Here is a 144179-nt window from a genome sequence, read left to right as displayed (position 1 = left end):
GAATTTCATGTCAATCCTACATTCACGCATTCATTCATTACACAAGAGCATGCGACTAATGGCTATCAGCCTTGTTCGATAAGACAGGGACGCGTTCAAAATAAATGTTTCTGTTCAGAGCCCAATTGATCCAAAACATTTTACTTTTGCTTTTAAACTAATTCAAGCCATTATATAAAAATAATTAATGAAATTAACACTAGGTTCTCTATTTCGATAGACGTGTTTGATTCCAATTTGCCGTCTTACATTAATTTAACAAAAGAAATTAAACACATGAAGCTTACAATTATGTATTTATTCATGAAAGTACACATACTAAATGCAAAAATGGGGTGGCGTCAGACTTCATTGGATCTAACATAATCACCAAAACAAAACTTCCAGTGCGCTACTTAAAACCCAAAACGATAAGATATGCATGATGTGCGGAGGTGAGGAAATAAAAATGTTTACAATAAATGTTAAATATTTACAATGACAAAAATGTTCTTAGTAATAAAAATAATCCACTCGATAATGTGGCAGATAAGTAGTTATGTCAGTTAAAAAACGGTAGCTACTCAAAAGAAAAAAAAACAAAAAAACAATTTATTTCAAAATACATCTTTCGAAACCAGGTGGTAAACTATTACTCATTTATGGATAACCAAACAAAAAATATTGAATAAATTGTTTGCACACAAAAAAAGCAAAACAAAATATTATCCTTAAATATGGACGATTAATAGTATTCTATTCATAATCCTTATTCATTAGACAAGCTAGAATTTGGCGGTAATTGTTTTTAACCAATGAGAATCTCAGATTTCAATGAGACCGAACTACTTGCCTATTAATGCAGTTTGAAAGCCATTTTTCATGTTTGTTCGGATTTTACACAAACGCGTTAAAATGGACACATCAAAATCATTACGTAAGTTTTTGTTATTTTATCTAATTTTATTTTCCTGGTTACTTATAAAGTGCCTCTAATACACTTGCGCTTTGAAGCGACAACAAACTTTCTAAACATAGATGGAATCGCGTCATAATTAAATGAGTTGGGTGAATATATAGAATCACTTCAGTGCCGAAATCGGGTTTCTTTATGTATTTTGGCCCATTAAAAAAAGAATGTATTTTTGGTAATTATGGAAGAATACGAACAGTGCTGAAATATCCATATTATTTAGAAACTCATTCTCTTTACGGGGAGAATGACTTTTTAAAACTATTCTGTAATTTCAACTTACAAGTGAATAAACAGAGGATTCGGTAAAAATTGAATTTCAACTGAAAATCCTACTTAAAATACAATAACATTCGTAAAGTGCAGAAGTGTCGGTTTTTCTTATCCATAGCAAATTATTAGTTTGCAAGTTATTTGCGACCATTATAGGTAAAGGAGGGTTTCTTATTGAAGATGGAAATGATAGAATTACCGATTATGGCGGCAAATTGTTACGCAAACATGTCGACTGGGAATAAGACAAAAAAAAGGACACGTATTGACATTTTTTTTCTTGTTTGCAACTTACCCTTTGTGTTTATCGATAAAAATTAAACAATACTTGTGCACTTTTGCAACCGTGCTGAAATATTTTGAAAACTATTATTAACATTGGGAGGGAGTATTTTGTAACTATTCGGTGCTTCCACCTAACAATTTAATATAAAAAAAGGATATCGCGAAGCTTTAATTCAATCTGAAAAAAACTATTTAAAAATAGCACGGTGGCAAAAGTGCACAAGCACGAATTAAACTAAATCAAACCAACTGGTTCTCATGCGTCAGTTACCACAATATATTTTAATAGTATTTTCAAATTAAATTCATTTTTTAGGAGATTTTTGTTTGTGTCAAAAATTTTCCGACACCAAAGTAGTGGCTAAATCAGTGTTTGGTCCGGTGTTAATGTTACGAAATATTCCTAAATTACGACCCCGAGCTCTATCAGGAGTCAAGTAACACAAGAGTAAAAATCATAAACTTGTGCGTCCAAAATCTAGTGCAGGTAATAAATTACGGCTCTCTAGAAGTAACCGTCGTAAAAATAACAAATGAGAAGGTTCTCTTGAAGTAATCGTCATCCAAACTTCTCAAAGAGTCCCAGGAGTAAGCCACAGAAGGAGCATCTTACCCTCCTTCCAAATAGCTCGATGTGTAGGTAACAGAAGTACACCAAGGTATTTTCAGGCTGTCAAGACGCATCAAAAAGAATATAACCGTTTCTGTCGAAAATTTACTGTTTGTATGGTATTAATTCCTGAACTCTGGGACTATTTTCTGCCATCTAACAGCCTTCGTTTACGCTACGCGCGCGGTAGCATAAATGAAGGCTGTTAAATGTACATTCATACCAAACCACTTTTTCACATAGCGTAATAACTTTTGGGCAATTTAAGATTAGGTATAAAGAAAAGCACTTAGGGGATGGAATTTTTTTTTTTTTTTCAGAACATAGAATTTTCAAATTTCTTTTTCATTGGTGGAGAAAACCAAAAATAAAAAAAATACATCATAGAACTTTTTGGTGGGGGGGGGAGGTAATGTCGGAATAGTTTAACATTTCACAAGAATCCTGTGTGAGGACACGGATTTTATGTGAAATGTTAAACGGTGCTTCTGCAGTTTAGTTACCATTTTTCTGTGAGTATGACGTTAACCCAAATATAAATACAGGCTTTTTGTGAAATGTTAAACTATTCAGACATTATCCCTCCCCACACAATAAAGTGCTATAATATATTTTTTATCCGATATTAGAAAAAAAAATTGGAAATTTCGATGTTCTGAAGAAAAGTCGGTACTCATGCAGAGAGTGATCCGTGCTGAAATAACATTATTTAAAAAGCCATTTTTAACATAAGGAGGGGAGGGTGTTTTGTATTTATTCTGTAATTTAACCTTGCAATTGAATAAAAAACAAAACTTTAATTAAACGTGGAAATACAATTTAAAAAATAGTGCGGATCAGTAAGTACATTAGCACCGAAAAGATTTTCCGTCATTATCCCCGAAGTGCTTTTCTTTTTTTTATCTAGTTTTAAATTGTTCGCCAAAGATTACTACGCTGTGTGCGAAGACAGTTTGCACATTTAACAGCCTTTGTTTATGCTACCGTGTGCATAGCGTAAACAAAGGCTGATAAAGACGCAAAGTAGTCACAGCGTTCAAGGGTTAATACCATGCAAACGGTAAATTTGCGACGGAAACGGTTATATTCTATTAAAGTAGAATGAAATCTACAAAAAAAATTTTTCTTTACAAACGTGAGTAAAGGAAAATACCAAATTATGTAGAAGTCTTTTTGTCCGATGCAAAATAACGAACACGTCATTCAAATATTAAATAAATTTAGAAAATGTTATTTTTTTTTCTAGTAATAACACATGAAATCGGTGGTTTTATGAATAGAATATTACAAATATATGGTATTCTGGCAGGATTTCTATAATTTGTCCTAATATGAGTTGACATCATTGAAAGGACCTAATCAATATCTCCAATTACAATAACATTTTATGCAAGATCACCAATGAAATATTTTTCTGTCTTGGAAAGATATTAGCCATTGGCATTTATCGCAAATACGATTGGCGATTAAGCCATGTCGTTCAAACTATTTAATGTTTGCAATGTTATCAAAAGTTTGGACGGTTGAATCTCTTATAGTAAGATTTCGGAAAAAAGGTTCTAATTCTCGTACGGCAACTTATTTAGAAATTGTTGGGGGGATAAGGGAAGCACCCATGCCAATAGGGAGATCTGAGAGGGTCAGTTCTACCCTAAGGCGTCTTCGACTGCCATTTTACATCTATGAGGGGGGCTTAGCCTATATGCACCGGGATGAGTGGTGGGAGGCGCTGGTCCTTATATATATATATATTGAACGTGCCTTGGGCCAGTTGAGAGGTTAGGTCGTTTGTGCACACCACATAATTCCATAGAGTTCTGAGGGGTGCCGACGTTGACCGTAAGTTTCTTACATTGTGCCTAGTCATGTTACGTGACGTAGTAAGGTGCTAGCAGTGCCTCGGTGAGCATTTCGTTTGTTACCATTTGGTTGTCGGCGTACATGCACCGAGTCTGGGCGTAAAATGGAGAAAAGTACTTGCCTTCCAAGGCAGCTGGGATGATCAGAGGGAGCAGTATCTTCCTTTAGTTCGCCTTCTATTAAGTTTGTTGACATGCATGAATAACGTGTTCACATGATTTTATTACATGTTCCCACTCCTTTTTTTTTCTTTAAAAGCGGCTGTATGCCGCATAGGTGTGGCCAACTCCTTTTACAGGTTTAGCGCATTTCAGCTTACCAGACCTTGGGATTGATCTAGGTCGCAACAAGGCAACTTATTACAACGTCACTTCTAAAACTTTATCTCCTGGGAATTCTCCATATTTCGATCAGATAATGAGGTTCGTTGCGGACGGGTGTTTCTGCGGATAAGGGTGTCGCTGGTTCCTTTCTTAGCTTGTCCAGCAACTCACTACTGTCGAAAAATTTAATTCCAACCATAGTTGGGCTGGATGGTCCAAGATGGGGCCGGTATAAAGGTTGCGAAATGATTATTTCGCGATCCCAACTCGGGAGTCGGTTAATAGCTTGAAGAAATACGACGCATTGACTCTCTGGGGGAGATGTTGGACTAGTTCTGAAAGGGACCAACGAACCCCGCATTTCACAGAGGATCCCGTCCGTAGCATACTCACATCATGCCCAGACTTTAAAGGTGAATTTACGTCGGCAACTAACTGGTAACAGATAGTGCTCACCGAGGTACTGTTAGCGACCTACCGCGTCATGTAACATGAATAGATGCAATATAAGCTCCACTAGTAGACCGGAACACCACAGAACAGGGACGACGTCAGCACCCCTCAGAACTCTCTCGAGTGAAGTGGCGCGCACTATTGAACAACCTCACTGCTCGAAGGCATGTTCAATATATATATATATATATATATATATATATATATATATATATATATTTCCAAGGGCCATCTCTTCCCACCACTTCTCCCAGTAACAACGTAAAATGGCAGTCAAAGCGCCTTGGGGTAAAACTGCCCTTCTAGGATCTCCACTCCCTACTTGGCATTGGTACTACCCTTATTTTTCCATACTACAGAGTCAGCGCATCACCCGTCATTATCTAGCTGACTCTCGATTTGGGGTCACGACAAAACGATCATTTCACAATCTTTTATACCGGCCTCATCTCGAAGCATCCAGCCCAAATTGAGTCGGAATTAAATTTTCGACAAAATGTAATGTACGATTAATGAATGCACGTGTTTGTAACCCCAATTATTAAAAAAAGAAATGCTCTTTACAAACTTATTGGAGGAAATACACACCTCAATCCTACATGTGACGGGAGTTAAAGATCAAAAGCTTATACCAAATGCTAGAACATTTATTTTGGTACTGGCGCAGTTTAATCAAGACATTTACAAAAAATGAAAATATTGGAAAGTTATATTGTACGGACCCGATAGTTCACTGAAAAAAACATTTAACTTAAGTTAATCAAGTTTTAGTGTTTTTTACAGCGGAAACACATTTTTTTATGACAGCAAGAATTAAAACCTGGCTACCTTCAGGTAGCCAGGTTTTAATTTTTTGACCGCGAGGAGGCGCTACGGGGAGATAATTCAGTCTAAAGCGCCGACACCCCCTCCCCATATTCAATAATAGCTTTTCTTCCTTTATCGAGGTAGAAAATTCCAACATGTTCATGTTTGTCCGGTGTCATAAAAATGTTTTTTTCCGCTGTTAAAAAAGTAACTTTTTTCCGGGGAACTTAATTCCATAACGATTATGTGCAATATAACTTTTTTCAATATTTTTTTTAATGTCTTGATTAAACTGTACAAGTAACTTTTTATTTTTTATCTAGTTATATGCTGCATATGAGGTAACTGACAATATTTAGCCGTGGATTTTTATAGCCAGTGTTGATCTTTAATCTGAGTTATATTCCAAGATAGTGTCGATTTGTTTGGAAGCTGTTTGCTTATTTCAGGATTAAAAGGTATTTAAAAAAAATGGTATATTTTTACTTGATATGCAATTGAACATTGACCGTTGACTTGATGCCTGGAATATTTTCTGTTATGCAGAAAAAAAAATATATATTAAGGGATTTCTACGGAATTTTAACCGAAGCAAATAGACTTTAGTGCTAATGAACTCATTGATCCTCGCTATTTTTTAAATAGTATTTTCAAGTTTAATTAAAGTTTTATGTATTTTTTAATTATAATTTGAAGTTAAAGTACAGAATAGCTACAAAACACCCTCTCCTCCCATGTTAAGAATCGCGTTCTAAATAATAACGCTATTATTTCAGCATGGATCAATAAGTGTACTAGTACTTAGACTTTTACTGAAATAAACCTAAAACCGACATTGTTTAGTGTTAAAAACAGTTCGGCTAAAATTCTGGAAAAGCACCTTTTTGCGTATGATTTAAAATGGATAGTAGGAAACGATGCATCAATTTTTAGACGATTCTATGTAAAGTTAAAAAATAAATATCAGTAAAGTAAATTTGTACTAATCAACTTTTCACAACTTCTTTAACTGGCTTGATTCGGTACTTGTGAATTCATCATGGATTTTTCAGGCTAGGAAACGAGTGATCATTTAACGTTAAATTGATTTAGCAAAGTGAACTTCGACTCGAAGTTTACAATATTTTAGTTTTGAGTACTTATGCAAAATGTGAACCGTGCTGCAATAAGGTTATTATTTTGAAAGGGAAGGGTGTTCTGTGACCATTCTGTACTTTCACCTAACAATTTAACAAAAGATATAGTAAAACTAGAATTTAACTTGAAAATGCTATTTTTTTTTCAAAATAGTACGGTAACATAAGTGCATAATTACTAATGACGATTAATCGGAAAAATCGAAATTTTGTTGGTCATCAGAATTGGTAGCGGAATTGGAAAATAAAAATTGTCTATTTTCCGCAGCCAAAACGATGCCTATAATTATCATTTTTAATTTGATCTTGGTTCAAGAAGAATCTTCAACTTTAGGTAGAATTGAATCGACAATACTGTATTACATATATTCTGACAAAAGCCAGTCAGCATCTTAAAAAGGAAACAAACACAAATACGTTCAGATGAATAACTCCACAATAATAATTAAATAATAAATATTTATTGATTTTAACTTCCAGTAAAACAAAAAATTAATGAGTGTTTTTATGTTTGAGATAGTGTATGCACCATCAAGTAGTGTTTTTTGATAATCGAGAAAAAATAATTGTATAAATATTTAGAGATTTATAAAAAAATCGAAATCGGTAAAAATATTGGAATCTTCCCATCACTAATAATCACCGATATCCTCCTCAGTGGTGTAACGACTCATGATGACTTTCGTAGGATTAGATGCTGTGAAGAAATAAACGACAATATAAAAAATTAAGGAAGTTATGCTTTTTTATTCGTCACGTCTTTTGGGACACCATGTGCATAGCATTGTATAATATCATAATTTTGTCATGTCAAACTATTTTCTTATTGTGTTCTATATTAAGATTATCAACTCAAGTTTAACCCTGCACTCTATTTCTGACATCCCAAATGTACAGGGACTTGCCCATTTAGCTCTGACCGAAATCTATCAGTTGTGTCGCGATCGGAAGCCATCGATCTGGCGAAGAGGCGTGACAAGGTTGATACCTTATCGATATATCAACTCCTCCTCCTTAGCTCGAAATCTTGTTCCATAACATTTTCACACCCTCTCGCCATGCCAGACTCAAACCTCTGACTTTCACCCCCCCCTTAAACCTTCCACCGATATAATTGATCTACCTTGGTTATAAGCACATTCCTTTGATAAGACACAGCTTCCACCAATGCACCCTGCGCTGCCCCTGGTTAAATTACCAGCAGCATGGTGTGCTTTTCTGACTGCAGACTCCTTAGGCTCTCTGTAGAGATATTGTTCATGTCTTACCGCACGCAAACACGCTAGTCAAATATAAACATTGAATGCCCTGTTAAGATTTGCTAGAGATTCTGTCCACTTAGTGACCACAAGTTTTTCTAGGGAAATCAGCCACATATTTATCCAGAGAAAGACAACACATTAAGTATAGAAATTTTGAAAGCTTGTAGAACATTCCAATGCACGCACACATTGTTTTGCTTGTTTTATTCATTTAACGGCATATCAACCCATTTTTTTTAGCTATTTCAAATTGAGACTAGATACATTTGGTAAACGATTCATAGATTTCTTTAATCTATTTCACGGCATATCAGTATTTTTCGAATCAACCGAAACGCCTATTTGAAGATGCTTACTCCTAAATTCGGTGGCTTTTATGTTCAGGATTAAATTTTTCATGGTGGCAACACAAGTGTTGTTCTGTAAAAATCAACCATTTTCGCTAACTTGTTCGTCTTTTTTACTTTCTCACTTAATTAAAATTGTTGATTCTCTGGTTTATCCAATGATAAATAAGAATCGGTAATGTCCAAGATCTAGTGACCGAAAAAAAAAAAAAAAAAAAAACAACAACAAGCTACCTGAAGTGGATACGGTAATTATAGAACGGAGTCACGCAATTAAGATACTAAAAATGAAACCATATAGTAATTTAACAAAAATTATTTTAATTTTTACACTTGTGTTTTAAACAAAAATAATTATCAAATAATGAAACAACTATTTTATTCAAAATCTTTAATGAAACCCAAAACAATTTTTAAATTAAAATTATATATTATAAAGTTTTATTTAATTATATAAATCATTTATATTATAAAGTTTAATATTTTTTCTTTCGTCGTAAAACAAATGTTAAAACTACATCATTTTTTTTTTAAATAAAATGTTTTATTTGTTAATACAAGAAGTGTGTTTTTTTTATTTAAAAGTAATTTTTTTAAAAATAAATATATGGTTTTGTTTTTTGTCTCTTCACTTTTTTCCTTATCCACTTCCGATAGCTTGATTTTTCCCAGCACTGATCTTGGACATTACCGGAGAACTTCTATTTATTTTCTTTTGCAGCAAATAAATAAAACACTTTTAACTCCTTAGTCCAGGTGATAACGGACCTCAAATAGGTAGTAGCTTGTACCGCAGTCTCTCCACAGCTCTAGTTGCTTTGAGACTCTACATGGCTCAATACCAGTAGAGGATATGTGCTCAACAATCAGTACCACGAGAACTTTGTCATTTTGTTTGCCTTTAACTGTCTGGCTGTAGTAATTGCTCTGAGTAATCCTACGAGGTGGGTCCTTCAGGACTTGCCTCTCCTCTTTGGTGTGGATTAATTTTATTGCTTAATGCTTAAGACACCCTAATGGGGAATGCCGACATGGCTGTAGACTTTTAAATAGAACAGAGTGCTCTTTTTTTCTTAGTCTTTCTTACCTTGCCCTGTGGTGGTGGGGGGAGTAAATATTAAGTATTTTCTTTCTCCGTTTGTGCAAAGTTTTTCTTCTCGTGGGTGCCACCGAAACATAGGAATAGTTGGTGGTAGTGTTAAGATTAAGTTACTGGGGATGGGTTCTGTTTAGTTCATGGCAACCGGCATATACTCAACAAGAGGAAGTGCTCTTTCCCGTGCCGAGTGATCGACACATTTAATGCGTTACCTGAATCAGTTATATAAAGTGAAACAATACTTGAGTTTAAAAAATGGTTGAATATATTCTGGAAAAATAATGATCAGAAATATAGCTATAAGGCACGCATCCACCCACACATCAACATCGTCAACCGTTAAAGTAGAGATGACGGTTACGAAGGTGGTGAACCGGGGTCATAAGTTGAGCCTCTTCCGTAACGTCATCTGTAAGCATCTGTAAAGCAAACAGAATAAAAAAATAAATTTGAAACATCAATGTAGCACACAAAAGTAAGTTGTGCGGTTTAGATTCAAGAAAGGGTACTTATGCAGTTTACGGGCCTTGTAAAATAGCATTTAGAAGCCATTTTTCATATCAGAAACAAGGTTTTAACCATTGTGTACTTAATTTGATAAGACACATCGTAGTGATTAAATTCAATATGAAAATCCTCTTTAGAAATATGGCACAGTTCATCAGCTGCATATGCACCTTAAAGAGCATTATTTTGATTTGTTACCGCTACGAATAACATACAAAATGGCCGTTAAAAAATGCCCGCCTCATGTCAGTTAACATCTTCAATATACACACATTTTAAAAAAGTCGTTTTTTTGTTGTTTTTTATGAGACATATAATTATTACATTATATGTTATAAACTTTTGTATACTATTAGTTAAACATACTTTGTTTTACTCAAAGTAAGGAGTGGTGATAATAATTTTCCGATGTTATTTATTATGAGTGAAACGCGTTTACATGTCAACTCTGCTTCGGAGATTCCATAGTCCATCTCGGTAGACATCAGTCTATTTTATATGACTTATTTCCAGGAGGTTAGACATAAGGCCAAGAGTGGAACGAAGTAGGTTCGAACTTGGCATACCCAAGTGTTCAGACCGTGCCGTTAATCACGTTGACAAGGCTTTACACTCATCTTGACGAAAGCAGAATGTAACACGACTTATCTATTTAGAAATTACAAATAACAACTGAGACCTTCGTCTCTGGATTAAGAAAATTTAGAAAACCAAGAAAATCCGGTAATCATTAAAGATCGCGCCCGTCAAACTGGATGTCCTCTTGATATCAAACCGACATTAGGCAGCCATCTTGTTTGGCGAACTCGATCTTTGACCAAGCAATTTCCAGTTATGTCTTCAGAGTAACTTTGTAATTAATTTACAATTCATAATTCGATCGCAGTTTAATGAAAATAAGGTCTTCCAAGAAGTAAATAGACTGTAAAAGACTGGTACGTTTGTTTTTAGCTAAAAATACTAAGTCTTTAATCACCGATATAAAAATAGATACTTATACAGAAAATGGACGGTTCTAATTGTCAATAAATTTTTTAAGTTAATCAATTGTTATAGTAAACTGTCTATTTAATTGTTAGGTGAAAGTATAGATTAGCTAAAACGCAACCACCCACTTCATGTTAAAATGTATTTCTAAATGATAAATTTATTATTTCTCCACAAATACCTGAACATTTTCGTAAATAAAACTGGAGTATAATAAAAGAAATCAACTTTTAAATTAGAAATCAATACGAACAAATAATTAACGAGTTGTTACATGCAAACTTCAATCTGTCTCACCTCCATAATGCTGCATCTTTGTGATTGTTTAACAAAAACTTTAATCGGTAAACTTTTACGTTATCTGCAGCTCATCTCCCTTTTAATTGACGACTTTTATAGGTTTTCGCGTCTGCCGAAAAAGACTATCGCAGGTGGTGCGCTTTAGTACTTTTCAGTTGGGAAAACATGGCCGTCAGGGAAAACATAATAGATTACATTGAATAATATTTTAATGTCTAGAAAATTACGTGCGTTCCCCCAAATTAAATGATATTCGTTTTTAGCATACACGTAAACCCACAAGCCTCGTCAATTTAACGGTGAATGTTGAGTTACGGTTAAAATAAAGAAAATATCCCTTAATAGAATATGCTCTGATGAACTCGTGATAATGGTGTCCCCTTGATGTAAATACATCGACTAACCCGACCAGCAGCAAAATCATCCTAGGTGACCCAGTGTGTGTGTGTGTGTGTGTGTGTGTGTGTTTAAATCACTAAGTGATTTAACTACACACTGCAAAATACGTTTAGTTGTTGAAAAAAAGTCATATAACTGAGAGTAGCTAACCTGAAGTGAGGTTGCAAAAAACATACAATCTTCTTCGCGACCTTCTTCTCAGGTCTTGTAACCACAGTAACATAAAAATAAAGCAATGAATTAACTCTTCACAAAGGAGGAATGTTTTTATAACAATTACCTTACTCTATTAGTGTAAATAACCACAAGGCTATTGTTCTTCTTGATTGTTGGAAGAGCATCCTCACCTCCGTCAGCTACACTCATGTAAGCTATGTATTATTCACCACATAGTGCTTTATAGGATCACACTCTGCTGTATCCTATAATCCTAGGTTAACCTGGGACGAAGTGTTGAATTACGATACAAAAAAAAGTTCATTTTTTTAATTTACTTTGGTGATCGGCCTTTCACCCAACCACCTATAAGTGATTTAACCGTACTACAACCGTTTAAAAATTCTATTTTATTTAAATTTATCATATGACCTGTTCATCTCACTACTTTTTTTCTCACAGAGGCGTTGTGAGTTTATATCTGATTTATCATTACTTTTATTGTAAGTGCTCAACTTAGATCCAATCTCTCGTTCCCCACTATAAAACCTTCGCAATAAATACTCGCCTAGGTACATTTCACTGCCCAGATTCTGCCATTTGACTCCATTTGGATTCGTAGAATCGATTCCTAATAACTCTTTTTAAACTTTTATGAACATTGTTTTGCGTATACTTTGTAAGTTTTTATATTTATGCAAACTAATAATTTTTCACTTTTATTTTGCTAATTCTTGTGAAAAAATCGTATGTTTTTAACTCTGTGGAATACGGAGAAAAGTATTATATTCCTTATAGCATTTGAAAAAAATAAGTGATTTCATCTGCATCACTTAATTTGTCTTATATTAATGCTCTGTGATATCGAGTATTCCTTCATCTGAATAGCATGTACATAAAATGTTTACATAATTCAATATGCGCAGAATTATGATTTGATGCAGAGTAGGGTTAAAAAATTGTTTTAATTTTATTAGTTTTCGGTTAAAGTTTGTGTTTGAAATATATAAAAGATTAAAGATAATTCTAGAAATGTGAAATCTTAAAAGGAAAAATGTTATCACGTTATAAAATCCCCAAGTTGAATGAAAATTGTATGAAAAATCATTACATTTTTCTGTAAAGATACTGTCGGGATTATTTCACCAACAAGAAGAGGGGGTGTAAGAAAAGGAAGTAAGGGCTTGCAACGAAATGGTGGCGTTGCTTACAAGCAGTCTTTTCTTTCCTTGTAAAGGTAACAATTAACTGGTAACGTTTGCCGAATAACAGTAACGCGGTAATCAGCCTAAGAGACGCCAACCGACTAGCAAGCTAGGTAACTAACTTCTTAACTAATCACTAACCCGTAGTGAGACAACTCCTTTTATACATCCTAACTCTCAGTTGCGAGAATTCCAACGTGATTAGAATGTCTATTTAACTTAGTAGGAAATAGACACCCATTTTCTCCGTAATGGCAAAACAGCAGTTCAGTGTCTTTTCTTCCCCCCCCCGGTAAGTCAAATTATTTTCAATTCTTACAATACATATCATTTTCTTGAACCTCAATAAACAATTATGTTAAAGTTTTAGAGAGAATGCATAAAATATTTACGCTTTTTACTAAAACATATATGATTAGCCCCAAAACTTAGTGATACCGAAAAAGTTCTGCATTCATGTCTGAATAAACCCGGAGATCATATTTCAAAGAATTATGGGAATTCCTAGTAAGATTTTCATATATTTTATATCACTAATATGTATTAGTATTAGAGTTTAGAAATTGAAAAATGTTATACCTTAATTTTATTTTTGAAGGTTATTATTGATAAATATATTGATAAATATGGAAGACCCCAAAATAATTCCCCATTATTCTTTTCCTTATATTGGATATTCTTTTACACATTTTCAAACTAAACAAGACATTGCCACCTGTAACGTAAGGGACTACAATTTTGCATTGTATCTAGCAGGAGACTATGGGGGATAGGTCTGTTTACATTATATTTAAACTTCTACAGGTTAGTACAATCGATGACGCTAGAAACAAAAAAATTCCAAAGTCTACAAGACCAAGAAAGGAAACTCTTCGAGTAGGTTTTCATCATCTACAAATCTCCAGTAAAAGAGTCGAATCTTGCTGCTTGTTAAGTTAGTGAGAAGTATGTAGGTGGAGTCATCAGAGTAGAGTCATCGAAATAACAGATTTCTCCGAATATAACAATGAGTGCAAACCCTATCTTTTACAACGATGTTCATCCGTACATTTCAAATTGATCGATTGTAGAAATTATCCCATTTTTTTAATTGTTCTTTTAGTGGCCCAGGTCTTACATATTTTTAATTTTATTTTCAAGATTATAGAAAAAAAATTATTAGGCTGATATTTACACTTTCATTTCAAAATTACACTAAAAATGTTATCATAAATAAAATATGATGTTTTTGGCATTAATTTTTGGGTGAGAATATGGAAAAAAACTATGCTTAATTCAATCATTCTAGTGTTAGCTCAAGAGATCATTTATCTTTAAGTTAAATAAACTTCATTAATGCAGTCTTAAGGAAATTTTTCCTCATCTTCCTGATATGCTTTTAAATTCTTTAATGGTTAACATTAACGGTACTTTATTTTCATTAAGAAAAACAACTATTTGTTATTAAAGGTGTTTTTGCTTATTGTACTGAAACTTAGTTTTAGTTAAGTGTTTTATGTTTACACAAAATAATACTTCATTAAGATAACAAAGATAGGTTATAATCTGTGAGCATTAATAAATAGTCAAAATTTCAGTAAAATTGGTTGATTTCCTGATTTTTTTTTTTTGAAGTTTTAAGTAAAGTAGCGGTGTCAATGTTTATATATTTGAAATTGGCCGTTCATGTTGCACATACCTCTCTCTCTCTCTGTCTCTGTCTCTCTCTCTATATATATATATATATATACATAATTTCAGTCAATGTCTATATTTTAGCATAAACATCTTCATATATGTCAATCTCAGTATTTCATAAGAGATCAAAATCTGTTTACATAGCTGAATCAATATCATCCCTACCCCTGTTCCCCTCCATCTGCCTTTCTTATCTCGACAGTGTTTTCTTCTTTCGATCTCTGCTTTGCATCCCCATACCCTTTATCACCTCCCCGTCCACAATGGTCCTTCAATCAGCCACCCATCCACCTACCGACACCACCCTCGCCCAGCCTTTTTCCCGTAGACGTTTGAAACTGACCACCCATCACAGTAGACACCACAATAATCTCTCGTGACGCTTAGACCGGACGGATGTTTCGACGCAAAGGAAGGCCTTCTTCAGAATGACCTACTGATTAATTAAGCTTGGCCGGCAACTCGTCGACAACTCACGCCACGGACGGCGGTGGGTGGTCGGAGGCCGCGGCGAGTTGTGAGCTTCGAATTCGCTGGGCAACGGAATCGAATTTGTCATTCACCACAACAGTGCAATCATCGGAATCGACACCGCGACACCAAGCCGGACGAAGCTAGCCAACAAAAACGCCATTGTCTTTGTTGACGTTCTGATTAGCAATAACAGTCAGGAGAAGAAGCTGGGAAATAATCATATTTGATCCTTGGGGACCATCGAGTTGTCGATGGCAAACACGACAACCTTATGCTTAACCTTAACAACTCGCTAGCACATAGAGAGCAAACAACTCCACCAATGAAGACTCAACAATTAGGCTATATCTTTATAACAACTAGTGTGTGTATATATATATTATATATATATATATATATATATATATATATATATATATATATATATATATATATATATAATGAAGTCGTACTCCTGTCTGTCTGTTCTCAATTTGATTAATATATACAAAATATACTCTTTCGGCAATAGATTTTGGTGCTAATACAGAGAATGATCCGCGCTATTATTTTTAAATCGTATTTCCTCGTTTAATTAAAGTTTTATATGTTTTTTTTTATTTAATTGTAAGGTACAGAATAGGTACCCCCATGTTAAGAATTGCTTTTTAAATAATAACGTTATTTCAGTACGGATCACTCTCTGCATGAGTACCGAATCATTGTTCAAGAGGTTCTGGTTTGCATATTACATTAAAGAAAATCTGTTTTAATAATTAGCTCTAAATTTTTAATGGACATGAGCAACATAATTTTTTTCAATGTATTCTATTTAGAAATATTATATGAAGTTGATTTTATTTTTAATTAATGTAACAAACAAACGCTGCTTTGAAAAACGGAAGTAAACTTTCATTTCACTTATGATTGATTTCCCTTTAATCCGAGTTGTAATTTCCTGTTTTAATTTTATAGTTGAAGATGACCTTTATGCTTCCAAAAATCCAAAATCTGGTCAACTTCGAGGAAAATCGCAACAATTTAGGATATTTAGTGTATCTTAAATAGTATGGGACCAAACCCTCTGCCTTGCAATGTTTTTTTTTATCTTGTAACGCTTGATATGTACAGCTTATATATATATATACACACAGCAATTAAGCTACACAGAAATTTACGCGTTTCATCTTTCTATGAATTTGTCAGGCTGGTGCATGGAATTGACGTTACCACGTATTTTTTATATATATATACACGTTAATAGGTTTGCCCGCTACTCAGTTTTTGTAATACCCGCCGGTTTTCAACAGCTGCTAGTCGGGCGTTTATCAAAAGACGGCTAACTTTAAATTCGCTTTTTCCTTATTCATTTATCATTGAATTAACCTCGTGTAAATGGGTTCATAATAGAAACTTAAAAACAGTATTTTTCAAAAGTGCTCAAAACAGCATACATAATATATATATATATATATATATATATATATATATATATATATATATATTGGTGCTAGTGCAGAGAGTGATCCGCGCTATTTTTTTAAATCGTATTTCCAATTTTAATTAAAGTTTTATGCTTTTTATTCAATTGTGAGATTGAAGTATAGATTAGGTACAAAACACCCTCCCCATGTTAAGAATGACTTTTTAAATAATAACGTCATTATTTAAGTCCGGATCACTCTCTGCACTAGTACCTATATATATATATATATATATATATAGATATGCGATTTTAGGCACTGTTTCGCTGTATTAGTTTTTTCAGTGCACCTAGCCATGCACCTATTCCAAGCCAGAAATTGAACTTACAACTGTCTAGCTGATAGGCCTCAATTATACACCATGAGCTACGGGATAGGCGCTCCTAAATATATATACACAATGTCTTTATATAAACATTGACTGTCACTTTCAGTAAAACATTTGTTTTTTTTTACGAACAGCTTTGGATTACGCTAAGTAAGCACCAGACGATATCTCTTCTCTATATAAATAACATGAACTCATTTTTTCTCGTCTGATTTTGACATTAATAGGATTAAAAATCAAGATATTTCATGCAAATATAATATGCACAAACGGCAGAACAATATCTGAGGTGTGTTATAGGCTTATTATTTCTCAAATTCCTCGATAATCTTAGATTTCTATACTTTTTCTGCTGAGAAGTCACGGCCAAATTCGGTTAAGATCAATGGAAGTGGTAAAATATTTTCTCTCTAATAAATTCCTTTTCCCCCTGCCACCACTTAACACCGTTTGGGGATCGTTCACAAGGAACAGTTGAGAAGAGAACACCGGTTTGGCTTCGTAGTTCTTTCATGTGAAGTTATTTAAAATCACTAAACTAAGCTGCAGTGCTCTGTGGCGTAGTGGTTAGCGTGCTGGACAATTCACATTATATTTTCACGTTCGCGCCGACCTACCGTAGTCGTATTTTTTTTTTCCTAAACAACTGGAATGGACTTTTCTTGGTGGCCGAACTGTTAACGTTGCAGATGTTTTTGTTTTTTTTCACACTTTATTTTCCTACTTTTACTCATGACTCCGTGTTTGATCCTTCCTACTTACCTACCATAACATTTTTTAAAACTCCCCCCCCGTCCCGGAAACAAACACTCGGGCAACGCCGGGTACCCCCGCTAGTCATTTAATAAATGTGCTCTTTCTTATATTTATGTGTGTGTGTTTGTGAGAGAGAGCATGTATCATTATCTAATTGAAATAAAGTAGTATTCCTCCGGAGATTTTAAAATAGCTAATATAATGTATTTTTCTAAATGTTCATTGCAGTGCTTTTTGGGTGTATCGGGATTTTATCGGACTACGGTAGAATTCAGCTTATATTTGGAAATGGACCCTACAAAGAGTTCGTATGCAGTGACTTTAAGATAAAAGAAAAAACACTATAATTCGGTTTCTACACAATACCCGGCCTAACCAGTCCGATTAATTTTGACACACTGTAAAGTATATTGTTACAATAAAATATCTCATAAATACACGCACACATATAAAGTGCGTAATTATTCGATAACATACGTTATTCTTACTATAGCAGAATTTTTTACTTTAGGTTTTATATAGTTCAAAATTATGAAAGGCTTGTCCTATAATTATGTAACAAATTAATAGGTACATGGTTACATTGATTATAGGGACTGATATATATATATATATATATATATATATATATATATATATATATATATCAAACGACATTTTATATAACCAGCCTGACGATGGCGGAAACGCCGAAAGCGCTCGCAGACTACGGAACACTTTTACACCATTTTACATATAACACAAGAAGGATTATTCGAAAACTGGAAAAAATAAAACGGAAAATTGTCAAACAAGAAAATGCTGTGCTGTTTAACAACACATGCTTAAAGGAGAATATGCTGCCTAAATATACACAATATAGATATATATATATAAAATCGGAAATGAAACATTTTTGATATATTCTGGATATACAGATAAAGGGAAAATACATATGTAGTAGTGACAGTACATCGTTCGTGGTAATTTCATATCTATAAAGTCCATTACAGTAGAGCAGTTTGTAAATCTTATGCAGGAAGCAAAGTTAATTTTACACTCGGAAATGTAAATGAACTATCACAAAGTGCTCACGTTACGTGGACACTGAGGGCTGCAAACTAATCATATGACCCTTAACAATTCGCCTCACAACTTCTCGTTATTTCAATATTTAAGACAAGTATGCATAGAATAATATTCAATATGAACATTACCAGCTGATCGTAGCATATAGACAATTCGGTGCTTATGCAAATGCCACCGTGCTATTGTTTTTAAATAGTATTTTCAAGTTAAATTCAAGTTTCACGATATCTTTTTTATTATTAAATTGTGAGGTGGAAGTACAGAATAGTAACAAAACACCCTTCCCTCCCCATATTAAGAATCACTTTCAGAATAATAAAGTTACTATTTCAACACGGTAACATTAGTGCATAGATACCGACAATTCATATCTTACATAACAGCGATTATCAAAGCTGAACTATAATTATTAAAAGCTATAACTTTCCAAAACATTTTTAAATAAAGACACCTGTTTCTGATCGTCCATTTTGAATATGTATCAATATATACTCAAATGCTTCGATATACGATGCATTCCCTTATATATGTTAAGCGCGAATGGAAACCTCCTACACAAATTGTACCTCTTTTTCATAATAAATAAACTTATTCAAGTATCTTTGGTAATATACATTCCGAATATATACAATTATGAAAGTACTTGAAAAAACAAACGTAGACTTCTAAAACAAGTAAACAAACAGTAAGTTTAACTCTACGTACACGTTTTTGGGGATAGTTATTCTTGTTAAGTTCTCGTAATATATTCAAATATTCTATTATGAAATAAAAGTGAGGATTTATTTAAAATACAATATGTGCGCCAGCATTTGTCACGAGCTTCCGAAGACGCCTGCTAAACGCACCAATTGATTAAAAAAAAAAAAAAAGCTTCAATTACCAATTAACAACACTAAAACTACTCTTGCATCAAAATTAGATTGACAGTTGAATGATGAAATTAATTATTGGATTTAAATTCCCAACATTCCACACTCGCTAAATTATAACAGATCCAGAAAACAGCAGTTATTTTTCCTTTTCAGAAATATTGTTCATAAAAGCTAAAACTAAAAACTGAGTGGGATGCAACCTCGAAATTTTCGCTACCCATCGAATAGTATCAGTCCTTTATAGTCGAAGGTTGAGCGGTGTTTTCTCATTGTGATAAATAATTATATATGATATACGAGATGAATTCAATAAGTTTACAGACATTTTTTTTCGTATGGGCACTTTCATTGGTAGTACACACATGAAACTCTAGTTCTCTTCGAAGTAATCTCCTCCGGTTGCAATGCACCCTTCCAACAACTTCTGGAAGGCCACATGAAAGTCATCTTGTATGAACGTGTCAATGATCTCGTCACAAACTCGGAACGATTATCTTATAACGACAGTCTTTTAGGTTTTCTTTGTCTTATACTTTATTTCAATTGTAAATATATATATACTAGCAGGCCGCCCGGTCGTGAAATACGGTTATATATTATCTCTTGATTAATGCAGATTTCATATTTAGGCACTCATGCAGAGAGTGATCCGTGCTGAAATAACGTTATTATTTAAAACGCCATTCTTAACATGGGGAGGTGAGGTTGTTTTGTACCTATTCTGTACTTTAACCTTACAATTGAATAAAAAAAACATCATAAAACTTTAATTAAACGTGGAAATACGGTTTAAAAAAATAGCGCGGATCACTCTCTGCATTAGCACCTATATCTATTATAATATTATATTGGACCCAATATATAGTAATGATTTTAATGATTTCAAAAGTAAAAAAAAAGTCGTGCGCCACCACCAAGAATCGAAACCAAAACTTTTAGCTTACGATTTAATTTTTCCTTTTTCGTTACTGCCTGCGCTATGAAGACGTGTTTGCTGCAAGCCTAAAAATTAAAGCATGAACTAATAGCTATTACGTAACGCATGAATATTTGTAATGTCGCAAATTCCATGTCTTTAATGTTCACATTTTGGCACCGATTTTTCCCGGCTAAAACTCAAAGAAAAAATTTCGTTTGGGTTCGAATACCCTATATATTAAGTTTTATGTCTGTAGACTAAAAACTGATAGACGAGTTTGGTAGGCAAAATGTTTTAAACAAATATATATACGCATACATACATATATATAGAAAGAGATTAGTGTGTACTCTAAACTTTTACGCAAATATTACGAAAGTCTAAATCGAAGAATATCTGCATAAATATAATTGAACGTAATAGTTAACTAAATCTGATCATTCTATGAGAAAACCGAAAAAAACTAATTGGGAATTAATTAAAATTAATGTTTAAACGAATATGCAAATTAGCTCGATCTTTTGCAAATGAATGCAATTTCACGACCCACATACAACAAAGTTCTATTTTCTATTTAAATAAATAAAACAAAAAGGGTTTTTACATGAATATACGTACACAAAAAAACACAAATCTTTAGGAGTACTTATGTATGTATGTATGAGAATTGGAAAAAAAAAAACGAAAACGGGGGTGTGCGAGGAATGATTTACTCATCTCCCTGCGAGTTTGTCACAAGCTCATAATTTACGTGGATGCGTAACATCGTGTGACGATCATCGACGATTGTTATGACACCTGTGTTATATATTGATCCAACTTTTCCTTTTTTTCATTTCTGTGTAACTACAGATATGTCTGGCATCATATGTTTGCTTGGGGTATATTGAACGCAGAGATTCACAACGGAGATGATGAAACATGTTATTTTATATATATTTCTGTGTAACTACAGATATGTCTGGCATCATATGTTTGCTTGGGGTATATTGATCGCAGAGATTCACAACGGAGATGATGAAACATGTTATTTTATATATATATATATATATATATATATATATATATATATATATATATTGTTTTGCATTCCTTAACCCAATCTCCCTAATTTTCTAAGAATGGAAGCTCTTGCCGAAACATGGCAGACCGATTTCTGGTCGCTTTCAAATGTTCAACCGTATTAATTATGGCAACTTAGCAAGCGGACAAATTAATGATAAAACTCCGCATCATTTAGTATTGTACATTGGACAACATGATTCAAAATAGATCAACCAACTGGTGGGAGAAATGCGCAAAGAAAACACTCGACTGATAAGAGACGTATTATTAATGGACGATTAACATAGCTTGGAACTTTTAATGCAACAGTACGTCACCTATTGCACAAGATAGGAAAGATTTTTTTCGCGAAAGGTTTTGGACACGGTCTATCACGTTTAACAATAACATTGTCATCGATAATTGAAAATATACCCTCTATTTGTACTGTTTTGTACATTATCAGGTATGTCATTTTTTATTGTAACTAACTTTTATTGTTTTGTAGCAAGCACGGCGAAAACTATTTGAAATCTTCCAGAAAGCATATTCTAATGTTTTGTGGAAAACTCATGTTACATCGAATAGGATAATATATTCTAGTAAAACGTTCGGCTCTTCTGTCCACTTCTATATATATTGTACTTAGAATTAAATAGAATAACTGCCTCTATTGGATTGCTTTTCAGTTATATTGATCTCAGAAAAAAAAACTTTAGTTTAAATTTAAATTAGAAAGCAATCATATTAAAGAATTTTTAAAATGAAAAAGTAATTTCAGACAAAATGCAATTAGTAAAAATTAATGGTACTCACGCAGAGAGTGATCCGTGCTGAAATAATAACATTATTAAAAAAGCCATTCTTAACATGGGGAGGAAGGTGTGTTTTGTACCTATTCTGTACTTTAACCTTACAATTGAATAAAAATACCCATAAAACTTAAAACTTATTCGCTATTCACGCTAAACAGTATTCATTTGTAGGAAAGACCGAAATATAAGACTGTGTAGTTATTTTAACGAAGTTGTGTTTTTTATCGACTAAGACCATATGTTAAGAAACTTCGAAAATAATATATAGTCTTGGAATTTTCTTACAAACCTTTAAAACTAAGATTAAAGAAATGTATTTTGTTAGAACATTATTTCATTATTTAGTCTCTCAAATAGTGGAATAGTTTTACTTACAGGAACCAACAATAGTACTAATATTCTTAAATGGATCATCAGCTGTTTACCATGAAACACTGTTTCGGGGGTTTAATAATAATAATAATAATAATAATAATATATATATATATATATATATATATATATATATATATATATATATATATATATATATACTAGTAGGCCGCCCGGTATTGCTCGATCGTAAAATACGCCTAAATATGATATTTTTATTAATGCAGGTTTCGTATTTATTATTATATTATATTGGACCTGATACATAGTAATGATTTTAAAAAGTTGAAAAGAAAAATGCCACTGAGAATCGAAACCAAAACGTTTAGCTTACAATTTACTTTTTCTTTTGTGATAATGCAGGAGCTATGAAGACATGGTTGAAACTATGTAGAATATCTACATGAATATAATTACACTTAACTAAAGATGCTCATCCCATAATAAAACTGAAAAACTAATAGGAAATTATAATGAATGTTTAAAGGAATATTCAAATTAGCTAGATCTTTTGCGGATGAATGCATTCCACGATCCATATATAACAAAGTTTTTTATTTTATTTTTGGTACTCATGCAGAAAGTGATCCGTGCTGAAATAATGACGTTATTTAAAAAGCCATTCTTAACCTTACAATTGAATAAAAAAACATCATAAAACTTTAAACTTGGAAATACGATTTAAAAAAATAGCGCGGATCACTCTCTGCATTAGCATCTTTTTTAATAAATAGAACATAGGGGTTTTAATATGAATAACAATACACAAAGAAAAACATTCATAGGAGTTTGTGTGTGTGTGTATATATATATATATGTATATATATATATATATATATATATATATTCCACAACCAAACAACGTCGCAGCCCACAAGAGCCATGCCAATCAACGAACCGGAAATCTAAAACTGGAGTTTCGCCCTCAATTGGGCCATCAGTTAGACACATGCGAACTCAGGATTCGAAACCCGAGCCTCTTGCATGCGAGGCAAGCATTCTACTAACTGAGCAAACGCCTCGCACACAAGAATTTCTATTAACCAATTTTAAGAATTTCTATTTCGGCTTGAGGTTATTAGCTGGTTGGACGACCGCGTCCCTTGTCGAGACGAAGTAGATTCATTTCATAGTCGAATTTCGGCGCGGTTGCTCAGTTGGTATAGTGCTTGCCTCGCATGCAAGAAGCTCGGGTTTCGAATCCTGAGTTCGGATGTGTCTAACTGATGAGGGCGAAACTCGAGTCTTGGACATCCGGTTCGTTGTCTGTCATAGCTCTTGTGGACTGCGACTTGTTTGTCTGTGGAATTAATTATATACAATCTCTCACACTCTGAAAATCACACACACACACACACACACACACATATATATATATATATATGACTTGGAGTAATGTGATGCTTAATTTCTATTTTGAAATGATTGAATCGAAAATTAAGAAAAGGATTGGATGTGGTTACAAATAAAATACACTTTTAATGATGATTATGATGTAGGGATATGTTGAGGTTCAGTTTCTGTTCTGCCTCAATGTTAATGCCCGTTGACTCGCTTATACGCCCTTTACCAACGTTTATTTTATAGTATTGCTCGGTGTTTGCAACCTCACCTCAGAGAAATCAGCACATGCTGGAGATGGTTTCAGTTTAGTAGTTAATATTACTAGTTTGATTGCCGCATACAGCAAAAAAAAAAAAAAAAAAAAAAAAAAAACACATGCCTTTTAATAAACCTATTAGCGCTGCCCAGCGTTGCCCGGGAGTATAAACAAAATAGAAGAGATTAAACAGTGTGTGTGGCATCTTCCAACAAACCGGAAGTGGAATGCTGTTTTTTACGCCTCCTCATCTTTGTCAACACTTATTCCAATCAGCTATTTTCGGTAGTGTTCCCCATGTTCTAAGGATTTATCAATATGGCGGTGCGAATTAACAATAATACGCCGAAAGCACTAATGACCGCAAGGCCAAGCCGGGTCAATGGTGTGGAATCTCCGCGACAGAGGCTGATCACTGGGAAAGCGAGGTGTTCAGAAATTACTGTTCGCTAGGATAAACAAAAGCTTGGTCAGTGTCACTAATGAGGGGGTGGCTATAATCGCGGGGGTGGAAAACATGAAAGAGACAGGAGGAAATTATCTGAGGAAGTAAAGGGGAAATAATATTAGAATTTGGTGGCTCTGTTGTAGAGATTGTGATTTTACAAGGACGTTAATATACTGAGTAAGATTAGGACATAACTGTTTTTGTAAAAGTAAACATCTCTTTAGATGAGGCCGTCTTTAATTTGCACAGGATACTAACAGTGATATGGAATAAGTATATAAATGTCTGTACTGAACGTGTACAAGTGTAAGGGAAACACACATGTTTAACACTGTTCTGGAAAAAAAGCTGATCGATTTTTTAGATGAGTAAATACAACACCAGTTACGGATGATTTGTCGTTGGAGTAGATGATAGATAAGTTCAGATTACTTTTTAGCGCGTCGCAATGACCAGATGTTCATTGGGTACCCGGATAATAGAAGAAACATAAGGGTGTGTTATTCACGCGTAGTAAAGAAATATATAGTAAGACCACATGCATTACAACAAAATGAATAATAACCCTCTCGCCCCCCCCGAATCTTTGATACTGCAAGTGGCGAAGACTGGATTGAGAAAAAAAAAGTACACAAACAGCACTGGTACAAATTTACAGTCACTGTCCAGTGTGTGCAACTATCAATTTTTGTGTCGTCGGTCAATGTTTATAGAGAAAAAAAAACTGCTAAAAACAAAACAAAACAAAAAAAAAACACGTACAGACGGTGAGTGGACTTACCAATCTTATTATTTATTAATTTGCGACTAATGTACATTAAAGGGTGTCTTTGGAGGTCCCGTTCTTAGTTGTGAGGGAGTACCCAATGAACCATCGGTCATAGATAAGTACAGATTATTTTTAGCGCATCGCAATGACCAAGGGTTCATTGGTTACCTGGATAATAGAATTATGAGAACGTGTTATTCAGGCGTAGTGAAGATATACATAATAATACCGTATGCATTAAAACAAAATGAATAATAAACCTCTAGATGATATAATAGTAAAGTAATATAGAATTCATCCAAAGAATCCGAAATATAAGGGGAACATGTGGAACGGGCAGGTGTTTCGGCCGTTTCAAAATATAGGGAATACATACGTTTATTCATCTCTTCTCATTTCTATATAGTGTATCTGCAAATAAAATGAAATATACACTATACATTGTGCTCAACAATCAACGCCGCACTCTCGCATCCTTATGCTTGCTTTTTTTGTTTTATTTTTACAAATACTTTAATTGAATGTGCTGTGATAAATGCATAGCACATATACATAACGTATATACTCGCGTCTAAGCAAAATCCATATACTTCAGAAATCTGTAATCTGTTAATGACGGTTAACAACCTGGAAAAGTAGGAAAAGTATAAAAGAACTCTGGGGAATAGTGACGTAAGAGTAGTCGGTAAAGTGAGGGTAAAATTTTAGCTACTTCCTCTTTAGGTTAGGACGATCATGGTCATGTCTCTCCTCGGGCTAAATATATTTTTTTATATTACGAAATAATGTGTATTTAATTGCGGTTTATAGCTAGATAACGTAATGGCTAATGACGTAAGCATAATAATTTTTTACGTGCGATCTGTTGTTGTCAACCTGAGGTAGTTTCATTCAGAGGGGAAACACTTGCGTCTCCTTGATTATATACAAGAAGAAGAAGCAGAAGACAAGAAGACAACGGTCCAATCTTGTACACGCATATAAGTCTTACTACTTCTAACCACCCTCAGCAAGTTTAACAATTCTAAGTTCTCACAAAATATTCTTTGTTGAGAATTTAAAACGAAGAAATGTACGCAAATTGTTATTTTGCTTATAGACATTGCATAAGTAGTATATAATACCTACATACCTAAATACCTGAACGTCCCTTATCGTGTACAATTCCGGACAACTCTTAGAAAATGTGTAGCACTTGTTCACCTTTCTCTGGTACACCAGAAGGTTACCATACAGTGGGTAGATAGTTTTTCACGATGTGGTGAAAGTGGTCCATCTAAGAAGGAAAATCAAATGCAAAAGCAAAATCGCATAAATAGTATTTGTTAGCCATATACATCAATCTTCAAGTGATGGTTTCACAAACAAAACACTCAAATCTAGTTTATCTAAAACGAGCACGGAAATGGTAAGGCTTTGAAAATTGTCATGTGAGTTCTCCTGTCAGATGCAATCTGATTTAACTTAATATAGTGAAACATACCTTATATATTAATAATAAACTTGCAATGGCATTACATACCAATTAATATACGATAACAAGTTTTGGTGGTTGCATTCTAGAGATTAAGCATCCGGCCACGACAGTATTTCAATCATAGTGCTCAAAATGCTTCAACGGGAACTCCAATACGTATAAAGCTGTTTAAACGTTGCTTTAAAGAGAAATATTTTCAAGAACCATAGAACGCTTCATCAGTTTACTCCCGTATTTAAAAATTCCTGACATAGGTCATCTGTTTTTCACTATAGATCAATCAGTCTCCTGTGTATTATAATGAAGTTGTTGGAATTTGTGATAGAAGTGGCCAACCACCTCAGCAAAAATAACCTACTCAGTGACATGCAATATGGATTCCGTACTGCGAGATATACATCTGATGTGCTAACTGTGATGTCACATAGTATTAGTGAATCTCTCGATAAGAACTTCGTTTCTAAAGTAGAAGCCCTTGACATATCAAAGGCTTTTGATAGGGTATGTCAGGAAGGTGTACTTTCGAGATTATCAGCTACGGAATAGCTGAAAATATCTTTATTATTAAGACCTTTCTCTCTGATAAGCATAGAAAAGTAGTCGATGGGCAGAAATCAGAAGTTCATAGTATCCACGCTGGCGTCCCCTCACAGTTCCATCATGGGACAACTCTCTTCCTGATCTTTATCAATTATTTCCCAAATCACATTTTTAGATCATTTGTACACGTTTATCAAAGATGACACCACAATCTATGGTAACACTTCAAATGCCAGCAATGACAAACATCTCTCTGATACTCTCTTCATATCTTGAGTATGTAATCCAATGGGTTAAAAGGGTGGCTGGTTTATTTTAATGCAGCTAAAACCAAAATCCTCTCTATTTATCATAACCATAAAATACATCAAAATCCGGTATGGAGACATAGGTTGAAAAAAATATTTCGGAGTGAGAGAAAGAAAATCAAAACGATAAATTGATGCTTGTTCCATTCCAATGCTTACTATTGAATTTCTTGAGTTTATGGGTGTATTGATTTTCCTTTGCCTATCCTTAATTTTGTCTCTTAGCATCTATCACACATTTTCATGGTAAAACATTCTATCAGGTTCCTAACATACTCTGTGAAATCCGAATATTATAGTGCTCATGATATATGCATGGAATTTGATTCTAATCGTTGTCAATTCTCGAAATATAGTTAATTCGGTATTTTAATTTCGCTTATCTCCCCTGAATTGTCGATATTTTTTTCGTTCAAACATGATAGACGAGGTTGGTTTTAATATGCTCTTATTGGTCTCATAAGTGGCCAAAATTATCAATTTACTAGAGAATACCCTAATAGTTAAATAGGTATCAGAAAATCTTCACAACTTCGTTCTAAGAGGGATTATACAGAATTTTAAGGATGGAAAAATGCTAAAATATCTATTAACCTTCATTAAAAGCTTTTTAAATTGTATAAAATATATTAAAATAAGAAAATTCATTAAAATATTTAAAAATAATTTGAATTATTTTAAAACAAGTATTCTAAACTTATTCTAAAACGTTGAATTCCAAACTGTGAAAAATCAGATAACTGGAGTTTTGGCCATCTTGAAAATTCCTTAAATTCTTAAAAAGCTCTGTATCCCCTAAATGATTTCCAAAGTTTTTAAAACCAAATCCAAATTCTTCAAAACAACCACAAAAAACCCTTAAAATCACTAAATCCCTAAGAAACTTGTAGGATATCTCTAAAATTCCCTAAATGCAATCATCGAATATTTTTGTCAAAATATCTTTTTAATTTTCAAAGTACATCACCATGCCTTCTCCCTGCCCAAATGCAAGGTGTAATGTTAGTAAACATACGGAAAGGCGAGAAAAAATAAAAGGGCGTTTGAGGGATCAAGAAAGAAACGGAAACGTCCCCACCCTAACAACGAATATTCAAATGCCGTAGATTTAGATAGATTACAGCTTTAGATATATGGCGATTTATTCGAAAGTAATTTCCCATATTCACACAGATAACTATTACGTATCCACTCCATTCATCAATAAAAACGCTAGTTGAAATGATTTGAAAGAGATTAAATTATATATGTAATCTAACTAATATCCTACCCTATCAACAACGGGTACTTCTTCCTGTACAATTGAGTATTAAAAGAAGTCGGCGTTGTTCCGTTTATAAATGTGTATGCACGGTCTCCTTTAGAGTTTTAAATCCTTGATCTACTTCCATTGCAAGCATAATTCTCTCCTGTACGAAATGTACTTCAACGCGACAAATCCTCAGCAAAACTTCAGCCCTTCCCTCCACTAAGCTCTGTAATCAAGCACTTTGTCTTCATGCACGGAAACCTCACTGTAATTAAGCAATTAACGCCCGGCTGCTCATTCGCTAAACATCGGCGAACCGTTCCTCGCCTAGTAAACACTTAAAACTCGCACATCTTCCTCATACCAGACTGATCCAGACCCTTGCCAGTTCATTAGCGTCCGGCGTCTCGCTTGCTCACCCCTCTTACGTGTCCAGTTAACAAGCCGGGACGAGACTAATAACACAAACCGTTTGTTATTTTCAAAACATCTAATCAATAAATAGCTCTAGACTGACAACCGTTGATTCGCGTCCTGAACCGGTGGTTTACTTTGTAGGATTGATTGCCTTAAGGCTCTTAACCTATAACTGGGCACTCACTGATAGACTTGGAATGTCAAAGTTTCAACACTTGTGTGTTAATATTGAGCGATTTTATTTTTAATTCGCTGTTAAGTCCTAGTGCTGTATTCTCTAGAGGTAAATAATTTCTTTGGGTAACTTCTATTTTAGCGTTGCGGGTTCTTTTGTTGGTCAGGGTTTTCGCTTTCACCTGGTGGCGAATAATTAATGAAATAATTGTCATTTTTCATGACCTGATTGCTTATTATCAATAAACATGAAATATGTCACATTGAAATATGTTTCTTTTATGAGGGACCTCTATAGGAAGAGCTTTATATTACTCCAAATGTTTGATTGCGACTTACGGAAGCAATTGGAAATGGCCGAAGCGTTTTACGATTTGAAAGCCACGAAAAAAATGTACAATTGTAAACGACCTCCCTTTAATTAGGTTGAGGTCTAAAAAAACTTTAGTCTCTTAAAAATATAAAATAAAAAAGAAACGAACATGTTGATTTCCATGGCACTGGCCATTATCCTCAAGCCGCTATTAAATATTTCAAGTGTTACAAATATCACTAATATTTTTAATTGATTCGTGTCAAACATTAGATGTTGAGTTACGCTTGCAGTCGCTTACCAGTCGGAGTTCTGACCTCGACAATAAGTCCGGAAGAAACTGGGTTATTTTGGTGTTTTTATCTAGTGGGTTAAGGCATTCATTCTGGATAGTTTTAGATGCTTTATCCTCCCAAATCTTGCCTCTACTCTTTCGAGTTGAGTAATATTCTTGCTTACTGCATAGGACGCCCCAACCTGTGCATGCCTACAGGGTTGCCCACGCAATTTTTAATAAGCTAGAGTTCTCCTTTAGGAGTGCTATCTTTCACCACTTTCCGGTTCGGTCATATCTTATTTTGGTGGAAAACAATAGTATACTGGTAATCTAATTAAAACATTACATTAATCTTAATTTTAAAAAGTTTTGTGTTTTTTTAATAGTATTTTAAAATTAAGTTCAAGTTTTATATATTGTTTACTAAATTGTCAAAAAGTAAAACTGAGTAGTTACAAAATACCCTCCTCATGTAAAGAATCTATTTCCAAATGATCTTAGCACGATACAATGAATGCATAAGTACTAATTTTGTAATCATTAATATAAAAATACGCGTCGTTTTTATATAGATATTATATGATATTATATGTATAAATAAATCGCTATCTCCCAGTCAGTAACACTAAACGGGGTGGGTCTGTATACTCAAGTGAAAGCAATAATCAGCAGCAGCTAACTTTACGTATTTTCTGTTGTAATGCAAATACAAATACTTTTTCAGATGGATTTACTGGGTGAATCCATGTAGGGATCATAGGTTTAAAAGGCTCTCAGCAATCTACGGGAATGTAATTTTTATGTTACTGGTGTGATTATTGATCATGCTGAAATAATGACGTTATTATTTAGAAGGCCATTTTTAACACGAGGAGCGAAGAGTGTTTATTAACGATTATGTACTTTCACCAAACAATTTAATTTAAAAAGATATCGTAATTTAACTTGAAAATATTATTTAAAAATAGCGCTGTTTTAATAAGTGCACTATCACATTTTTTTTATTTCAGGCTCGCTTAAAATATATATAAAAAACTAAGATTAAGGAGCGATGTCTATATACTCAAACACAGTCATACTTTTCGTTAAGTTACGAATACATTGAAAAAAAATGCAAAATTATCTCTCTGTATACAGGAACAATAATTTTGACCTTTGTAGTCTCTGGTATTCCGGGTACGGCGTTTTACGATGATTTTACGTGTTTTAGAATTTTAACACTTTTTCTTTTCTTTTTTTTTAAAACAATTTCGTTTTTTTTCTAATACACGGTATTCTGTGATGTGATGTTCCGATTCATTTGTTTCCGCTTATTATCCTCAGCCTGGTTATGGTCGCGACGTTTCGGATGCTGTAGATTGCGGATTTTGAAATAACGTGATCTTATTTACTTACGTATTTCGGTTTTCGTCAAATTTCCATTTGTTTCTTTAAGATTTTATATTAGTCTTTAGTGGATTTTACCTTTCATCAGATCGTCCTCTTTCCAATTTTCTCTACGTGTACTTTCTGATATCACCGTGCCTTTTTTTTTATCTCGCTTACTTTCGCCCTCCTCCCACCTCTCTGGGCGCGTGAGTTCGTCTCTCTCGATGCCTCCTTCACTAATCGTGTCTCCCTGCACCCTTGTGTGCGCGTATGTGTCTCTTTCCGCCCGCGCATGTACCAATCCCTTTATCTTCGTATGTGTTTCTCTCTCTCTCTCTCTCTCTCTCTCTGTATGTCCTTCTGTCCGGGTCTCTTCCTGTAATCACATCCCGTCTCATGGGAGGGTCAAGGTGGCGCATATTCCTTGCAGTCTTGTCTTTGCAGACTGTTCTCACAGCTCGTGTCTCAAAGCCGTTCATTGAAGCAAAATAAAAACGAACGCAATCTTAAAAAGTAACAAAAAAAGCAAAGTAATGAGGAAACGATTGTCCGTGTAACCGTAAGGTAACAAAAAATGAAAGTCAGTTGCAAGTTAGATCTGAAAACTGATATAATTAGTTCGACCTATCATATGACATATGCATGTGTGCGTTTTTAAGCAGCAAAAAGTAAGTAACCAATTCAGATTTGCCATCAGACACGGATTCCTCCATAGGAAAACAGATTCCGGAGCGAATTTTCAACTACGTTTTATCTGTCGGAAAAATCACGGTAATGCAATCTTCGTTCAATCTTCGACTCGTTTAACCTTAAGTTGAATGATAGTAAACGGATTACATGTCTCTCTCTTCATATCTACACTTGCTGTTATATGTGATATGTGTCTATGTCAACAATTTTATCGCATATCCATCTGCTTATGTTTATCACACACATACATATATGCTAGCTCTATTTGCTAGGCGAAGAGATAGTTTACATAAGATTCACCGAATATCTTGTTACAGAAAAAAAGTCATAAACGTGGAGTAACGCTTATAGATTAAATGGGAAATAACTCTCAATATATTTGAACCGCAACTGTTGTCAGCTATTACTAATTGAAAATATATTTAATCTTCTCTTCTCTATCTATCTGCTATCTTCGATCTATCTTCTTCTTTATCTTTTCTTTTCTCTATATGAATAAAATAAACTCATTTTTCCCCTCCGACTTTGACCTTAATAGGATTAAACATCACGACATTACATGCAAATGTAATGCGTACAAACTGTAGTCGATAATCTGAGATGTGCTATAGGCCTATTACGTCTACAGTTCCTCGACAATGGTACATTCGTATATTTTCTCCGGTGAGAGTCCACTGCCAAAATCGGTCAGATTCAATGTAAGTTGCAACATCTTTTCTCTCTATCAGCTTACTCCTTTCCCCTCTCCCCATTTACACTGCAGCGGTTGCGTTCGCAAGAAACAGTACGAGGAAACACCGGTTTAGAATCGTACAAGGTTATTTATGCCGTTTTTAGTTTAAAAAAAAATCTTTTTTCCTTGATATATGCTTTCTGTTTTTCCCATAGTAAAATAAAATAAATACAAAGAAAACGCGATTATTATTATTTTCTTTTTGCCTTTTTTTAGTTAGTGTAAGACGCAACCTGCAGGACTAACCTCTTACTTCTGGTTTTAGCGACTCTAACCGTAAAATCTAACTATGACGTTTATTTATTAGTGCTTCCAACTCAACATTTACTTATACACAAAGAATTTATTCTTTAATATTTATTATTACAACTCAACGATAAATTAAAACAAATTCATTTAGAATTCGAGAAAACAAAACAAATCTTTTAGAATTCAAGTGTGATGCGTGACTACTGAAACTAAACCCAAACAAACTTCACTGTTGAATTGATATTTGACCTAAATCACTTTTTGGTTAATTCATCAGGTTTTTTTAAATTTTTATTTTTTTATTTTTTTGCGCTTCCGCCTCAATGATTAGAGTTCGAGCCCCCTCCCCTCGAACTTTTTGGGATTTTTTAAACACCCGAGAACCGCAGAACCGTCCGTATTGCATCACGTTCATTTTTATAATTGTTTTTGTTTTTTCACGATTTTGTGTTATAAGTTTTAACATTGTTTTTTTTATAATATTTAAACAGGGTTATTACTTCGCTACACGCCTCTAAAAACGCGTGCAACGCCGGGTACCATCCGCTAGTCTATCTTCTATCTATTCTTTTTCTTCTATATAAATAAAATCAACTCATTCTTCCCCTCCGACTTTGACCTTAATAGGATTAAAAATCACGACATTACATGCAAATGTAATGCGTAAAAACTGTAGCAGATTATCTGCGATGTGCTATAGGCCTCTTACGTCTACAGTTCCTCGACAATGGTACATTCCTATATTTTTGTCCGGTGAGACTCCACTGCCAAAATCGCTTAGATTCAATGGAAGTTGCAACATCTTTTCTCTCTATTAGATTCCTCCTTTCCCTGCTATCCATTTACATCGCAGCGGTAGGTGTATCAGAATTCTTTTAGGAATTTTCGACACCCTAACACGAAACTGCTAATAAAATATAAAAATCTCGTTATTTCTCTTTTAAAAGTGGGTTGTTTATTTTCTTTATGGATTATACTTCCAAAATAAACTATTAAAGTTGTATAAAATGTAATAGAAATATGATTGTTTTTTTATTTAAAAAAAAAACTAATGAAATTAATTGAATTTTTCAAATTCAGTAGTTTTTAATTTTTAAACTGTAAAAATCCATCCAAATTTTTCTATTGATTCTATTTTTACGATGTTTACAGGGTCAATGAGAAATTTTATGCTCTTTCCAATAAATCGAATATAATATTTTAGACAAACTTTTTTTTTTAATTCACGCCCCTCCATTTTTAAATGCCTATTAAAAAGTAAATAATTTACTCACCAAAGTTTTCTGTATCACAAATTGAACATAAAAGATCAATAAATAATATATTAAAATTTAAAACAAAAAAATGTGTTTTTTAGAAATTTTCCTGTAACATCTGAAGTTTAAAAACTTTATTTTTTTTAAATCACTTTTTTTTTGTTTTTGATTTTTAATAAAACCTTGGTCCTTGCTCCTTTTAATTGAAAAAAATTAGGGTTTGAATTACATTTTCCGAGTAGTTATAAGCTTGAAAAGACAGGGGGGTCGAATTATTCGATATTTTTCACAAAGTTTCTGACACACCTACCGCAGCGGATGCGTTCACAAGAAACAGTACGAGGAAACACACCGGTTTGGAATCGTGCAAGGTTATTTATATGCCGTTTTTGTTTTGTTTTTTAATCTTGTTTCCCTGATTTATGATTTCTGTTTTCACATAATAAAATAAAAATAAAATAAATACAAAGAAAACGCGATTATTAACATTATTTTCTTTTTGCTTTTTTTTAGTTAGTGTAAGACGCAACCTGTAGGACTAACCGCTTACTTCTGGTTTTAGCGACTCTAACCGTGAAATCTAACTATGACGTTTATTTATTAGTGCTTCCAACTCAACATTTTCTTATACACAAAGAATTCATTCTTTAATATTTATTATTACAACTCAACGATATGGTGCTTTCACTTGCATTACACTTAAATTAAAATTAAAACAAATTCATTTAGAATTCGAGAAAATAAAAAAATTCTTTTAAAATTCGAGTGTGATGCGTGACTACTGAAACTAAACCAAAACAAACTTCACTGCGGAATTGATATTTAACCTAATTAACTTTTTGGTTAATTCGTCAAGTTTTTTTTTGCTTTTTTTTTCTGCGCTTCCACCTCAATGATTAGAGTTCGAGCCCCCCTCCCCCGCCTCGAACTGTTTTTTTTTTTTTTAAACACACGGGAACCGCCGGACACGTTCATTTTAATTGTTTTTGTTTGTTTTACAATTTTTTTGTTATTAGTTTTAACATTGTTTTTTTTTTTTTTTAATAATATTTAAACAGGGTTATTACTTAGCTTACACGCCTCTAAAACGCGTGCAATGCCGGGTACCCCCCACCCCGCTAGTTGAATATAAATTGAAATTATAAGAAAAATTAAGTCAACTTTAATTATTAGCGTGGAAGCGCCCGGCTTGACCTGGACGGAAAACACGCTTAAATGATATTTTCATTTGTCCAGATTTCGTATATATTATTTTAGTTCTCATTTCAAGAGTAAAAAAGTATCTGAGTGCCATAACCTAGAATTGAAACCGGAACTGTAGCATTCAATGGTAACTATTGACGTCACCATTGTACGAACGTGACGCATGATTAAAAATTAAAGATAAAAAACAAACCAAGATGATTGTACAAAATACTAAAGATTTTTTTTCAGTTTTGACCCCTTAAAACTATTTGAACCAGCTAAATACCCATTAAAGAATGGCCCGTAAAATATCCGATCATTTAAGGCCCCTAGCGCCGTTATGCGGCTTAGTTTCGGGGGAGATGGTTTGAAAATACAGACATATAGCTTTTTATATATTAGATTTCTAAATAAAACTACTAAAACGATTCTATTACAACAAACAATAATCTCGAGTTAATTATTAAATAGTTTTTTCTGTAATATGCAAATTAGGTTATCCATTGAATGTAGAATTTTTTCAATCAATAATATATATAGAATATGGAATAAAAGTGTATATTTGTTCTAAGTATGAGAATTATTTTGCGAAACAGGGTACCTTTTGTACATACTAATGAAAGGAATATATATATATATATATATATATATATATATATATATATATATATGTATATATATATATGCACACACACACACACACAAAATTTGATTAGACCGTTCAGGCTGTAATAAATGGATGGACAAAGGTTATAGATCTTTGATTTACATGTGTATTTTATGAAACTTACAGAATAACTATGACATTGTGGCTAACACCTAATTAATCCTTAGCGATGCATTGAACGGATATTATGATGTATATAGGTAGTTACACAGCATAACAAAGGCCACACATACTTTTACCAGAAAGATCCAATAGTACCCCAGAATAAAGTGAACCGCACAGATGGGCGAAAAGAAATGTTATATATATATATATATATATATATATATATATATATCATCCACATGCAGTACTGTTTCGCTGTATCACAGCTTACCAGTGCGGCTATACAGGCAACTACATAAAGCCAGGATCGACACCCGATCGACCATATGACCGTCAAGGCTTTAAACCATTACGCAATTCAGCAGCTACTGTGCGGGCAGTGAATTAACGGTGTTTTGACATCGTTCGAATACCTTAGCTCGATTTGTTTACACAAACGCTTAATACGCCAATGGTATATCGTGTATCACTTCCCAATATGCTAAACTTAAGACAAGGAGAATTAGTCATCCACATAAAGTACTGTTTCGCTGTATCACAGTTCATCAGTGCGGCTAGACAGATACACCAGTTTTGTACCAGCTTATAAGAAAATTAAAATAATTGCTCCAACTCAATGCGAATCTGTTGTATCATGGAGTTCAAATAAAAGGTTGCATTATTAAAACACCTTTTAATGCATTCGAAAAACACGGATTTTTATTAATATTCATGAATTGATATCACATAGTTTGAAAATTTCTCAAAAATCGAAAGTTTCTGGATTTTCGAGAAGGTTTTTCTTTCATTTTACTTCATTTGTACAAAAGTAAAACTAAATACAGCCTACATTTTCAACCCTTATGTTTACAATTTCATAATAAATTAAATGAATTTTTAAACATAGATAATATTTTTTATGCCAATTTCATCCCAAGCAAGGCACAGTGCCATTTTGAAGTAGGAAGCTAATATCGGGGACATAAGTTGCAGGGATATTATGAAGGGATATGAGCAGCAAGATGTTTGTTCACATTGCACTTGAACTTCTGCATGTCAGTACAGTTGGGAAAGCAGAATCCCGGAAGGAGTGTTCCAAAATCTAACAGTTCCTGGGAAGAAACTATTGGAGTAGAAGGCTTTCTTACACTTAGGGATTTCTACTGTGTAGGGTGGGATTATACTGCTTGTCGGGGTATTTATGTCGATGGGGTGCAAGTACTTGTAGTTTGTCAGAGCATTTACCATTAAAAGACTTGTAGAACAGGCAAAGGGATGCAGTATTTCGTCGATGGGGCAGAGGCTGAAGCTTATATATCGGTTCAGGACCTATCAGGTTCGCGATCCTTTTGAATCCTGCCCTGGAGTGAGAGATTAGTAGCAGATGTACCAGCACAGAAAATAGCAAACACACGAACATAGTATATATATATATATATATACCTACACCGAAATAATAAATTATCTATATAAAAGGTATCAAAAAAGCATCTTTAACAACAAGAAAAAATGGACGACACAAAATCACTTGGTTACATAGTACACGATTTACCACCTGAAACCAAAAATATTTTTCTTCAAATCGAGAAAATTAACAGAAAAATCAAGAAAATTCTACGATAATGACTTGCTGCATGAATAGACGGATATATATATATATATATATATATATATATATATATATATATATATATATATATATATATATATATACATATATATATATATATATATATACATATACACATATATAAAGTGTGTGTGTCTGTTTACCTAACTTCCGCTACTTTCTGTGTTTCTTTACTATTTCTTACGACGTGCATCGCTCAAAAACCTCGTACATACACTAACACACACACACACACACACACACACACACACATATATATATATATATATATATATATATATATATATATATATATATATATCGAAAATGTACAACTATGCAACTTATGATTCGAATTCTTCCATTCTCCCCACTTTCCCACATATCACGCTAATCTTTAGCTGAAGAGATTACCAAGAGAATCCCCAGCGGTCCAGCGAAACATGTCTGTTTGATGGTTTTTACTTTACCAATTTGATAAAAGCTCTCCGTGACGTTTTCATGTACGTCTTCCGAGGAGCCAGGAGGAGCCGGTCATAACAACTGACTCTCGAACTGAAGATATGCGACTCTCTCGACTCACGAACCGCTGTGAGGGTCAAGAGATGATTTTACTCGGAGCACCGGTCTGACCAGCGAGAAGAGAGCCGAGCTTCTGATCTCCAAAAGGTATGGAAAGATTGGAAAAAAACCCGATGGCAGAAAAGGGCAAAGAGTTGTCCGTAGTGTCCTATAACAAAAAAGAGGAAAATCAGAAGAAAAAAAAACATGAAAGATGATCGTAAAAGGCTCCATTCAAAACGTATATATAAGAAAAGACTTATTTTTTTTTCAGACATTCAAACTCTATTCACATAAATAATGGATTTATATGTTAGTCCGTTTATCTTACCGTCTTTCGATTTGCCTGTATATCAGAACTAGCCTGGGTGCCCGGCGTTGCCCGGGTATTTGGGGGTGGTCGTTGAGCAAAAAAAAAAAAAGTGGTAGTAGGCAGGCAGGCAGGCTCGAACACGTGACGCGAAAGTGGAAAAGAAAGTGAAAGAGAATCCGACGTCTTAGCCGATGTCTCCATGACGCGACCGGAAGTCTAAATCCTTGAAATTAACCGAATTCAATCCAACGGTGACAATGACTTGCTAAAATGTCAGCGAAAAATATCGACCCCCCCCCTTGTACAAAACAGCCGAGTTTAGGGTGAAGGTTTTTAGCCATTCTTTTTAATATTTGTCGTCGGAAGGATTGAGCTTCAAAACGATATCGGTCTTGTGAAAATCAGTTGCATCTTTCGAAATTATGGCAGATCTACATACATACATAGATACATTTTAAACAGACAGGTTAGATTTATATTATAGATGGAAGATTCTATGCATATGAAAAACATTAAGTATAATCAAAAAGACATTTTTAACCAAATAATAGTAAAAACTTGTAAAATAAAGTTCATTCATTATCATTTTTGCAGTATTCTCATGAAGCAAGATTATAAAAAAAATCATTTTTTTTTACTGTCCGTAAAACTGGTGAAGTTTCAAAAGAATTTCCCAAAAGCTGAAAACTGATAAAATGGAACCGCATGTTATTTCTACATAATTAGATGTAAACAATAAAAATGACATTATAAAAAATTCTCTCAAGTGTTAAATAATTGATCAATTTCGTTTTTGAGACTTATTTTAAGCTAAACTATATATAAACTATATATCAACTGAAATAAAATAATATACAAAAAAAAAAATGCTCATATATTACTACCCCTAACGCAATCTTATCAGAATTCTGTTTTCTGAGGGATTCATATTTTAGTTTGTTTTGTATATTAAAATATACTGGAATCATAAAATAAAATATATTTAATTTTAGGTGACAAACGTTGCCGATTTATACGATTTTTCTCGGTTTTTCGGAAAAAAGTTGGAAAATATATTAAAATTATTTAAGTTTTAAGAAATTAAAAAAATGATTTCATTAGAGAGTTTTTACTTGTGTAAGTTTTTAAAATTTACGAAAGCAGTTCGTATTTTTGTTAATGATTGAAATTTTTAAGGCACGTGAGAAAAATGTGGAATATTTGCTCTTAAAAGTTATGAATAAACAAACAATCTTACTATTAATAATTAAACAAAAATCGATGACGTTTTTAGGTCAATGAACAAATAAGGTATATTTAAAATCGAACGTGAATAATTCTTTGTATGGCAGAAAAATATGATCAAAATCAGGGCGTTTCCTTTAAAAGTCATCTAAGTGCGTTGCCGCGGTCTTTTGATTCTAAAATGTTTAAATTTCACATCTCGTTGTAAGTTGTTTTGAATTCAGTGAAGATGTCAGTGTGTCTACTTAGCAAAAAAGTTATGAAATAATCTGAGGATTTTCGCTTCGGTCAGCAGACTTAAAAATAAGTTAGTGCTTATGAAAATGTTTTCGAAAGGAATGTTCTGGCAGTGGAAAAGAAGAAACGTATAGAAAAAATATATTTCTCTTTTTCTAGTACACGACATACTTTTTCTTCATATATAATAATTTTTTTTAATTAAGTTAAAATTTATTAACTAAATATTTAGTAAATTTAGTACTAAGAAAGATTAACTCTTTTCATTTCAACTCTATTCATAAATGTGCATCAAATGGATATTATAATACCACTAGCAGGACCGATAACCGGCGTTGCCCGGTGGTAGAACGCCCCTGCTTAAAAATTGTTAGAACAAAAATATAATTTCTAAATTAACTGAAATAATTAATTTCAGAGTCAATTAAATATGTTTATGCACGGCTGGTTGTACAATCTGTTAATATTAAAACGTTACTTCTAGTTTATAATTCCATACAAATATTTTGAATTGAACATTGGTTTCTGATAAAGACTTGGCAGTTACATTAACCGTTCCATCTTTAGTAATGACAGCAATTTTAGGGGTCATTTAACAAAACAAATGTGGTAACAAAACACAAAAAAAAAAAACAAATATAACAAATATTACCGAAAGCAAGATCTTGGTTAAGTTATTTTGGTGTTTTAACTAATTTTAAAGCGTCTATTTAATTCAAAATACAAGTAGAATCGAGTAACCGTGACATTTGAGTGGGGAATTTAGATAAAAAATGGCATCGGCAAAAATAGAAAAGTGAATAAATAGGTAAAAATGGCATGTGGGCACTGAAAAAGTAGGACCGTTCATTCCTCTAGTTTAAAATAGGACTAATTCCCCTCCCCACCAAAAAATCAAATAAATATTTTTAGTAGAGATTTACACAGGGAGGGTGGGGCTATGCTTTTCTTTTTTTTCTGGGCGCAGTCAACGTAAAAATTAAAATGCTTTCTGATTGACCGATTCTTCCAGTAAGCAAGCGTGAGGTCTTTAGGCGCGTATAGATAAGGAATATAAAATCTTATTGTTTTTATATCCACTCTTTCTTTCTCTATTTATTTTACAGTGAGCGAGAGGTTCAATGCTAAATTGACACGTAGGAAAAGATGGGTCAACTGCAAATTACGGTTTATGAGCACAATGACAATAGTTTTCAAACGTATTTACGTGCTACTGATTTATTTTCTGGTGCATGAAATAAAATTTTATTGCTATGGGCGTATAATTATGGTTTCGAAACCAAGCTCAATTTAGTTAACTTCTATATAGTTTGTGCATAAAATTACGTGTCTATCGTTAATAGTTTTTTGTGATAAATGATAAATATTATGTTACAAAAATATAAAACAAAATATTGCCATTATAACAACTCATGTTCGTACGTACGTTATCAACTTTGTTAAAACTAGGATTATCCGATCGGCGAAGATATAATGCAAAGATTTTTGGTCTCCAGACAAAAGGAGGGTGGACCTGTAAATTCACCCTTGTTCGTTCGTCTGTCCACACTTTTCTCAATAACTACGCTTTGATTTTTTTTTGAAATGTTGCACAAACATTAAACATATGAGTAAAAAAATAACAGAACGGATTTTCTGGGAAAACTCCGGTTGTTCCCCTAAAGGTGCCTTTCGGGTTAAAATGGCTGAAATTGACACTCTTGTGTCTTGGATTTTTATAAAACTTTCTGAAAAGTTGTAACTAACTGATTTTCATATAATTTTGTTTGTTTATACTTCACGATAACTCTTGGGTGTGCCTCAGGGGCTCTTTTAGGACTAATAGAAACTCTGTATTGTGGGGCTATTTTACCATATTTGTCCAAAATTTTCTGTGTATGTCTATTTAGCAGTTTTGCATGGTGCTGAACTCCAATTTAAATATGTTACGGCCTTGAGGACTTTCGGAGCTAAATGGGGGAGCATATAATGGACGTAGTTCTTTCTTTTTTGCATGGTACAGAACTCAAATTTACATGTTAAGGACAAAAACTGTATCGTTTTTCCATTGTTGCCAGGATTCGAAATCCTTTGGGGACTAAATGGAGGGGGGGGAGGCAAATGCTAAACTTAGTCATTTTTTATGCCTCGCTTACAGTGCACTTACGGGGACCATGCATGCCTCACTTGTTTTATCCTAAATTTTATTGGATGTCACCCTTGGACGAACGTAAAACTAAAACTGAAATACACTGTGTTTAGGTTTGGATCAAAGTCTGATATCATAAGGTCTGTGTTCGCTCCGGCTGCTCTTAAAATGGAAATATATTTGAATGATGGTAGAAATATACAATAGATGAATGATACAACTGTGAAAATTTCACGGGTCTCTCTAGTCTATACGTATATCATACGTGTGTCAGTCAGTTAATTTTAGGTTCGGAATATGGAATTTAAAATGAATGATAAAAAAAACATGTACAGGTTTCTATCGTGGCAATGTTTGAGGTAGTTTACGTACAACGCCGAAAGATGGCGAACGAATGTTTCGTGATTTTATTTAGCACAAACGCTGGCCAATTTTTTCAAAGAAAAGTATGTTTTGCTATTAGGAAGATAATTAAAAAAACATTAATTGAAAAACAAAAATTATACTTGTTTTGTTACGAATAATTCAAATCAAGAAAAACACTCATTCTAAGGTAAGTATCGTTTTTAAATAAAGAAAATAATCGTATAATAACTTTATCATTATTTTTATTCAAATCAACATATTTATTTTGTATAATAAACTTCATAGCAAATAAATGTTGTTTTTTCTTTTAAATTATATTGGCTTTATTGGATTAGTGTTTCGTCATGTTTCACGAAAACTATCCGGACAAATGCTGCAGAAAAAGAAAGCAAAGTCTTTAATCTGCATAAGTATTAACATTTCGTGGGTTGATAGTTTTCGAACGCTATGCTTGGTGGGGGTTAACTTCACTTAACAAATCCTTAATACTAAACATTACTTGCTAAAGTGTATTAGTTCGATTAATTGCGGCCATTTCTATTCTATTTCAATAATTTATAAACTCACGGTGTTTATTTCATTGTGTTTTTCAGGATACTTGGAGCCATATGATACACGTCGACCAGGTAAGTTTCATTTGATTACTAGCCGATTGTTTAAATCATGGATATTTAGTTACCCTCTTATATATTATTTACTATAATAATTATTGAACACCTACAGAAACTAGTGTTTCATCCTTTCAGGAACCATCATTGCAGGGTGTCACAATTAACACCAGTCGATTAAGTCGAACCCGGCGACAGAAGCCACCACTGGCTTCATTAGCAAACACCTAATCCGTCCGGCTACCGTTAACTGCTGTTGAATTTAAACATTTATTTTTCAAATGCTTTTTAACGTCTGTCAGAGTGATCTAATCATTATATGATGTTCTGCGCATAAATGCTTAATTGCATGACTTTAATTCGACTGAAAGTGCTCAACGATAACAAACGAGTTTCTGAAAGGGGCTTTACTAATTATTAAATACCTACAGACACTACTGCTTCATCCTTTCGGGAATCATTAGTACAGGGCGTCACGTTTAACACCAGTCGATAGATTCGAACCCGGTGACAGAAGCCATCAGTAGCTTCATTAGCAAGAATATAATCCAATATATATATATATATATATATATATATATATATATATATATAGATAGATATAGACAAATAGTACATAGTCGCTACACTGGACATGCTAATATTTTAATATACTTTTCTTTTTTTTTATTGAGCACTCTCTAATGCACGAGTTTTCCCTACTGAATTCATTTAACTTTATATATATATATATATATATATATATATATATATATATATATATATATATATATATATATATATATATTCTCTTAGTCTTACTAGATTCCAGGATCCAAATAAATCTAGTCTAGTGGAGTATATTGAGATAACATCACCTAAGGAAGGTGCACCATTACTTGTATAAAATAGTGTGGGTTCGGTATACCGTGGAGATCTTATTTGGGCCACGAATACTGTGTGATTTTGAATATTTGGTCAGGATTTATTTGTAGCAAATGTATTCTCATGTCATGGTTTCCTGACAAAACCCTCTTCAGAGACCTTGGACACTAGAGGAGAGTCTAGTAGGCATTCAAGATCTCTATCTGTATATGCATGCCTAAAAAATCTTTCAACATTTTATTAAAAATATTAATAATAAAACAAATGCAGTTTACATTTCGGTACTTCTGCATTTATCAACCCACGATTTCTCGGTTGTGCTCCTCTGATGACAGGAAGAACCGGAAACTGTCACAAGTAGTTTTTTTATATAAAGACATTTTTTCCAATGTATTACTTGATGAATATCATTGGTCGTCGCCATTCTTAACACAGGCATGACGGTGTTTTGTAATAATTTGTGTGTTTTGTAATACGGCTCGGCTGGCCGTTTTCGATTATTCTCGTCATCTGCCGAGCACGCCCGAATAACATCGAAGAAATCGCGGACCGATAAATGCGGAAGCACTAAATTTCCATTGATACAAAATTCTACATATCGCAGACTTAACAATTGCGGATGTCAACTTACCGCAAAAAACGTTATATAAAGAGAATGTAACTATATAACTGACAAAAACAGAAAAACCTTAACTTTAATTGATATATAGAAAACGAGTATCATAATCTCTTTATCATGTAGCCGTTTGGGAGACTTAGAAACAGTCCAGCTTTTAAATTCAAAAGTAAATTAATATATGATCAGAATAATGAAATTAATTAGATCACAGATCGTTGTATCATATGGTTTCAAATCTTACAAAATATTTTTTGGAGATAATATTTTTATATAAGACAATCCCAGCCTCATAAAATTGCTCAATATACTAGATAGAGCAAATTAAAGTTTTACAGTTTCTTTTATATTTAAATTTCATTCAGAAAAAATAATTTTTAAAACGAAAATTTATTTAACCAAAGAATACAATATTCAAAGTAATTTCTTTAATCCATGAATTTTCGATGTAGGCTCATCTCTTCAGAGGAAAGTCCTTAGAAAAATATTAGATATAATCATGTATTCAGCACATAAATAGAAAATATATTAAAGATTGTTCTTTTTAAAAGAACATAAAGAAAGAAAATAAGAGTTGAAAAGAAATCATATGAGATTTTGGTATCCAAATGGATTAGAATAGAATCATGACGTTTCAGATTGGTTGAAGATTTCACCATTGAAAGTAAATTCCAATTCTGTTCGATGAAGCATCCAGAGTAACAGGTAATAATGCTTTGAGAAAGAATTTTAGATTTATTCTGTCTTATTTCATATATATATATATATATATATATATATATATATATATATGTTTGAGCTGATTTTTATAAATACTTTAGCAATAGAATTTATTGACCTTTTATTTAGCTTGTAATTTAGATTCTAAATGCGAAACCTTGAAAAAATTTATTTGGCATCGTGATAAGTTACCCACATAGAATGCCTATAAATACTACAATAAGCGTTTTTGGCATTTATTTTTGCATATATACATATCCTCATTTCCTTTTTTTCTTCGCCAAATTCTTATTCCATATAATATACGTTTTAGCAGTTTTTAGTGGATCATCTATTTGTCTCTAGAGTTTTTTGTGGTTTTTACTATTCAGCTAAACTTGTAAGAGAAACTTTTAGAAAAATTCAAGCATTTGCACAAAGAAAATTAAAAACTTATGAGTGTGAAGTAATTCCATCTTTTAATTTTTGGGATCATATCTAATATGGTATATATATATATATATATATATATATATATATATATATATATATATATATATATATATACATCTCAAGCCCCCTCTTTGGGTTGAGCACTGTTGCTAATGTATCTCATCCGCTGCCTATTTGGCTAGTAATCGAGGTTCGTTGATAGTTTGTAAACAAATTATCAGTTCGAGCACTGTAAAAGCGACGGGCGAATGTTTATTTAATAAACATTTGATGAGACATTTACGAGCACCGATCCATGGTCCAGTGGTTAGAACTGCCGACTATCAACACGATGGTTGTAGGTTCAATCTACGTCTGTGGAAAGGTGCTAGTCTAACCGCACTGATGAGTTGTGATACAAGGAAACAGTACTGTATGTGGATGACACACACACACACACACACACACATATATATATATATATATATATATATATATATATATATATATATATATATATATATATATATAATATTTGATGTAGTTACAATCTTTTAGCAAATAAACCCAGTAAGATTGTAAAAGCTCTACACAAGTACGTGGGGCATATATGATGTCTGTGTATATATCATAAAACCTAAGAATAACGCATAGACCGCGTTTAAGATCTGAATATTAAGAAATTGGTTAAATACAAAAGTACACACGAAATGCAGGGTTCTTATCCAGAAATTCCCTATATTAAAAAAAAAGAAAGAAAAATATTTGATTTCTGTACCCATGATGAAACGAGGATATTTTCGAAAAATCACATAGATGGTCACATATTTCTATTTTCAGGAATAATTTTTACGCAGTTTAACGGGTATTGCAACATAAATGTTAAGTTTTGAATTATTGTTGAATTATCTCACCTGTCTTCTATTCAAACTTATTTCTCTACCTCTTTCTACACGTCTCTCTATCTTTATTTTCCTTCTCCTGTTTTACTCATCTCTCTTCCCAATCTTAAGACAATTTGCTCCACCCAACCTTTTTTTTTCCAGCTGTAAAATATACACACAGTTCGACTTTATATTATACTAGCAGTTTACCCTTCCTTTGCTCGGGCCCTATGTACTGTTCATAACTTGCCTTACATGTGAATACACTTTATGTAAGATTTCAAATGTTTAGACCAAAGTTTGTCTAAGTAATTTCGTAGTAATTTGACCCCAATTTTGACCCTTTAACATTTATTATTTCGATCTAAAATTAAAATACAAAAGTTTTACCCATATCCAAGTTACATACATTTTAAATTTCAAGTCTTTGTACCCCAAAATGGGGGAGGAGTTTGGTAAAATATGCGAAGGTCAGCTCTTTCAACTTTGACATTTTGGCAGCCAATTTTTCGTCAAAAAACTGATTAAAATCTTTGCCGCGTGTCTGAATACCCGTTATGTATGAATTTCAAATGTTTAGACCTAAAATTGGTTGAGTAGTTTGCTAGACACTGCAAAGGTAAAATCTTTTAAACTTTGACCCCTTGACAGCTCAAATTTCCGACCGAAACCGATTAAAAAGCTTGTCCTATTTCTGAATACCCTTTATGTAAAATTTCAAATGTTTAGACCAGAAATTGTCTGAGTAATTTAGTAGAGACTGCAGATATCATTTTTTTAAACTTTGACCTAAATTCTGACCCCTTAATATTTATTATTTTGGGTCCAAATCAAAGTAAAAGTATGATCCATGTCCAAGATACCTACATTTAAAACTTCAAGTGTTTAGACCCTCAATGCTCCTTATGTCAAATCTCGAGTTTGTAGACTGAAATTGACAGTTATTTGGTACACAGACACACAGAGACATTTTCACTTTTATAAATATATAGATAGTCGTCTAGGTTTTCCTCCCAAATTAATACATAACACTGAAAAACCGGCTGCCCCTTACAAAACTTGGTTCAGTTGTATCCGAGAGAATGAATAAATTATTCTACTTATTAGACATAATTCAGCTAGTTTAACTTTGTGGGTTTTCGTTTTGTAGGGTTTTTTTTTTCATTATTTGTAGCTGGATGTACAGACAACTGCCTTTTTATATAATAGAAGATAAACACTTCTGAACTGATAATCCTACAGTCATCAGGAAGAATTTTCCGAATTTCCATTACCGATATTATGATAAGTCTTCAACCGCCCCTTGGTGATTTTCAAACTAAAATTACTGTCCACACCTTTTACCGGTGCTGCTTCAAACCTTGTTAGAGGATCTACAGGCTCTAGCAGGTTGTAAATTTTATGCCGTGTGCACACCTCTTGCTTCTTCTGCTCTAGAGATGCGAACGTTGGTCTTGCACTCCCGTGAATACAAAATAAAGTATATATCACTCTGGCGTCCCGGCTCAACGAGTGGATCAATTGAGACATGATAGAATTTATGAGAATCGTGGTGCACATATCAGGGTGTTGTATTCATCGTATGTTGACCGGCCCTCGGGCATTCTCTTATTTATACTCTGAGATCACATTAAATGTGGGTGCTTTAAGTACATGCATGGTTCATAATTTCAATAAAGTTTTAATTGCTTAGAATCTCCATTAAAATTGAACATTTGAGTTTAAATTGCTGGAATAAACAGCTGACGCGGTTGATAGTGACTTTTGTGTCTTAAGAAAAGAAAAAAAATGTCAGCTATGTGAAGTTAAATATCTACAGTATGAATTAACATGAGTCTCTAGGTTTTAAAATAATTATTAATATTCATTTAAAAATGTTATCGCCATAAGGCACCTTTAGGAGAAATAGTTCTCTATAGGGAATTAGGAATAAGAGGTTAACAATATTCTGACATTAGTTGTTGACTGCGATCTGACTTTTAAAGCTGGTTAATGTGTAATAATAGAAGTTTATTTCTCTTGCTTGTGTTAATTACCGGTAGCCGGTGGACTACCAGCCTATGGTCATTTCTTTTTTTAAATACATGGTTATACACGCACGCATACCCATATATTTATTTAAATATATTAATATCTATGTATATTTTAGAAGAAATATCTATAGGCGGGTATTTAGCCTCTAGGCTACTGGTAAGTAGCACACGCAAAGGAAATTAAGTTATATAAACATCTGAGTAAAATTAGTGCTCCAAACATAGCAGTTTAGCACTGGTTTTGTAATCTTATAAAGATTTAAACAAAGATATAATGCATTGAGCCTTATGTCTAGAAGGCTTTTTCCAATTATGACAAATCTATTACATAATTTAAATTCGAAAAAAATGCGAAACTCTAGGCTAAAACTTGAGTCTTAATACATACATACATACATACATACATTAAAAGAATGTTGCTTAAACGTTTTGCAATTGCGGTAGCTCACATTAATGCAAATCTGAAATATTTGGATTTTCTAACGGAAGGGTTTGCCTTCATTATGTCCGATAAAACCCTTTAAAAGACTCCAAATTGAAATTTTAGGAATATATATTTTTAATTCCCATTGTTAAAATTTTACAAAAATCGGAGTTATTTGATTTTTCACAATGAGGCCCATCTACTTTTTGCTCCCTTTCCATAAAACTAAATAAAATGAGTAATTTCTAAAAGTGGTGTTCAAAAGATTATAATTATCAGTTAGTTTAGTAGTGAAATCTATACACTGCAATATATAAACATACAAAGCTATATTCATAAAAACTTCTACAAAATAAATGCGCTAAACCTTAAAAGTAAATTAAATTTCGTATTTTAATATTAATTATTAATCTCGACCCAAAACTGAACACCTACTGCTCAAAACAACGTTATTATAAAACGACTGACTGGGAAGCCATCAGGGATCTCATCGGCCCATCGGGAAATATATTTTCTTTTCCCCTGAAGAGTGTGTAACTGAGACCACTGAGTGGAGAAAACCGACAATTGAAGCACAGGTTCCCACCCGGAAATTCTATAGCAAGCCCCACTCTCCCCAATGGTTTACCTCTACTTGTCCAGCTTCCATTACTCAAAGGCAGCATGCGTACCAGATTTAACCGACAAAATTCCAATTCAAACTGCAGCATGCGTACCAGGTTTAACCAACATGTCCAGTTCAAATAGAAGTGTATAAAAGCTAGAAGTAGTCCTAAAAGAGAGATAGTGACAGTTAAGAGAGAATATACCGAAACCACCAGAAAACGCATCAAAGTACAGAAATTAGGAACTCGTGATTTTTGGAAAATCTATAACAGTGTAGTAAATGATGGGCGATGAACAATTCCCCGTTATCAAACAATCATGAGGTTGTTTGTACGGCAACCGAGAAAATGTAGATGCTTACCAGTCGGTGTGCCTCTAACTCCGCATTGGACCCAGTAAACCACTCTCTGCCTGATTTTTCCCTGTCGGACAGACGCCACACGAGATTATCTGAAAATCATCCCTTCTCAGGTGTATGGTATAATAAAAAAAACTAGACACCTCGAAAGTATGTGGACCCGATCTCATCCCGACCGTACTATTAAAAAATGATCCGCAGAGGTTGCTCCAGTTTCCTCAAAACTTTACAACAAATGCCTTAAAGAATCTTGCTTTCCTGACTGATAGAAAACTGTTTCTGTGATACCAGTTTTCAAGAATTTTGGCAAAAGAACTGACCCATTAAATTATCGCCCCATTAGCCTCCTCCCGCTTTTCGCCAACATATTTGAGTCCATAATTAATCAAGCTCTAGTCTATCACCTTACAAATTCTTCTAAATTCTGAGCGATCAACCATATGGATTTAGGCAAACCCGTTCCATAGCAGATATCCTAACTGTAATCCCTGAACGTATATACCATTCACTGGAGAAGGCAGGGGAGGGTAGAGTGGTATCTCTCGATATATCTAAGGCTTTTGACAGGGTGTGGCACGATGGTCTTCTCAGGAAAATCAGATCATATGGTATCACTAGAAGAATACATAACTTAATTAAATTCTTAAATAAGAGAAGAATCGAGGTTATCCTCGACGGTCGCACATCTAAACAACATGATACACGGCGAATTTCCTTCTGCTGAGGCTCGAAACAGGGAGAAAGTTGTAACAGGTGGCACTGTTGCGACCTCTAAGGTCTGGAAGCACTAATGTGCGTCCAACCTCTCTCACTGGCGAAATGCCAATGCCCCCCCCAAAACAAACACACCCTCTATGCGGTATTCAGCCGCTTTAAATAGGAAGCAGGGGGTTGCAAAACGTGAAATCACCTTCACACGTGAACCACGCATGCCTAAGAATTAAAAGATGGCACCGCAGACACCTAGAGAGGCAGGCGTTTAAAATAATTTCTCACAGATATAAATGCGGAAGTACCTCAGAGGTCTATCCTTGGACCTTTACTATTCCAAATATTCATAAATGGCCTCCCTGATATAATTGTCTCTGATGGGTATATTTGCTGATGACGCCACGAGGGGAAAACAAATGAACACAGATCTAAAGAAATGGCAGAAACACTGGAGAAAGATCTCCAATCAGTAGTAGAATGGGGACAAAAATTGATGGTCACATTCAATGCTGCTAAGACTAAGCTCGTTTCCTTCAATAACTACAAGAAACCTTCCTTACCACCAATAGCAATGGCCAAAAACATTACCTGAAAGTACTTTGAAACTCCTCGGCCTAACGTTCACAGAGAACAAGTTGGAACAGATACATTGCGAGCATTGCCAAGGCTGCTGGGAGGAAGGCCGGCTTCTCTACCGTGTTATAAAGCTAGTTATGCCTGAAAGTATCCTGTACCTCTATAAGGTCACCATTCGCCCATGTATGGAGTACAGTTATCACATTTGGGCTGGTGCATCTCTCACTTCTGGACAGGGTTTAAAAGAAGATCGCCAACCTGATAGGTCCTGAACTGTCACCTAAGCTTCAACCTCTATCCAACGAAGGAAGATTGAAAGAAAAGTATAGTATATATACCTATTTGTGTTAATAATTATTTAGAGTATCTCTGTATGTAATATTTTATGAATTAGTTAACAAATATTTATCGATAAGGATTCTTTAAGTCTTTCTGATATATATACATGCGTACATACATATACACACATATATATATATATATATAAATACTAGCAATCCGCCCAGCATTGCCCGGTCGTAAAATACGCTTTAAGATTATATTTTGATTCATACAGATCCCGTAGTAATTATATTTTATTGCACACAATATAAGGATTGAAATTAAAAAAAAAAACTCGTGTGCCACCACCGGGAATCGAAACCATAATGTTTAGCTTACGATTTACTTTTTGCTTTGACGTTAATGGCTGAGTTATGAAGACATGTTTGCTACAAGGCTAAAAATTAAAACATGAACCAATAGCTATTACATTACGCATGCATATTCGCAATGCCGTCGTTCAACCGTAACATGGCAAATTCGTTTTTTTTTAATTTTTTACACTTTTGCACCAATTTTCCCCGGCTAAAATCTAAGTATAAAGTTTCGCATGGGTTCAAAGTATTAAGTATTAAGTTTTATTCATGTAGATAAAAACTCACGGGAGTTTGGTAGGCAAACATTTTAAAACAAATGTGTATACCCATACATACATATATAGGGAGGAAGAGGTTTGCTTTGTGTTAACTATAACCTTTTTACACAAATATTGCACAAATATACATCATGTAGAATATCATCTTGAATATAATTACACGTAATAGTTAACTAAACATGATTACCCCATCAGAAACCCGAAAGAAAAAACTAATAGGGAGTTAACGAAAATAAATATTTAAAATAATATTCAAATAAGCTATACCTTTTGCAGATGAATGCAATTCCACAACCCATATACAAGAAATTGTATATTTTAAATAAACAGAAAAAAAGGAGTTTTAATATAAATATCAATACACACAAAAAAAGATTATAGGAGTATGTGTGTATGTGTGTGTATATATATATATATATGTATATATATATATATATATATATATATATATATATATAGTACCGACAATCGCGTCTATTCTAGCAGGTCTCGCTTATATTTAAATGCTGTGTAGCTGCAAAATAAACATCCTTATTGTCCGTGCTCTGTGAAGCACTTGCACCCACCCCGCCACTTCCACCGGACAATTTGCAGACAGTTCTTATTCGTCCTCCCACACAAACACGCTGCCCATTGTCCGCAATTTGACAAAGTTCTAAGACATTCATATCCGCTATCCACACCTTTGAATTCGGTCCAAGCTTGCATTATTCTGTGTAGAAAGTTAAACACACAGGAAGACAAACATGGCCCACACCAAACGCCGGGGACTGTGATGCCGGTTTTTGTGAATAGACTTTCTTGGGCTCTGACCCAAGTGATTTCAACTTTTGCTTAGATTGACGCAGCCAAACGAGATCGCGCATGCGTATGTGTTTTGTTTTGTGTCGTGCCGGATATACAGGCGCACTTGACTTCAATTTATACCAGGGTTGAAATAAGAAAACAAAAAAACTGATATTCTTTACGATGCGTCCTCTAAATGTACGATTCAGTTGATTAACATGCGACTTCAAATATGAGCGTGACCGATCGCCAAATACATGTATGGGTACATTTTAAAATGAGATTTCAAGCTTAATTTGTCTTTTCTAGACAGCAGCGGCTGTTTTACTTATGCTTTTTATAAGATGCGACCATTTAAGCTACGAGTCGAGGAACGAAACTGACATTTCAAATCAAAGCCTAACCGACGTATGGTAATAACTTCTAATCGATATGTATTTCACAAAATAAATGCTGGGGCGTGAATATACGTACGCACGCACACACACACACACACAACACCCACACAACCATACACATGTACAAAAGAGAGGGAGAGAGAGAAAGGGAGAGAAACAAAAATGTGAGAAAAAGAGGGATTAAATGAGAAAAATTATTTAGTATAAGTTCATTTACATGTTCAAAGAAATCAAAACTATAACAATCAATTTAAGAGACTATACTTATGGAGGTCTACTACCTTTATTGCGCAGATAATATATCTGCGGTATTCTAGATGCTTTTATTAGTTATATGCTTCATTCTACTTTGTGTTAGCTCTATAGTTGTCTTTTGTTGTTTTCAGGCTCAGAGTTGAAACCATCATTATATATATGTGTGTGTGTATGTATTTAGGCAGCATTTTTTCATTTAAGCAAATATTAGCAAAAGTAAAAACCTGTCTGCTTAATTATACCTTTCGTATTTTTTTGATTTTTCTCATTGTTTGTGTTAAAATGAAATAATCATAAATTATACACGGTTAATTACATTTACATTTATTTGTAAGGTAAACACGTTAAAATAAGTTAAAACAGAAAATATTGTTGACCTTGTGTATGCTTGGAATAGCAGCAGTGGCTTTAAGGTAAGCGGACGGATGTTTTTTAAACATTAAGTTACAGACCGGATGGACGGTTTAAACGCCAAAGGAAGCGTTTTATAATCTAATATATAAACGGCTATATATCTGTCTCCATATTTTAAAACACTATCTCCACTGAAACTAAAAGTCACAAGGCGGCGCTAGGGGTCTCAAATGATTGGATTTTTTACGTTCGTCTTTATACGTTTAAAATTGTTTTTAAGCGGTAAAAAATTGATACAAATTGTAAAAAATCGTATTCATTTTGTACATTCATATTAGTTTATTTTTAATCGGTTTATATGCGTGTCACGTTGATACAGTTGTGACGACACCAGCTTCGAATGCTGCAAGTTCGGTTTCGATTCTAGCTGATTGCCCCTCCATACTTTTTTTTTAACTTTTGAAATACGACTCTATAATAATATATCCGAAATCTGGGCAAATTAAAATTTCATCTTAAAGCGTATTGTACACCCAGGGAAAGTCAAACGCCCCCCGCTAGTTTATATATATATGTGTGTGTGTGTGTGTGGTTATGAGAAAAATATACTTGTTCAATTATATTACACCCTTTTATTCATACCAATTCTTTAATCTATGAATCTCGATGTAACTACAGAGCGTATGCAAATAAATGACAAAAGTTGGTCTTCCAAATTCCCAACTTTTATCCATCTAAGCCTTTATTTCTTTCAACATGTTAAAATGTTCGATTCTTGACAGCACGTTTTGTTAAATTTAATGATGGCATAACTATCACAAAACACAATTGCAAAAACTTTTCCGATTTTTTTACTTTTGGATTTATGCTCTTTATTTTGCAAAGTTAGTGAGTTCTAATTCTTCTGAAGAGGCGCGGTGAAAAAGATTAAAAAATGGACATTATTATATGAATGGTTCTCCGCTACAAAAAAGGTACTCCCAAGAATTAAACATTTTAACATGTTGAAAGAAATAAACGGTAAGATGGACAACATCTTGGTATTTGGAATATAGACATTTTGTCATATATATATATATATATATATATATATATATATATATATAATGGCACAATGACTTTGACACATCGGTTCTCGCCAGATTACCGAAGTTAAGCAACATTGACTAGACTATGGACAGTACCAGATGAGTTACCACTTGTGAAGTGTAGGCGCTGTATGTACGAGTCGTAAAACTTCCAGGTTGGTATCTGGAGGCGCATTGAGTGGGAGAGATGCACCCTCAGTCTTCGTTAAGACACAGCTCTAGAAGAAGGGAACTCTGATGTAAAAAGCTGCGATCCACTGTATACTCTGTCCTGTGGCAGTTATCTGCACCGACGAAGGTTAGCAGTACTAAAACGTGTGGATAGTTCTACACATAGCCTTCACCACTATAAACAAATCATTAGTGTGGATTTCCGAGCAACTTAGTAGTTGTGGCGGAAACCCATATGTCGAAATCGACGAGAGAGTCCATTATATATATATATATATATATATATATAAACACAGTTGCCCTCCACGCTATTTTACAGTAACATTTATCAAGAACTTTGCCAAACTGAGACTCATTCAACCAGAAATATTTCTGTATACTTGCGGGAAAGAGCTATCTGATCACACTGTAATCACTAGAGGAAAACTAGCATTTCATTAATAGTTTTCTTTCTAAGAAAATATACATTAAACCTTTATTCTTCTTGAACGCATCTTGTTCCGTGATGTCTATTCCACCATCATTCTATTTATCGATGAGAACACACGTATCATTCAATATCCAGTCACCTAATACCTCCTTTCATTTAAACTAAACTGCATTTATGACCTCAAAGTATTCGTATCTTCACTCGTTGTAATTTTTACCTGTGGATGTGGGGCGATGGAAACCTTTCTCATGGAAAGGGCCCAACTAAAACCACTTTATCTTAAAGATATTTCCGACAGTTTCCGCTTTATACTATGAACGGCACTGAATGTCGCCATAAAACGGTACGTGTACTTTATGATCAGCTACATGAACAGAAGGAGGAGATTGGCAGAACCGCCTGCCCTTCTAAAGGGAAGACTGAAAAATTGTCTTTTTCAACTAATAAATTAACGAAACAACGTTAACATTTTAGATGCGTCTATGCAATTTTTACGCTATTTTTCACGTCTGTAATTCGGTCACGCTTGCCCTTTTTTCTAAATATATATTATAACATTTTAGCCGTTACGCTGCCTAATTCAGATCTATTTTCCTCCCCACGTTTTGTAATGAGGTAATTTTACTCCACTCAAAAGCACTCAAGATTGAGACAAAAATTAAATTGTCCAAGTCTAAACGAACGTCCTCACTAAATGAAGATATAAAATATGAAGTGTAGTATCATAACAGCCACTAAACTTTACTCGTAGCGAAAATATGCATGAAAGAGCGTGTTGATTGTGCAAATAACTATGAGTATTTATCGCAAATAAAATATCGGTTTAACTTGGGATTTTGTTTAAGGTATATCTTTAAAAACAGCGATAGTTTTTCTTGTTTGTCATGCCAATCTTTGCGTTTATTTTCCATGTTTGTTTTTAAGTAGCATTTACAATTTTGGACAGTCTCATTCTCTATAGGTATGATCATGATAGGTGCTCGACTGGGCTCCAATCCCTGTCGCCCTTTGTAAATAACTCATAAGAAGAATTTACCTATCAAGCTACAATTAACGAAAATGGTTTTCTTTTTCTTTCTGATTGCGGCTAGCAGACCAAATAGCGATTTACTGACAGAAAATGTGCCAAGCATTCATGTTATAGCTTTTGATGTTTATCACTTTCCTTTTTCACAACTTTATTCCGTAAAACCTAAAGCAAAAACAATTTTTATCTACAAAATAACTTAACGAAAAATTATTTGAACATATAAAGAATTTGAAACGTAAATGTCTGTCCAAAATTACTGGATTCGGCAATATTTGATTCGTAATGTTGACTTATCGTGCAACAAAACAACCAATCTCTCTCTTTTATAGCAAGAATAAATAAAAATTTCCATGAACAAAGTTTCTTTTCTGGAACATCATATCAATATAACCGCATAGCTGCTTCCCAACCGACAATAATATAGTTGTCTTCAAGTTTAATGCAAACCAACTCTTGTTGAGCGGTCTTCGTAAAAACCGATTTCTTCTAAGTAATCTTCGGCTTATTTCACCTACCTGACAAACACTTAAATTATGCTTCAGTCACCTCCAGGCCTTGATAAGTAGTGACCAATTAGTATAAAACAAAGCTGTACTTTGAACATCTGAAGAGTACCCGTTCCATTCATATTAATCTTCGAAATTTCTTAAATATTCATCAGAACACATTACGTTATTCAATCAAAGTGACACCATAAAATACAACAAACTGTTTTGGGCCTTTTTTGCTCGAAACAATGTGTAGAATCTGTTCTGATGCTACAGTTAATCTATTCTGTGCTCGGTCAGTAAACAAAATTTGTCTAGGCAAACAATTTTTTTTTTTTTAATCCAGAGTGTTTCTTATGGGGGAGTTTGACAATCCAATCTAGTGTTTAACTTTGCCCTCGTGTGGCCCTTATCCCCAGGTGGCTTCTGGGCCTTGATAAGTGGTTACTACCATGTAAAAAAAAGGAAAATTATTTGTCTTTATTATTTACAAGCCTGGGTGCCCGACGTTGCCCGGGTGTTTGGAGGTGTATGAGCAAAAAAAAAAAAAAAAAAAGAAAAGAAAAAAAGTGGTAGCAGGCAGGCTCGAACCCGTAGCGACAAGGAGGAAACGAACGTGAAAAAAGCCGTGACGTCTTTGTTGCGCCCATCGCCAAACAGGAAGTGACGTAAGTTTAAATTAAGGCTAGACAATCGAAAAGAGGGGATGACTTTCGAAAATATCGGCGAAAAAAGCGACCCCTACCTGTAGAAAAGTGCTCAGTTTAGGGTGAAGGAATGAATGTTTTGGGATAATTTTCAATATTTGACGTCTGAAGGGTCGAGCTTCAAAACGATACCAATCTCGTGAAAATCCGTCGCCTCTGTCGAAAGTTTTAAGCAGACATACAAATATACATACATACATTTAAACAGACGGGTGGGATTTATATTACAGATTATCGATTCATTATTATTTATTCATTATTATCGATTTATTATTCGACCAATTTTCTCGCTGATCAGGGTTCGTGAAATTGATTTCTCAAAAGATAAAAATAAAAAAGTCCTTTTAGATACGTTCATTCAATTTGCACGTTAAACGCTGAACATGCTATTGAAAACTAAAACGAATCGTTTATAGTTTTAGTCGGTCAATATCCTCATCTTGAATGAGACTCGCGCGACCTTTAGTTTTCAGATGCGTTTTATTGATTCATTTCGTTTAGATGACATGAGTCTATTGTCCGACAATAATATAGTCCTAAGCTTTATATCATAATATTGTCCTAAGTTTTAGATATTTAGAGGAACTATGTGAAGATTGCCAATATTCAACGTGAAAGTGTTTCAGTGAAACAAACTGGACTCGAACTGAGCACACTAAATCATCGTCAAACGTCGGCGTTTTATTGAACTATGAAATATGCGAACGTTTGAACTTATTTTAATCTAGGAGATTGAATTTCCCGTGTTCCATTAGACGTAATTTTCGAAATATGTTTAGAATCTTCTGTACAGACGATATTACATCATCCAAAACGCGAGAACAGCATCAAAGGTGAATGCTAATCAGAATAATCGAAATTATTAATCCTCTTCTAACAACTTTCGAAACTTAATTATAACAGATATATGAAATTATATTTCATGCGTAATTATAAAAGAAAGCAGCAAATTTGAGTTTTAAAGCAGATCAGAACTTGAATTTATAAAAAGGTAAATATAAAATTGATGCAACTGTTCATCTGTTTAGCGGGTTTTGTTTATGTATAGAACTCACAATGTCGCCTGTTATGCATGACACTGAGAAAGGTAATGCTCGGCAAAGCTGGGCAACACAAAGAAATCGTGCAGAAGCAACGTTGTCACTCACCCCACTGATTTGTGGTTCGGCATCTGACACATCTTTGCTTACCGTACGAACAGACGGATGACAAATAGAGAATACCGGCTACTGATATCGCCGACTCTCAGATTTTCAGTAGAGCCCTGTTAGATAAGTATCTCGGACACCACCTTGTTGTCTTGCTTTCAACCACATTGAGTAAGGGCCGGGCATTAAGGATCAGGTGCTGTTTAATCCTATTTTCATTTGTTTAATATCTCGGATTGCTTTCCTCTATCGTCGTTTGTATTATCTATATCGACAATATACGACAATATTCTAAGCGAAACTGGAATAGGGCTGACCACTTCCCTAGATGAGTTCATACTTAACGAATACTTCAACTTAACATCGAAATCTGACCCCAAAAATCGCCATGGGCATGGAATATGTGCCTACATTAAAGATCCATTCCCGTGTGGAAAGGATATCTCCAGAGAAGACCTTAATTTACCTTATATGTGCTTCCGGGTTGCACTTGCTTACACCACTGCATTTATATTTGCCCTATATCGCCCCCACAACAGCGGAGTTACTATCTTTGAGAGTATATCTGAGAAAATAGACCACATCCTGTCTGCACATCCTTCGGTTAACATTCACATCTGTGGTGATTTCAATGTCCATAATGTGGAATGGCTGACCCACTCAAATAAGACAGATGATGAGGGAGGTTCTGTCATGATTTTTGCCATTGCCTATGACCTCACACAGATTGTTCGCGAGCCCATCCGTGTGCCCGATACTACGGGTCAGTATGACAGCCTTCGAGACCTTTTTCTCTCAACTTTCTCTGAGCTATGTTCATGTTCTGTTCTATCTCCTCTAGTGTTCGCCAACCACTCTGTTCTGTCAGTTAAGATAAAAATGAAATTTAATAAGTCCCCAGATGTACCCCTCCACCGTACTGTATATCGATACTCCATGCCTGACTTGGATAGCTTCCGTACATTCATATCTGATCTACCGATTCATACCATCTAAAAAATTCCAACAAAACCCTAACAGCCAGCCATGGTTCTTCCCAGAATCTGCTGCTCCCATTGCGCACAGAAATCACTTTTTCCATACCTACCAACGTAATAGATGCAGCGAGACTAAAGCTGCTTTCAGGACTGCCAACAACCACTGTAAAAGAGTAATAAAAAATGCAAGAGAGCTATATGCTCAGTCCGTTAAATCCAAAACAGCTGATCAGCGGCTTGGTTCCCACCAGTTTTGGCAAATACAAATAGGATCCTGAACAGAGGTGGGCGTTCTATCCCAACCATTATCAATGGACCAGAGGTCATCTCGTCAGCGTCAGACAAGGCCTAACTATTTGCCAAGAACTTTGCAGCTAATTCTACCCTATGCGACGAAGGCCATCACCTCCCCGTATTTCCTCCTATAACACACAATAAGCTAGGTAACATACAAATATCTGTGCGTGAGGTCGCCAAGTTTATCAAGAACCTTGATTCCAGTAAAGCAACTGGCCCTGACGGCATCCCTATTATAGTGTTAAAAAACTTCAACTAGAACTTGCTCCCATACTTACGAAACTTTTAAGCGTTGCCTTAAGGAGAAGTGCTTTCCAACACCCTGAAAAACCTCATCAGTATGCCTTGTATTTAAGAATTCTGGTGAAAAGTCATCTCCCTCTCAGTATAGACCAATAAGTCTCCTGTGCGTCATGAGTAAGTTTCTGGAATCCATATTAAATAGAGAAATAGTCAACCACCTCAACAGAAATAACCTTCTTATTGACACGCAATATGGTTTCCGTACTGCAAAATCTACCGCAGATGTGCTAACAGTTGTATCTCATAGGATTAGCGAATCTCTTGACAAAGGCTTCTTTTCTAGGGCAAGTGTTCTTGACATATCAAAGGCCTTCGACAAGGTATGGCATAAAGGCCTACTTCACAAGATTTCCAGCTACTGTATAACTGGAAATGTTTTCTCAATCATTAAATCATTTCTCTCTGATAGGCTCATAAGAGTAGTGGTTGATGGACAAAAATCAGACGCTTGCAGTATTAATGCTGGAGTCCCTCAGGGGTTCATCCTGGGCCCAACTCTCTTCCTAATCTACATCAATGATCTCCCAAAACACATACTAAAACCAAGCTCCTATCTTTACATCATCAACGCTCTGATCCCCATCTGGCATCAATTGAAATGGATGGTTTTCGTCTAGGTGAGGCCGCATGTTTTGACAAGCTTCTGGGTTTGACCTTTACTCCCGATCTGAAATGGGACACGTACATCAAGTGTGTTGCCAAGGTCACTGGAAAGATGGTGGGATCCTTTTACCGCTCTAGAAGATATCTCACTTCTGATGCAATTCTCTATCCATATAAAAGCCAAGTACGCCGAAGGATGGAATACTGCTGCCACATCTGAGCAGGAGCTGCTAAAAGCAGACAATCCTGCCTTGACAGAGTACAAAATAGACTTTGTAGCTTAGTGAGGATGCCCTTTTCTCTTCCCTGCAGCCTCTTTCCCACAAAAGAGACGACCCGAGTCTATCTTTGGTTTATCGTTATTACCATGGCAGGTGCTCATCCGAGCTCCAATCTCTGGTCCCCCCTCGCCAATCTTTCACGAGAAACACCCGTCTAGCTGAGACCACTGTAAAAAATTTTGCCTACTCTTTATCTGTGCCTAAATCAAAACGTAGGTTCCATGAACAAAGCTTCTTTCTTAGAACTTCACGCTTGTGAAACTCTCTACCGCTTGCTTGTTTCCCTCCTGACTTCAACATGGATGTCTTCAAGTCCAACATAAACAAACTCCTAACAAACCGCCCCCTATAGTAAGACACTCTATCTAACCACCCAATACTAATAATTACTACAATACTATCTCATTGATTACTGTACACGCAATAACACTTATCTCTGAGTGGCCTTCGGGCCTGAAAAAAAATAAATGTGCAGAAAATGTACACGTTATTAAAAAAAGAAATATGACTACACTAAAATTCTGAGGGACGTGTCATCCGATATTTTGTTTCGGAATTTTGTAGATCGATACAGCTAATGAATTATTTTGGACTTTAGACCTACATTAAATTCCGAATTAGATTATTAATTTAAACAAGTTGTGGATTACATCTGTCGAAACATAAAAATATCGACCAAGATAGAAATGGTTCTGAACAATCCAAATGATATAATCCATCTAATTATTCTAAAAGATTTATCTTAATAATCTTTTATTTGAAACTAGCTGGTCGTCCGGCATTGCCCGGTATGTTAAAACTATGATATTTTGATTAATGTAGATTTTCTATTTATTATATTATATTGGACCCAAAATATAGTAATGATTTAAAGTTTTAAAAAAATGACTCGTGCGTCACCACCGAGAATCGAAACCAAAACGTTTAGCTTGCGGTATATTTTTTCCTTTGACCTTAATACCTGAGTTATGAAGACATGTTTACTGCAGGGTTAAAAAATAAAACATGAATCAAGAGCTATTGCGTTATACATGCATATTCGTGATGCCGTCGTTCGACCTTTGTCTGGCAAATACCATTTTTTTATTGTCACACTTATGCACCGATTTTCCCCGGCTGCACCCCAAATATAAGGTTTCGCATGGGTTCGAGTATCTTATATATTAAGTTTCATGCCTGTAGACCTGTAGACCAAAACTGACAGAGGAGATTGGTAGGCGAAATTTTTAAAACAAAGATATATACGCATACATATATAGAGAAAGATTTGTAATTACTATAATCTTTGTGCGCAAATATTACGCAAGTATAAATCATGTAGAATATCTGCATGAATATTATTACACGTAATCTATTATATAACACTCACCTGTCTGTTTAAACGTATGTATGTATTATTAAATTAAAACTTTTCTTGGCTTCTTTAAACGTATGTATGTATTATTATTAAAACTTTTCTTGGCTGCATTGGATCGGGTTGAGACCGGCACCGTCTGAAAGGGCGATATCTTGGTCGAATGTGTAAATGAGGAAAAAATTGTTAATTTTTCCGTATAGAAATTGACGTTCGCGATGTGGGAGAATAGCAAAAATCATTTCTTTATGACAATTAAACCAAACACGCATGCGCACAAAATGTTCTTTTTTTAATTTGTTTTAATAGAAAAAAGGACGTTACTTCACTCACGCAATCGTAGAGTAGTTGTTATAGCAACAGCGTCGTTGTGTTAGTTTCACGTTCGCACTGACATATCGGACATGTTTTTTTATTTTTAAAGTTTTAATATTTAAACAGGGTTATTTATGCCCTTTTTTCCTTCATTTATTCTTTATTTTCTGTTTTATTTTTCCATCCCGTTCGCTGTCTTTTTGTTTTTATTTTCCAATTTTTTAAATAAGTTTTGACATTTAAACAAGGTTATTTATGCCATTCTTTCGTTCGTTTCGGTTTACCCCCCCCCCGCACACACCCACTCACACCTCACCATACCCGAACAACGCCGGGTAACCCCCTGGTAGTTAACTAAAGATGATCATCCCATGAAAAAAACTAATAGGGAGTTAATTAAAATGAATGTTTTACAGAATATTCAAATTAGCAAGATCTTTTGCAGATGAATGCAATTCCATGGCCCAAATATAACAAAGTTGTATTTTCTTTTTAAATAAATAGAAAAATAAAGGTTTTAATATGAATATCAATACACAAAAAAAAATTATAGGAGTATGGATTGTTTCTAAGCCAATGTGCTTCTGTTTTAAATGTTCTGTTGCAGTTCTCTATCAAATATGTAAAATTCTACGAAATATAATTTCACTAAAAACTCGCAAATATTCGAGGTCCAAAAGCGACTCCTGACACAGGTTTATATCGGGTTGATAGTGAGACAAACATCTTACAAATTGAAGACGGTAGTTGGATCTGGACAGAATTTATTATTTAAGAGGAGACCTCAACAGCAATGTTTGAAAACTGGATTTAAAACCAATCGTGTAGTAACAAGTAATCCGATTAGCTTAAACTTATTACAAAATCACCAGAATTAACAGAAAATTTGTTTTTATCGCTTGACTAGTTTTTGTATATTACACTAAGTATGTGGAAAATCCTTCGCAACATGTAAATGCTAATTGATTTACGTACATGTTTTTTCTAGTGACTAAATTAAATTGAAGAAAATATCATAAATAGCGGCAGATATTTTTCCGACATGGACGAATTATCACAAATTATTTTAATGGCAGACATTGTTCGTAGTTGTAATTACAGACCAAAAGATTGGCAAAACTATGCCGCATTAATTTTCATTCTTTTTTATCTATGTGCGCTTGAATTTGCGTTACTGTAAGAGCCACTTTCTATTGATTTCTCGACCATTGATGTTCACTGAAATTTCGATTCCAACAAGCCTTTTTTTCAAGGTCCCAATCTTCTTTGCACTCATCCAGTGTAGGTCTGGTTATTTCTTTTCCTCCTCGGTCTTCTAATCTTTCCTAACTCTTCACGACTATTTGGTGTTTCGCGAGTCGATGCTGACACTATCATTTTAAGAGGTCAGACACAGAATTTTACGCTTTCAGTTTTCTTGGTCCTGTGTGATGTTCTTTTCATATATTTTGTATCTCTATATAAAGCTATGCCCGCCAGTTACTGCAGATTTGAAGTGAGATTGTAAGTTGCGTGCACGTATCGCTATAAAAGGATCAGTTCATCCCATAATCAGTCCGTTACGATAAATTTTTAAATAACATTTGCATCCTTACATAAGCATGTTGAATGGACACTTACTAATAAAGTAAGTGCTTTTGTTTCTTAATAGGTTAATATAATCATTGAACCAATGTATTTTAAATAATCTTTAGATGTAGATATTTAGTCATTATTTAACATGGTCTCCATTGTACTATTCTTTTTTGCCGGTATGATTTTTCGGATAATTATACTTTTTCGTGAATAGATACATTTTATGATTTAAAAAGATGGAATACCTTGTGAGCATAAAATGATGGAAAGTGAGCATATACACACTAATATAATTGATAACGTATGAACCAACAATTTTACTCACAATATAGGTGAATATTTGATATAATATATTTCCCCAAAACCTCTGGTCTTGATGGAGGAAAGACTAAAATTGCTGCTATGGTTTTAAATGATCTAAAATAACAGCAAGAGAAGACTTGATTCCAAATATTTCATATGTTATATCTCCCTTCTCTTGGAAATAAGGTACCATCATGAATATCTCCAGTATAAACTAAATCTTATACGTTGTGAAATTTACTTTATCGATGACAACCAAAGAGGAGAGATATATCATGAGAAATATTTGGAATCAAGTCTTTCCTTGCTGTTATTTCAGATCATTTGAAACAATAGCAGCTACCTTTTGTCTCCTTCTCCATCAAGGCCAGAAATGTTTGGGGGAAATATCATATTTTGTAAGTATATGCAAAACTAGGAAAACAAATGACTTTGATTGAAACATGTAAAAAAGTGCTCAAAAAGGCTATGGATGATGGATGATCCTCTTCTCGCGCTACTTTAAGGTAAAATGTCGCATAGCCCCCTAAGCAATTATGGTAATTATCTTTCTAACGAGCTTTTATTTGTTAAATTCTGATCAATAGTCGCTGAAATTGCCCCAAAAGGTGAATTATATATATATATATATATATATATATATATATATATATATATATAGCCAAATTAAATGTTGAAATGTTCATATCTTTGGTTCTATGGGACGAAATTACGTGAAAAATTTGCAGGCTTTTTGAAGATTATAATACCATTCTATGTTAATTTTTTTTTACAATTGTTACACATTTTTAAACTAATAAATATGACCAAATTTTCTTACATTTGTATGTATAGTGTCCTGGAAGGCGAGCTTCAGTTTTGCTGTTATGGGATGAATTTTGCTCAGGGACATTTTTTGCTTGGTCCCCCTCATGCCCATGCAAGACCACTAATATATATATATTAGTGATGGGACGATTCCAATATTTTTCTTGTCTATTCCGATATAATGACAGAGGCTGATTCTTATTAAATTAATAAATATTTAACTATTCAGTTATTTCCTCCCGATTACCGTAAAAACAAATGTTCATCTATTTTCTCAAACGTAGAAAAAAAAACATACATATGGGGAGGTGATCCATATACATTAGTTTTACTAAATATTTATTTTCTATTATTACTACCGGCAGTGAAAGATCTTGTTTTAAACTAAGTCAGCTAAAATAACATAATTTAAGGAATCGTTTTTGGGATTGGAAAATACATTTTTCCCCGATTCCGATACCCCCAAATGAATAGTCCGAACACTAATATATATACATACATGTGTGTGTATTCACCCTGTAAAAAATGACACAAATACGTTATGCTTCACTAATGTTAACACGTTTATATCTAGATATATGTACGTCTAATAAAATGGTCGATTATAGTTCAGGGCAAGTCCAAGGCTCCTTTTTCTCTGGCTACTAAACAAAGGTGTAGGAAATGTACATTTATTCTAGGATTACTCCACTAACCTATGCTGACATTGAGAAACATTTTATAAGTCATTGGTATGACAACCAATAATCATACTGGCGAGAAAGAATAGTACAATAGAGGCAATCTAAAAGATTTAAGAAACATTCATTCAATGATCCTATAAAGACATTAAAAGCAAAAGAACTTGCATTATTAGAAATGGACCCTGATCTACTGGCGAATATGTCTACCTTTATGTAGATTTGGATTATATCTAAATATATGACAAATATATTAAATAAAATTGATAAAATTACGCAAGTAAATGAATTTACATCTATGCATTATTATTTCTGATGATGAAAAGCACAACAACCGTTGATTGTATGTTTATTCTAGTGAAATTTTTATTCATATTTCATTTCAAGTGTTAGCGTACATCTGAGGTTTTTGTCTGAATTGCTATCTGTGTTCTAATCGTCACTTGGAATACTTTTGAGTGTAGGCTAGACAAACGCACTTGTTTTATTAGCTAACTTTTGCGTTATAAGTTGGAAGTACACGTCCTTATTTATTGTTCTTTTATTATAAAGTAGAGGATATTGTATTTTTACAGAATGTAAAAATACAATTGATGTTTAAAAAATGAGCTTATTTTTTTTTTCTTGGTGATCAGGTCATTCCATTTTATTTTTTAACTAGCGGGGGGTACCCGGCGTTGTCCTGGGTTTTAGAGTCGTGTGTGGTTGGGGGAGGGGGTTTAAAATGAAAACAAAGCGGAATCATAACCCTGTTTGAATATTATAAAAACAAACAATGTTAATACTATATAAAAAATCGTGTAAAAAAAAAACAATTAAAAAAATGAACGTGATGCAATATGAATGATCCGGCGGTGCCCATGTGTTTGAAAAATCCGAAAAAAAGTTTGAACGGTGGGGGGGGGGGGCTCGAACTCGAATCATTAAGGCGAAAGCGCAAAAAAGTGATGAATTAACTTAAAAGCGAATTAGGTCAAATATAAATTCCGCAGTGAAGTTTGTTTAGTTTCAGTAGTCACATCACACTCGAATTCTAAATGAATGTTTTTGTTTTAATATTTATTTAAGTGTAATGCAAGTGAATTCACGATATCGTTGCGTTGTAATCTTTGTGTAAAAATAAATGCTGAGTTGAAAGAACTAATAAATAAAGGCCATAGTAAGATTTCACGGTTGATGATGAATGCTTTATATGAACACTGAAAATAGTTAGCTGCAAGTAGATAAAAGTTGTTTTTTTTTTCAAGAGAATGTACAAATTAATTTTTTGTCAACAGATGTTAAGAAAATAAACAGAAAAATACTCCCATCATTAATTAATAAATTAATTATGCAAAAAAATAAAATGTTGATTTAGTGTTTCAATGTTTAAACAACGCTCGGTTGAATCCAGTGGAATGAAATGGAATCGGGGGGGGGGGGGGCAAATTCTGCATGAGTACCAATCAGTTTAATTTCGTCTTGTATTAAAATTATTAAGTGGGCTACCAGCGATTGCAAAGTAACAAATGTAACAGTAAAATAATTTTAATAATTTGCTCATCTTCTAATAAAAATCCTAGTAAATCAATCTCTCTTATCTGTTCGGTTGTTGTAAAAATGGAAGGGAAACCTAAATTTCGCTCCATTGTAATTTTCTTTAATTGTTAAATTGTTCCCCCTAACAAATATAATCCAAAGAATAACGGTGCTTCTACAGTTTATTACCGAAATTGTAGACGCCATTTTATTTCACGCAACTTCTGTGAAAATCCTGGTTAGACTATGGCCGAAGCATGGAATAAATAATCAAAAATTTAAAGTATAGAACGATTGCCGTTAAAGAAAAAAATTAAATAAATACGAAAGCAACCCACTCCCCCACAAAAGAAAAGAAAAAAAGCAATAATTTAAAATAATTAGTTCTTGACCTTTCCAAGCTGCTTTAAATCCAAATAACGTTTTCAATTATTTATTTGTTAGAATAAAAAAACAAAAAGAAAACCATTTTATAAAAATCCCATGTTGCTTTCATTACCAAATTGTTTTAATAAACTTTAAAATGTTTTATGCAAACTTTTCAATTATTCTTTTTCCAACTATATAGTTGCTTTAATTTTCCAAAAAACTTTTCGTAAAATTTATTTGTCCAAGACTGAAAGAAAGAAAGAAACTATTTTATAAAAATCTGATGTTGCTTTCATCACGAAATTGTTGTATTATACTATAATTTTTGTACGCAAATTTTTCACTGAATGTTTATCCAATTATAATTTGATAAATTTTTATACAGTAAATGTTTAGGTTATCAAATGGCGCTCGCCCATATTAAACCTTGATGAATATGTCATGTGCTTGTCTGTTTTAATAACCAAAAATGTTCCATGTAAAATTTTCCCGTTCTCATTAATTAAAGCGAAACATTTCCGATCAAACTGGTCTCGGAATAGACACCTCAAACGTCGTCCTGCTAAGAAAGGCTTTTGGAATAGACAACCCGTAACTGTGTCAGCATACCCGGAAACCTATCGAAGTTGACGTGTGGAATGTGAACGATGGTTTTGCCGTAATGTACCGGCATATCATTCTCAGCCTAAATTCCTAAGATCCATTCACAGTAAATAATTTAGGTGACTGAAATAGGAATTTGAACAATAAGGACCAAACGTAATTTCCCCCAGGGAAGAAAGTGTATGTACACGTGAAGGAAAGAAAGTGATGAGATTTTTTTTTCAGTGTGGGCTTACCAATTCAGTTAATTTTTGAAGTTAAGTGAATGCAATGTAAAAATCCATGTCGAGATAAATAGTAGTATTATGTGTATAATTCAAAGAAAATTAGTAAATTCAACTCATAAGCTGATTAAGTAAATATTACCAAAAAGAAAAATCGTGTTTGTGCTGAAAATAGCGTCAGTAGTGGAATTCATTCTGGTAAGAGTTATATCGTAACGATGTTTACAACCGCAATGCAATCTGGAAAAATGGGAACATGAAAAGAAACGAAACGAAAATATACGAAACGCAGTAAACCGGACCGTTGATTTTTGGAGATGCATATAGAAATGCATTGTTTACATTTTTAAATGTAGTAATTCTCGGTGTGAGTCGGCGAATATTTTTAAGCCAACATAAATTGATTTGTTACTAATCGAGACTGATTTGTTTGTAGTCGCTGTAAGTGAAAAATTGAAATCTCACATTTTGTAATACGCTAACCGGAAAACTATTATGTAAATCAGTAATCGAAAAATAGTAAACAGAAAAAGAAAGCAGCGAACGAAACGGAATGTAAAAGAAATGATATATGTTAACGAGAAAAAAAGTAAAGGAGAAAGGTTTCGAAATAAATTGTAAATAAGCCATGATAATTATGAGTCGTGCGTTTCCCGTAGTAGGAAGCATTTAAGTTTTTGTATGTAACTACAAAACTCCTAACCGGTGTCCGTTTGTAGTAGTTTCTCGTGAACGACGAAGCGGCGGTGTAAATGGGGAGCAGGGAGGGGAGGAATTAAATGGAGAGAAAAGATTTTACAACTTCCATTGATTCCTACAGATTTTGGCAATGAATTCTCACCAGAAAAAAATATAGGAACGTACGATTATCGAGCAAGTGTAGAGGTAATAGACCTATAGCACACCTCAGATAATGTGCTGCAGTTTGTCCATATTACATTTGCATGAAATGTCTTGAGTTTTAATCCTAATAAGCTCAAACTCGGGAAAAATATCTTCATTTTATTTATATAGAGGTTTATGAATCTTAGTATTTAAAAAACGTTAAGCTTTGTTTATTGAGAATCGCATGTAAAACAATATATTCTATCAAGATTTCGGTATTTTGAATTTCCTGTTCGATGCAAATAAAAACATGATTGGTTGACAAAATAATATGTAGACTGCACATGACTAAGGTGATAGTTTTACGGTGCCCATATAGTAGTTAAATGTTTAAAAATGACATAAGCAAATGCACGCAAGTTTAAGAAATTTTCGAAATTATCCAAATAAAATATTAGATATGACATAAGAATAGTTTTAACTAAGAGGCTTTTTCTTGATGATTTACAAAAAAAGGATATTCAGAATTAGTTATTTTTAAAACCTTAATTTATAATGATTTTTCTAATCAAATCACTAAGTACATTCATAGTAGTTTCTTACTCTTATGCAAATGTGAAGTAGGATATTTTCTTCACAAAATTTCGCGCATTTTTATAAGTACTTGATGTAAAGCAGGAGAAGCTGCGTAAATATATAAATAGGTGAACGCATCTACTGCATGAACACCAGCCAAGGAGCGGATATACACTAAAAGATTAAAGCATTAGGGTTGGATTGCCAACGGATTCTTAAAGTTTGAAATACAATGTTTAACGTACGATTTTCGTTGATCTGCCAAGCTTAAGATTGAAATTCCATATACATTATTAAACGCGCAATTTTAATGAGAGAATCATACAAAATCCCGCACTTTCTCTCGTATCGAAATCTCTTTTTAATCAGTTTCACGCTGTTAATGTCTTTCGCGTCATTTCCTCTACGGACCTGCTTTTCTTTTACTTCGCAAACACTAACTCAATATATACTCTCTCCCGAACTCCGACAACGAAAGTATCGGAATATACTTTGACACCTAACAAGCCTGGATGACATAAACCTGTAAGTGTTTGGTTCGCCGTGCGAAGCAAATATAAGACAATTATTTAAAGGCTGGGTGGTGTAAACTCAAAGAAAACGGACATTTTCTTCTGTGATGCATTGGTCCATTTTCTTGAATTGTTTACTAGTTTTTAAGAGCGCTCTTTTGTCTCCAATACCTAATCGAATAATCAGAATTAACTATATATATATATATATATATATATATATATATATATATATATATATATATATATATATATATATAAACAATGTTATATTAAGCTGGATAGCAGCCCCAGTTTATTTTGTTCCATAGACCGGAAGTTCTAGGAAACAAATTCACTCATGGAATTTTCGTTGAGTTTTAATTACAAAGAGTAGGTGACATTGTTAGTGATTATATATATATATATAAACTACTTCATTTACTCAAATAAAATTAATATACGAAAGTATAAATTTATGCGTAAACTTTAAGTATTTACTTCAAAAGTGCTCAATACGTAGGTAGAGCTAGTTAGTAAGTTATAAAATATATATGGCGATTAAGCTACACTGAATATTCCGCGTTTCATCCACTCTAGGACCCTTCAGGATTATGCGCATCAGCCTGAAGAGTCCTAGAGTGGCTGAAACACGGAATATTCAGTGTAGCTTAATCGCCATATACATTTTATAACTTACTATATATATATATATATATATATATATATCGCGCCGCCATCTTGCGTATAGAGACGACTGCGGTTTCTGCCATTCTTCTATCAGAAGCGATGCTTAACTGCCGGATTTATATCCTCATCCATATAACTAATTCTCTTACATACATCATCGATCATCGGTTCTATGAGGACTTTTGGAGGTGTATTTTCCGCATGCCTTTTCGTTGCAGTATAGGCCTATTTTGCATGGAATATATTTGTTTATACGAAGAACTTCAATCAACTAAGAGTACTTGCTGTTTATTAATGAACTACTAAATGTATTATAAAGAGTTCAAATCATACCCTTTTTTACAAGGGAGGTCACTACTTATCAAGGTCGAGAATAAAGAGTAATGAGTAGCAGGTGATTATGAGGCAACACCGTAACAATCATTAATAGTGGAAATTAGAATTCGATTATATAAGGCGGCGGCCTAACAGGAACTTGCTTGCATTTGATTTGAAAATAACAATGTTATATTAAGCTGGATAGCAGTCCCAGTGTATTGTGTTCCATAGACCGGCAGTTCTAGGAAACAAATTCACTCATGGAATTTTCGTTGAGTTTTAATTACAAAGAGTATGTGACATTGTTAGTGATTGTAGTTGTCTATGATAAACTTTCACCGAACTTGAACTCGCTAGCTGATGTGATAAAATCTTTGCATTCGGTCTCTTCGAATAAAGAAAGTGACATACAAGTTATTGTAGTGCAATACTTAGAACGCCTAATATATTGTGTGCGCGCGGAATGTTCGCTATTTGAGTTTAACGCGTGAGAAAAACTGAAAGAATTATTTTCATCAGGTCAATAAGATGTTATAGTAAATTTTCACTTTAAACTTATAAAAGAAATAAACACGTTTGATTCTTAAACTTAGCGGTAACGCTGTCGCTGTTAGTGTCACCGATTAGACGTTCCGATCTACATCGTACAGAATGTCGATACTTCTGTTATTGAATAGTTTGCATGCACATTTATAATTATTTTTATACGGCTCTATTTGTCACTTTGTTTTATCATTTGATAGTATGCTTACATATATAATTTATTGTCAAAATATATATACCACTACTACTACTACTACTACTACTACTACTAAGAATAATAATAATAACACTACTAATTCTGATAATGCAAATTATCTTTATAATATTTGATTACCAAACTCTGTATCATATTCACTTATTTTAAAAATTATGACTTAAATCCAGTTATGAAGTATTGATACGATTTAGATGTAATTTTTTGTAATAATACTTATATTAGTCTGCGAAGTGGGATCAAGATTCTTCTACTGTTTCTAAATATTCCTACCACGCATTATTATTAAATAAAATGTCATATATATATATATATATATAAATATATAGTGTTTCACACGAATGATTATTTTGTAGAAGTGACAACCGTTTTCCATTGAGTTCTTGCTGACAATGGTCTGGGTTCTTTCATGTTTTCTTTTTCAATAAGCCTTCTTAAAGTTGCAGTACATTTCGCACGCTTCAAGTACATGAGAGATCGGTGCTTCCCTCCACGGTGTCTCAAAACTGAAACGAAGCTGATCTGCTTGAAAAGGGCGCCATTTTTATTCATATTTATATCGATTGTTTTCTTTAAAATCTAAAGTAATTACGTGTTTACATTTTTAATATCCCATTTTGCTGCTCCGGTTTATTTTACTAAAGTAATTAAAGCTTCACTATTTTTCAAAACTCTTTTTGTTTCTTTGTTTTTCGATATTTCGTAGATATTATTTAGTAAGTGTTTAGCAGAAAAGCCAACAAACGACTACCCGAAAAAATGAATATACAAGAAATAAATGTTACCATAGTCAATAAAAGTTCAGTTCATGTTGTTTTTTGTTTTGAAATAGTTTTTAATGCTCTTTACTTGAAATAATTTCAGCGAACAGAAATTAAAACAGACTTTGAGGCGATAACTACCTATATTAATTTTTATATAAACTACACATGCCATAATCGAATATTCCTCACGCACAAAATAACGGAAAACATTAAAATATGTTTATAAATTTTCCTTACGTTGACGGAACTCTCTTAAATCGTTAACACAAAATGCCCAGGTGACCCTTCTTCAAATTGAAAACGGGGCTCTCCATTTCAAAATCGCTGCCATTTTGATTTTTTTTAAAACCGGTTTGTGAATTAAAAAAAATTTTTTTACAAACGACTTAAAAATAACTTTTCTACCATAAAAGTAACTTTTTATTGACTATCGTAACATTTATTTCTTGTACTTTCATCATATTTTGCTTAGGGTAAAAGTTTTGAGTATCAAAACCTATCTCTTTACAACCCCTTCCTTTTCATAACCTATCATACTTTCATTAACGAGTCCATTTTCTGTAGGTTGTTTTTGAACCCAGTCAACGACGGATACTTCTGCTAGTATATATATATATATATATATATATATATATATATGGTTTCAAGTCTGTAGACCAATAATTGACAGGAATTTGGTAGAGGCCGTTCCTTAGACGGACAAGGTGGCATATATATTCAAATATATATAATACTGTGAATTAAGCGAAATATGTCGAATCTTTTAATTTTTCATTGGGACATGTCTAAGCATTTAAAAATACCAACTCTGAAAGATATAGAGTGGTCACTAAACAAGTGGGCAAGTCGTCAAACCATTAACTTATTTACTGCGGACTATTACCTTCATCTTTCGTAGTTGTAGTTTCACGACGTTTCGGCCATCTCTGCCTCTGGCCTTCGTCAGGTGGTGATCACGACTGGATAGGAACTCTGAATCTCCTAACTGTATTCTCAACAATTACTACCATCCATAGTTTTTCACGGAGATACGTCTTTATCCACTGCGCCACGGGCTGCCCTTCAGGGCCCGTTGCGCAGTGGATAGAGACTTTAAATCTTCACAGTTCCAGATGAGAATTTTCAGAAGATAGCGGTTTCAGTCCTTCCCATAGCCGGCCAGAGGCTTACTTGGTACACGTGGTGAGACGAAAACAACTATGGGTGGCAGTAATTGCTGAGAATACAGTTAGGAGATTCAGAGTTCCTATCCCGTTGCGGTTACCACATGACGAAGGCCAAAGGAATAGTTGGCCGAAACGTCGTGAAGCAAAAACGAAGAAAGATGAGGGTAATAGTCCGCAGTAAATAAGTTAATGGTTAGACGACTTGCCCACTTGTTTAAATAAATTAATAAATAATACTCACCTCAATAATGAATTTCAATTAAATAATATATATCGTCTAACGATGATTTAATTTTACAAAATAGGACTATTCGTTTTTTTTTTGGGGGGGGGACCGGTCCTTTTTGGGCGAGTAACATATTTTTCAGAAACTTATCTTTTCAAAGTTGCAACAGCACTATTTAACATGTTTTGCAGTCGTTGAAATATTCTCTAATACAGCTAAACATTTTTTCATTACTCAAGTCAGATTTCCACTTATAAAAGTATTTTTTACTGTCTTCGTGTATAATAGGGGTATCGAAAATGAACAAATAAGTAAAGTGTAATGAAATTTAAATATGGGATTTCAACAATAAAATAATACCTAAATTTGTCTGCTTTTCCTAGTAATCACACTGTAGTTTCGTTTGGAGATAAATCATTATTGTTCTTTTTTACTGCACGTCAAGTTTTATGTGTTATCTAATGGAACAAAGAGAAGGGTTGTTTGAAAATAACGAACAGAAATATATATTAAGAAAAGAGGTCAGAACCGAATGTATGAGATGAATATTATTCAAATCACAAACAAGATGCAGTAAAAAAGATCAATGAAACCAAGCGCGTACGACTAAGAAATCAGCATTGAAGTAGCAATAGAATAAATCAGAAAAAAAACGATAATAATGAAAGTAACAAAGTAAGAACAGAAAATAAATACAGAACAAAAATAAATGAATAAAATAAATAACAGGAAAGAGAGGAAATAGAATGCAGAATTAAAAGATGGGGACGGATCAACAAGAACAAAAACAAACAAAAAACACAAGTATGCGATAGAATAAGACTAAAATAATGATTATGAGAAAGGTAAAGAAAAAAGGCATTCGTTGTACACATTGACAGAAGCAATGAAACACGAAAAGTCAAACAAAAACTAAGAAACAGAACTACAGATGCTTTTCATCAAGGGAGATAACTACTCATCCCAATCAATGGTGATAATCAAGAAATGGATAAGTGTGCTTTTAAGCATTCGGACAGGTCAAGGTAGCTTGAAAATTGAAAGCTTTCAAGGCCGAGAGTTTACTCAGAAGATAAACATTGGTTATTATCTCTGACTAAAGTCGATTTACTTCTTGTCAGATCTGAAACCGCTCGCCACAGATACGTTGTTCGTGGTTAAGATGTTCTTAACCAGGAAGACATTTTCGTTTTTATATCGCCATTGAAACAATACAGGCATAAAACCAAACATGTAAGCATTCATGGTTTGCCATTGGGCGAGGAGAGAGAAAAGAAAGGTGTTAAAATACAGATTTACAGTAAATATGCATATAGAAACACGATTACTAAAACAGTTTAATTAGTTCAAAAGCAATGGTATCAATGAAGAGCACGCGACGCATTGATACCATATTTAATAAACATCGTTTCATGTTGCAAAAAAAAGCTTCAGTGCACCTTTTTAAAAATTTCTCAATATATGCTTCTTCATATTAAATTAATTATATTTAGATAAAGGTACTTATAGCAGACTATATATGTAGATATGTGAAGGAAATTCACTATTAAATTATTACCTTCCAACACCTTGGAAAAATGTCATTTAAGTTCGCAGTTTTCAGAAACTTGTTTTACACTTTATTGAGTCCGTGAAGAAAGGAATGAAGAAAAATTAATTACAGAATATCCTAACAAATAAACACAACAAAAGTAGATTTTGACAGAAGTTGCTACTAATATTGTCCAATAAACAGAACACTTACGTAATAAGGGTACTCTTGCATAATTTAACCCGAATTCTCGTGAATTCCCGTCAAGCATGGATCGGGCGAGACCAGCAATCATCGGTGTCAGACGAGCGTCTTAACAGATGCAGACTAATGAAAAAACAAACAAAGCAAACCGGAAAAATGCAAACGCAAATAATAAAAAATAACAAAGATGGAGAGTAGATAATGCAGTGGATGTGTTATCGGCATCTACAGTAACTCTCGCTTCTCCTTTTTTGTCCTTCAGTCCTCATTTCCAATGCGTGATGTTTCTGACAAAGGGTGAAGAAAAAGATGCTTCCCAGGTTAGTAGTACTTTGTGAACAGTAGCCTGAGAAGTCGGAAAATTTCTGTTTCTATGTCTATCCTTGTGGTCATGTCACTAGTAAGGGTGCTGGAGGTAAACATTTCATCTGGTCTGACGTTATACGCCTGATAGTCAGGGACCCGAACCTTGGATTAACCACTAAGGAGGCTGCCTTATCAGCAGGTGCAAAGTACTGGGGCTTCTGTATTACCATTTGGTGAATGGATTCTGGACCATGCAGTCGTCTCTGGTGGGGCCTCTCGATACCATACTAGTGGGTAATTGTTACGGCTTTACCTTATGTTCTGCAAAAAAAAAAAAAATTCCCGTCTTTTCTCCCTTACTTTCCTCTCTGTCCTGCTCCAACCAAGTATGCTGGCCTGTTTCACCAATCCCAACATCCTCAACATGAAATATCTCCAAACGTAGACCCCTACTACCACGTCTCCTTCTCCAACATCAGGGGTCTATGTTCTAACCTTCCAGAGGTTGAAACCCAATTACAGGAGACGAAACCGAGCATATTCTTTCTAAGCAAAACTGGAATAGGGCCGACCACCTCCTAGATGAGTTCATAATTAACGGATACTTCAACTTAACATCCAAATCTGACTCCAAAGATCGCCATGGGCATGGAATATGTGCCTACATTAAAGACGGCTTCCCGTGTGGAAAGGATATCTCCAGAGAATACCCTAATTTATCTTATATGTGCTTCCGGGTTGCACTTGCTTACACCACCGCATTTATATTTGCCCTCTATCGCCCCCACAACAACGGAGTTACTATCTTTTAGAGTATATCGGAGAAAATTGACCACATCCTGTCTGCTCATCCCTCGGCTAACATTCACATTTACGGTGACTTCAATGTCGATAATGTGGAATGGCTGACCCACTTATATAGGACTAATGATGAGGGGAGGTTCTGTCATGATTTTGCCATTGTCTATAACCTCACCCAGATTGTTCGCGAGCCCACCCGTATGACCGATACTACCGGTCAGTATGCAAGCCTTCTAGACCTTTTCCTCTCCACTTCACCGTAGTTATGCTCATGTTCCATTCTTTCTCCTCTAGGATCCTTCGACCACTCTGTTGTATCAGTTAAGATAAAAATGAAATATAAGTATACAGACGTACCTCTCCACCGTACTGTATACCGATACTCCATGGCTGACTGGGATAGCTTCCGTACATTCACATCTGATCTATCTCTGCATTCCATGTTTAAAAAGGATGTGTCCTCTATAGTATCAGACCTGACCGAATTACTTGTAGGCATAGACCAATTCATGCCATCCAAAAAATTCCAACAAAAACCTAACAGCCAGCCATGGTTCTCCCCTGAATGTGCTGCTGCCATCGCGCACAGAAATCACTTTTTTCCATAGCTACCAACGTAATAGATGCACTGAGACTAAAGCTGCTTTAAAGAACGCCAGCAACCACTGTAAAAGAGTAATAAAAAATGCAAGAGAGCTATATGCTCAATTCGTTAAATCCAAAGTAGCTGAGCAGCGGCTTGGTTCCAACCAGTTCTGGCTAATAGCAAATAGGATCCTGAACAGAAGCGTGCGTTCTATCCCAACCATTATCAATGGACCAGAGGTCATCTCGTCAGCGTCAGACAAGGCCTAACTATTTGCCAAGGACTTTGCAGCAAATTCTACCCTATGCTACGAAGGCCATCAACTCCCCGTATTCCCTCCTATAACACACAATAAGGTAGGTAACATACAAATATCTGTGCCTGAAGTCACCAAGCTAATCAAGAACCTTGATTCCAGTAAAAAAAACTGGTCCTGACGGCATCCCTATTATAGTGTTAAATAAACTACAACCAGAACTTGCCCCCATAGTTACCAAACTGTTTAAGCTTTGCCTTAAGGATAAGTGCTTTCCAATACCCTGGAAACCCTCATCACTATGCCCTGTATTTAAGAATTCAGGTAATAAGTCATCTCCCTCTCAGTACAGACCAATAAGTCTCCTGTGTGTCATGAGTAAGTTGTTGGAATCCATATTAAATAGAGAAGTAGTCAACCACCTCAGCATAAATAACCTTCTTACTGGCACGCTGGTTTCTGTTCTGTTAGATCTACAGCAGATGTGCTAACGGTTGTATCTCATAGGATTAGCGAATTTCTCGACAAAGGCTTCATTTCAATTCAATTGCTCTTGACATATCAAAAGCCTTCGACAAGGTATGGCATAAGGGCCTACTTCACAAGATTTCCAGCTACGGTATAACTGGAAATGTTTTCTCAATCATTAAATCATTTCTCTCTGATAGGCTCATAAGAGTGGTGGTTTAAGGGCAGAAATCTGAGGCCTACAGTATTAATGCTGGAGTCCCTCAGGGGTCTATCCTAGGCCCAACTCTCTTCTTGATCTACACTAATTATCTCCCAAAACCCAGACAAAAATCATTCGTTGACATCTATGCTGATGGCACGACTATATATGGCAACACATCAAAGGCCGTAAATGACAATGTTCTCTCTGATTCTCTCTCCTCAGATCTTGAGCGCGTGGTGCAGTGGTGAAAGAGGTGGTCAAAACATATACTTAAATCATTCGTTGACATCTATGCTGATGACACGACCATCTACGACAACACATCAAAGGCTGTAAATGACAAAGTTCTCTCTGATTCTCTCTCCCTTGATCTCGAGCGCGTGGTACAATTGGTGAAGAGGTGGCTGGTTACCTTTAATGCATCTAAAACAAAACTCCTATCTTTACATCATCAACGCTCTGATCCCCATCTGGCATCAATTGAAATGAATGGCTCTCTTGAGATTAATATACAAGAACAACCTCAGTGTAGTCGACCTAAAAATGCAATTGTGGATTACTTAAAACTTTTTTTTTTACACAGGAATCACCACATTATCAAGGTCAAGAGGCCACTCGAGGATAAGGGTTAAAAAGTGTACAGTAGAAATTGGACAATATAGTAATAATTAGTAATGGAAATTCAGTAAATTTGTTAACTTATATGGAACGGCTCATCAAGAACTTGTTTATGTTAGACTCGAAGACAACCATATAGTAGTCCGCCCGAAAGCAGGAAAACGGAAGACAATTCCACAGGCGTGTAGTTATAAGAAAGAAGCTTTTCTCATGGAATCTTCGTTTAGGTTTAGGCACAGATAAAGAGTGGGGGTGATTATTGATAGTGTTTTCAGCTAGACGAGTGTTTCTTGTGAAAGTTTGGCGAGGGGGGACCATAGACTGAAGCTCAGTCGAACACTTTCCATGAAAATAACGATACAGCAGAGACAAACTCGCAACATCTCTTCTGTGAGATAGAGGTTACAGGGAAGAGAAAAGGATATCTCCTACGAGGCCACGAAGTCTATTTTAAACTCTATCAAGGCAGGGCAAGTCCTTTCTAGCAGCTCCTACCCAGATGTGGCAACAGTACTCCATCCTTGGACGTACCTGGCTCTAATATAGATAGAGAATAGCATCAGCAGTGAGATATCTACTGGATCGATAGAAAGATCCCACCATTTTTCCAGCGGCCTTGGCAACAAATTTGATGAACGTGTTCCATTTAAGATCAGGAGTAACGGTCAAGCCCAGAAGCTTGTCAAAACTTGAGGCCTCCTGAAGACGAGAGCCATTCATTTCAATTAATGCCAGATGTGGATCAGAATCTTGATGATGTAAAGAGAGAGGCTTGGTTTTAGATGCATTAAAAGTAACCAGTCACTCATTTTCCCACTGTACCAGGTGCTCAAGATCAGAGGAACTTCTACCCAGTCGAAGCTGACGGAACAAGAACATGCTAGTCCCATAGATTTATTAAAGGGTTCCATTCGAAATTTCGTGCAGATTCCAGAGTTCGACAAAAATAATTCCTAGTTCAAAATACAGTTAAAACAGGTTGGAAGTTACATCAACCGAAACGTTGTGAAAACAATATTTCGAAGAATCCAAGTAATACGAAATTATTATTTTTTTTAATTTTTTTATTTGTTCTATCTGTGGATGCAGCATCTTACCGGATGTCAAACATTCAACCGCTATCTCATAAATCTTAGTTGAGACCTTTCAAAGATTCTAACCATCCCTTTAAGTGTACTTGTTTGTATCTTTCTTGTACATGGATAATCGAGTATATTTGCTTGCATTTTTAAAAATTCTTTTTTTACGAGTCTGATCGCTTCTAGAATTACTAGAAGAAAATAACAAATGGACAATAATGTGACGAACGATTATAAAATCGTATGAGGACAGTTTACGAATCATGAAAATATTAAGTTGGTGCAAAAATGTCATTTTTTTTACTTTCAACTCTCTCTCTGTCTCTGTCTCTCTCTCTCTCTGTATACACACACATACACACACACACACACACACATATATATATATATATATATATATATAAACGACATTATGTTTGCACCAACCTAATACAAAATTCACTCTTCTCAGAGATAGAGGGGGGGGAGAAGAAAAACAACTATATTTGATTTTTAAAATATAAAATGCCGTTGATAATTTTACATTCTTTGTGTTGGCGTTTTGATATGAAAACAATTTCAGAAAAAAGAAAGGTAACTCACGAACAAAGCGACGAGTTCGAAATACATTGATGACCGTCCCCTCGTGCATTAGTTTTTGTTTTTGTACGGACTGGTCATTACAGCAAATGCGATCCACTGTCTTCATTTTCAAATAAGTGTTGAGCTAGTAAATATGTGTGACTTATATTGGTATTGTGCATCAGATTAGTTTTTCAATAACAGTGTGGGAACCTAGTTTACCCTATTATGTCAACCATTGATGAGAAGGGCATATAGATTGATATCTATTGGAGGGAAGTGCAGCAATATTCAAGATAAACCAGTAATTTTGTACAAGAGACGACAAGCCTACAACTATAGGTAACCAATATACCACTATCACTTGTATATACCCAGTACTAACAATTTCCATCTCAATATTATGTTCGTATATAGTTTCTCCTATACAATTTCAAAATTGAATTTCTATTACAGATCCGCTCAGTAGTCTGACTCTTATATTTATGCATTGTCAATGGATTATAAGGCATCGTACATATTTCGTCTTTCAATATATTCACTGATACTAATATTAAAAATTGATGGTGATATTTAATTTACATGGAAGATAGTGAATATTCATTTAAGGTTTGTTGCTGTATTTTTTAATTTGATTTTTTTTAATAGTTATATAGTAGCAATGTTTCTGATAGTATGAATTCGATGATTCTATTGTTGGCATTGGCTTCCCATATATTCTTCTCGTCGGAATTCTTTCTTAAATAACATCAGGTACTTACTTATGAAATGCGCCAACATTATAAATGAAACTAATTCTTGTGGAACGAACCGGATTCGAACTAGAGCCACCAAGATCTTTAATTCGTGTCGTTACCTACTTAACCACCATCATCTCCCAGTGTTTTCAATGAAGAAGTTTGAGTTTTAGAGAGAACGATGTTTTACAGGGATATAATTCGGCATTAATCAAATTTCGATTTTAGAATTTTAATTATTTCAAGTATTTTAAATAATAATTTTATACTACTTTATCTCAAATATCTTTTTATGCAGCGAATTGTTTTTTAATCAAAAATATGAATAATTACCAAAAGAAGATTAAAGTCAGAAATATTACTTATATTAGAAATAAATGTGTTGCGTAGGTTTGAAACATACGATATAGCAACTTGGATACATCGGTTCTCTTTAAATCACCGAAGTTAAGAAACGTGGGGCCTTGTGATTTTCAGATGGGTGACCTTTTACGAATACCAAGCATTGCATGTCGTGAAACCTCGACATTTTCTAGCAAGAACTTTTAAAACTGAACATCATCTCTATTTAGCGGGATATACCTGCGACTAGGGACCGCTTGTGAATTTAATATTGACACTTTCTCATTTGGAGGAAACCGGTTCAACCCGTGTCCGTCTATATAATTTTAAATGTTACTAATAAATTTTATCAATATAAAATTAGTATAAAAATAATTTTACTTTGTCAGCTTAAGTGACCGATTTGATATGATTAAAAAATAATTCTCGTTGACGACGTACCCTGCAATTAATTTGCTGGAATAAAATCGAAAGTATAACTTCGTCCGCTTGTGAGTTTGTCGGCATTTTATATGACACACTTTGTGACGAATGTTCTGATAGGTAAACTGTGTTCTGCGATGCAAACCAGACAGTAAAATAAGTTGATCTTTTAATTACATTCACAACGATTACTGATATATTCAATCGATTTTCAGAAGCAAATTCAAATTTCTAGCATATGAAATGATCAATAAACAATAAAAAATAGAATCAAAGAATAGATCTTTAAAATTGAACGTCCAATCGTTTTCTGGACATTAATATCCTTATACTGCACAATTACATTTCTTTTTTGTCAACTGACGGGGATTTGAAAAAACTTATATCAAGGATTTATGAGCCACTGAGTTTGGGAATATCACGTGATAAATCTACATCCGAGTTATTAGAAATATTTATGTCACTTTTAGTTTTTTTGTTTGTTCTTTTAAGTGGTTTTCATATCTGAACGAGATCGATGTTGAAAGTGGTTTTGCGTGTAATTTTCTAAACTTATTAAACATCAATTGTCGTTTTTGCAAACACCGTGTTTATGGCCGTCTCGCATCTTTCGATGTCGTCTTTTCAATAGACTGCGTAATTTAGTCGCGGTATTTGCGCCATTTTGCACATTATCTCAATGGTAATCTCGGCGTTTGTATTCTATTTCAAATGATGGAATCCCCCCCTCTCTCTCTCTCTCTCTCTCAAATTGCCTTTTCTTTTCCTCCTATTGAATTATCAATCTTTCCTTTTCTATCTTTTGTATTTTCTCTTGGAAATATTGTTTCGCACTGATTGACTAACAAACCGAATAAAATAAACTCGCATATATATATATATATATATATATATATATATATATATATATATATATATATATATATATATATATATATATTAATGAGCGCAAATCCATGAATGTTCCCAAAACGTACATAAATGTGTTATGGATTTCATTATTTTATTTTCCCGTTCATATTCTAATATTTTGTAAGATTGAGTAAAAAATGTTTTACGCCAACTATTTCATACTATTTATGAGTGATGTCGTGTAATTCGGTAAAAAAGTTTATGCAGCTTTAAAATCTTACCTTGAAAAAAAAACTTTAAATAAGGGAAACCTTAAAATTAACGACGTTTACTCGCTATGATTCTGTCTGTTAATATCTTGCTTGTAAAATTTTGAAGGTGTCGATGTGAAATATGAATCACAAATAGTGTTCAATTTCCACTCTTGAAGTCAATTTCCGGCCATCTAAATGGTTTAGCAATCCTCGAAATAAGTGACAATCTAAGGGAGCTAGTTCATGGGAATATACAGGATGAGGTAAGATTTCCCAACCTAATTCTCCCAAGACATCTTTGGTCAGTATTGCTGCGTTAAGACGAGCATTATGATGATGTAAGATGACTCCATGTTTGTGGACGAACGGCAGTCATTGTCGAGTCAACATGGATGAGATTATTTCATAAAAATATAAATTATGCCTTAATAATCTGATGAAAACATTTCTAAATTAATCATACTGAACTGTTTAAATAATAAGAATATACAGAATTCAGCAATTTCACCCCAAACAAGGCACGCCCAGTTGGATGTAAGGAGCTATGATTTAGGACAATATTGGCAGGGGAAATATGTAGGGAGTTTAGCAGCAAGGTGCCTGTTGACATAACACTCGAACTTCTGCATATCAGTACAGTCAGGTAAGCAGGCGTTCGGGAGGGAATTCCAAAGTCTATCAGTTCGGGGGAAGAAACTATTTGATTATTTGGGCATTTAAGGATCTAAACATATGGGGGTGGAGTTTTGCTACTGTTTGTCATTTATTTACGTCGAGCGAGTACAAGAGTTTGGAGTTCGTCAGAGAACCTTCCATTAAAATACTTGTAAAATAGATACAATGGTTTATAATGAAGGACCTATTAGGTTGTCAACTCTTTTTTTGTACTCTGTCCAAGAGCAAGTAGTAGCAGATTCTCTAGTTCAACAGCAATACACTATGCATGGGCGAATGCGCGCCTTGTGGAGGTTCAGGATACTCTTACGCGTAAGTAACTTTCTAGTACGATAAAGAGAACTACCTTGGCAGTAGCAATGCCCTGAATGCATGTGTTACAAATTCACGTTCCCTATAAACCATAAGCCGAGCAGTTTCAACCAGAGCCTCATTAGCTATTGTGAACAGTGGTTGGAAAGATTTCTTGTAGTTATAAAAGGAAAGAAGCTTAGAATTGACAGCATTAAATGTTACCATTCAATTATAGACCAGAGTCTTCCTCTAAGGGTTCAGCGATTTTCTTAGATATTTCTTCATTCGTTTTCCTCGCGCGTCTATCAGCAAATATACCCATCTCACAGGTTTACTATACCTATTATACGAACTGGAAAAAAGTGTTACACCGGTTTGGTACTTGCCATATGGTAAGATCATCGGTACTTGAACAAGTCTCCATGTTTGTAGTTGACAACTGAATAGATTAGCTTGCATGCCAGTACGATTAAAACGCGATCTTTAAACGAACGGCCGAACGTTTTTCTTGTTAATAATAAAGCATATGTATGTATATTATAGATACAATTCCGACCCTGAACATGTATGTTGTATTTCGAAAATGAAGATGTGTGTATGTTTGTATATATAAATTTATGCCAAATTTTTATCATGTACATTTGTCAGACTATTACTGTCATATAGTGATATTCGCAAAACATTATTATCGATGTAAACTCCGACTCACTTTTCAAACTTTGGAGTGTTTCTGTTGAACTCTATAAGCTGCACGAAATTTCTAACGGAACCATCAATTTAATCCAGGAAGATTATATATTAATATATATCAAGTTAAAGGTTTTCAGGAGATAAACACCCATGAATTAAAACGAGGTTATTTAGAGTGCTCAATAAAAAAGAGCAAACTATTTTTTAATTATATAAACAAATATTACATAGGCGATACACTGAACATGCTAATGTTTCGGACATTTTCGGTTGGCAAAAATTAAAATTCACTCGTCAGGCGACGTAATGAAGCTTATTTACCATCGAAGGCATCTGGTTTTCAAATGGGAGAATTGAAATATATTTCATTTATAAAAATAAAATGTTAAAACACTAAATTTAAGTAAGAGGGTGGCATTAGGTGATATTTTAGACTCAAAATAGAAGGCGATAGGGAGAAAGAGAATGTGAAGACTGAACACGATAAATGGGAGGAGTAGAAAGAGATGAAAAAGAAAGGAAAGGACAAAGAAAAATTTAAAAAAAACAGACAAATGAAAGAAGGACGAAGGTGTCAGCATGATTACATTACCATAAGGAATTGAGGTGGGGGGCGAAAACATTTGAAATCAACTTAGATTAAGAGTTTAGTGTTAACGTGTCAAAAGCATGGGTATTGTCTGGCATAGAAGAAACGAATAAAAGCAAAGAAAAAAGAGGTCGATGCAAGGGGCGGTGGATAAAGATTAATTAGCATATAGGGTTTCCAGTTAGGCATATACACATACACTTATCAGCAACCCAGTCAGACACATAAAGAATTAATAAAACCGCAGATAATTAGGCTGTATGTTCTTGAACATAAATCATATTTATTACAATGAAGTAATTAATCTAAAATTAAAATTTCCATCAATGAAAATTAAAGATCCAAAAATCATAGTAAAACAATACAAATAAAAATAAGAGTAAAAGAAGTTCGTGATAAGATTTAGAGAAGTAACCTAAATGGTTCAGAAAATATAATTCATATTTTTATTATGTATTATAAATATAAATGAATAAATAAATAAATAAGAGAGCAAGACAATAAAGAAAATAAGGAAAACATAATTAAAGAACAAACATGATATTAATAATATAATATAAAGAAAAAGATACAATGAGAAATTATAGGGGAATAAATTAGTACATACATTAGGCATAATAATAGCTTAGTAAAAATAAATATTAATATGCGATGAATATTAAAATATAAAGGAAGTTCTAAAAATGTAAAATAACAAGCAGAAAATAAATTAGAATATACGGATAAAAATAAGTGTAAGAATAATGATTAATGTTTAGAATAAAATACAGTAATAATTATGGAAGTAATGTGGACGTTTAGAGATGTTCAGTAAGTAAGAGTTAAAACATAATACAATCATAAATGTGGAAGTAAACAAATGAAGCATGCATGGTCCCCCGTGAGTGCACAGTGAACGACCCATAAAAAATGACTAAGTTCAGCATTTGCCTCCTCCCCATTTAGCCCCAAAATTCCCCAGGAGACGTCAAATCCTGGGTTATATGAACAAACGGTGCTGTTGTTCGCCTCAATATATGTAAATTTGAGCTCTACACCATGCGAAAAAAGATATGACTGTTCATCATGTGCCCCCCTCCATTTAGTCCCCAAGGCCTTAACATATTTTAATTTGAGTTCAGCATCGTGAAAAACGTCTAAATAGACATACACAGAAATTTTTGGACAAATATGGTAAAATCGTTCCAATGGAGTGTTTTTAGTAGCCCCAAAATAACCCCTGGGGTACACCAAAGAGTTATCGCAAAGTATATATAAAAAAAATAAAAAATATAGAGAAATCAGTTAGTTACAACTTTTTAGAAAATTTTATAAAAATCCAAGGCATCAATTTTTAATTAATAAGCACAAAAGTGTCAATTTTAGCCATTTAAACCCGAAAGATATCCTTAGGAACCGGAGTTTTCCCAGAAAATCCGTTTTGTTCATTTTTTACTCATATAATGTTTAATGTTTGTGCGAAAACTACTGTGGACTCATTAAAAACAAGTTTTCACAGGGAACAATGCATGGAGATATAACACCTAATACTCGTAATATTCGTAAGTGATCATTAATCCTAAATTTCAAACTCCTACGATTAATAGTAAAAATATATAAAACTAAAACAAACATAATCTTTATGCATTTGCCTCCCCACAAGGGCAGAGTTAGTAGGTCGGTTCTTAATGTGGAAAAAAATTATTACCCTAAGAAGTGGGGTAGGATTGAACAGATATTTTTCTTTGATCTCTGCTCAAAGGCCAATGCACTTTTTTTTAAATTTACATTTTCTACTTAAGCGGCTTGCTAAAAGATTGGTTTAAATGTGTGAATAATCGAGCTACCCCATAAAGAGAGTTTTGGTTTGAGATAAACATTTAAAAATAAAACTTTTAGTATATCACTAGAACACGTAGACACACCCGTCTTTCACATGATTATAGATGAAACACTCGATTTTTAGAGAACTATCTTCGATCCCCAAAACAGTCTATCAAAATTTATTTTGGGAACTCTGATGGCCAGTTAAAACAAAGGTTTTAAATAAGCCGCCTTTTGCAATGCTATGAAAGTCTAAAGAAACGACTTTTGGATGTAGATAGACATCCGTAATATAGCTTTAATGGTGGTGGGAGATGAAGACGGTTATCTAGCTCGTACGATGAGTCCCTAAAACAATCTTTGACCCTGACCTTAACTCTAAATCTCTCACGATGGTCTCCTACTTACTTTTCTTCTCCATCTATCGCGCTCTCTTGTGGCCTTTTCTTCGTTTGGATATTAATTTTATGGCCCGAACTGGACATTACAAGATACGTTCTGGCTTTGGTACAAATCTGTTTGTGATTGATGTAATCGCTACCGAGATTACACGTTCCAACCTCCCCGGCTGGCTTTTGTGCGCTCGTTGGTGGATCGGAGGGGCATATGTTTAACGGTGTGGAAAAGCTTTGCCGTCGCTCAGTCTAAGCCTCGTTCAGATTAGCCTTATCGTTAAAACAGACAGTACAGGCGCCCCCGCCTTACCGTATAGCGGCCCGGAGGGGGGTAGCCCACTAATTTGTCCAGAAGTGTGGAAAAATGTGTTTCGATTTCTATTTCCGAGCAGTCCTAAAATCTTCGGTCTTTCCGACCCTTCCGGACATTGACTAAGCAATCGAAGTGTTTTAGTACTTTATTTTTCCCCACTGGAAAGGTTGGGGGCCAGGATTGATTGTAATGTCCCCAAGCTTATTCTTATGATCATAGTCCCAGTAAAAGATTTACGTGAAGTCGTTTTAATACAATCACCTCATAGGGTAAAGTAATTTACGACTAGTCTTGCAATTAAAGAATCTATTACGTCCACTATCGGCGTAAATGCTTGAATCTAGCAAAGTTGTGGTTTTATAGTTTGTTTGTTGCGACAGACGTAATGGTTACCGACATGGTCTGTAAAGATATGTACGTGGATAGATTAACGGAAAGCGGGGGAGTGGAATAAATAGTAAAGAGAGAGAAAGAAAGACGGTGAGTAAGAGTTTGATAAAAAGAAAAGGAAAGAACGAGGGTTTGAGGAATAGACAGCGACGTTTGAATAAAGAGAAAATTGTGTTGAACTTATTGACTTAAAGAGAGATAATTAATTATAAGTAATGCGAGAGAGTAAGTTGAATGAAGAGAAGTAAAAAAAAAATAGAGGGAGCGATTGGTAGATAGATATCAATAGCGATAATCCCATAGGTATTAAAAAAGAAGTATTTACGTAATTAGCCATATATATATATATGTGTGTGTGTGTGGTTAGTATTAAAAACCTATTTTCCGAAAACATATGCTATAATCTATCTCATAATAGGGAACTAAAACAACTTTACTTTTTGTATAAAAATTTATGCCTAAAATTAAACTGAGAGTTGGATCAATAGTGGCGAGGGAAGGGAGAGAAGAGAGAGTTGGATAAATAGAGGGGGAGAGAAGAGAGAGTTGGATAAATAGAGGGATGAGAGAATTTGATAAATAAAGGATAAAGAGACGAGAGAGTTGGATAGAGGGCTGAGAAAAAAGTAGGATAAACCGAGAAGTAGTTGAATCAAGAGAAGTAACGACTGATATAAAAATCCATAAAGACAGTGCGAGAAAGTGCGTGTATAGATATAAGTAGATGTATACGTTAGTAAACAGACATGATTAAACTATTTACACAAATGACCATTCTATGCGTGTTGGGAGTATAAATGAATAATTATTATTTAATCATAATTATCAATTCTGTTGAAGAATACATAATAAATGGCCATTGTCTGCGGAATTATAACTAAGACAGTCAACTAGCGTTTATGCAATGTTCACAAATTCCATTCGTGCGAATACTCTAGATTGTCAAAATGTATTAGTCCCAAATCAACAAATGGAGCAAAAGGTGGCTTAATGGTTCGGTTCGAATCTTATGACCGGAAAGAATTGTCATCCCTACACTGATGATTGCGTTAACATGAAACACTGTCTTTCCGTATAAATGAATAATTAGTCATATGTTTGTGTGTGCATGCAGTTAGCATTGCATAAACATTTACCGAAAACAACGCATATGCTTCAATTTATTTTATAGTAGGGAATTAAAACAACTTTTTCGCTTTTCTGAACATGAGTAATCGGTTTGATAAAATGATATTGATAATGTTGTTGATTGTAATACAACCAATTTATCTAATAATAAAATTAGAATTGAAAGTTTACTAATATATGATAAGCAACAATGCATGTTACTCATTAAGCGAACTATAACATATTGAATAACTATTATCTTCTACCCTTCCAAGGCAAAGATTATAGAAATAGTACAACATTATCTAATTGTATACGGAACATTTCTTTGTAAGTAATTGCTCTAATATTGCGAAATATTTCAGGTACCTATTCCTTGTATTATAAATAGTAGAATCAGTAAATTATGTTTAGAATTTAAAAAAAAATCCCAAAATGAAATAACTCAAAATAAGAATTTATACCTGAATGCAGAAAATGGAATTAAATATTTGCTTTATTTGAGTTCTAAAAAAATGAAAACATTTTATCCTTAATTAACTCTATCACATAGCTGTTGAGAAACAATATTGATTAGTTCATATGGATTTGAGGTTTTAGCCAGTTTAAAACGGGTAAAAAGTTATAGTCTCTTGACATAGAATTAGTGCTTTATGCCAAACTGCTGGAGTAAATATAGTCTTGTGGTGATTAATTTTTATTAATCCATAATTGTGTATCGAACGGATACCATAATACTTACCTTATAACAAAGATCCGTAGAAAATGTCAGGTAGATCGGAAAATATCCCCCCCCTAAAAAAAAAAGCAAATGAACGGATAGACACTAAGAAAAATATCGATAAGAAACACGATGCCGTGCCTATGAAGTTATCATATTCCGGTTACTTTTCGATTTGATTTTCGTCGGATATTTTTCAAGATCGGTCATAGCATGGAACTGCAGTAGAATGCTTAGCCAAGACTACGTTGTTATTAATTGATAAAGTTATTATAATCTATAAAGTTCAGTTTTTGTCTCGCTCTGGCATTGATATTATTTTTTCTATTTAAAAATTATTATGGATTCCTTCAGTCTTGACAGACTATGGATATTCTTGAAAGAGTACCTGCGCGTGAAATTATTGCGGCAAGAGTTGCGCAATCTACAACCACAACTCTCCTTAGTCGACATTATTGAATATTAGTGGCAAGTGGAAGTTCAGGACAACTGGAAACAATGCCGAGATAAGCAGGAAGCACATACAGTGCCTAAAATTCCCAAACGGTTACCCATCTGGTACTAGCCAGGCTCAACGTTGCTTAACTTCGGTGATCTGATGAGAACCGGTGTGTCAATTATACCGTACTTAAAAGTTATTAAAACGATATTAATTTACTCAGTCATGGATATGCGAGCGACTACATGAAGGTTAATTAATTTGCATATTCCTTTGAAAAACTAGCCTTGATTATTAGTTATTCATTTCATGGTTTCTGATTAGATGATTGGTTTCATTTCATTATTGCATTGAATTCTATTTATGCATGGTTTCTACATTCTGCGTAACTGCATAGAATTGAGGATGAAATAGATAATTACCTTGTCTGTGTATGTGAGAAATGTCTTTACAAATTTCCTCTTTGAATATTTGGTCTACAGAGTTAAAATTTATTTAGATCATTTGGACCTGTACACACTTTTGATTTTGTTTATAGCCAGCAAAAATTGTTGCTAAATAGTCAAAATTGAAAGCAAAACAGTTGTAAGTCGAATACTGTTACTTTTTCACACGCGTTAAATTAAGCATTCATAGCTCAACCTCGTTTAATTTTTAACTGTTCGTATTTATCTTTCAGTACCTCAAGAGGTAATGACAATAGAAAGATAAAGGATGACTAAGGATATAGCGTAAAACGTTCTGGTTTCGATTCTAGCGTATGACACCCAAATCATATTTGTTTTTAAATCATTACTAAATATTGGATAATAATCAATAGCGAATTGGCTTTACAATCACGGTTAAGAAATCTGTATGAACTAAATTATAATATTGAGTATTTACTACCAGGCAAAACCGGACGGTAGGCTTATATATATATATATATATATATATATATATATATATATATATATATATATATATATATATATATACCAACACCTTGCAGCACATGACACCCTCAAAAACGAATTTAGGACCATATTAATTAAAAACACTGGCATTTAAGCCGTCTCACATTACGATCTTCGCCTCTCAATAACTGAAGCTCTACTCATAAGCATAAAAAAACCGACGATCAACCAGGCCCAATATAAGGGGGAAGACACGCTAAAATGTTTTTTTTTTAATGATTTTAAACGATTTTATTCCACCTTTGAATAAATTCACCAAGCGCAATTAATTCATCTCTGACCTGAAGGCGACTCATGGAAGTCCATTTCTTGTTAAACTCGAGCAGAACGTTCGAACATTGGCCCGTCAAAAGGAAACAATAGATTGCAAGAAAATCAAATAGGAATTACCCCTGCTGTCCAACAAAACATTCATAAAAGAAAAAAAAAATGCCGCCCAAATATACTAATATATATAACCTATGTAAATTTCTGGCACAACAGACAAGAATATCCGAGTGGCCTCCCTTTTGAAGTAGCCTCGTTTCAAATGTTATTGTACATGTTCATTGTTGCAATGGCACAAGGAAGAAACTCATACTAATTATGACATGCAGCAGTACTACACGGAACATATATATATATATATATATATTGAGACATTTTTGAAAACTTTGAAGTGTCGAATATAATGATAAAATCATTTTTGTTTATTGCTTTTTTTTGTTTTTTTGTTTTTGTTTTTACAAAAAAAAGCAAGAAAAAAAGTAAACAAAAATTATTTTATCATATTCGACACTTCAAAGTTTTCAAAAATGTCTCAATTAAATTTTAAAAAAAGCGTCTTCAAAAAGTGTGTGCCCATCTTTTACTTTATATATATGTATATATATGCATATACGTAAAAGTGAGCTTGTCGGTGTGTGTGTGTGTGAAACGTCGTTACCAATTGCTCTATGAAGAATTATTCTACAGACTTGGAACTTGATATATAGAGTATTTGGACCTCGGAACACTTTCGATTTACTTTTTAGCCTGTAAAAATATTTGCTCATTGGTCAAAATTGAAAACAAAATCCGTTGATCTTGGCACGAATAAATCGATGAACTTCTGGTACATTTAGCATGAAGTCGCTTAATTTTTAGCCTCTTTTATCTATCTGGGGATAGCTCAGATTAATAATGACTATGGCTGGAGCGTTAAATATTTTGGTTTGAATTCCAGCGTCATAAACATTCAATGTTGATAGGTTTAATTTGTTTAGCATAGAGGAAAAAAATAAATATACAAGAAATAAATGTTACCATAGTCAATAAAAGTTCAGTTCATGTTGTTTTTTGTTTTGAAATAGTTTTTAATGCTCTTTACTTGAAATAATTTCAGCGAACAGAAATTAAAACGAAATTTGAGGCGATAACTACTTAAATGAATTTTTATATAAACTACACATGATATAATCGAATATTCCTCAAGCATAAAATAACGGAAAACATTAAAATATGTTTATAAATATTCCTTACGTTGACGGAACTCTCTTAAATTGTTAACATAGAATGCTCAGGTACCCCTCCTTCAAATTGTAAACGGGGCTCTCCATTTCAAAATCGCTGCCATTTTGATTTTTTTTTAAACCGGTTCGCGAATTAAAAAAAAAAAAATTCTAAACTACTTAAAAATACAAACCAATGAACTTTTCTACCATAAAAGTAACTTTTATTGACTATGGCAACATTTATTTCTTGTATATTTATATTATTATATATATAACATTTTCTCTTTGTAAGAAAACATCATTTTGTTGGTCACTCTTGGCTACGAATGGAAACAAAGTTGATATAAAAAATATATTTTCGTGAAAATTATCTTTACTTTCATCATATTTTGCTTAGGGTATACATTTTTGACTATCAAAACCTATCTCTTTAAAACCCCCTCCTTTTCATAACCTATCATACTTTCATCAATCACAGTCCATTTTCTGTAGGCTGTTTTTGAACCCAGTCAACGACGGGTACTTCTGCTAGTATATATATATAATATTAGTGCTGGGACGATTATTTAGAATCGGGAATCAGAAAACTCGGAAATTTTGGTGGGTATCGGAATTGGAAAATGTTACGCCTGTTTTCCGATGCCCAAAACAATTCGTTTTATCGTTTTTATTCCATCGTTTTTATTTAAGACTTAATTTTCCACGACTCGTATTGATTAGGAAAAGATAAATATTTATTGATTTTAAACTATCAGTAAAACTTAACTCTATATGTTACACTTATGCGTGTATTTTTACATTTGGGAAAATATATACACATTTTTTTTTGGGGGGGGGGAATCTGACCCCTTTTCCTCTCGCAAAAACAAAAAAAAAAAACAAAAAAACTCTACATTTAGAGTGACTACCCGAAAAATAAATATACAAGAAATAAATATTACCATAGTCAATAAAAGTTCAGTTCATGTTTTTTTTTTTGTTTTGAAATAGTTTTTAATGCTCTTTACTTGAAATAATTTCAGCGAACCGAAATTAAAACAAAATTTGAGGTGATAACTACTTAAATGAATTTTTATATAAGTTACACATGATATAATCGAATATTCCTCAAGCATAAAATAACGGAAAACATTAAAATATGTTTATAAATATTCCTTACGTTGACGGAACTCTCTTAAATTGTTAACATAGAATGCCCCTTCTTCAAATTGAAAACGGGGATCTCCATTTCAAAATCGCTGCCATTTTGATTTTTTTTTTTTAAACCGGTTCGCGAATTAAAAAAAAAAAAAAATCCAAACTACTTAAAAATACAAACCAATGAACTTTTCTACCACAAAAGTAACTTTTATTGACTATGGTAACATTTATTTCTTGTATATTTATATTATTATATATATAACATTTTCTCTTTGTAAGGAAACATCATTTAGTTGGTCACTCTTGGCTTCGAATGGAAACAAAGTTGATATAAAAAAAAATATATTTTCGCGAAAATTATCTTTACTTTCATCATATTTTGCTTAGGGTGAAATTTTTGAGTATCAAACCCTATGTCTTTAAACAGTCCAAAAAAAAAAAACAAAAAAAAACTTTACATTTAGAAATTTACATGGAATCGGAACCGGAATCGATAATTTTATCAGAATCTGGAATTTAGAACAGAATCAGTAATTTTATTGGGATACGGAAAATATTGGAATCGTTTCATCACAAGTATATATACATCAGTGTTTGTTTGGTATAACAATATTCCGTTTTTCTGAACATGCTGTTTCGAAAGTGAAATAGGTTGACTGAATACGCAGCACTTTAGAAGTCGAAGACTTCAAGAAACTAGCGAATAAATCAGGGAAAGAAACATAATTTGCCGGTTCTGAGCGATTGCTATCCGCTTTTACTTTCCTCCATAATAAATAATAGTGTTTGTTAAAAGCTATCCAGTATATTTTTGTTTCCGGTGTATTTAAAAATGAATTAGTTAATTTTTTTAAATTCCATTTTCACCCCAGACGAGGTACAGTGCCACTTTAATGTAGGGGGCTACTATCGGGGACACTAGTTGCAGACATACTATGTAAGGAGTCGAGCAGCAAGATGTCTATTCATATTATACTTAAACTTCTGCATGTCAGTGCAGTTGGGAAAACATGAATCCGCAAGGGAGTTCCAGAGTCTAGCAATTCTGAGGAAGGAACCATTACAGTAGAAGGCCTTCTTACATTGTACTCTGTAGGGGTGGAACTTGGCTGCTTGTTGAATTTGTCGGGGATATTTACGTCGAGGGGGTACAAGAGTTTGTAGTTCGCCAGAGCATCTAGCATTAAAATACCTGTAGAACAAGCAGAGGGATGGGACAATAGTGTAAGCTTGGATGACAGTTCAGTGCATATCAGGTTAGCGACTCTTTAGAGAGAGGGAATGAATCCTAACAGTACATAACTTGAAGCCTAAAACTTTTTTCAAAATAACAGGATTCGACAGTAAATAATTCGAAAGGTTTATATGCCGTAAAAAAAAACAACAACAGCTTTAAACATAAAATATTTTATCATTGGTGTCAATCCTTCCAAATATTTTGTACTTTGTATATTATTTATTCTTGACTATATAATATTTTGCTTGTTCCTTAGTTAGTCCCTACGTTACGCTTTGTAAACAGCAAAAACAATTGAAGACCAAACTGCTTCAAAAAAAGGGGGGGGGCAAATCTGGCACAACAGACAAGAATATGCGAGTGGCCTCCCTTTTGAGGTAGCCTCGTTTCGAATGTTATTGTACATGTTCATTGTTGCAATGGCATGAGGACGAAACTCCTAGTAATTATGAGATGCAGCAGTGCTACACCGAACAAAGAATAAAGTTAAAAAAAACGTTACGTAAAAAGAACATTCGAGAGAAGCAGAGGAAAAATATAATGACATTGTTTACCAAGCGTTTCTAGACTGAAGGGTTAAGTTAAAGATTATCTCTTATAATGGGAGTTTATTATTTGTATTGAACTATGTAGCACAATATTACTTCCGGAGAATTTATTAGTATTTAAAGATTTATCTCATTTGGTCCAGTTCTCTATTTCAAATACAGTGGACACTATTTTCATAGAAATGTTATTAAACTGATATTTGTTGCCTCTTATTCGTTTCTCTGTGCAAAGATCTATTGTTTTGCTATATCTGGAAAAAATATCAGCTTTATCAAAACATTTTTTGAATAAATATTTTCTTATTGTGTAGGAATTTCCACGGATTATGCTAGTCTGATATATTCTATAATAAAACTCATAGTGAAATTATCGCTATTTAATCATACATATCAATAACCGCGTTGTTAATTGAATTTAATGTTATTTTATTAAATTACAATAAATGGCAGAATCAAGTTGTCCATAACGCTATTAAATGTTTGCGTCAGGGGGGGGGGCTTGTACATTTGCACGCAATTACAATATAACCACAATATCAGATTTTCAATCATATTGTAGCTATTACTATAGACCACTACTTCTTTTAATAGCCGTCATAATCGTCATATTTATTGATCATGTCATACACGACTCTTAAAATTTTCGAAATGTTTTAAAGATAGATCTGTTCCTGCAAGAAAAGTGAGATCGTATCAGACCAATGACCCAAACGAGGCTGACAAGGTCTGGAGCCGCGCCCGCCACCCACATCCTTAACCATCGCACAGCGTTTAGTTGACGTCTGATTGGCCGACACGTCGCTTCCGGCTGAATTATGACCACCAGGGGGCCGAAAAATATGGCCGTCGCGTAAACTGGACGTGATCGTAATGGCACCTCACGGTGAGGGGCTCTTCGTTCGGACTTTATCGGCACAGGGGATCGAGCCGGAGGCTATCGAATGGCACTCAAGAAGCTTTTCTTTTAATCATTGCAATTCCGGATCCATAAAAGTTAGATGGAGCTTGAGATGACTTCTCTGCTTAGCCGTAACTTAAAGTAGGAATGGGGGGGGGTAGTGTAAAGCGGGTGAAAAATTGATCGAACGAGGGTGGAGCTGGTGGTTAGTGGGGGAGTTGGTAAGACGTGGAGAGAGGGAAAGAGGTGAAGTGTAAGATGGATCTTTAGGTGATTGTAATTTAAAGGGGGGCATATATCTGGTTAAAATGAAATTTAAATGAGGGTGGATATGGCGATCAGTAAAGGAGTGACAGATGGTCAGTGAGAAAGATAGACAGATTAAAGAGACATGAACAGATTGTTGCTGAATGTGACTGGGATACAGAGAGACATTATCAGAGATACAGAAAGAAGGAGAGAGATAGAGAAAAGCTACGCATACCAACTGTTAGATTGATCTTCAGATGGTCATACTTTTAAAAGGGAGGCATAAATTGTGTTAAGAATGAAACTGTTTTTACTACGGGTGTCGGTGAGAGGATAAGCAGGTGGATTTGACTCGTTTATAATCATCGATAATCCTCATATGGAAATAATCGTGGCTCAGCTATTTCTGATGTAATTATGGCTTGTGAATACTAGTTTACGTTGACGCTTGCTGTATCCGTTGTAGTTTCAGAATCGTTGCAAAGTGACCCATAAATAATTCTCAATAATAACATAAATTTGGTGACATTGGACTTGAATTAATAGTGCGCAGGGAAGCAGCATCGTGCGAAATTTGTCGACAAAAACTTATTAGATGTCCCGTTTGCTTTTAGGTACACATCGGAAGAAAAGTCTTATTTACAATAATCGCAAGTTCTTGCTGTGAATCTTTTTACAGGGGCGTCTATCTCACAGTACCTTTACAATTGCTAAGGGTGTTTCCGTCGGTACAGCAACGTGTCGATAAGCAAGGGTCCATATCAGATCTGTTGGCATTTCGTTGTAGATTTGCTAGGGTTATATTCTTCTAGTGTTATCTTAAATGGGTGCGGTATCACAATTCCCATGGTGAAAACGGATTTACTTCTACTTTATATCTCCACTATAAGATATATCCGGCATTGTCATGTTTTAAACGTAACGTTCAATTTCGTAAAAATGATAAAAAGAAACTGAGGCATGGTTATGTTAGTTTTTTTGTTTTTTTTGTCTAAACAGTTAAAAAAAAAAAAAAAAACACTCTAGCTGAGATCGAAACCGAAACCTAAAGGCAGTGTGTCAGTCACGATAACTACTAGACCAATTTTATAAGATCTTTTAAAAATGATTTTAAAAAAACTTGCTCATTCTTAACATAATGTTGAGTATTGTTGCATGCAAATCATGTATCAGTTAGTAAAAAGATAAAAATCTGAACCCCTACGTCCCAAATTTTCAATTTGAACCCCTTAACAGCAATTTTATCGGGATGAAAACAGATTAAAAAGTTTTCCACATGTCTGAATACCTTATTTACCAAAGTTCAAGCTGTAGTTACAAAATTCGTTGAGTATATAGGTTGAGTAATGAAAGCCTTTTCGGAAGTGTTTATATTTTGTAGTTCATGAAAAAGTATATTTTCATAAATAATCGTCTAATAATTAAAGTGATTTTGGATGAAATCGTAAATAGTTTCTGAATACTAATTTCATTTTATATACATCTATATTGTATTTCTCTTATTCTGTTTTACTTTCTATCTTAAACTACGAGGATCATCTGGTTGAAATTTTGTATGGATGTTTATCATTGGGTGCAGCGAACACAGTACTATAGCATCTGTGTGATTCACAGTTATGGAATTTAGAGATTACTCACCATAATAACACATTTATTTTAGAATTTTCTGGGAAACTACTAGGTAAATCTGAGTGAAATTTTGTATAAACCTTTTATGATAAAGTGCATCAAACTAAATATTATGGTATCTATTCGATGCATAGGAAAGAACAAATAATTAGTATTTAATGCAAAAATGAGTAGATATTTAACTATATTCAACCAGTGATTTTGGCATGAATAACTCATTCCAAATAAACGGGTTCGACTTTTCCCCGTTAAAAACAGGCAATATATATATATATATATATATATATATATATATATATATATATATATATATATATATCGTAAAAATGATATAAAATTATGCCCCGCCGGTGTTCGCACGTTTATTCATATAAAAGGATATATTTTTGCCACGAATGTAATTTTTCCTATATAAATTATTGATGTGAAGGAGAAGGAAACACCATACATTTATCTTTCATGCTGGATTTCTTTCCAATTCATTGCAGACGGCTGAGTTAATCTAACTAGATATTATTTATTTTTCTTGCATTCATCATTTGAAATGGATTTGTTTTGGTGCTAGCAACTGCATGTTTTGTACTAGCTAAATTCAATGTGATTTGATGGATTCATATTTAAGTTCAAATAGCTATATATCGTTCTTTATTGTGTGTATGTGTTTCCTACAATATGTATATATATATGTGTGTGTTTTTCCTACAATATATATGTGTTTGTATGTGTTTCCTACAATATATATGTGTTTGTATGTGTTTCCTACAATATATATGTGTGTATGTGTTTCCTACAATATATATGTGTGTATGTGTTTCCTACAATATATATGTGTGTATGTGTTTCCTACAATATATATGTGTGTATGTGTTTCCTACAATATATGTGTATGTGTTTCCTACAATATATGTGTGTATGTGTTTCCTACAATATACATGTGCGTATGTGTTTCCTACAATATATGTATGTATTCCCTACAATATATATGTGTGTATGTGTTTCCTACAATATATATGTGTGTATGTGTTTCTTACAATATATGTGTGTGTGTGTGTGTGTGTTTCCTACAATGTATATGTGCGTATGTGTTTCCTACAATATATATATATGTGTGTGTGTTTCCTACAATATATGTGTGAGTGTGTTTCCTACAATATATGTGTGAGTGTGTTTCCTACAATATATGTGTGTATGTTTTCCCTACAATATATGTGTGTGTTTCCTACAATATATATATATATATATATATGTGTGTGTGTGTGTGTTTCCTACAATATATGTGGGTATGTGTTCCCTACAATATATATATATATATATATGTGTGTGTATATGTTTCCTACAATATATATATATGTGTGTGTATGTGTTTCCTACAATATATATATATATATGTGTGTGTATGTGTTTCCTGCAATATATATATATGTGTATGTATGTTTCCTACAATATATATATATATGTGTGTGTGTGTATGTGTTTCCTACAATATATATGTGTGTATGTGTTTCCTACAATATATGTGTGTATGTGTTTCCTACAATATATGTGTGTATGTGTTTCCTACAATATATGTGTGTATGTGTTTCCTACAATATATGTGTGTATGTGTTTCCTACAATATATATATGTGTATGTGTTTTCTACAATATATATATGTGTATGTGCTTTCTACAATATATATATGTGTATGTGTTTTCTACAATATATATATATATGTGTGTGTATGTGTTTTCTACAATATATATGTGTATGTGTTTTCTACAATATATATATATATATATATATATGTGTGTTTCCTACAATATATATATGTGTGTATGTGTTTCCTACAATATATATATGTGTGTATGTGTTTCCTACAATATATATATGTGTGTATGTGTTTCCTACAATATATATATATATGTGTGTGTGTGTGTGTTTCCTACAATATATATATATATATATATATATGTGTGTGTGTGTATGTGTTTGCCACAATCTTGAACACGACCAATTATTTGTAGTTACATGTACTACGTGATGAGTTTTCGATGTTTGATTTAACTTAAAACATCCGTGATTAACACTAATTGAAAACACCTTATCAGGTTGACCCCTATACCAGCGTTTTCTGACGGTTGGAAGTTATCACCCCCCTCACCACCACCACCACCACATCAATAATTTCTTTAGTTTCTCTGCCCCATTTTCCCGACGCCATCTGCTCTCTGTCGGGAATATGGGCGGTATAGGTAAAGAACTTGTGGACCTGGTTGCGTCTCTAATCTAATCGGCTTGTCTTCCGCGCGTGCCACGTGTCGAGGGTCCGCTAATCACTGGCTGAACATTATCTAACCTGGTCTCGCACCTTCTTTCTCGAGTCAATTTACTTTTACACTACTTGCGCTCCATAGTCGGACCCTGTTAAGCTTGACAAAGCCAACATAGTTACTGGCAATACCATCTTTAACTACGCTTTCTATGTGTCTTTGTTTGTCCGTCGGTCACGAGGATGTTTGAAACATATTTTTATCATTTGTATTTCCTACTACTCTTCTCATCTTGGTTGTTATATTTCTAACGTTTCGACCGATGTAACCTCCGACCTCCAAGTTCATCTTTTCAAATTATTCAATCTTCTAATTGAACTTGTCTGTAAGTTCGGCGAAGTGCAATTGAAGAAGCTCGGAGTTACATCGGCCGAAACGTTTTACTAGTTTTAATATTTTAGATTTTGGCCGATGAAATCTCCAACAATTTTCTGGTAGATCTTGTCGAACTTCCAGAATCTGTACGGAATTTCAAGTGGAACCCTTTTATTTAATCTACGGAAAGAGTAACTTGTTCTCATTCTGTCAGCCATGACCGGGTCTTAAGTAAATCGTAATTGTATTATTCGCTAGCTGTAGCGGGACAGACCTACTGTCATAGGAAAAGTAAGGCGCTTTCTTCCAATAGCTAATCGTGGCTCAGCTATTTCTGATGTAATTATTGCTTGTGAACACTAGTTTACGTTGACGCTTGCTGTATCCGTTGTAGTTTCAAAATACTAAGTTGCATGGTTGAGAACCTATTTAGTATAGGTAAACATGAGGCACGGAAAGCAAGTAACTGCTGAGTCAAAGGGAAATAATTCTGTTATGATTTCGTATTCGTTGTGCTGAGCAGAAGATACTTCTGGGCACAATGGTCAGGACAATCGCCCAATATATGCACTGTTCAGACAGAAAGAAACTGCAACGTCTAGTCTGTACGACTGCAAATAAATCTATGCCAATACATTTAGATCTTTATTCGAAAAACAGCGTGAATAGGGTTGTGAATCAGAACACCTCGTTCGGTAAGAATTACCATGATAGACAAGTGGTACATGATCGCCATCAATCTACTCTCCGATAAACAACAAATAATAACAGGAAAGGTCGTTTGTAGAAACAGAGGATGGCAGCGATAAACATAGGTTGACGCTCTTAACATAAAAATGATCAACAATGAATTCATAAATTCATCGAGGAAGAGAAATAGATTGAGAGTGGTAGCCGTTAATGCCTGTACTAACCAGGATACCACTTAAATAAATGAATCCTCTGTAATGAAGATCGAACCTTCAACATCCAGGAAACTTACTCAGCACTTATCTGACACGTAACAAGTTCTTACAAACCGTATACGAAATAATTTAAAACTTTCAGAAACAAGCAAGTTCAGTTTTTTTTTAATCTAATAAAAACCTCTCATTACTGTCTGAACAATCGAGTTTTTATATCATAATAATAATTGATGTTTAATATAAAATATACCATATTTTACACTAGCTCTCTCTCTCTATCTCTCTCTCTCTCTCTCTCTCCGGTCTTACCGGATTAGGTTGTCTAAAGATATCGGCTTCTTGACTTGAAGTCACTTACCATTGATGTTATATTTTTTCTCTTTGTATACTCAACCATGTTCTTAAAAGCTCATAAATAGAAACAATTTTCACTACAAAACAAGTAAACTAAACACTATGCATTAATAATTGAATGTATAAAGAATTTGAAGTTTATCCAGCGTGAAACAAAACGATACCAAACACCATGAATACATATTAAAAAATATAAAGAACGTGAAGCAGAATACTGTATTTGCAAAATTACCACATTGCGCCTTACATGACTCAAAATGGTTGATATGCCGTAAACCAAAACAACCATACATTGGCTCTGACAATCATTAATCTATAAAGACATATTGCTATCAGATCAGGCTGTTGGAACCTACTGTCTTCCTAGACAGAAATGCATTAAACATTCATTATTTGTCCTTTGCAAAACTTAATCATGTTTTATAAAGTCAAACACAATATGTTACTACACAACTGACAAAGCACCGTTGATGAATATATATGAATATATAATGAACTTGACATATAACACATTTGTGAAAATTACAAAACCCGAAATTGGTTGATATACCGTGAGACAAAACGACCAAACAAAACATCATGAACACATATTTGAAGTTATAAAGAACTTGAAACAAAAAACGTTGTCAAAAATTTAGCATTAAATACCTTCGCCCCCAAGTGGATATGTCGTAAAAAAACACCAACCAACAATCGGCTTCATTTAATTAATTAGTTTGTTTATAAATAAGTTGCGATGTTTATCAAGGTAAGCATCCCATTAATTTTTGTTTGTGAAACACTTAGTAAAAGTATTGCAAACCTGTATATAATGGTTTAACATTGTATTTAAATTAATTTACAATTTGTTTATTCAATAAATGATTAATAATAGCACTCATATTGAACTGAAGCGTTTTCTTTCTTTTTTCTTTTACTTCAATAATGTAACACCGTAGAATATTCTTTAACCATCACCAATAGTGATGCTGACAATTCCCACATGACGCCAAAGACAATGACGGAATTTGCGCTCGGATAAACGTAAGGATAATATTCTGTCAACATCGCCGTTACCAAATGACTTTACAGCGGGACAAGGGCGGAAGCAGTTTGACAACTTTCCCAACAATTACATCCTCCTCGTTCATCTTAATGGATATACATGAGGCGTCGTTCGATTTTTGGAGACTCTGAATTCAAATCCTAATGACGATGCCGCCTCGTTATGCATGTCACTGTTTTCCGGCAGGAGAGCGCCGCCGAACCACGTAATCATCCCTTCGTTCTGCCGTCGACAATTTCAAAAGCTTCAACAATTATGTAATTCCATTATACATCTCTTCGGCCTTGGGTCTGGTCTTCTTCAATCCCATTAAACACTTTAGGGCGAGGGACATTGAGAAATTTGGACAGAGCCAGTCTCTTTCTGTTGGCGTAGAGAAGATTGCCACTGCTAACGGTACGAGGTTATTAAAATTTTATCTATATAATATTTACAATAAAAAGTTCTTAAAATGGATGTACATATATTAGACAGGCAATATCATCATTTACGTATATGTTCTCAAATAAATTTCAGTTATAGGTTTATATATTCAATTTAGAGGATTCAGTCCAAATATATTAACCGATCAGAATGAATTTCTGGTATTTTTTAAAGACCTAACCTTGCAAAATCTATTTTATTGTTAGCTAATATGTTTCAACAGCCTATAAAGATAATAAGAAAAGAAAGAATTTTTGAAAAATAATCAAAAATTAACATTTTAATTTGGGGGATCATTTTCCTATATAATCTTAACGTAAAATGATCACGACTTCTTGGCCACATTGCAATCAACGAAAAATGTGTTATATTATCGAGAGGTTCTGTATGTAAAGGTTTTAGCTGTATAACGAGCGTATATATGTTTGCTTTGTTTTGTATTGTATATATATATATATATATATATATATATATATATATGTGTGTGTGTGTTTCTTTAACGAGTCTCTCTTAACGTATGAGTGTTAACGTTCTGAAATGTGATTCGTCTAGCTGATGCTCTATTGGGTATTGATGTATGTATAAATAAATTAACAATTTATAGATATCGTTGTCGGTTAAAACACTAGCAAAAACATACCTCAACTCTTTCTTCCATGCGTCCTAAAATTAAAGGTGCTTCTCTCCGGAAGTGGAAACGCTCACACGGAAATTATATTTTGATATAATCGTTTATTCTTTGCTAAGTTCTTTTCTAGAGTTGGCACGCTTATATAAGATTACATTTTCTAAGTCGCCCCTTTCTGACTTTCATGGGCGTCTCGTCATAAAAGCGCAATTCGTCTCTAACGCGTTGCGTATCGAAAATGATTTTCCACGTAACTACAACTCTACATCTCAATCTGTATTTTTATTACATCACTACATGTATCCTAAAAATCCTTGCTGGATTTTTGTCATGTATATTTGCTTATATTATGGTTAGCGTAAATTTCATTTCTTAAATTAACATCAAATTAACATTCCTGACAATCATTAAATGTAAATATTTCAACTTTTCACACCTTTAAAATATATCTATCAAACAATATACTTTTACCAATCATAATAATCGACTTCTATAATTTCATCACAATAATCGACCATTTTTATAGTTTCTTTGCTTTCCGATAGACTTAACAATATACCGCATGTAATTGTTAGCATTTTTCAAGTTTAATGACGGGGGTTGGAGAAGGAAGAAACTGGAGAGTTATGAGTTCTAAACATTTTAAAAACAAACAATTAAAAAATTGGGAGACCTTAACATTTATAACTTCATAATTTCCACTTTATTAGAAGATTTGCATTGAAAATGGCATTGCAATTAAAAATAAAAAAATAAATATATATTTTAAGGCTGTTAAACACAAAAGCAAAGGTGGACCTGTACAAGTCATCCCCCCTTATACTTTTCTTTTCGTCTTTTTTTCAGCTGATTATTATCGATTAGACCTACTATATTATCAGCTAAAAAAAAACAAACAACATTCTCAATATTTGTAAGGGGTGTTCAGATTCTAATACAATGTTTAAGTAAATCCATCCCTCGTATTGGAAGCACTCGACAAGAGCACGCACACCCGTAATATATTAATCTAAGGGCAATATTAGGACCTTTATTATTATCCATTGTATTCCGTATTGATTTGATCAGTGAAAACAATACTGGATATGATGAATAATAACACGCCTGCCATTCCCAAATGGTCACCTATCCGATACTCATCAGGCTCAACATTGATTAACTTCGGTTATTTAATGAGAACTGGAACGTCAATGAGCTCATGCAATTTTATACATAGATCGGATGCGTATTAGTTATTAAAACCGGCTCTTACATAGTGATTGATGTCTTAGGTAGAATAATTGATTGAATAAAAGTGTTTTTAATTTTACTCGTGAACATTGGTTTAACGCTGTGTACGATTCATTACATTACCTTCACACTTTAAGAATGTCTTGCTTTGATTGTTTCACGTTAGACATACGATTGCTGCAACCACTTGAGGTATCTAATTATTTACACCCCACCCACCATTCTATTTTTGGAATTCATTCTCTTTGTTTTTTTATATTTTGACTGCAACTATGTGCATGTAACATTTTAATTAATAATAACGTATATTGTATTTCGTTTATGAATACATAAGTTTATATATTTATTTCACTTGCATCAGGTAATTTCTACGTATATTTGTATCTGCATATTACGTATTAGGGCGGGACATCTATAAAATTATTAATTTTTTTTGTAAATTGTAGTGAATGTTTACTTTATTGGATTATGAGCTGTTACATGAGTATATATTGATCTCAAACAAGGCACACTATCACTGAAGAATAAGGGGCTACTATAAATTCAGAATCATACTTACAAGGGCCATAAATGTAAAGGATTGAGCAGCGAGATATATGTACTAATTAAATTTCTGCATGTTAGTGCAAACAGGAAACATAGGAAATATTACAAGGTTTAACAGTTCGGATGGTGGGGTAGAAACTATTAAAATATAACAATTCCTGACATCCGTAGACTTCAACAGTGAAAGGGCAGATGTTTTCGGATTGTCGTGTTAGTCATCACTTCAAGATTATATATTTGTTTGTATGACTGTAAATGTGACGTTTAATTCCTGGCTCAGATGACAAAGTATATATTTATTTAGATGTCTATATTTAGCTATGAATTCGCTTTTATACCGAGTAGCTTATATATAGTGAAAGGAACTGATTTTCCTGACTGGGATAGCAGAATCTGTTCCCCTTTCTGTAGTGTTTTACCATCGACACGTGAAAGCCTAAACCCATTTCTCATTAGAAAATCTAGATTAAGTTAGAAACATGAAAGGCGTAAATCAAACTCCTCTCTCTGTCTTTTTCTTTCAGTGAAATGAGAACATTTTTTTAGGTGTCTACCGACATAATGTCTGAAATATGAAAACATCATCATGGGCGTTAATTTCGGAGTTTTGAAGAGTATGAAGGTACTCCTATTGCCATTCATTACAAATTTACTCTGACCAGCTGTGGTAATATCTGTCAGTTCCATATATGGGTTTAAACTTTTTCCGAGCATAATAATAAACTGCCTCAAACACACTGGTGCAAGTTTTATTTTTCATCTCAAACACCGCCCCCACCCATTACTTCCAAACTCCTCTTTCCAAGCTCGGTTAACTTTTTTCTGCCTACCCCTTATCCTATGAAATCCTTAAACTCCCAAATATCCTGTGTTTAATACTACATCAAGTTACGAGGTTTTAATTTGTGAGCGTAAAGAAGCTCCTTTATTGCAACTGCTCACAGGTTCATTCTGATCTAGAGTGCTAGGAACTGTGAAGGTTCCATCTATGATTTAAATAGAAATCATTGTTTTTTTTTAATGTTTCGGTTAGACGAAAATGTGCACTGATATAAGCGTTTTTATAGGATTTTCATGAGCCTTACAACTTCGGTACTGACTCATGACTAGGGATGTGACAACAGCATATTCTTTTCATTGTTTTGACTCAAGCATATATCCGACACAGTTAGAAACAGTTAATCAACAGAGAACCACATCAGTCTATATAAACACGTAAGATATTAACGGATATGTAATAAAGAGTCAAAACAATGAAAAGAATATGCTGTTTTCACAGCCTTACTCATGACAAATTGGAAGCGGGTATTTTGTTATAACACCAACATTAGGTTTCCTTATAGGATCACGGACTCTTGCTGTGTAGGGGTTTTTTCCACCAGAGCTTTCTTCTCCTATATTAATTGCTGAGGAACTACAACGACCGGCTATATGGCAATCTTCTGGAATATCACGAAGTGTATCCAATGCTCAGTTTTGCCCAAGTATGACTCTGGTTTGTGCAAGGTAGCGACGTTATCAAGAGCGTAGGTATTATACATATCCGCATCCTTGAAAAACATCGCTTACGGACAACTTATTTACGAAATGTACACCTTAAAATCAAATACATCTCTAAAATAGTCGAATCAAAGCTTATGTATGGTTTCAACATAAACTGATCTAACAACGTTTGACACACCGTAAGACGCGATCAACCAACTATAGACTCAACATAGGCGATTACATAGCCTGTAATGGTATCCATCAAAACGATAAAGACTTCCAAGTACGTTGTGTGTACTGCAATGCCCAAGAGTGAGTACAGTTAATCCAGCTAATACATTCTATAAATTAAACAACCTAACTTTTACCCTAGTAGCCTTCTATTAATCTCATAAAGCAAACAGAATGAGACGCTTTGTATTGATAATGTTAATAAGAGAAACTGATGTTTTTAACGGAGAATATCCTTTCATTTTTTTTCTTGATGTACGGAGAAAGGGGAGGTTGGGCCAAACGGTGTGACGTTTAGCGATATGAGCCGTCGGGTCCGGTTTAAACGCCCCCATCCTCCCATCAGCTCAAGAAAACATAGTTCCTGTCTGCCATATACGGCAATCAATACTAGTGCTATCCTTTGTATATGAAGTGGATTGGGAACGGCGGTTACAATTTGCGATAAAAGCCAGTGCGTAGATTTATGTGATAGCATTTAATAGAATATGGTATATTTGATCTCTCCTGGCCCTTGGAGATCTAGTATATAAAGTTTTAGTTTTTGTCGGTATTTATTTCCTTCCCATTGCAGGAAGATGTGACACAAAGTTAGGAAGATGGGGCAAGTAAAGCCCGCACTAATAAACAAGAATCCCTTCCCCTGGCCATTTAAACATTTTCTGCACAGTTTTGTCGGCATTCTTGGATAAGCTCCCCCCTCCCCAACGCAGTTAGCAATAAACGTACTCTCACGGAAAGCCGGGAGCCAGCCGTCTGGAAAGGTGGTCCTCCTGGGACTACACAGAATTCATCCTTAACCTAAGTCAAGTAGAAATAGGTCATTTCAAAAATGGCCCATACTCTGTTGATTTCGGAGTAAAAACAACGGGTTTCTGTCTGTAGGAATAAACAAAAATTCAAAGCTTGGTACATATTAAATGTTGCGATCATTACGCAATCACACCTCGTTTTCTTAGAAAATACGGAAGCATCAATTTGTAATAATCGAAAGTTTAAAAAGTCATTAATGAATCTGATGTTTTAAATAATATTTTTAATATTATAAAGATCCATTGATTCTTTGAGTATTTCTGAAATTCTATTAGAAAAAATCAAGTCAGTAGAAAATCATCTCCATAGCCTGCAACCTCTGCAACTGACACTCCACATCCCTATTTGGTTGGATGTATACAAAAAGATACGAAATATTAAAAAAAAAGTTAAAATTTGTTTTAGGTTCATGGACACAGCAGACAAAGGCGCCGACCTTTCCTACTCTTTTAAAGAGCTATATTTTTAAAGTACAGCATCACAGAGCTCGGACAACCTCTTCAAAATCATATATTTGAATTTTCTCAAATTAAGCGATCCGCTCGACTAGAAGTTGATGTTTTTCTTTCAAGTAACAAAATGTATTAAGCTATAATGAAGTATTTTTCAAAGTAATTAATTTAAATATATACTTGGTGCCGTAGATATTTGGTAGATTAAGTAATCCAGACTTGTTTCAGGCATGTAATACATAACAATCTATAAAACAGAAATAAAAGGAGGCGTCTTCCTTCAAAATTCTGAGAAAGAAAAATTTCAGAAAAAGACTGAACACTTAACAATATAGAAAATTTGATCGAAATTCGATAATTTTACTGTTTCGAAAGAACTTTTGAAAACCTTATTTAATTGGAATTCATTATTTATTTATTGCATCTTTCTTAATTGTTTTTTCACGACGTTTCGACCAACTATTCCCCTGGCCTTCGTCAGGTAACCGCGACGGATAGGAACTCTGAATCTCCTAACTGCATTCTCAGCAATTACTGTCATCCTTGTTGTTGTCGTCTCACGTTTTGGCCAAGTAAGCCACTGGCCGGCTTCGGGTACGATTGAACCGATATCTTCAGACAATTCTCACCTGGAACCGTAGAGATTCAACGTCTTTATCCACTGCGCCACGGGCTCCCAACGGCGATCAAAGTTGGATTTTTTGGTCTTATAAATCAACATTTATTTATTATCTGATCTTCCATGGTCGGGTCTATACCAAATGGTATATATAATATTTTAATTGGAATTTATTATTGAGATGAGTATTATTTATTTATTGCGGATTATTATCCTCATACAATAAGGAAAGATGAGGATAATAGTCCACAATGAATGAATAAATAAAATACTCATCTCAATAATGAATTCCAATTAAAATATTATATACCATTCGGTACTGACCCGACTATGGAAGATCAGATAATGAATAAACGTGGATTTATCAACCATGATCATCATTCGATTGATAAACTTTTGAAAAATTTGCATTATTGCGCCATGAGAGAAGGTATTTGTTTTATTCATCCCTACCTGTTTACTTGTTCCGAAAATTCTCTTCTAAAATAAATGAAAATCTCTTGAGATAAGCCGTAATAACAAGGTCTATGACAACAGCATATTCTTTTCATTGTTTTGACTCTCGAGTGTATATCCGTTGATGTCTTATGTTTTTATATAGAGTTATGTGGTTTTCGGTTGATTCAATGTGTTTGTGTCGGATATATACTCGAGTCAAAACAATAAGATTATTCTGTTGTCATAGCCCTAGTAATAATAATAATAATACATGTTCTGAAGTTACTTTACTTAGCTTCCTTAGATAAGTGTAGTTTATTGACATCAATGAAAGTTCATTATTGTGGAGTTTGCGATCGCGTTTAATATCAATAAAAATACAATGTTTTAGTGTATTTTATTAATAAATCGAAAGCTATATATCTTAAACAATTCAGAATATAAATGATAAATCCTTCAGTTTTCGGAAAATAAATTCAACAGGTGTCCTCTTATATCCCTTGAAATATTTCGTGCTATAGAATTACCAATTTTTTTTTTCAATAATTGTTTTCAATTTATTCACCAATAAATTATTTATCAAATATTCAATACTTGTTATTTAATTATTTTTATTTTTCAATAATTCTTATTTATATTGAGACCACGTGACACAACGGATACAAGTGTAAACTTAGAATAATTCTCAGTGACAATCACTATAGTTGATGCTAATAGAATGAAATGAAAGATTTTTACCAATTATGGCGTACGGAACAAGGACAATCTATCTGATTAAATAAAGTTTTCAGTTCAAAACTCCGGGTAAAGTCTTGAAGGCGAGAACACGCACTAGAACATCGTCTGAAATGTTGAGCATTACACCAAAGATAAGGACAGTAGTTAGATCAATCCAAATTATAAATCCTCCTCGCAAAAATTTCTAAACTTTATTTAACACTACTTAGACTCCCTTCCGCCTAACCTGAATCCTTGGCTACTAAAATGTAAAATAAGGAATATGCATCACCTGTCATATGACGGTTAGCTGCAAACGGATATAAGGATCCTCATTCAATTCTAAGCAATACTAGGACTTTCTGTTTGTAATCAAATAAATTCAAGTGAATTTAGAAACAACGCCATTTACCGCTTTTGTTTATTTTTATTAGTCTGTTTTGTTTTGTCCTATAGACTTTTTTCGGACACTATTGAACCGATCTCGTTGAAATTTTTTGTTCACCTTTATGATAAGCTGCAACGAGCAATGGTATAGTGGAATTCCTCTGATGCATACGTAGAGATTAACATAAATTAATTTTGAATGTAGAACAAGCAAAAATTTAACCATATTCAACCATCAATTTGGTAACTCAAATTGGTATTATACAAGTTTATTTTCATAAAATTGCTTCACTGGTTGTTTTAATTAAATTTTGCGCAAAGTTGTCTGGCTGTGAATGTAAGAAATCGACCAGGCCAGATATCTCTGATATAGTGTTGGATCTTTACTATCGTTGGCTGATTTTATGCCGAAATTGTTTTTGTATATGATTGATTGGTAGATTAATTTGAACGAATTTGTTCAGTTCATAACTTACTCTCTCGAAATAGTCATCTATTTAGTTTTTACCAGACTCAACGTCGCTTCACTTATGTTTTTCTGCGAATTTAAAACCAAATTCTTTTTGTAAGATTTTACTTTAAATCATCCACGTTTAATTAATTTCTTTTTCGCCATTTTTTTCTAAATTAACTATTTACGAAAATGCAGTTTTTATTAGCTAAATTATTCGTTTTAGATTTAAGTGAGTTCGATAATATTTCTATAAAATTAAAATATTTTATAATCTATATGGGGTTAAAATTCATTACATCCCAAATATTCGTAGTATAGACATTGCACACAAAACGTATACACAATTGAACACATCATACGAACACGACACGCAGAAAAAACCCAACCCATACATAGATGTTCCAAAATACCGAAAAAAAAATCCCAAATTGCTTTTTTTCCTCGGGCTACTAAACTTTAAGATTCCCTGTCTGCTTGTTGATTTTACAACTGTTCAACCATATGGAAATATAACGTAATGTGAACATATTACTTCAAAATATTTCATTTAAGGTTGAGCAGAAAGCTCTAATCCAACCCCTCGCAAAAGCAAAGCTTCTCTCTAATAAAATGTATGGATTTAGGCAATAGTCGTTCTACTGTTGATATTTTAACAATCGTCTATTAACGCCTATACCATGTACTGGATAAGATGGGCGAACTTAGGACTGTAGCTCTTGATATATCCAAGGCCTTTGGCACAGTTTACCACAAAGAGCTGCTACTAAAAAATTAAACCGTGCGGTATAACTGAACGTATACTCGATATAATTAGATCCTTCTTATACAATAGGATCATCCAGGTTGTCATTGATGGACGTACATCCAAACAGCATAACATTAATGCGGAAGTGGCTCGGGTCGATTTTTCGACCACGATTATTCCTGATATTCATAAACGATCTCCCTGATAATATTGTATTCGAAGTGGTTATATTTGCTGATGATACAACGCTCTAGTATATGCACGAAGGAGGAGAGGATATACAGAAATCAATGGCAGAATCGTTCGAAAATAACCCCCAAACCGTGGTAGAATGGGGCCGCAAATGGATGGTAACATTCAATGCTAGTAAGACTAAATTGCTCTCTTTTAACAATTAGAAGACGTCTCTCCAACCATTGATATCCATGACAAATAACCCCCTAGCTGAAAATTCTTACTTCAAACAGCTCGGCCTTACATTCACGGGCAATATGAACTGGATCAAATACGGTTTCTTCTATCGAGCTAGAAGACTATTCACACTTGAGAGTATCCTTTACCTCTTCAACGCCACCATTCGCCACATCTGGGCTGGTGCATCTATCAGTAACCTCTTCCTGTCGGATAGGGCGCAAAAAAGAGTTTTCAACTAATAGGTCATACTTTGTCAACTAAGCTTCAACCCCTGTCCCATCGCCGCAATGTTGCATCTCTGTGCTTGTTTTACAAATATCTTAATAGAATGTGCTCTGATGAACTCATTGCACTTGTGCCCCCTTGACGTGCATATTCCCGATAAACCCGCTTAGCAACAAATTCGTACCCCTTCATTGTTGCGATCCTTAAATGACAGAAAGCTTTCTACTCTAATAGTTTCTTCCTTCGAACAGATAAACTTCGGAATTTCCTTCCTGCTGCTTGCCTCACTGATTGTACTGATATACAGGAATTTAAATGTAACGTAAACCTACATCTTTTTAACATTTTCTATGCATGGTCTGAAATAATAGGCCCTTACACCAAAGTTATGATATGCCCTTTTAGAGTTGAACATGAAAAAAAAAATATGCCCATTACAAATCTGACCCATAATCCTAGGAACTCGTTACGTTTCGCGGTTAATATGCCATGTTTGGAGTAAAATAAAGTCTGCAAAATCAAACAAAAACAGCGTTAATCAGAAGTGACAGTAAACTGCAATGTTTCGTTTTATTTTTGTTAAAAACATATACACCATATATAGAAAAACTTAAATGTCTAGGTTAGATATGTAAAATGTTTTTACTACGTTACCGCCATCAAAATGGACACCGAGGGTCAATAAGGATGGAAAGATCGAGGAAGAAAAACAATTTCAGACTTTGGCCGAAGATGCACGTAAATTGCTGGCTTCCTCGGAGACTTTAAATATTGGAAATACCAAGAATTTAAAAAAATTAGGAAAGATACACGACGGACAATAAGATTAACTTCATTTAAAAAAAATCTCTTTCGTGTGTTTTCCAGAAGCGACAATACATATGCATAAAACGAAAAATGTTTAAATTTGGGGGAAAAAAGTGTTTCTATTGAATTTTAAATATTAGAAAAATACAAGTTTTATGATATTAATAAATGAAGGGTTTGTTAAAAGTTAACGTTATCTTTATGAGGCTAAAATCTTAATTCTCTACTATGAAAGAGAATATTCAGTATGGATGCTCGTTAGCGAAACAAAAGTTAATGTTTGTTTAAATTATTTAAGAACAAATGACAAGACTTATTAATATTCATTGATATGGTGCACGGTAATACAGCTTAGTGCAAGAAAATGTGAATGTTTATTACATATTGAGCATTCATAAAGTATTTGCAAGCAGTGACATGCAATTTAATATAATGATTCAAGTAGCAGTAAGAGTAGTTGTGACTGACGTCGTCAATCAACAAAATAACTCTTAGTCGGGATAAATATGAAAGTTGAACAATTAGACTATTTTTGTTTAAATCGCCTACAAGCAATTGCCCTAAGTAATTGACTAAACAAATATTTATATGCAGTTTTTTTTCTGTGAGAAACCTATTACCATCAGCGCTACAGAGGATTTTTTATTCTACTTTGTATATAAAATACATGAAATTATGATAAAATATGAACATATATAGAAGAAAAAAAATCAATGTTAACGTATACAAGACATGTACATAGTGACATCTTGGCGAACTTATCTGGACTTTACTGATCGTGGAACCGGTAAGATGGAAGAGAGTCCCCCTCCACGAAAAACCGAACATCCGATGTTTCCAAACCCAAAATCAATAAGGCACCAATAGGTTTTTCATCCGACTCCTTTTTTCCTCTTTAATCGATACGCAAGATCGAATCACTTGCGATCATCTTACGTAGACATGTTAAACTAAAGGATACAGAGCTCAATTTCAATCAATCGATAAACCAGACTTAGTGGCAGACAAGAAAAAAGTTTTATCAACGTATTGTTTTTGTTTCATGGAATCAGCAAATTGAGTTGTTCTTAAGGTTTTAGTGGATTTTTTAAATTTATATAAATACTTGAAAATTCAGTGGTCAATGTTTACGCAATAAAAAAAATGTATAGCACAAAATTATCTACCCTTGTTTTAATTAATACTTGATATATATGAACAATTATTAATTAGAATTTTGTGTTGAATTTTATGGGGAAACCAAGCGATTACATTTATTTGTGAAAAAGTGCATTTTTCTTTTACAATTTGCTATGCAGAGATACATAGATGTGTTAAAATTAAGTTTTAAATTACTCTTTTCGGGGTTAAAAGTTCAATCCTTATTGTGGGCAGCATAAAAAAAAAATCTGATTACGAATTTAAACTTTTTTTACTTAAGTCATAGACGATGGAAAGTGAGTGAAATAAAGACGTCGTTTGAAGATTCCCGAGGTCGGCAGAATGCTTCGGGAGTAAGGCCAGATGCTCTCGAAGAAAATCGTTTACATCAACTGAAACGTTTGCGCGAACATTTAAGATAGGTTCAAATAATCCAAATAATACGAATTTGGAAGATATGTTTCAGTTCTTCTAGAGAGCATAGAAAATCTTTTCAGGGGTGACCGGAACTTATCTATGTAAACAATCATTAATACTAAGTCTTTTTAGAGGTTTCTAAACATAATCTAAAGAAAGATATTTAACATATTTATCAAGTAATTCTATTTGGAGTAATCTTGAACATTTTTTTGCTTTTTTTACGGGACGTTATCAAACGATTGCAGTCAAAAATACATCTAAATCACATGTTGACGCTTTTGGTCAAATAATTTTGTAAAATATTATTTGATTAATTTGGAGAGAATCAGGTGATTAACAACTAAATGTCCCATAAAAATGAGAAGCTTTATCGATTAAAATAGAGGTAAAAATAACATGTTTCTATTTCAGTTATTTGTTTTAAATCCTTATCATAATGCATACTAGCACAGCTTTCATAATGCATACTAGCACAGCTTTCATAATGCATACTAGCACAGCTTTCATAATGCATACTAGCACAGCTTTCATAGTGCATACTAGCACAGCTTTCATAATGCATACTAGCACAGCTTTCATAGTGCATACTAGCACAGCTTTCATAATGCATACTAGCACAGCTTTCATAGTGCATACTAGCACAGCTTTCATAATGCATACTAGCACAGCTTTCATAGTGCATACTAGCACAGCTTTCATAGTGAATACTAGCACAGTTTTCATAGTGCATACTAGCACAGTTTTCATAGTGCATACTAGCACAGCTTTCATAGTGCATACTAGCACAGCTTTCATAGTGCATACTAGCACAGCTTTCATAGTGCATACTAGCACAGTTTTCATAGTGCATACTAGCACAGCTTTCATAGTGCATACTAGCACAGCTTTCATAGTGCATACTAGCACAGCTTTCATAGTGCATACTAGCACAGCTTTCATAGTGCATACTAGCACAGCTTTCATAGTGCATACTAGCACAGTTTTCATAGTGCATACTAGCACAGCTTTCATAGTGCATACTAGCACAGCTTTCATAGTGCATACTAGCACAGCTTTCATAGTGCATACTAGCACAGCTTTCATAGTGCATACTAGCACAGCTTTCATAGTGCATACTAGCACAGCTTTCATAGTGCATACTAGCACAGCTTTCATAGTGCATACAAGCACAGCTTTCATAATGCATACAAGCACAGCTTTCATAATGCATACTAGCAGAGTTTTCATAATGCATACTAGCAGAGTTTTCATAATGCATACTAGCAGAGTTTTCATAATGCATACTAGCACAGCTTTCATAGTGCATACAAGCACAGCTTTCATAATGCATACAAGCACAGCTTTCATAATGCATACTAGCACAGCTTTCATAATGCGTACTAGCACAGCTTTCATAATGCATACTAGCACAGCTTTCATAATGCATACTAGCACAGCTTTCATAATGCATACTAGCACAGCTTTCATAATGCATACTAGCACAGCTTTCATAATGCATACTAGCACAGCTTTCATAATGCATACTAGCACAGCTTTCATAATGCATACTAGCACAGCTTTCATAATGCATACTAGCACAGCTTTCATAATGCATATATATATATACACATAAATTGTCCATGTGAAAAAACAGAGCTTGGATTGGTTTATATTTCACAACATAATTAGTACACCAAATTTCAGTTGCAATACATGCGGTGGCATCCCTGGCAAATATAGCTGTTGGATAATTAACCACTTTATCTGCTTTCACAACAGTGTCGATGGATTGGTATTTGATTACCTCACTTGGAATTTTACATTGAATAATAGCGTTTAGTTCATGGGGGTCTTTGTATTGACCTGCACGAATAACTCATTCAAGTGGAATTCTTATAATTTGAATATCTGCAAAAACCTTTTAAACTAACTGTTCCTTTGATGAAATAAAATTACAGAAATTACAGAAGTTAAAAGTCAAAGAATTTTTCCCTTAACTCTGATCAGCTGGCACTTTTTCGTACCCAATTTCCCACAAGTGATGCAAAAAGTTTTGTGCGGATCGAACAGTCTGCTACTGGATATGCATATTTTGAGTTAAGTTTGTCTTCACATGAAACAAAAAAGTAGAGTATTTGAGGCAAGCATTTATTTAATCTGCTGATGTTGATTGAAGAATAACAGGTAACATTTGTCTGACATCTTCTGCAAGCAATATTACTGCATTCCCAAATGGTCTGACATTGCCACGCTAATCTTGCAAGGATCGACCAAGAGCCTCAAGTGATTTTTTGCGTACGATTGTGCATTCATCCTAAACAATAAGTTTGCATTTCTGCAATATTTTTCCCCATATTGGATATTTTGGAGATGTCGAACGTGAGATTTTTGAAAAAAATTGAATGATTTAAAGTCGCTCATCCCCCTCTCAGTACAGGCCAATAAGTCTCCTGTGCGTCATGAGTAAGTTGCTGGAATCTGTGTTAAATACAGAAGAAATCAACCATCTCAACAAAAATAACCTTCTTAGTGACACTCAATATGGTTTCCGTTCTGCTAGATCTACAGCAGATGTGCTTACAGTTATATCTCATAGGATTAGCAAATCTCTCGACGGAGCCAACCTTTCTAGGGCAATTGCTCTTGACATATCTAAGGCCTTTGATAGGGTATGGCATAAAGGTTTACTTCATAAGATCTCTAGCTATGGTATAGCTGGAAATGTCTTCTCAATTATTAAATCATTTCTTTCTGATAGGTTCATAAGAGTAGTAGTTGATGGGCAAAAATCAGAAGCCCACAGTATTAATGCCGGTGTCCCTCAGGGGTCCATCCTGGGCCCAACTCTTTTCCTGATCTACATTAATGATCTTCCAAATCACATCCTTACATAATTTGTAGACATTTATGCTGACGACACTACCATTTATGGTAGCACATCTAAGACAGTAAACGACCAAGTTCTCTCCAATTCTCTCTCCTCTGATCTTGAGCATGTAGTACAATGGGGAAAGGAGTGGCTGGTTACTTTTAATGCATCTAAAACCAAGCTTCTCTCTTTACATCATCAGCATTCTGATCCACATCTGGCATCAATTGAAATGAATGGCTCTCGTCTTCAGGAGGCCTCAAGTTTTGACAAGCTTCTGGGCTTGACCATTACTCCTGATCTTAAATGGAACACGTACATCAAATCTGTTGCCAAGGCCGCTGGAAAAATGGTGGGATCTTTCTATCGATCCAGTAGATATCTCACTGCTGATGCAATTCTCTATCTATATAAGAGCCAGGTACGTCCAAGGATGGAATACTGTTGCCACATCTGGGCAGGAGCTGCTAGAAAGGACTTGGCCTGCCTTGATAGAGTTCAAAATAGACTTCGTAGCCTCGTAGGAGATGTCCTTTTCTCTTCCTTGCAACCTCTATCTCACAGAAGAGATGTTGCGAGTTTGTCTCTGATGTATCGTTATTTTCATGGAAAGTGTTCGACTGAGCTTCAATCTATGGTCCCCCCTCTCAAAACTTTCACAAGAAACACTCGTCTAGCTGTAAACACTATCAATAATTCCCCCACTCTTTATCTGTGCCTAAACTTAAACGTAGATTCCATGAACAAAGCTTTTTTATTAGAACTGCACGCCTGTGGAATTGTCTTCCGTTTTCCTGCTTTCCGGCTGACTACAATATGGTTGTCTTCAAGTCTAACGTAAATAAGTTCTTGATGAGCCGTTCCATATAAGTTATCAAATTTAACAAATTTTCATTACTAATGATTATTATATTGTCCAATTTCTACTGTACACTCTTTAACCCTTATCCTTGAGTGGCCTCTTGGCCTTGATAATGAGTTGATACCTATGAAAAAAAAGAAAATTCCAATGTGAACAAGTTCTAATTGAATCGTCCCCCTAAGTAATCCAAGTTTCAAAATTCCCACTGTTTACTATGCTAAAATCACAATGACTAATGTATACCTATTAACCCTTATCCTCGAGTGGCCTCTGGGCCTTGATAAGTGGTGACACCCTTGTAAAAAAACAAAAAGAGTAGAATAAATAATTCTTCTACTTGGCAGCAAGGTCGCAGGTATTCCTCATGCAGCAAGGGCTAAGGCTATGTCATTTTGTGACCAAATGGCTGCCAAAATCAATTTAATAAGAAAGGTTTTACCAGTTACTTCTGGTGTTGTTCAAGGGAGCAGTAATTTCCAAATAACTTCTATTCTCACAGTCAGTAAATTAGGTGACTAAAATAGGATTTATCCATGTTTTGACAATGCCTTATTCACTGTAATTAATTTAGGAGACCAAAATAGGGTGAGGGATTAGAGATGGACAGATAGAGAGGAAGATATATAGATAGAAAAGAGAAAGTGAGATGAAAATAGAGAAAGAGAAGGAGATAGAGAGATAAAGGGATTGATAGATAAAGAGAGAGGGAAAGAGTTAGAAAAAGAGAGGGATGAGACAGAGGAAAGGAGAGGGATAGAGGGAGTTAGAGAGAGAAAAGGGCTCAAAGAGAGATGGAGAGGGTGATATAGAGAGAAAAATAGATTGAGAGAGGGAAACGGAGAGATGGATAGAGAGAGATATTAAGAGAGAAAGAGAGAGGGGGAGAGAAACAGAAGGTGAACTACACTTCATCGTTTTTTCCTCGTTCAGTAGAGAAGAAATCTTTTGAGACTGAGGCAATTTTAATTTCTTGTTACTATTCAGAGTAACCCTTTTTTTTGGGGGGGGGTAGATTTTCCACGCATTAGAAACCGACCGGGTTATCTGTACTTTCACCTAACAAATTAATACAAGAAAAAGATTTTGTAAAATTGGAATTTAACATGAAAATACTATTTTAAAAAATAGCACAATAACATAAGTGCATAAGTGCCACTTTATGTACTCCTTGGGCGTTGAGTTCCATGGCGACCAGCATAATTATTTAATGGTCGCTCCCTTAGACCCCCCAGTCACGGCTAATGCATGCGCTCGTAACATTTTTTTTATTTCTTGAGGTTGGCTTAGTAACTAAACGATTTATTGATAATTTCGTAACCCTTAAACGCATGCCGGAAGATTTAAATTGGTTCATTATTGTTGTAATGAAAAAAAAAAGTTTCATTCAACACAAAACCAAAAACACATATTAATGATAAATGATGTATTATTCTATTCATTGAAATTTAATAATTTTTAGATAAAAAAGTTAAAAAAATTAATAAAAAATAGTTGCTTATGTGCGCATGTAAAAATGTTTGTAAAAGTGAGAAATTATTTTAATCATTTAAAAAACTTGTCTTATTTTTTTTTGTTTTATTTCTAGATTAGGTCCACCTTATAATCACCCCAACATTCTTATCTTAAGAACAGCGTCTGGAATAAACACCACTTTTGGAGGGGGAGGGGTTATTTTCAAAATTTAACTGATATTTGTTGTCAGCATACCCACCCGAACATACTATTAAAAAAGGGGAGGGGTTCAGTGCCCGTTGCAGAGAAGTAGATTTATTTATCAATGAAAGTTGCGAAGAAGTAAATTTATTTATCAATAAAAGTCGTCATTTAAAAAAGAAAACTGTGGAGGTGGACCTAAATGTAAATATTTACCCAAAAAACTATCCCGAAGTTTATTACAAAAACGTTTTGTTTTCGCACTATTCAACAATTTGTTCATCCGCGCATGTAAATTAAAAAATATTTGTAAAAGTGAGAAGTTATCAGTAAATGATTTAGTTTTTTTATTTATTTAGTTTTTTTTACATTAGGTCCACCTCCACAAATGTTAAGAACGGCTTTCAGAATAAACACCCTCAACCTCTCCATGTTAACAACGGATTTCGGAATAAATACCATTGGGGGGTGTCAACATACCCATCCACAAATACTATTAAAAAAAGTCGTCATTTAAAAAGAAATTTAAAATCAAATGTTTGTAAAAGTGAGAAATTATTAATAAATGATTAGTAACATTTTCGGTGCTAATACAGAGAGTGATCCGCGCTATTTTTAAGTCGTATTTCCACGTTTAATTAAAGTTTAATTAAAGTTTTATGTGTTTTTTATTCAATTGCAAGGTTAAAGTACAGAATAGATACAAAACACCCTCCCATGTTAAGAATGGCTTTTTAAATAATAACGTTATTATTTCAACACGGATCACTCTCTGCATGAGTACCCATTTTTCTTTTAATATTCATAAAAAGTAAAACTTTTTTTCAAAATAAATAAATAAATGTTTGTAAATGTGACAAATAATCGTTTAGCTACGGCAACGTCAATAAATAAAAGATGTTACGTGCTAAGGGAGCGACTATTATTTTTTTTCTGCTGGTCGCCATGGAACTCAACGCCCAAGGAGTACAAAACTGTAATATTTTTTTTTTGTCAAATAAATAAATTTCAAGCAATTTTTACAATAAATAATAGATAGCAACTTCGTTAATTTTACGACTCGCCCCAGCATATTATAAACACCCTAACTTCCATATGTTAAAACGGCTTTCAGAATGCCCCCCAATCTCCCCATATTAAGAACGGCTTTCGAGGTTTATGGAAGGGCGTGTTTTTTTTAACATGAGGAGGTTAGGGTGTTTATAATACGTTGAGACACGTCGTTAAAATGAAACAGTTTAGAAAAAGTTAAAACAAACTTTTTTATGTAAACAAAAAAAGAAAAGAAACTAAACAATTAAAACGTAATGTTTCATGAGTGAAAAGCCTTAACATAAGTAAAGGTATTTAAAATTTAAAAATTGGTAAGTAAATAAATTAATTTAAATTTTTAAAATATGGGATTTTTTTGTTGTGCTAATGCAGAGAGTGATCCGCGCTATTTTTTAAATCGTATTTCCGCGTTTAATTAAAGTTTTATGTTTTTATTCAATTGTAAGGTTAAAGTACAGAATAGGTACAAAACACCTTCCCTTCTCCATGTTAAGAATGTATTTTTAATAATAACGTTATTATTTCAGCACGGATCACTGTCTGCATGAGTAACTTTTTTTTTACTTCTAATTCGAGAGTAGTTGAAACGGAAGTTACCAGAAATATTATTGGGCAGTCTCGCAGAAACGACTTCGAAAAATATTTATATTTTAATTAATATTTTTATAATTCGCAATGTACAATTATTTTAATAACATGCAAACATTCATTGACTTAACAGATAGATTTTCTGAAAATTTCAATTAGATTGGTAACGTAGAAATATGGTTTTATTCACTTTTAACGAACCCAAATTACATTTTTATATATATAGATTTTTTATTTCGGTTCCAACCTCTCTGTCTCCACCCCCCCACTCTCTCTCTAATTATTTTCTCCGCCTCTCTTACTAATCGCTCTTTAAATCTATCTTACTATTCTATCTTTTTAAGCTATTCACTCTCTCACTATTCCCTATTACGCACATCATCCACACTTTATCTCAAGCAAACATCTTTTTCTCACACAAACTTCTCCTTTTCTCACGCAAACTTCTCCTTTTCTCACACAAACTTCTCCTTTTCTCACGCAAACTTCTCCTTTTCTCACGCAAACTTCTCCTTTTCTCACGCAAACTTCTCCTTTTCTCACGCAAACTTCTCCTTTTCTCACGCAAACTTCTCCTTTTCTCACGCAAACTTCTCCTTTTCTCAAGCAAACTTCTCCTTTTCTAACGCAACCTTCGCTTTTTCTAACGCAACCTTCTCTTTTTCTAACGCAACCTTCTCTTTTTCTAACGCAACCTTCTCTTTTTCTTGCGCAACCTTCTCTTTTTCTTGCGCAACCTTCTCTTTTTCTTGCGCAACCTTCTCTTTTTCTTGCGCAACCTTCTCTTTTTCTAATGCAACCTTCTCTTTTTCTAACACAACCTTCTTTTTTCTAACACAACCTTCTTTTTTCTAACACAACCTTCTCTTTTTCTAACGCAACCTTCTCTTTTTCTAACACAACCTTCTCTTTTTCTAATGCAACCTTCTCTTTTTCTTGCGCAACCTTCTCTTTTTCTTGCGCAACCTTCTCTTTTTCTAACGCAACCTTCTCTTTTTCTAACGCAACCTTCTCTTTTTCTTGTGCAACCTTCTCTTTTTCTTGTGCAACCTTCTCTTTTTCTTGCGCAACCTTCTCTTTTTTTGCGCAACCTTCTTTTTTTCTTGCGCAACCTTCTCTTTTTCTTGCGCAACCTTCTCTTTTTCTTGCACAACCTTCTCTTTTTCTTGCGCAACCTTCTCTTTTTCTTGCGCAACCTTTCCTTTTTCTTGCGCAACCTTTCCTTTTTCTTGCGCAAACTTCTCTATTTCTTGCGCAACCTTCTCTTTTTCTTGCGCACCCTTCTCTTTTTCTTGCGCAACCTTCTCTTTTTCTTGCGCAACCTTCTCTTTTTCTTGCGCAACCTTCTCTTTTTCTTGCGCAACCTTCTCTTTTTCTTGCGCAACCTTCTCTTTTTCTTGCGCAACCTTCTCTTTTTCTTGCGCAACCTTCTCTTTTTCTAACACAACCTTCTTTTTTCTAACACAACCTTCTTTTTTCTAACACAACCTTCTCTTTTTCTAACACAACCTTCTCTTTTTCTAACACAACCTTCTCTTTTTCTAACACAACCTTCTCTTTTTCTAACGCAACCTTCTCTTTTTCTAACACAACCTTCTCTTTTTCTTGCGCAACCTTCTCTTTTTCTAACGCAACCTTCTCTTTTTCTAACGCAACCTTCTCTTTTTCTTGTGCAACCTTCTCTTTTTCTTGTGCAACCTTCTCTTTTTCTTGCGCAACCTTCTCTTTTTCTTGCGCAACCTTCTTTTTTTCTTGCGCAACCTTCTCTTTTTCTTGCGCAACCTTCTCTTTTTCTTGCACAACCTTCTCTTTTTCTTGCGCAACCTTCTCTTTTTCTTGCGCAACCTTCTCTTTTTCTTGCGCAACCTTCTCTTTTTCTTGCGCAACCTTCTCTTTTTCTTGCGCAACCTTCTCTTTTTCTTGCGCAACCTTTTCTTTTTCTTGCGCACCCTTCTCTTTTTCTTGCGCAAACTTCTCTTTTTCTTGCGCAACCTTTTCTTTTTCTTATGGCCTTCCCTTTCTTTATCTCTCTCTGTCTTCCCTCTCTTTCTCTCTCTCCCTCTCTTGGGTTACCCCCCTTTCCCTCTCTTGTTCTTACCCCCTCTCTCTCTCTCTTGCTCTTACCCCCTCTCTCTCTCTCTTGCTCTTTCCTCCTCTCTCTCTCTTGGTCTTACGCCCTCTCTATCTCAGAGTTGCCTCTCTCTCTCTCTCTATATCGGAGTTGCCTCTCTCTCTCTCTATCTAGGGCTTGCCTCTCTCTCTCTCTATCTAGGGCTTGCCTCTCTCTCTCTCTCGGGCTTGCCTCTCTCTCTCTATCTCGGGCTTGCCTCTCTCTCTCTATCTCGGGCTTGCCTCTCTCTCTCTCTATCTCGGGCTTGCCTCTCTCTCTCTCTCTCTATCTCGGGCTTGCCTCTCTCTCTCTCTCTATCTCGGGCTTGCCTCTCTCTCTCTCTATCTCGGGCTTGCCTCTCTCTCTCTCTATCTCGGGCTTGCCTCTCTCTCTCTCTATCTCGGGCTTGCCTCTCTCTCTCTCTATCTCGGGCTTGCCTCTCTCTCTCTCTCTATCTCGGGCTTGCCTCTCTCTCTCTCTCTATCTCGGGCTTGCCTCTCTCTCTCTCTCTATCTCGGGCTTGCCTCTCTCTCTCTCTCTATCTCGGGCTTGCCTCTCTCTCTCTCTCTCTATCTCGGGCTTGCCTCTCTCTCTCTCTCTCTATCTCGGGCTTGCCTCTCTCTCTCTCTATCTCGGGCTTGCCTCTCTCTCTCTCTATCTCGGGCTTGCCTCTCTCTCTCTCTATCTCGAGCTTGCCTCTCTCTCTCTCTATCTCGGGCTTGCCTCTCTCTCTCTCTATCTCGGGCTTGCCTCTCTCTCTCTCTATCTCGGGCTTGCCTCTCTCTCTCTCTATCTCGGGCTTGCCTCTCTCTCTCTCTATCTCGGGCTTGCCTCTCTCTCTTTCTATCTCGGGCTTGCCTCTCTCTCTCTCTATCTCGGGCTTGCCTCTCTCTCTCTCTATCTCGGGCTTGCCTCTCTCTCTCTCTCTATCTCGGGCTTGCCTCTCTCTCTCTCTCTATCTCGGGCTTGCCTCTCTCTCTCTCTCTATCTCGGGCTTGCCTCTCTCTCTCTCTCTATCTCGGGCTTGCCTCTCTCTCTCTCTCTATCTCGGGCTTGCCTCTCTCTCTCTCTCTATCTCGGGCTTGCCTCTCTCTCTCTCTATCTCGGGCTTGCCTCTCTCTCTCTCTCTATCTCCGGCTTGTCTCTCTCTCTCTCTATCTCGGGCTTGCCTCTCTCTCTCTCTATCTCGGGCTTGCCTCTCTCTCTCTATCTCGGGCTTGCCTCTCTCTCTCTATCTCGGGCTTGCCTTTCTCTCTCTCTCTCTCTTGGTCTTACCTCTCTCTCTCTCTCTTGGTCTTACCTCTCTCTCTCTCTCTTGGTCTTACCTCTCTCTCTCTCTCTTGGTCTTACCTCTCTCTCTCTCTCTTGGTCTTACCTCTCTCTCTCTCTCTCTTGGTCTTACCTCTCTCTCTCTCTCTCTTGGTCTTACCTCTCTCTCTCTCTCTCTTGGTCTTACCTCTCTCTCTCTCTCTCTTGGTCTTACCTCTCTCTCTCTCTCTCTTGGTCTTACCTCTCTCTCTCTCTCTCTTGGTCTTACCTCTCTCTCTCTCTCTCTTGGTCTTACCTCTCTCTCTCTCTCTTGGTCTTACCTCTCTCTCTCTCTCTCGGTCTTATCTCTCCCTCTTGGTCTTATCTCTCCCTCTTGGTCTTGTCTCTCTCTCTTGGTCTTGTCTCTCTCTCTCTGTCTTATCTCTCTCTCTCTCGGTCTTACCTCTCTCTCTCGGTCTTACCTCTCTCTCTCGGTCTTACCTCTCTCTCTCGGTCTTACCTCTCTCTCTCTCTCTTGGTCTTACCTCTCTCTCTCTCTCTTGGTCTTACCTCTCTCTCTCTCTCTCGGTCTTATCTCTCCCTCTTGGTCTTATCTCTCTCTCTTGGTCTTGTCTCTCTCTCTTGGTCTTGTCTCTCTCTCTCTGTCTTATCTCTCTCTCTCTGTCTTATCTCTCTCTCTTGGTCTTATCTCTCTCTCTTGGTCTTATCTCTCTCTCTTAGTCTTATCTCTCTCTCTTGGTCTTATATCTCTCTCTTGGTCTTATACTCTCTTGATCTTATCTCTCTCTCTCTGTGTCTTATCTCTGTCTTGGTCTTACCCCTCTCTTGGTCTAACCTCTCTCTCTCTCCCCCTCTCTCTCTCTCTCTCTCTCTTGGTATAACTTCTCTCTCCCACTCTCTCTCTTGGTATAATCTCTCTCTCTCTTGGTCTTACCTCTCTCTCTCTAGTCTTACCTCGCTCTCTCTCTCTTTGTCTTACCTCTCTCTCTCTTGGTCTTACCTCTCTCTCTCTCTCTTGGTCTTACCTCTCTCTCTCTTGGTCTTACCTCTCTCTCTCTTGGTCTTACCTCTCTCTTTCTTGGTCTTACCTCTCTCTCTCTCTCTTGGTCTTACCTCTCTCTCTCTCTCTTGGTCTTACCTCTCTCTCTCTTGGTCTTACCCCTCTCTCTCTCTCTTGGTCTTACCTCTCTCTCTCTCTCTCTTGGTCTTACCTCTCTCTCTTGGTCTTACCTCTCTCACTTGGTCTTATCTCTCTCTCTTGGTCTTATCTCTCTCTCTTGGTCTTATCTCTCTCTTGGTCTTATCTCTCTCTCTCGGTCTAATCTCTCTCTCTCGGTCTTACCTCTCTCTGTCGGTCTTACCTCTCTCTCTAGGTCTCTCTCGGTCTTACTTCTCTCTCTCTCTCTTGGCCTTACCTTTCTCTTGGTCTTATCTCTCTCTTGGTCTTATCTCTCTCTCTTGGTCTTATCTCTCTCTCTCGGTCTTATCTCTCTCTCTCTCGGTCTTATCTCTCTCTCTCTCGGTCTTATCTCTCTCTCTCTCGGTCTTATCTCTCTCTCTCTCGGTCTTATCTCTCTCTCTCGGTCTTACCTCTCGCTCTCGGTCTTACCTCTCTCTCTTGGTCTTACCTCTCTCTCTTGGTCTTACCTCTTCCTCTTGGTCTTATTTCTCTCTCTCTTGGTCTTATTTCTCTCTCTCTTGGTCTTATTTCTCTCTCTCTTGGTTTTATTTCTCTCTCTCTTGGTCTTATTTCTCTCTCTCTTGGTCTTATTTCTATCTCTCTTGGTCTTATCTCTCTCTCTTGGTCTTATCTCTCTCTCTTGGGCTTATCTCTCTCTCTTGGTCTTATCTCTCTCTGGGTCTTATCCCTCTCTTGGTCTTATCTCTCTCTGTGTCTTATCTCTCTCTATTTGTCTCTTCTCTCTCCTGGTTTTATCTCTCTCTCTTGGTCTTATCTCTCTCTCTCTGGGTCTTATCTCTCTCTCTCTTGGTCTTACCTCTCTCTCTCTCGCTCTCTTGGTCTTACCTCTCTCTCTCTCTTGGTCTTACCTCTCTCTCTTGGTCTTACCTCTCTCTCTCTCTTGGTCTTACCTCTCTCTCTCTTGGTCTTACCTCTCTCTCTCTCTTGGTCTTACCTCTCTCTCTCGCTCTCTTGGTCTTACCTCTCTCTCTCGCTCTCTTGGTCTTACCTCTCTCTCTCTCTCTTGGTCTTACCTCTCTCTCTCTCTCTCTTGGTCTTACCTCTCTCTCTCTCTCTTGGTCTTGTCTCTCTCTCTTGGTCTTGTCTCTCTCTCTTGGTCTTGTCTCTCTCTCTTGGCCTTGTCTCTCTCTCTTGGTCTTGTCTCTCTCTCTCTTAGTCTTGTCTCTCTCTCTCTTGGTCTTATATCTCTCTCTTGATCTTATCTATCTATCTCTGTGTCTTACCTCTGTCTTGGTCTTACCCCTCTCTTGGTCTTACCTCTCTCTCCCTCTCTCTCTCTCTTGGTATAACCTCTCTCTCCCACTCTCTCTCTAGATAATACCTCTCTCTCTCTCTTGGTCTTACCTCTTTCTCTCTCTCTTGGTCTTAACTCTCTCTCTCTAGTCTGACCTCTCTCTCTCTCTCTCTCTTGGTCTTACCTCTCTCTCTCTCTTGGTCTTACCTCTCTCTCTCTCTTGGTCTTACCTCTCTCTCTCTCTCTTGGTATTACCTCTCTCTCTCTCTCTCTTGGTCTTACCTCTCTCTGTTGGTTTTACCTCTCTCTCTTGGTCTTACCTCTCTCTCTTGGTCTTATCTCTCTCTTGGTCTTATCTCTCTCTTGGTCTTATCTCTCTCTTTCTGTCTTACCTCCCTCTCTCGGTAATACCTTACTCTCTCGGTCTTACCTCTCTCTCTCGGTCCTTCCTCTCTCTCTAGGTCTTACCTCTCTCTCTCGGTCTTACCTCTCTCACTCTCTCTGGGTCTTATTTCTCTCTCTTTGTCTTACCTCTCTCTCTCTTTGTCTTACCTCTCTCTCTTTGTCTTACCTCTCTCTCTTTGTCTTACCTCTCTCTCTTTGTCTTACCTCTCTCTCTTTGTCTTACCTCTCTCTCTTTGTCTTACCTCTCTCTCTTGGTCTTATCTCTCTCTCTTGGTCCTTTCTCTCTCTCTTGGTCTTATCTCTCTCTCTCTTGGTCTTATCTCTCTCTCTTGGTCTTATCTCTCTTAGTCTTATCTCTCTCTCTCTTGGTCTTACCTCTCTCTCCCTCTCTCTCTCTCCTTCTTGGTATAACCTCTCTCTCCCACTCTCTCTCTTGGTATAACCTCTCTCTCTCTCTTGGTCTTACCTCTCTCTCTCTCTCTTGGTCTTACCTCTCTCTCTCTCTCTCTCTCTCTTGGACTTACCTCTCTCTCTCTGGTCTTACCTCTCTCTCTCTTGGTCTTACCTCTCTCTCTCTTGGTCTTACCTCTCTCTCTCTCTCTTGGTCTTACCTCTCTCTCTCTCTTGGTCTTACCTCTCTCTCTCTCTTGGTATTACCCCTCTCTCTCTCTCTCTTGGTCTTACCTCTCTCTCTCTCTTGGTCTTACCTCTCTCTCTCTCTTGGTCTTACCTCTCTCTCTTAGTCTTACCTCTCTCTCTTGGTCTTACCTCTCTCTCTTGGTCTTATCTCTCTCTCTCTTGGTCTTATCTCTCTCTTGGTCTTATCTCTCTCTCTCGGTCTAATCTCTCTCTCTTGGTCTTACCTCTCTCTGTCGGTCTTACCTCTCTCTCTAGGTCTCTCTCGGTCTTACCTCTCTCTCGGTGTTACCTCTCTATATCTCTTGGACTTACCTCTCTCTCTCTCTCTCTTGGTCTTACCTCACTTTCTGTGTCTTACCTATCTCTCTTGGTCTTACCTCTCTCTTTGGTCTTATCTTTGTCTCTCTTGGTCTTATCTCTCTCTTGGTCTTATCTCTCTTGGTCTTATCTCTCTCTCTTGGTCTTATCTCTCTCTCTTGGTCTTATCTCTCTCTCTTGGTCTTATATCTCTCTCTTGGTCTTATATCTCTCTCTTGGTCTTATATCTCTCTCTTGGTCTTATATCTCTCTCTGTGTCTTACCTCTGACTTGGTCTTACCCCTCACTTGGTCTTACCTCTCTCTCCCTCTCTCTCTCTCTCTTGGTATAACCTCTCTCTTCCACTCTCTCTCTCTTGGTATAACCTCTCTCTCTCTCTTGGTATGACCTCTCTCTCTAGTCTTACCTCTCTCCCTCTCTTGGTCTTACCTCTCCCTCTCTTGCTCTTACCTCTCTCTCTCTCTTGTCTTACCTCTCTCTCTCTCTGTCTTATGTCTCTCTCTTGATCTTACCTCTCTCTCTTGGTCTTACGTCTCTCTTTTGGTCTTATCTCTCTCTCTTGGTCTTACCTCTCTCTCTCGGTCTTACCTCTCTCTCTCTCTCGATCTTACCTCTCTCTCTCTCGGTCTTACCTCTCTCTCTCGGTCTTACCTCTCTCTCTCTCTTTGTCTTACCTCTCTCTCTCTCTTTGTCTTACCTCTCTCTCTTTGTCTTACCTCTCTCTCTTTGTCTTACCTCTCTCTCTTTGTCTTACCTCTCTCTCTTTGTCTTACCTCTCTCTCTTTGTCTTACCTCTCTCTCTTTGTCTTACCTCTCTCTCTTTGTCTTACCTCTCTCTCTTTGTGTTACGTCTCTCTCTTTGTCTTACCTCTCTCTCTTTGCCTTACCTCTCTCTCTTTGTCTTACCTCTCTCTCTTTGTCTTACCTCTCTCTCTTGGTCTTATCTCTCTCCTTGTCTTATCTCTCTCTCTTGGTCTTATCTCTCTCTCTCTTGGTCTTATCTCTCACTCCCTCTCTCTCTTTTGCTATAAGCTCTCTCTCCCACTCTCTCTCTTGGTATAACCTCTCTCTCTCTCTTGGTCTTACCTCTCTCTCTCTCTTGGTCTTACGTCTCTCTCTCTCTCTCTAGTCTTACCTCTCTCTCTCTTTAGGTCTTACCTCTCTCTCTCTCTCTTGGTCTTATCTCTCTCTCTCTCTTGGTCTTATCTCTCTCCTTGTCTTATCTCTCTCTCTCTTGGTCTTACCTCTCTCTCTTTGTCTTACCTCTCTCTCTTTGTCTTACCTCTCTCTCTTTGTCTTACCTCTCTCTCTTTGTCTTACCTCTCTCTCTTGGTCTTATCTCTCTCTCTCGGTCTTATCTCTCTCTCTCGGTCTTATCTCTCTCTCTCGGTCTTATCTCTCTCTCTCGGTCTTATCTCTCTCTCTCGGTCTTATCTCTCTCTTGGTCCTATCCCTCTCTTGGTCTTATCTCTCTCTCTTGGTCTTATCTCTCTCTCTTGGTCTTATCTCTCTCTCTCGGTCTTATCTCTCTCGCTCGGTCTTACCTCTCTTTCTCGGTCTTACCTCTCTCTCTCTCTCTCTCTTGGTCTTACCTCTCTCTCTTGGTCTTACCTCTCTCTCTTGGTCTTACCTCTCTCTCTTGGTCTTACCTCTCTCTCTTGGTCTTATTTCTCTCTCTCTTGGTCTTATCTCTCTCTCTTGGTCTTATCTCTCTCTCTTGGTCTTATCTCTCTCTCTTGGTCTTATCTCTCTCTCTTGGTCTTATCTCTCTCTCTTGGTCTTATCTCTCTCTTGGTCTTATCGCTCTCTTGGTCTTATCGCTCTCTTGGTCTTATCTCTCTCTCTTGGTCTTATCTCTCTCTCTTGGTCTTATCTCTCTCTCTTTGTCTCTTCTCTCTCTTGGTTTTATCTCTCTCTCTTGGTCTTTTCTCTCTCTCTTGGTCTAATCTCTCTCTTGGTCTTATCTCTCTCTCTCTCTTGGTCTTACCTCTCTCTCTCTCTCTCTCTTGGTCTTACCTCTCTCTCTCGCTCTCTTGCTCTTACCTCTCTCTCTCTCTCTTGGTCTTACCTCTCTCTCTCTCTTGGTCTTACCTCTCTCTCTCTCTTGGTCTTACCTCTCTCTCTCTCTCTTGGTCTTACCTCTCTCTCTCTCTCTTGGTCTTATCTCTCTCTCTCTCTTGGTCTTATCTCTCTCTCTCTCTTGGTCTTATATCTCTCTCTTGATCTTATCTCTCTCTCTCTGTGTCTTACCTCTGTCTTGGTCTTACCCCTCTCTTGGTCTTACCTCTCTCTCCCTCTCTCTCTCTCTCTCTTGGTATAACCTCTCTCTCCAACCCTCTCTCTCTAGATATTACCTCTCTCTCTCTTGGTCTTACCTCTCTCTCTCTCTCTTGGTCTTACCTCTCTCTCTCTCTCTTGGTCTTAACTCTCTCTCTCTCTAGTCTGACCTCTCTCTCTCTCTCTCTTGGTCTTACCTCTCTCTCTCTCTCTTGGTCTTACCTCTCTCTCTCTCTCTCTTGGTCTTACCTCTCTCTCTCTCTCTCTTGGTATTACCTCTCTCTCTTGGTCTTACCTCTCTCTCTTCGTCTTACCTTTCTCTCTTGGTCTTACCTCTCTCTCTTGGTCTTACCTCTCTCTCTTGGTCTTACCTCTCTCTTGGTCTTATCTCTCTCTTGGTCTTATCTCTCTCTTGGTCTTATCTCTCTCTTTCGGTCTTACCTCTCTCTCTCGGTCTTACCTCTCTCTCTCGGTCTTACCTCTCTCTCTCGGTCTTACCTCTCTCTCTCTCGGTCTTACCTCTCTCTCTCGGTCCTTCGTCTCTCTCTAGGTCTTACCTCTCTCTCTCGGTCTTACCTCTCTCTCTCTCTCTCTGGGTCTTATTTCTCTCTCTTTGTCTTACCTCTCTCTCTTTGTCCTTCCTCTCTCTCTTGGTCTTATCTCTCTCTTGGTCTTATCTCTCTCTCTTGGTCTTTTCTCTCTCTCTTGGTCTTTTCTCTCTCTCTTGGTCTTTTCTCTCTCTCTTGGTCTTATCTCTCTCTCTTGGTCTTATCTCTCTCTTGGTCTTATCTCTCTCTCTTGGTCTAATCTCTCTCTCTTGGTCTAATCTCTCTCTTGGTCCTGTCTCTCTTAGTCTTACCTCTCTCTCTCTCTTGGTCTTACCTCTCTCTCTCTCTTGGTCTTACCTCTCTCTCTCTCTCTGGGTCTTATTTCTCTCTCTTTGTCTTACCTCTCTCTCTTTGTCCTTCCTCTCTCTCTTGGTCTTATCTCTCTCTTGGTCTTATCTCTCTCTTGGTCTTATCTCTCTCTCTTGGTCTTATCTCTCTCTCTTGGTCTTATCTCTCTCTCTTGGTCTAATCTCTCTCTCTTGGTCTAATCTCTCTCTCTTGGTCTAGTCTCTCTCTTGGTCCTGTCTCTCTTAGTCTTACCTCTCTCTCTCTCTTGGTCTTACCTCTCTCTCCCTCTCTCTCTCTCCTTCTTGGTATAACCTCTCTCTCCCCCTCTCTCTCTTGGTCTTACCTCTCTCTCTCTCTTGGTCTTACCTCTCTCTCTCTTGGTCTTACCTCTCTCTCTCTCTCTCTCTCTCTCTCTTGGTCTTACCTGTCTCTCTCTAGTCTTACCTCTCTCTCTCTTGGTCTTACCTCTCTCTCTTTGTCTTACCTCTCTCTCTCTCTCTCTCTCTTGGTCTTACCTCTCTCTCTCTCTTGGTCTTACCTCTCTCTCTTTGTCTTACCTCTCTCTCTTGGTCTTACCTCTCTCTCTTGGTCTTACCTCTCTCTCTTGGTCTTATCTCTCTCTCTTGGTCTTATCTCTCTCTCTTGGTCTTATCTCTCTCTCTTGGTCTTATCTCTTTCTTTTTCTTATCTCTCTCTCTCTCTTATCTCTCTCTCTTAGTCTTATCTCTCTCTCTTAGTCTTATCTCTCTCTCTTGGTCCTGTCTCTCTCTCTTGGTCTTATCTCTCTCTCTTGGTCTTATCTCTCTCTCTTGGTCTTATCTCTCTCTCTTGGTCTTATCTCTCTCTCTTGGTCTTATCTCTCTCTCTTGGTCTTATCTCTCTCTCTTGGTCTTATCTCTCTCTCTTGGTCTTATCTCTCTCTCTTGATCTTATCTCTCTCTCTGTGTCTTACCTCTGTCTTGGTCTTACCCCTCTCTTGGTCTTACCTCTCTCTCCCTCTCTCTCTCTTGGTATAACCTCTCTCTCCCACTCTCTCTCTTGGTATAACCTCTCTCTCACTTGGTCTTACCTCTCTCTCTCTCTCTTGGTCTTACCTCTCTCTCTCTCTCTTGGTCTTACCTCTCTCTCTCTCTAGTCTTACCTCTCTCTCTCTCTCTCTTGGTCTTACCTCTCTCTCTCTCTTGGTCTTACCTCTCTCTTTCTCTTGGTCTTACCTCTCTCTCCCTTTCTCTCTGTCTTCCCCATCTCTCTCTGTCTTCCCCATCTCTCTCTGTCTTCCCCATCTCTCTGTCTTCCCCATCTCTCTGTCTTCCCCATCTCTCTGTCTTCCCCATCACTCTTTCTCTTCCCCATCACTTATTCTCTTCCCCATCACTCTCTCTCTCTTCCCCATCACTCTCTCTCTCTTCCCCATCACTCTCTCTCTCTTCCCCATCACTCTCTCTCTCTTCCCCATCACTCTCTCTCTCTTCCCCATCTCTCTCTCTCTCTTCCCCATCTCTCTCTCTCTCTTCCCCATCTCTCTCTCTCTCTCTCTTCCCCATCTCTCTCTCTCTTCCCCATCTCTCTCTCTCTCTTCCCCATCTCTCTCTCTCTTCCCCATCTCTCTCTCTCTCTTCCCCATCTCTCTCTCTTCCCAATCTCTCTCTCTCTTCCCCATCTCTCTCTCTTCCCCATCTCTCTCTCTTCCCCATCTCTCTCTCTCTCTCTTCCCCATCTCTCTTTCTCTCTTTTCCCCATCTCTCTTTCTCTCTCTTCCCCATCTCTCTTTCTCTCTGTCTAACCCATCTCTCTTTCCCTCCCTCTTCCCCATCTCTCTTTCCCTCCCTCTTCCCCATCTCTCTCTCTCTACCCCATCTCTCTCTCTCTACCCCATCTCTCTCTGTCTTCCCCATCTCTCTTTCTCTCTGTCTTCCTTATCTCTCTTTCTCCCCCATCTCTCTTTCTCTCTGTCTCCCCCATCTCTCTTTCTCTCTGTCTTCCCCATCTCTCTTTCTCTCTCTCTTCCCCATCTCTCTTTCTCTCTCTCTTTCCCATCTCTCTCTCTACCCCATCTCTCTCTGTCTTCCCCATCTCTCTCTCTCTCTGCGCCTTCCCCATCTCTCTCTCTGCGCCTTCCCTATCTCTCTCTCTCTCTCTCTGCGCCTTCCCTATCTCTCTCTGCGCCTTCCACATCTCTGTCTCTCTGTCTTCCCCATCTCTCTCTCTGTCTTCCCCATCTCTCTCTCTCTGCGCCTTCCTCATCTCTCTCTCTGTCTGTCTTCCCCATCTCTCTCTGTCTGTCTTCCCCATCTCTCTCTGTCTGTCTTCCCCATCTCTCTCTCTCTCTCTCTGTCTTCCCCATCTCTCTCTGTTTGTCCTTCTTCCCCATCTCTCTCTCTGTGTCTTCCACATCTCTCTATCTCTGTGTCTTCCCCATCCTTCTCTCTGTGTCTTCCCCATCCTTCTCTCTGTCTTCCCCATCTTTCTCTCTCTCTGTCTTCCCGTCTCTCTCTCTCTGTCTTCCCCATCTCTCTCTCTCTGTCTGTCTTCCCCATCTCTCTCTCTGTCTGTCTTCCCCATCTCTCTCTCTCTGTCTTCCCCGTCTCTCTCTGTCTGTCTTCCCCGTCTCTCTCTCTCTGTCTGTCTTCCCCGTCTCTCTCTCTGTCTGTCTTCCCCGTCTCTCTCTGTCTGTCTTCCCCGTCTCTCTCTCTCTCTTTCTGTCTTCCCCATCTCTCTCTCTCTGTCTTCCCCATCTCTCTCTCTCTGTCTTCCCCATCTCTCTCTCTCTCTGTCTTCCCCATCTCTCTCTCTGTCTGTCTTCCCCATCTCTCTCTGTCTGTCTTCGTCATCTCTCTCTCTCTGTCTGTCTGTCTGTCTTCCCCATCTCTCTCTCTGTCTGTCTTCCCCATCTCTCTCTCTCTCTGTCTGTCTTCCCCATCTCTCTCTCTCTCTCTCTCTGTCTGTCTTCCCCATCTCTCTCTCTCTCTCTCTCTCTGTCTTCCCCATCTCTCTCTCTCTCTCTGTCTGTCTTCCCCATCTCTCTCTCTCTCTGTCTGTCTTCCCCATCTCTCTCTCTCTCTCTCTCTCTCTGTCTTCCCCATCTCTCTCTCTCTGTCTGTCTTCCCATCTCTCTCTCTCTGTCTTCCCCATCTCTTTCTCTCTCTCTCTGTCTTCCCCATCTCTCTCTCTCTCTCTGTCTGTCTTCCCCATCTCTCTCTCTCTCTCTGTCTGTCTTCCCCATCTCTCTCTCTGTCTGTCTTCCCCATCTCTCTCTCTCTCTGTCTTCCCCATCTCTCTCTCTCTCTCTGTCTTCCCCATCTCTCTCTCTCTCTCTGTCTTCCCCATCTCTCTCTCTCTCTCTCTCTGTCTTCCCCATCTCTCTCTCTCTCTCTGTCTTCCCCATCTCTCTCTCTATCTTCCCTATTCTCTCTCTGTCTATGTCTTCCCTATCTCTCTCTCTGTGCCTTCCCTATCTCTTTCTCTGTGTCTTCCCTATCTCTTTCTCTTTGTCTTCCCTATCTCTTTCTCTCTTTGTCTTCCCTATGTCTTTCTCTCTTTGTCTTCCATATCTCTAGCTCTCTTTGTCTTCCCTATCTCTCTCTTTGTCTTCACGATTCTCCTTCTCTCTCACACACACGATTCTCACACACAAGATGTTCTTTTTTTCTCTCTCTCGTTCTGTCTTATTTTTTTCTCTTCCCTCTCTCTCACGTTTAGTTTATTTTTTTCTCTTTCTTTCTCGTTCTTACTATTATTTTTATTTTCCCGTCTCTCTTGAAATTTGTTATCTCACTATTTCTTTCTCTCTATTGTATACTATTTTTTATCCTTCTTTCTATTTTTTTAAAACTTCTTTCTTTCTCTCTCTCTAGAATTTTGCCTTCGCACATTTTTATTTTCTTAACCGGGCTTTCTTTCGTCCGTCTTTATTTTACTGATTGTCAAACAATTCGAACTGAAGTGAACACTAGGTTTTCCACATTGGCCCCACCGGAGGCGCACGTTTTTACGTCGGTCCAAAACCAACCTAACCAACTGGAGACTGCGACCGGACCCATATTCTTTCTGCAAGTGACACATAAGAGAAACAAGAAAGCACAATGACGTTTGGAACCGGCTTATTCCAAGCGATCAGTTGGACAGAGCGGACGAATAGTATTTGAGCAGAAAGATATAAAAATACAGATGCATGCATCTAGATTTCCATCGCCACATGGGCGATCTATTTACACGGACCAACTGGTCATTAGCTTTCTTCCCAACCGGGCACGGTCGATGAGATTCATTATTTTGACACTTAGGCTGGCCACGTAATGAGAACGTGCGCAGATGAAGACAGCTACCTGCCTATATATATATATATATATATATATATATATATATATATATATATATGAACACGTTATGTTTAGATAATTTATTGAAAAGGAAACGCCAAGGTCTTAGATTATTAACAAAATGTGACAAAAACAGATATAAGCACAAGTGCATATGCGCCTCCCAGCGTGTTTCTAGGTGCAACATTTTTCAGCGTGGTGAGGAGAGGAAATATTAGGTGAGCTTAAATAGTGGTTGGTTTGTTCTTGAGTTCAGGTTTGACGGGTCGGGTTAGGGTTCATTGCAATAATACAGCCTAACTAGGATAGTATTTACGCATGCCTTTCACGGGCTGGGCGTCATGAACACTTTCATGCAGCGGAAACCGTAATGAAATGAGGGTGAGCGTGGCTTGGAGTGATGAGAAAAATATGGAAGACGAACAATGTGAAATTAAAAAATTCTGCCGTGGCTATTTATCCGGTAAACTGGTAACCTAGTATTTGTAATACAGGCGTTCGAATATAACATGGCAAAGTTATTTTTTTATTTAACACTTTTGTACCTATTTTCCCGAGCTAAAACAAATATAAACTTTCGTGTGAGTTCAAATACCTTATATAGAAAGTTTAATGCCTGTAAACCAAAAACTCTATGAGAACTTTGGGAGACAATTTTTTTAAACAAAAATATATACGAATACATAAATATATCTGGAGAGTTTTGTGTTTACTATAAACTTTTGACGCAAATATGACGCGAGTATAAATCTAGAATATCTGCATGAATATAATTAGATGTAATAGTTCATTGCACGTAATTAAAAGGTGATCATCCCGTAAGAAAAACAAAAAAATACTAATAGAGAATTAAAATGAATGTTTAAAGGAATATACAAATTAGCTAGTGAATGCAATTCACCCATATATAAGAAAGCTGTATTTTCTTTTTAAATAAATAAAAAGGGTGTTTAATATGGATATTAATACATAGCCCACCCCCAAATTTATAGAAGATATACATATATTCACTTTTCATGCCTTTTTGAAAAGATGGAATCGCCCGTTAGTCGAAGACAAGATGCAAACAAACGAGGTCAACAGATTCATATATATATATATATATATATATATATATATATATATATATATATATATATATAAAGTGGTTGGTGCAAATATGTTTTTATATATAATTGAATGTCAAAAAGCGACCTTGGGTTGGTGCAATATATATATATATATATATATATATATATATATATGCATTTATGTATGTGAAAATGTTTTTGTGTCAAAATATTTAGATAGTCTTCATTACGATACATATTTCTCATAATTTTTAGATTTAAAAGTTTTAATGCTTTTGCTTATGCGTTTTATTTCCTGCACGTGTACTCATTTCTATGTACTGATCATGTAGATATTTTCATGAAATTTCCTTAGCAGCATTATTACAACACTAAACTTGATCTGCTAGTAACATGAATGTTTTTGCAGTTTTATACGTTGTTTTACGTACATTTTATGTATATTGTTCGTAGAACTGGATCATTGGGTCGAGTGGGAGGTGACGGTGGTCTACAGGTCAACAGCATGAACTGACGACCTGGGTTTTCCAAGTTCGAATTCAGCTAGTTATACAAAAATCACTTTTCTTTGGGGTTTTTACAACCACCACGAGCTTTCTCCCGTAATACCCGATGCCTTAGAAAAATATCGGGGAAACCTAAGCCAACAGTAGAGTCTTCAGATTCTTACGTTAGGATGATCATTGGGTCGAGTAACAGGATTTGAAATATATATATATATTATATATATATATATATTTCTTATATCTGTATGTTTAGATGGGCGAGAAAAAAACGCACATGACGTCATTTTAGATTCTGATGTACCTTTTTAATAAAACAAATCACAACAAGGCACCAATTTATTCCTAGAACTTTCTCACGATTCTAATTTTTTGTAAATTTTTATTCGAAGAAAATATTGGTTTACATATTTGTTTCGTATTTTCTTTTTCTTGTTTAACGTTAAACTCTTGATTTTCGCGATGAAATAACACCCGATAGCTGAATTCATTCCAGAAATGTCAGAGATACTTCCGTTGGATTATTTGTAAGGATTGAAACCTAGTTTTGTTTTACGTGTGAGGTTTGCTAAGCAAGTTCTTTTTAAACAGCTCTCATATACCTTTCATTCTATGAAAAAAAAGGCAATGGGTATTTATATGTATATTCGTAATATATTTATTTGTCTCTTTACACAAAATTTAGTGATTACAAAAATAAAATACAAGACGAAATCAATTCAAGTTATTATGGAAAGAATCAAGCAAACATCTTGTAACTCCCTGGCGTATTCAAATTGTGTGGTGCGTTTATGAAGTTGAATAAATCATTTTTTAAAAGTTTTATTGACACAGTTCTGTTCAGTTAATATTAGTTTGTTGTTTAAGGAGGGGTTTGTTTTGTTCACATTCACCCCTATCAACGCATATCGCCACTTGGGCGTACATGATTACTATTTGGGGTCATGTCTTCGTAATTCTTCAACATTTTTTATTTAAAAATAGGCTTTATTTTTGGAAGATCCTCGTAGTATTACAACGTGCTTTTATCAGTTTTATTCTACAGATACGAGACTGTAAATAAATGAATTAAGAAATCGTGTTCAAACCATCTTTGGAATGTTAGCGCAAAATAAGTAGTGTATAAGTCTCTTTGAATTTCTGTAATGAAACTGGACTTTAAATGAATTGTTTTACGTGTAATTAATTTTGGTAATATTATGATATACAAGTAATCTAATATATTGGATTTTATGGTAAATATAACTAACAAAAATTTCTCTTTTATTTCGTAAGTTGCTGTTTAAGACATTATGGGAGAAATTATTTAGTTTAACAATTTTCCTGGCTGGAATAAGTGTATATTAAGAGAAATTGAGCGAAATGTATGCAAGGATGAAGAGAAGAACTATTTAAAAAAAAAAATTTTGTTGTATATAAATGTGACTGTGACTGCTGAGAAAATGTGTATCAGAAGAGAACCAGTTATTTCATAGCTTTGAGTAAAACCTATTTGAAGATATGTTGCAAAATATATGCATAAATATATATATATATATATATATATATATATATATATATAATTTATTGAAGTTTTTAAAGTATTTTTCTCATATGTTTCACCTGAAGTGTGAGAATGTTTAGTATTATTTTTTTACTTTTATACGTTCTGCTTAAGGCTCTTCAGAGAATAGAGAATGTCGCTCTGTTTAAATTGAACTTGTGCTTAATCTTTTCCTGTCGATTGTAACGATGTTTAAAGGACTTTAAAAATTCCATATAGCCTCCATAGTTCGAAAGAGTGTACCCGAAGGAGATGAGAATAACAGCCAACATAATGATTTCTATTAATCAGAATATTTTTTTTAATTTTCATCTAATAAATTTCGATACATTATGACTCATTTACTCTTTAAATTCGCGACCACTTTGGAATAGATGCAAGCTATTTGCTAATTAGTAAAAAAATTATTACAGCTGAAAACAATTTAGAACTTATACAAATTGAAAGTCATTGTCTAAATCCTCGTGATGGCGTCTTTTGTATGAACCGAAAATTAGATTTTTTAAAGTAAATATTTAAAATAAAATAACTGCACGTGTATTTCAACGGTCATGTTTTGAATTTCATTTTCACGCTGCTTTATGAGCAGTGAATTTCTATTATTTTTAACACACGACACAACCTCTTTCTCCGAATCTAGAGACAGTGCTGAGCATCATTATGGCAAGCAAGAAAAAATGTATTGTCTAAATCCTCCTGACGAAGACTTTTGTATGAGCCGAAAATAAAATTTGCAATAAAAATACTCTACGTATCTTATTTTTAACTATCGTATACTTTTCATATGTAATTTTACTACTTGGTGGACTTATATGTTATGAGTACGGCTATAACAACAGAATATTCTTTTCATTGTTTTGATTCTTGAGGATATATCCGACACTGTAAAACACGGTTAATCAATTAAGAACCACATCACTCTATCTGAAAACATAACATATTAACTGATATATACTCGGGGGTCAAATTAAAAAAGAATATACTCTCGTCATAGCCCTAGTAACGAGTAAGTAACGCAAAGTTCACGTGAAGATAGCTCGATAGTGCAATTCTAGAGCTAAAATATTTCTTTAAATTACCACTTTATAAGGGACAGACATTCGTATTTGCTTTGTAAAATGTTAAGCTTTTATTGGTAACAACTTGCGTACAATGTTTTCGTCTCAATATTTGCATATATGTAACAGTTTATCAATTATAATTTAGCACAACCCGGAAACTCATCAGTGCGCATAAAAAACTAGGTGCTAATGCACTTACTGATCTGCGCTATTTTTTTAATCGTATTTCCGAGTTTAATTAAAGTTTTATGATATGTTTTTTATTCAATTGTAAGGTACAGAATAAGAACAAAACACTCTCCCCTCCCCAAGTTAAGAATGGCTTTCTAAAAAACGTTATTATTTCAACACGGATCAATAAGTGCACTAGTACCAAAAACTATTTCACAAAGTGTCCACATCTTATGGACAGAACTCTCTCATTAGTATAGCAATATTCATTTTATATATATATATATATATATGAGAGAGAGAGAGAGAGATATCAAAAGATATTTAGAAAGAAGCAGATAAGAAAGAGTGCGAGTGTAGTTGTACCTAATATCTTTGTCTTTTATATTACGTTTAGTGCCTTTGTCATTTTTATCTTTCATTCGTTGTTTTCTTTCTCACTCTTTTTCTATTTCTCTTGCCACTTCCTCACCGCCATGTTCTTGATTGATTAGCATCTCAACAATCCTTGTTTATCTACCTCCCTACCCTGGAGAGCTCCTGTTGACTGAAGCCTTGCCAGAAACGGAGATGAGCACACAGGATAAATATGGAGCAAGTTTGGCTCGAACCTCTTTTGATATAAACGGCCACGCTCGGACGCCTCCCATCGGCCGAGGACCTCACCCTCCGCTATCCTCGCGCCCAAACC

This window comes from Euprymna scolopes, chromosome 2, assembly GCF_053919585.1.
Source record: "Euprymna scolopes isolate OS-2025 chromosome 2, ASM5391958v1, whole genome shotgun sequence".
In the NCBI taxonomy this organism is placed as follows: Eukaryota; Metazoa; Mollusca; class Cephalopoda; order Sepiida; family Sepiolidae; genus Euprymna; species Euprymna scolopes.
Note: the sequence above shows the minus strand (reverse complement) of the source record.